Source organism: Electrophorus electricus, chromosome 7 (genome assembly GCF_041902795.1).
Source record: "Electrophorus electricus isolate QZ-2024a chromosome 7, ASM4190279v1, whole genome shotgun sequence".
Classification (NCBI taxonomy): Eukaryota; Metazoa; Chordata; class Actinopteri; order Gymnotiformes; family Gymnotidae; genus Electrophorus; species Electrophorus electricus.
Genome location: NC_137503.1, coordinates 21,987,501 through 22,090,000, shown reverse-complemented (window position 1 = coordinate 22,090,000; position 102,500 = coordinate 21,987,501). Strand labels below are relative to the sequence as shown.

The following is a 102,500-nucleotide window of genomic DNA, read 5'->3' as shown; positions in this document are numbered from 1 at the left end:
TCTAACCTGAATAGTAAACAGTAATTCCTATTACTAATAATAGTAACAGTAATAATTTTAAGAAATTTAAAGAAATATAAAAGTTTCAAAAAGAAGGTCCAGGACTATCAGTGTAATAGCTATAGTGAAACAATTTCATTAAGTATACACAATAACGTTAAGAACTGATGTGCTACCAGGAAGTTTTTATATAGTCCTATCCCCAGGCTAGCAAAAGTCTTACATCCTAATGTTTAAGTGTGATGGTTTCACAGTAATGCTAACCTCCAGGACTGAAATTTAAGAGCCTTATTTGGGGGATTTTATCTTGTGAAAAATCATAGTAACTATGTTGTTTGAGTTCTCCTTTGCAGCTTTGTCGTAGTAATCTGTTTCACACAGACCCAATCACCTGACAGCCGACAGCATACTGAACCCGGGTTTGGGGGAGATGAGGTGATTGAGCATGCACAGATCCTTTGTTTACTAACATGAAAAGGTTCAACTGAAACCTTTTGAATGACTGATATATAGGTCGGATAAAAGAGAATGCCTTCTCCTTTTTTGCATTTATACAGGAGAGACCTTCTTTGTATTCTGGTGAAATTGAAACTGAACACACACTACTATAAATGTTTAAACTAAAAGTTTAAGTTAGGAGCTTTAAGTCTGAGTTGAGAGGCTTAAATCATTGCTCACGTGTAAAAACGTGTCCCATTAACAGTGGCTGTAGTTTCATGAGGAGACTTGTTATGGTGGTAAATTACTCAATCTGGGCCCACTGAAGGAAATGAGAGACTCAGAGGAACGTTGAATGAAACATGTTTTGCTAAACAGTCCTGAACCTAGAATTTCATTAGTTTCATTACTAAACCGAAGGGGGAAATGAAATGCAAGTCAAGCCAACAGTTTAAAATATCATTCAGTTTAGCAACTCATTATTGTCATCATTCAACATCACTGTTGATATTCCTTTAAAAAAGGGTACCAAACGTACATTTACTGACTTTTTTAAATGTCAGCAGAAGTTGACATACCTCCTTTTTAAATTTCTAATGGGACTATGAACACAAGAAGGGTCTAGCAGCAGGTGTTGTTCCAGCTTATGCCTTAAGCAAGCCCCAATGAAAAGACAATGCTGGCCTCTCACTATACCTGTGAGGGGGGCCGCTGGTGTGTTTTCCTGTCATCACTGCAGCTCGCTGGGTCACGGCCGTGGCGCTCCCCTCATCCACTGCTCTCATATCATGCATTCAGCTTTTTGTCTCGTCCCTCCGCCACCCAACCGCACCTCCCCACGCCACCTCCGCCAGCCCTCCAGCTGCTGAGGGGAGAGCGGCCGGTGTGTTTACCTCAGAGGCAGGTGATCCTGATCCAGCTCAGCTGCCGCCTACGCACCCCACCACCACCAGCAGCTGGGCTACTCCCACTTGCTGGCTCTCAACAGGATCCTCTCATACATGCTACGCTCACGTTACTGAAGCACACTAGTTTTGACAGGTTAATCTTGAAGCCATAAGCTGCCCAATTCATGCTGACTGTGCTTTATTCCTCCAGGAAGTAAGAAACTACATTCTGGCTAATTCATTTGGATGGTTCTTTTAGGAGACATCATTCATTGATGTACACCCACGGGAAAGTGCGCTTCCAACAGAGGCTTAACTAACTAAGTGCTCTCTGCCTGATGGCAGCTGTGAAGCTGTAATGGAGTTAACCCCTTATCAGCCGGCTCCATCTTCTCACTCCAGGGCCATCGTCTCGGTGAACCACAGCGCGGCTGTCTCGAATGGACTGCACTTGAACCATGACTGGCCCCTGTTAAAGGTTAATGTAGAGTCAAGACTACTGGGGACCACACACACACCAAGGAGGCAAGGGGTTACGGTTTTCCCACTTTGGCCTTTGGCAGACAACCAGAGTGGCAATATGACGTCATGGTCACATATGTAGAGGGGACTGATTTCGGTCAGATCTGTCCATTTAAAGATCAGCATTCAATACTGCTATGGTAATTGACAGCAAAATTAAATCAAGTCAAAGGATCTTTCAAGAGAGGCAGTAACGGACAGGTGACTCAGTGGACACAATAAAACAAACCCAGCTTTGATCTCAACAGGGACATATAAATTCATGAGTGCTTTAATCTCTAAAACTTCAAACGTTTTTGATGTGGGGTCATTTTGTGAAGCAGGTGATCTCATGTCTCTAGTAGAAAGCTGCTTTGTTAGGTTTGCTACTCTCCCACACTGCAGACAACAACTTCAGCAGGCGACACAGCAGGTTAATAGCAAAGCCTTTATCTCCAGACCCATCTGTGTAAAGGGATGTTAAGCCACAAGTTACTGCACTCTACAGATACTTTGATGCTGACGCACAGCGAAATTAAAAGTGGGCAGGCTTCAGTGATTACACTGTCTTAAGGGCTTTATTTTTTACCCTTACACATAAAAAAAAACTTTTTAGAAACACACTTGCTTTAGTGTCATTTCACATTAGTGATTTGTTGATTTTAACCCTTTTTACCCTTTATTTAACCTTTTTTGCACAGCAGTGTTCATACCTTAGGGCAATCAATGCAGGGAGCAGAAGGTAGGGAATAGGAAGTAGGGAGGATTGTTTAGGGACTAGGGAGAAGGGATGATTGTTTAGGGAGTAGGGAGCAAAGAGGAGGGTACTGCATACAGCCACTGCTCCTCTTTGTTCTTGGGGCCGTTTAGGAGCTACACAGGCAGACTGGTCCTGCAGAGACCTGTCAAAGCGCCTCCAACAGGCCTTGTCTATCCCCTCTTTAGAGCTTCACACCCCCACTTGCAGTTATCTTGCATTAGTCCAAACACCTTTATTATCTTTTTTCCCCTCAACAGAAAAGTTAGCCAGTTACAGCAACTGTGATTACTGCTGGTTTGTACATAGCTTAGACAGAGTACATTGAAACATCGACATTTATATTATTAGAGGCCATCTGCTTGTCTTTGGACTGGACCTCATGTGATATCTACTCAATGGGAATATTAACAAAATTAGAACATATATAAATCATACGGTATTTTTAAATGAATAAAGATTTTGGGGAGTGGACCACATTGACTTTAATCTTGTTTTGTATATTTTGAGCGATCTAGTGTTTCCTGTACAAAATAAAATCTTAGTGTTGTTTTCTCTGACTGCAACTTTTCTCTTATTTCTATTAATCACTGTGATTGAGAGGCCCTTTCCATTTACAACAGAGCCGCTTCAGCAACCATGTTGACTTCCTCTGTCACAAGAGGTCAGTGAAATAGCCCCACTTGAGAAAAATAAATTTGTTTTGTCTTGGAAAGTGAGGACCTGGACACCATTAATTAGTTTGCTCTACCCTCACACTCCACCATTCACTACAGCCTCCTCAAAAGGGCTAGCATGCCTGCACTTGTTCCTGACTAATTTCCTCCCCCACCACCCTTTTCTCCCCGCTCGGCATTCGTTTCTCCCCTGCTGTCAGACATGCTGCGTAAACAGTTGCTGCCGGGCAGAGAGAAGCGGTCGGACTTGAAATGTAGGCTCAGATGAGGAAGTGGCGGCAAACACCGCCCAATCTCTGGGTCAGACATCGCTGGCCCTGTTTGTGGTTGTCCCTGACATCTCTGCTGACTCCAAAACACCTGTGTTTGCTCACTGGCTTTCCCCAATCGGCAAGAGAAAGGCCCCGGCATGTCACATGGCTGCCAGATAGTGGAGGCTCCATGGGAATACAAAAGGCTCTGGCTTTTAACACCGTTAATGATTAATGGGCATCTTTCCTTGGCTTTGTCCAACGTTGCTCTGATATTTCAGAACAGCTACGCTTTTAGATACATATGTTGCAGGTTATAAGGAATTTCTAATTATGTGTAAATATTTTATATAGCATGGAAATAAATCAGGAATGTTTATTTAGATCTCTGATTACCCTCTTGTTGTTTTGTTGTTACTTGTGTTGTTTTGTAGGGCAACAACATTTCCAATTTAAAATTATATACTCTTTAAGAACATGAACAATATGTGCATTTACCAAATTCAGGCTTCATCCCAAAATACTCAGAATGATGTTTCATCTACTTTGCACTAGACCATTAAGCAATTCCCATTTTCATGGTGCAAGGGCCATAGACCAAACACATGCTAAGGACTGATTAACTTGCCATACTGCACTGGATGCACTAATGGCAAATTGATCAATATATTCACAATGGTAAACAATCAAACACCCCTGTCCATTGTTAATATAATCATACACGATTCAGGTTTTGCAAAGAAGGCACATAAAGAGCGGAGCACCGGGATATGATGAAACTGCTGTGTAAATAAAGTCTGCACTGGACAACCTTGGCAAGAGGCGTGGCTAGTCAATCATTTACACAAGCTCTGGCACTGGTTTTGGCCCATGACTGAAGTGTCCTTCTCCACGCGCCTGCAACCAGCATCCCAAATGTTGTCAGAGAGGCGCTGCTGGGTTTCTGCAGAGATGCAGCATTGCAGAGATTTCTATGCAATGCTGGTGTTTCTTACAGAAAATTACCTCTAATATTGCAAATTAGCATGACATCACAGTTGAATGATTCTTTTTGGGCGGACCTTCATTTTGCCAGAGAAGGTATATTAACAACATGTTCTTATCTACAAGAATGCCCTGGGGAGAAAAGAATCATGGTGTCAAAGATTGCATGGCTGGAATAACTTGGGGTTAAATGCCTTATCCAGGAGGACCTGGCACAATTAGAGCTTTTGGCCCTAGGGTTCAAGGTTCACATTGTCTCTTGGGGTGGGGTGCGGGGTCTCAGATCCACAATCTTTAGCTTCATAGCACCTCGTGCTATTTATCACAAAAAAAAGTTTTTGTCTATAAAAGTAATTTTTAAAAGAATGGTAATCAATCTTGATTATTAAATTATCAGCACCTTAGTGGCTGACTTCCATTACATGTTCTTCCTAATCTGCTACAAACCCAAAAAACTTTCTTTTCCAACTCTAGCCTGCTCAGTATATCTCAACTTCTCTTAATAAAGTCTAGTACATCTAAACCTTTCTTAGTAAACTTCTCTCAAAACAATTTTCATAGCACTGAAACTTACAAAGCAGGTGTCCGTGGTTACTTAGCTTTACTTTAACACTTCTGTGTAGTATTTCTGAGCACAGAAGTATTTTTAGGTAATATTGCAGAAAATACATACACAACTGCATATGGATGTCTTATTGAACAGAAAATGTGCAGTGAGAACATACTCTCATTAACAAACATGCACTGGGCTGACAAAGACACCTACCTCCAACACCTACCTGTTTATGATCCACAAACAAACAAATCTTCTGACTATTTTATGTATAATGCAGAGAAACATACAATCAAACCGTGTTCTGCAGCAAGGCAAAATAAGAGGTCCCTGCTTAAAGGTGCAGGGGAAAGATGAATGGCTTGTTAAAAATTGTCTAGATGTCACTCTTGTGGCATTGGAGGGTCACAGGGAAATGGAAATATGTTTTAAAAATGTACTGAATTTTAAAGAACTAACCTCTCATCCATTCCTATTCAAAACAAAATTTAAGTACTTGTAAATAGCTGTATGAAACTGACATATGAGTATAGGTTCTCCTAAATCATCCATTGCATTCACAGCTACTAGATGCTAGTGTTAAAACACAAGCAAGTAATTGTTTGATTGAGGTTAATATATTTAACTGTATCACAGGCAGTGTTAAGGGCTAGAGGTAGACAGGTTCAGAATAGGGTGGTAACCTGAACACTGTAACAAGCTGAAACTCTTCTGAGTCAACCCGCCTACACGCCCAAAGAGACATTGTGCACTGTGTACCAGTTTCTACAGAGCTCACGTCTTAGAGCAGAACATTTAGAGTGCACAAAGAAACAATAACCAGCAATGACAGGCCTCTTGATAGCATTTCAGACAACTTCCTATAAGAGAATAAAGGGGATTAGTGTAATTCTATGAGTGATGTTAAAAGTATTTGCTAGTGACATGAATCTCTGTTTCAGAAAGAGAGTTAGCACTCTTGCAGAAACTGTTGCTCTTAAAATTATACAATTTATGGCCCAAATAGTGGTTTAGTTTTCACCAATACTCTGAAGGTAAGAACACCTACTAATTTATAAAAGACAATTATATGTCCAATAAGGTGATTTTGGGATATCACAAGAAGCCTTTTTTAAAAGTCACTTATGTAACAAATCATTTCAAAACCTATTACATTAATTTGTTAAACAAAATTAATGAAGACCTGGTCAGGGACAGCAGACTCCAGGTTTCTGTGCGAGCTAGAGGATTGTAAGGCTCATTTGCAGCACATTTCATGAACACGAGGATAGTGAAAAAGTGGTGAAAAGTGGTGTGCAGATGTGCCATAAAGCGGCACTGGTGCGTGAGGCAGGGAAGACTGGGGCACACTCCTGCCACGCACGCACACACACTTTTATCTATGTATCTAGAATTATGCTCATTATCAGCTAACTGCCATATTAGTTGTCTTTTTGTTTTTGTACTAAAACATGACATTCTGACCTTTTGTTATAACACAAATAAGGGTTTTTACTTTTACCATGCAGTAACACATCACACTCATCTGAGAAAAGAATAGGATGAATGGTGTGTTAATGGCAAACAGAGTCTACACAGAGTGTGGGTCAGTACTAGGGCTAGTCTGCTACTGCTAAGCCGGTTTGCTTGCCTCTCAACTGTAGTGTGCAGTGTGCCACCCTGAGTGCTATAATGTGCACTCACCGACATGCGTCTGTCTATGGAGGGACAAATCCTGTCTATCCAGTGTTACAAAACAAGACGCTCGATTCTTAAATGTTTATACTGGCCTTTCGGTCAATAAATGGCAGACATTCCTCCAATGATTCTGCCAATGCATAAAAAACCAAACCAAAACAAATCAAACAACACCACCACCCCAAAAACCTTCAATTTTGAACCTACTACTGATTTGAGCATCCCTGAATCAGACACCATCGCGCATCACCATCACGCTACCAGCCATCAAAGGACGTACGGGACGCCACTGCTAACGTCCCCGGTGCAGTCTAAACGCATTTAATCCAGATGTGATCACATGACCACACAACATAATGGAAAGTGGGTATTGGCCTGGGGCAGCTATAGCTCTCGCAGCAGAAAAGCACCAGCAACAAAAGGCTGGGCTAAGATGTCGCTCTTGATGCATGGGAAAGCCATTGGCATGCCATTGTGGCTGCCCTTCTGCTGAGCAAATAGTCCAAACTGTTCACTCCCCATCTCCCATCTCCCCGACAGCCCCCCCCCCCCCCCTGCACCCCGCCCGCACACTGTTTGTGCCCTCGCATTTCATTCGGCCCAGGGAAGATTGCTCGGAGGGCCAGTGAGCAAACAGTCCGGAGTTGAAGTCTGCCATCCTCCCTTGTTCCCAGGAGAGATAGCATTTGGAGCTGCCGCTCCAGGCTGTCAAAGAGACAGCAGCGTTTATGTCACGATGCTGAATTAATTGCTTTAAGCTGAGAGGGCGGGCCACTTTAATCATGCCCATTCTCTGAGCTGGTTCGGGCAGATTAAAAGCCTATTCCCTGTCACCATACAGAGTCAGATGGTTTATTAAATGCATGGAGAGACAATGCATCACATGCATCTGCATTGCAGTAGCTAAATTTGACCAATTTTAGCAGAGAAGTTATGTGGTTTTGGAAATTCTCTAGTGCATGAAGCATCCAAAGAGCAACAATAAAAGCAATAACAACTGAAGAACAACTTAAATGATAGAATTCTGTAAACATATACATAAAAAAGACTTAAAATATTTGGGAATTTAGAAATTCCCTGCTTAGAAGCAGTTTTATGATCTGCAATCACAGAACTGCTTAGAAATCAGTTATGTATTAGTTAAATTTAATTAGCACCATTAGAATCACTGCTCAAATACTGATTCAGTGAAAAGGGCTTTAGGCTACATGAGCCATAGCATAGGAGGATAGAGGCTATAACTTATACCAACTCAACATGTGGCCACATACCACATTGTATTTAACATTCAACTTGGTAAAATGCTTATTTTTTATAAAACATGTTATGGCAGGCTTTAACACTGGGTGGGATATATCTCACAAGGGCAATATGTTAAGTATCTCATTGATCACAAGCCTGTTATAAGCCAAATGTTTATTTTGGGGGTTTTGCTCTTACTGGGGAAACAGATGGGCCTAAGCAGTACTGGGACACATAAAAACACCTTGTGTCTGCACCAGAAACAACGGAACATCCAATGATGACAATTAAATACAATTTTGGAATTTTATGATTGATAAATTAGCTTACAATAACTAGGTTATGATGGATGAGTTCTATGGATAATGTTTTTATTGTTAATGTAAGAAATATCATAGCATCTTCATCCTGTTGCCATGGTACTGATGCTTCCTCCAGACAGAGAGGATACACACTTCAACTACTGTTCTTGCCCACCATGTCTGTCCTCATACACAGCTCAGCATCTCCTAAAAGGCAGACCTTCTTGAATCACTGATTGGATGGCAGAGATCACTGTTTGTTCTTGTACAGTGTGCGTGTGTGTAAGGATGCTGCTGAAGGCCTCCTTCTCTAAAGAGGATGCGAGGAGGTCAGCACTAGCTCAGGGCCCGAGTCTCTCAGACCATTCACTATGGTCTGTTGACACAAGCTGTGGTGTGAGATGGCTGTCACCAGCATAAATGGCAGTGGGATGGCTGGCCATGAAAGACCAAGGCAGCAGCAGGAATGTCACGCCATGGCGTCAGAGAGCTCAGGCTCGCACACCCTCTCTGCCAGCCAGCACGGAGCTCAGGGCTTTGCATGCTTATTCTCCACTAAACCAAAGAGGAGATGATGAAGGGGAATACAGTTATTATTTCTTTATGAGTGAATGAATTACAGCTTGAAATGCCATAAGCTTAAGACAGTAGTCAGAGAGGTTGAAACGGTGTGGAGGAAAGCATGGAAACAATTTTTATTCATATTTGGGGGACATTGAAAAAGGGCAAATGTGTATATGCTATGTTAAGACTCACTTTAACTTCTTAAAGATAAATGGTGGCTCTTAAGAACCTAACAGAAGGTTATGCATTATCCTCTTAACGTCTTGGACAAACAAATGGAATTAACGTAGGAGACAATTTTTCCAAATGTATAGTTATACATATTATTGATTACTGTTAACATACTAACAGGGTGATTAACAAACTAAAATCAGTTTATGCTGAGTTACAGCTTCTCTGGGTATCACGCTGGAGACTGCCGGTACATTCTCATAGTAGACCTGCATTGCTTGCAGACTTTTTTACGCATGATTCAAAATCACATCATTAAGCGGTCATAGCTACAGGCCGCTAAAACGCAGCAGAACTACTAAGACGGCAACCTCATATCGAAAGGCTAGAACACAGTAATGAGTAAAACTGTTTCAGAATACTACAATATAGTCTGTGTTCCGAAGAATACACTTCGTAGAGGTAGGCCTACCTGTGAAGTCTGTGCGAAACGTGAAGTTAGAAATATATCCCTAATAATATTCCGGAGATCCAATTAAATCTACTTTACAACGTATCATTAAGAAGAGACGCCAATTCAAAATCTTAGGAAGGTTATTTTGTGATGTAGATTATAATAACTAATAATCTAAATAAGAAAAATTACATCAACAGTGTATGTTTTTTGTTTCAGCAATAAAATATTACATTATTTGTAGTAGTATTAGTAAACCTGCTCGTTTTTACCCTAAGGATAAAAACAACAACTCTATCCGAATGTCAATTATAGAAGGCAGAAATTTGCACGCTTTAAAAACGTTTTTAAACTGTGTAGAATCATCTCTTATTGGCTCACCCAGTTTTGAACTCTGGACATTTTGCATCTTATCCATTAAGTGATCACTAGTCATTTTATCTTATCAGACATCAGAGACGCTAAACCGTTTAACTGCAGCACAAAAACAATGCCAGAGAGTTCGCCCTTTTTAACGGGTTTAAAACATCACACACATTGTTCTTTGCCCGCTAAATATAGCCTTTTTCGGTTTGGATTTTTTAAAATAGATATTATAGACAAAAGACAAATAAAAATTCTTAATATATCCCTAAACGTATAGGCCTAATGTCAAGATAAAGTGGTATTACTAACTTTAATGACTTAAAACATGTCAACGGGTCATAAAGCACATTTTGTATTTAATACAGACATATGCTAGACATTTAATATTGACACACAACAATCGTACCACAAGAATAATCGGGTAATGCAAAACGAGAGCAATGGACTATATCAGCATGTGCTGTTTTGCATATTTTTGCATGTGGATTATGCATTTCGCAAGATTAAATACATGATCATTTTAAAATGGCTGCGAAAACCAAGTTTCACTCCTATTTTCAGTTAAATTTGTTGAAAACAAATATACACACCTTTAAAGGTAATTCAGTGCGAAATTTAATGACTTATCAGTTAAATTTATATTCACAATTATAGCCATAAATTACAGTATCAACAAACACAAAATAGACGAGTAGTCTGTTCAGTGTCCGCATCCAATAGCCTGAAGAGCATTGAGGAACATTCGTAAGGCCTATTTAAAACACAGGCTATGCAAAAAAACAAAAAAACAAAAAACAATTCATTTTTACAAATGTACACGCTCCGGGAGGGAGGGGAGTCCACAATATGGAAAGCTAGGATGAGTTCATTATGGGCCTGGAATACACACCTTGGTAGTAAGAAGGTTCAGAGGTAAGAGCTGAGGGCTCCAGAGCTCCTTTGGCTGACATGTGGCCAACTGATAGTGGCCCGGTCATTTGTGATCCGTAGCCATAGTGCATCACCTGCTCGTAGGTCTTGAAGTCCATTCTGTGGTGCTGCTGTTCGGATGACATCAGGTTGTTGATGGAGAACGGGTGGTTAAAGGAATAATGGTGCTCCGGTTTCAGGTGCGAATCATGCACGAGCACCGAGTGGTGTTGCACGAGATGATGATGCGTCTGAGTGCCAGGCGATGTCGGGTGCACGGGGCTCAAAGCTTCCCTGGCTTTCCCGTCGGATCTTTTTAAGTCTTTGGCGGGAGTGCTGGGATGAGGCGACTCTTTACTGTTGCAGTTCTCGGAACTGTCATGGGATACGCTCTCAGACGCTTTTTTGTTCGAGTCCTTCTCTGACGCTTTATCACATTTGAAACGTTTTTGTCTTCTCAAATAGCAACCGTTTTCGAACATATTTCCGGAATCTGGATGGAGGGTCCAAAAAGAACCTTTGCCTGGTTTATCCGGAGACCTAGGCACTTTCAGGAAACAATCGTTGAACGATAGCGAATGACGAATAGAGTTCTGCCAGCGCTGCTGGTTTTGTCGGTAAAATGGAAATAGATCCATGATCCACTGATAAATCTCACTTAACGTGAGCATCTTTGAAGAAGACTGTTGAATGGCCATGGTTATTAAAGATATGTACGAGTAGGGAGGCTTCGCATGCGTGTAGCTCCTTCGATACGTCTTTGGATCCCTGGGCCGATTTGCTTGTCCATACATTGGACTCATGACGTTCATGGTGGAGTAGGATGCTAGGGTGTTCATGGGTGTCGGTGATGCACTTATAGGGCTCATGCTTGTATTCAGCGTTGCGCTCATGCTAACCATCCCCGTTCCCATGCCGTTCGTGGGCCCTGCGCCCGGAGACATACCTGCAACAGAGTGGCTAACTCCCGTGTTCATATAAGACATGTTCATGGAGTTGGCCGACACGCCGCCCGCAGCGCTCATTCCGGGAACACTCATGTAGGCGCCCATTGAATTCATTCCCAGCCCGTTGCTCATGTTCCCAACTGTGGTGTAGCACTGAAAGGGGAAGTAACATTGATGAACATTTTCTGTGAATCAGCTCTTCTTTATAGGTAACATTACTAGTTTACCTCAGTTCAACCTATGAGCAAAATGAAAAGCCCCGCGTATGAAAATCTTTACGGAATAACGCGATCTAAGAAAATAACATTATTAAACCGTTCATTATTTTCAATGTTTACAGGAATGGCCCCAATTTAAAATTGTCTGTTGTTTTAATATATAAACTTGAACTGTCCCTCCTGAAACACTCTAGATTTTAGCGCGAGCATTACTCATAATAAAGTGCAACTTATGAGTAAATGTTTTGATAATTAATGGCTTAATTAAAATTAATCGATTTGGGTTTTTTAAATATTTTTCTTTTAAAAAGCCTTGTAGAGAAGGCGAGTCCCCGTCATCATACACTAGTTTCTCTTGTCATCATATCAAAAGGTGAGCATAGCGCGTAGTGTGCTCGGATGGGATTTGGAGGCGCCTCAAGTCAATATTTGATCGCAAAGTTAATATTATCTCAAGGCCAATATTGAACTGTAGACAGGGAAAATACATAAAACTACCCACCTCGGGCTCTCCGTAATAGGCGCTCCAATCTGAATGGTCGTGTCCTTCCATTTTCACAGCTCCTAGCATATTGCAGAATCCACAACAGAGTACAGTTAAAAGCAGAAGGAGAGCTGCAAAGACCACCTGGAGTATCGGAGATCTACCGACAACAGTCTCCGCTTTGATTGCCGACCAAGGAGTAGCTCATGTGTGACTTAAAGTGCGCTGCGCCTCTACTGACGAAGACGGGACTTGGAATGACGTTAGCCGCTTACTGCTGGAGTGCTGATACAACGCTGTGGTCTACGTAAACCTCCAATCCGTATTGCTTAGTGGCCCCCATTTGAATAATACAGGCACACCTAGGTATTGGGCCCTGCTTTAACCTAGACTTTTACACCTGTACTCGCGAAAAGGACAAACTCGTTTGAAAGGATTCGTTAGGTCTGCGTCAAAAGCTCATTGTTTTTCTAAAGGATTAGATCGTAGAAGAATTTTGAACCAGGAGAGCATCTTCCACTGAGCACTTTCCCATCCCATTCAAGTGCCCTTTATTTTGTGGAATGTGAACTGACATTCTTGTCAAGGAGTGTGGTCTCATTACACATTTACATATGATTTGCATTGCTTTGGGGCATTGAAATTAAGTAAAACATTTGGCCGATTACTCTATGATTTTGGCCCATACTCAGTCCATATTCACAGTACTGCAATAATGTGTCTGAACATGAAGTATTGTATTTTTATTCGATAGATAAATAGAGACGTTTTGTGAAAGATGTTCAAAGTTCCATCGATCGAGTTTGGGAATTTGTTGACAAGTCTTTTTTATCTAGGAGAGTGAAGCCGAAATGTGAACACTGGGTTCAGCCATTTCGAAACACATTAGGTTAAAGGGTGATCTCAAAAACACAACCATCTTATCAACAAAGGCAAACAACCACATTAAAGTAATTTTGTGGACTATGTCTACGCAAATTATAGGTTTATATAGATCTAATGCGCAGGCTGTGGCTATTAAATATAGGCTATGCTACTGTGTTGCTTAAAAACTGTGAATGTGTGGTTCACGTCAGAAAAGGTTTATGTCGCAAGCAAGATATCCCAGAGCTGAAGAAAAATGAAGGCAAGTTGCATTAATGGGACTGAGTCACTGTCAAATTGACAAAGGAAGCGAACATGCTGTTTGATGTTCGCGAGAGAGGTACGATTTATCTAATTTGTTTGATCACCCAAGATATCCAGTTACGATTGATACCTCGGAAACCATGAAAAGTCCACTGAGCTGAAATTAATGGCGCTGTTTCGCTCCTAATGTATTTGCCCATTACACATTCGTACACGCAAACACTTACATGACGGAATCCACGAAAGCTAAAAGTTTTGTTTTTTTCTCGACAGAGCGCATCGTCAGAACAACTTTTAGGAATAAAACAGAAGGAAGGCATCAGACTACTGAAACATTATGACTGACAAAATGTAATTTAAGAAAACTGAAGTACTATTTTTAGAATTCATTATTTCAAAATAAGACACCACTACATTCTCGTAAAGACGCTAAAATAGCCTAATACAACCGTGTGATTCTAAACAGATTACAAGTAGTTAAATTAGTTTTTCCTAGTGTCGTAAAACACTGCAATCAGAATGACTAAAATCATGGGAACAGAAAACATCTCATATGCTAATTACATCCATTTTAGATTCACATTTTATAACACGTAGTTTTATTTTGCAGCAAATATTCACGTTGAGAAACAGCTGTTAAAAAAAATGAGTGATGTTACACTGTGGGAGCCGTACCAGTGTTGTCCCGGTGATGAGACTTATATGGCGCGAAATTAACAGTTATTGATACCTACTTACAGTAAAAGCCATAACATGACATAAGTGTTAATATTAATTGAAGTATATATTCTGCACAACCTTAACCTTTTTCCTTTCTCTCTCCGTCCAATGTAAATTATGGCTTGTCTAAACGTTTGCTGGCAACGGCATGCTACAGCAAACATGCCAAAGTAGGGCTGGGTTCTTACTCCGTGCCGCTCTCTGATGATGGCAGCTGGGTTCGGGTTGGTGGCCTGCCACGGTCTGTTTACCTGCACACAAATTTGTCAGGTAGGGTGAGCGGGAAGTCATGCACGTGCGATTGGCGTATGCATGCTTAGGAAAGTCTGTGGAAATCGACAGCTATACTACATCTTTTTTTTTTTCTTTTTTTTTAACTTAGCCGTGTCGATTGCAAGACAGCCGTCTTCATTAGTTCACAGATTACATTAGAAACTGTTCTTTTATTGTGCGTTTGGCATTTCACTGACTTGAATGTTCAGTGAAGTGCTGAAGTCGTCTTATTAATATAAAATTAGGGACTACTGCATTACTTAAGTCCACACATTAGCTCAAATATAACTGCAATAGGCTACGATGTTTTACAGTTGCTAGGTAATTCAATTAAAATGTATTAGTATAGTGATTTTTTACAACAGCTGTTGTCTCAAAACAGCTTTAAAGAAACTAGCTTTACATTAGTGTCAAGGCCCCCAATGGGTAAGTCAAAGGTGACAGTGGCAAGGAAAAACACATCTTCCACTGCCCATCCCTGGCAAAGAAACAACACAAGTTATATGTAGTTCCTCATGTGACTGCATTCTTCCTGACCATTTATTTCTCTAAATTGTATTCCTGAACACCAAACAATGCAATTATAGAGACTATTTTGAATTTCAATCTGATTTATTGCACCGAATGATTAAAGAAACCAAAAGATTCTTTACTGTTCATTCACTATACATTTGGATCCATTTACATTTACAGCATTTAGCAGACACTCTTATCCAGAGCAACTTAGAAAAGTGCTTTATCATTTACTCATAGAATATATCCAAGTACAGTATAGTATAGTAGAATTAAACATACCAATGAACTAGAATACTGTAGAATACAGGGATGAATGCTGATACCTAGCAGTGCAAAATACATAAGGTCTATCTTAAACAATGATAAGTGCTATAAACAATAAGTGCTAGAGTTTGTTAAAAAACATAAACAGTGCCCTACAATAAGTACTAAATTAGTCAGTCAATAAGGGAGCAGTGTCAGTTGTCCTTTAAATATTCTGCAAATAGATGGGTCTTCAGTCTGCATTTGAAGACTACAAGTGACACTGCTGTCCGGACAGCAAGCGGGAGTTCATTCCACCATCTTGGAGCCAGGACAGAAAATAGTCTCGATGCTTGTCATCCATGAGACCTGAAGCAAGGTATTTCAAGCCGAGCAATACTTGAGGTTCGAAGTACTCAAGGTACGGATCGGGCTTTGACCATTTATCTCATGTATGAAGGGGCTGGTCCATTTTTGGCTTTGTAGGCAAGCATCAAGGTTTTAAATCTGATGCGTGCAGCTACAGGGAGCCAATGAAGCGAGCGCAGCAGTGGAGTAACATGTGTGAACTTCGAAAGATTGAAGACCAATCAGGTCTTTTTATAATGCAGGGCCAATCAGAAGCAGAAGACCCCGTGTGTATTCCAGTGTATCCACTCCTTTTATTTTGTCATCTAGGAAAAACAGTGTGTGGAGTTGAATCACTGAACTGAGCAAAAGAACCATGTCACCCTCAGCTCTGTGACAAAGCTCCCTGCCAGCAAATTCCATCATTGTCTGTTCGGTGTTTGTTTATCCAAGCCCAGTCCTACCAGGTTCTTATAAATCTGACTTTTACAAGCTCTAACAGCTAACAAGCCAGCCACTGAAGGAGTCACAGTACCCATCCTTCAGATCAGAGTCTCCATTAGTCTCCTGCTGCTACAGACAAACACACCTTCACTGCCTCCCTCATATAAAATACAATGGGTATACCTGGTGAAAAACAGTTGCCTGGGGACAGTCACCACTACACACACACACACACACACACACACACACACACACACACACACACACACACACACACACACACACACTCTACTTGTGGTGTATAATTCAGCTGAGCAAATATTGCTATTTGGGTAAAAGTTAAACAATGATTCTTTTTTCTTTTAGATTATTATGGAAATCTACCTAGATTGAATTCCAAATAATGAAAAACTGTTAAACATCTAAATCTCAAATAGTTAGTTATCTGAACCTCAAGTGGTTTCTCAGTTATCTCTGACCAGAACACAAAATATACATTACAATGATATTGAGGTAGTTATGTAAACTTTGTAGACTTTGTTACAGTCACTGTTAACAAATTCTGAAAGTGAACACAGATTACAGCATTCAGATGTCTACAGTCTACAAATGTATTAAACAATGAACTTCTCAATTTTTGGCAACAGCAATAAAAATGTCACCTTTAGACACCCCATAATAAAGCTGGAAGATTTGGCTCAAACAGGCCCACAGATTAAAGTAAATGTCTGAATGCCTTAGCTTTGATGATTGTTAGATATTCTTTGAAGACAATGGGGAAGCCTAAGTCTAATCCTGCAGGGAAATTAAGTGGCTAGATGACTGAAGATAAGTGATTGCAATTACAAAGAAAGGCTGGGTTTGGGGGTTAAAATACAAAGTAAACTTTTTCAAGATGATGATGATGATGATGATGTTCTTGGCTATATTCCCAAAGAAGCACACAGAGCAATGCGTCTGGCTTTAGAGTGCAGATCTATTGTGATTAAGGCTTTACATGAGCTAGGTCGATGGTGAACCCCATCCTGTGGGCTAAATCGTAATAAGAAAATGAGAGACGATGATAATATCTTTACCAGAAGAAATGTCATGTATGTTAGTAGTCTATTCTATTTAAGGATACCGGTTAGCCAGATGGAAGCTGGCTGTTTTAAATTGAAGGCATACACCTTAAACCTATGACATAGAAGAGGCTGAACTAAGCCAAAGACCAAACAAGCATCTACGTTCTTGTAGCTTGTTTGTTGCCAAATGTACTTTAAAAATCATATTGGTCAGCTGAGCTTCAATAAAAAAAAAATCTAAATTCCGAAGACGAAACTTTTACCCGAGGCGCCACCTACTGGGGAGCTTTCTCAGTCTTAAAAGTGCGATTTCATGGACCGATGATTAATAAATCTTAGATAAAAGCAAGTTATACTTTCGAAGCATCGAGTGTTATCAAACACAAACGCTGACACCGTTCTTCGACAGGCCAAGATGTCTAATTATAGGCTACTTGATTTTCTTCAATAGCTAGAAATCATCTTGTCGTTTCGAAATTCTTTAGGCTCAAATGAGTTTCCGTAAGCCGGAAAGGGCTTTTACGCCGTACGGTATCGTGTGAAATACGAAGGTGGGTCTCCTACTTTAAATGTTATTGCTAGTGCTTTCCTTGTGCCGAAGAATGTATACATTTACAAACAAACTTAAAAATGCTTTCGCTGCAGATTAGCGCCGTTTCATAGTATGTCATTGTTCCAATTTATCAACTGTTAGCTATTGTGAGCTAAATACGTCCCAAAGCCTTTATCAAGAAACACCTCTAGACTCTGGTTCTTAAAATGGAGCCACTATTGGTAACGTTATTGGTTATATTAAAGCATCACATTTTACGTTATTTCAGTGAATTAAATGACGCTTTTATTTACAGGCCCTTACAATTATGTTGATTTTACAGTTTATTGGTTTTGGTCCTTGGTAGTGCATGTGCCTTTGCACGTAATAGAAATGGAATTCACTTGGTTGCAGATGGCACCCAAGACCATGGAACCAATAGCCAAGCGAATCTTCAAAGGAGTTATCCTTCTAGAGGTTGCTGGTGTATTTGCAGCGTACGGGCTGTTTCATAAAATGAACTCCAGCAGAGGTAATATTCCCTTACTGCAGAGAAACCTGTATAGGTATACTTTGATAAAAGGTTCCTTAGAGAAAGTTGAATGAAAAACCTTTAATTTTTCCTCTAGATTTCAGAGGCACAATGAATGAACACTTTCCCTCAATTCTAGAAGGTACAATGAAAAAATCTTCCCAGTTTCAACTGTATTTTTATGGTAAACAGTAATCTAGAGGTAGTGGAAACTGTTAATGACACTGCCCACGAAAAACAGATTTTAAAAATTATATATATTTAGAAGCATAAACTGTTTCTGAAACTGTAAAATAACATTTAGTACAAATTGTACATTTTACATGTTAAGATACAGACTTTTCCTGCATTTTAGAACTAACCAACACTATTTAATTGTGACCAGGAATTGCCTGGTAAAAATGATTCAAACCTTTTCCCTCCCCTCTCTCAGTCTTTTACAAGTCCAGTGAGCTGTCCGGAATCTACGGCATCCGGGAAGCAGATCAGCAGGCCTGGTCTGCTAAGCAGCAATAGAGGCTCGCTGATCCCCAAAAGAAGGATGGTAGAACTGAGGTGTGTGGGGCGAGGTTTCATTTCCTCCTTCCGGTTGTCTTTTTGCCCCGCCCAGCATTCCTGAACTGTTTCCTTTTTTTGAACATGGCTTTCTTCCTCCTGAGCGTGCTGACATCGCGTCCCTGGATCCAATCCTCACGCTTCGTCTCCCATTTGAGCTGCTTGACACCTGAAGGGGCGTGAGGGTGTTGGTCAGCGAGTCAGGGTGATGCTAAACCCACAGGCAGGGCTTGGCTCTTTCAACATGGCCCAATCAACACCACACTGCTGCTAGCAGTAGTAAACAGTTTGTCACTGAGAGTGTGTAATTTATGTGGTGGAATGACCTTGTTCTTGTGGAGGTAATTTAGCATCTAGCCAAGTGAATAAAAGCCTTTCATTGTCCAATTGGCCTGTTTTGTTCCTTCTCTTACATAATCATGTGTGTTCACTACTCACTGGCTTTGTCTCGGTTGGCCAGCGCGTTCAGCCCAGTGCTGTCAACCTGGGTGCCTACATTTTCATCCAGCAAATCCCCAAACTGACAGAATTGAAAAGAGAACAGTTTACATTAATTACAAACACAAATGGATAGTGATTTGTGCTTTAATGGTGTTTGGCAAAGAAGTTGTGGCATTCAGTCTGTTACAGCTACATTTTTATACAAATTAAATGTGTATAATAACGACTCAAAAAATCCAGAACACTAATTAGTCTGAGCATTTTTACCTCTTCAGCTGAAGCAAACACGGCTGCGTCGTGCATCTTTCCTTTCTTTTTTTTCTTTCCTGGTTTCAAACCTGAGATACATGCTGTTCTTTGAGTATATTCATCATGAAGAACTAACTCGTAGTTTCATTACCACAGACAGCTGTGTGGCTTCTAAAGCCTTCAGCTCACCAGAAGGTTGGGAGAAGTCCAGGTACTCTGTTGACTTCCTCTTGCCCTTTCTGGGTCCATTGCTTACTTCTGATTCATCCTCCAAGTCTTCATCAGTATCTTCAAACAAAATATTAACAGATAAGCGCAACAGTATTTAGTCAGTCATTCACTGCGCACAGCTCTAAATAACTAATACTTGCTGATAATAATCATCATAACTCACCATCCATGGCTTCATTATCAATATCTTCCTCAAGTTCTGGTACTGTAAAATGAAAAACCTGTCCCTTTTAGCTTCAGCACTGGAAATTTCAAACCATTCTTTTAAAACTGAGAATGGTTTCGCATGAGAACGAAACCAATACACTGACCTTCATCGTCATCCTCTCCTTTTGGGTCCATGAATGCACCACCTTCTTCCTCCAGCTCATCTCCAAAGTCTTCCTCACCAATGCTTCCGAGAGACACTTCCTCATCGTCCAGGTTGTCATCAGAGTCCAGGTCAGAATCTGAGAGCTCAGTTTTCTTGCCTTTCTTGGATTTGCTCTTCACATTACTGCAACAGAGATTAAATGTCTGCACAAACCATTTCTTACAATCAAATGGAAAAGGCGAATTCTGAGGCGTTTCCATTTTTACACTAATATTATCCTTAGTTTCCAAAGAAAAACATGCATCATTTACCCAGCAAAGTCCAGGTCCTCATCCTTAAATTCTGTAAAGTAGTTGTCACTTTCAAAAGCATCTTTAAAAAACAAAAACAATACAAACTATTTTTAAAACCATTCCTGTCCACAGTGAGGAATATTCAGATTTCTGAGCATTTCTGAACTGCTTTCCCTCCCCATGAACTTACTGAGCATCCTGTCAAACTCATCGTCATCGATGTCTTCCACACTCTCATTGTCGGTGGCTGCACGTGACCGCCGAATCTGCCCCTCGCGCTTCTTGAAGAACCTGAGCAGGACAGAGAACAAGAGCATGAGAGCGACTCAACTGCTGAACCAGCAGCCGCTGCAGCTGCACAGTCACAGTATTTACCAGAATAATTTATTCAAAAGTAAGTGTCATGTCCAGCTGACAGACCAACCCAGCCTCTTGGTAGATATTTTGCCTCAACAGCCACCTTGCTGTTTAACTGGGAAGCTGTTTTTGTGAATTTGAAAATTCAAATGCAAAATTCACACTAAAGTGAATTAAGTCGCTCTGAGAAGCAAATGCAGTCCAAGGGCTACATAATTATGACAGCACTGCATAACCAGCTGGATACTGGCATGTACTGACCTGTAGAAGAACACCTCATCCACAGGAATCTGACTCTCTTTTTTGGCCAGGTACTGGACACAGTTCACTTGTGGGGGGAAAGCATATATTCATATTCACATCCACAAAGAAACCCTTTTTCTTTCTGACTGATTTATACTTCAGTTCTCACCTGGTAAGGCACGGATGTTATTCATGGACTGTTTTTGCTTTGGTTGCATTACAGTGGCTTCTGTGTTTTCTGTGACAGGAGAAAAATCCGAAAAAAAAGCACTGAACAAGATCTGTTTGCTGTTTAACTTCAGTAGTGCTGAGGTGCAGGAACATTACTACATACGCTTTCCCTTGACTTGTTTGGGGTTCCGGAACACAAAGCGATCCAGGAACCTGATGAGTATGAAGTCTTGCAGTGGATCTCCTGTGTACTGTATATGTGCTCCCTGTTGCCATGGAGAAATAATATTTTTAAAAAAACATGCTAGATCAAACAATCTCATAAATCCCAGAATGAACAAGAGTCTTTTTTGCTGACCTCACAAACAAAAATAGGGACAGGAGAGACTGTCTGCGCAAGTATTTGTACAGCTGGTTCAACACCTACCTGTATAATGGTCTTGGCAAAGAGAGCCACAGAGGGATGGAAATGAAGGGAAAGCTAAAAGAGAGAAAATTCCCCAAGTAAGTCATGGGAAGGCAGGTGGCAACAGGCACATGTCCATTTGCAATAGAACTCGAGTGCCATACCTTCTGTAGCTCCCAGAGTGTGCTGTGGTCTGCTCCACAGTACAAAGGATTTCTGTGGGTAGGGTCATATATATCTGCTTTCTTACTCCCTGCACAGGAAATACACAGTTTCCAAATTAGCAACATCGATCCAAATGATGGATACCAAGAGAGATATCTGGACAGCAAAGCCAGAGATTGGTGTTGGGCGACAGGACGGGTTTCTGACAGGAGTGGAATCGATTTTGGGTCAAGCAAGAAAGCTACTGGCAGCATTCCCACTGTCTCTGTCGGTTGCTCAGCAAACCTCACAGGCTCCAGGAAGCAGGCACATTCTGTCCTCCCAATCTATGCACAGGCAATGGCCAAAAACCAAAACCACTTTATGACAATGCAACTCTAATTTAAGTAATTTTATTATTATGAGTTACCTTCCAGGTTTTGATGATGTACCCATGATGCAGTTGGTTTGGGCTGCTCAGGTTGGTTGCACTGACCCTCTTCGATTTTATCAGCATCCACAAATCTTTCTTCATCGTCCTCCTCATCTTCCTCCTCCCCTTTAAGGTCTTGAAACTTTTCTTCCTCTCCATCCTAATGTATGGATTTGTGAACAGGCAGCATATCCAAAGATATTTTGCATAAAACAAGCAAGACGTGCAAGACATATGACACCATCTGTGACCTTACTCACCCCTGCTTCGTGTAGGAGGAGCTTGAGGCCAGGCTTGGACTTCATGACCTCCGACACCAAGAAGAGCGCTCCGCATGCGAAGGCGGGGCTCTGCTCACAGCTGACCTGTAAGAGGCGCTTTAGAAAGGCCTTGATCCGCCGCAGCACAATGTCCGCCTTAAGGGACTTATAGAGCAAGTTGAGGAACATGCTTTGCCTTGAGCATACAGACAGTCCTGGATCCAGCAGCTTCCTGTGAGGAAGGTCAATTACCACACGTATTATGTCACAGTTGCTAAATATCACTTAGGGAAGTGGCAGCATTTACACGGAAAGACAGTAAACATGAACCCGATTTACTATTCCCGGCTGTCGGGGCCGTTCAATTGGCACTTGCCTGTAAAGTGCTACATAGTAGCGGTCTGACACAGTTTGCTGAGAGTCCATGACTTGAAAAAGGAGCATGAGTGCTTGCATGGCCGTGCTGAACTTGACCATGTGCACCACCTTAAACAGCGTGTCTAGCTGCTCCCGCACCGTCTCGTCGCCTGCTTGAGTGTATGGATACGCCCGGTTTACCCCTGTCAGCAGGGCACCCAGCATCTTCGTCCCCACGTCCTTCTTGCGGACACATATGCGGAAGAAGGTGAAGTAGACTGTAATGAGCTGGGTGGCCAAGTCCGCCTCCTCATGGCTCAGCATCACCTGGTTAAGGAAGCAAGCGGCATAGTACTGTGCCTTGGCACTAATGTTGGGCCGGAACATGAGACGCTCCACCTCAGTGCACACCACCACCTTCATGTTGGGGTGCTTGTGAAGCAGGGTCTCCAGCAAGTATGAGGCTTTGGAGGCGACCTTGTACTCAGGGTCTCCCAACTTGTTGACTACGTGCACCAGCAGGGCTCGCTCTTGCTCAGGACGGTTACACAGCAGCTCATGAGCGGTGGTAAGAGCTTTGGTCTTGATGGCTAGGAGTGTGTCGTGAGACAAGGCATCAAGAGCCACGACAAAGTCTGCCACAAGAAGCTTCAGCTGGTGCTCGAAGTACCAGAGGACGAGTCTCCGGTCTCGGGCGTCCCGGTTTCCGCTGGCCCGTTCCTCCAGCTCATTGAAAGGGCGCTGGATGAAGGCCCGGAGCTTGCGGCTCTCTGGCAGGAGGTCGGACAGAAGAAGCTCCTTAATCGTGTCCAGAGCCATGAGGCCCTGTCTGCGGCTCCCCTTCTTCCTCACAAGAGTGACGAGGCTCTCTATATGCTCCACCGAGTGCACTGGGGCATCCTGAATTAGGACAGTCATGGCTGCCATCCTGTCAGCCAGAGTGCCAGTGGAGACAACGCTCTTCATCCAGGCCGTGTTAGCGCCCTTTTGCAAGCTCTTCTTAGTTTTGTAGAACTCGACTTCGGCCTCAAAAAGTTTCTGAGCTAAAGCCTTATACTGAGAAACCAGTGACTCATCCTGGGGTGATGCATTCATCTCGGAGGAGTAGTCTATATCATACCATTTTCCACCAGGTCTGAGCAACAGCGTTTGTCTGGGATAAAACTCAAAGAGGCTGGCTTCTTTCTGTTTAGCCTTCTTTCCTGCTCTAGCTGTTTTTTGAACCTCCTTGTTCTTTTTTTTGGCCTCCGTTTCTTGTTTGTCTGCAGAAGCATTACTGTACTCTGCATTCAGGGGGACCTTTTTCTTGCTCTTTTTCTCATCATGTTCTCCAACCAACTCCTCTTGTTCATCCTCATCATCACCTTTAATAACCTGCTGATGTGCTTTGAGGGGGGCTTTTTTCTTGTCCTCCTCATCAGGTTCTCCAACCATCTCCTCTTGTTCATCCTCATCGTCACCTTTAATAACCTGCTGGTCTGCATAGGCACAAATGCCCAATTTTGTGATGAATTCCCCTAACTCACCTTCCTCCAGATCATCAATTGCACCTTTCTTTCCACCATTTATTAGCTCATTATTGTCATCAAGTCCAACAAGCATGACATAGTCAGCCTGTTAAAAAAAATAAATTACAATCAATCAATACGATGCATTGGCTTAAACCTAGTTTTATGTAGACAAATTATGTAGAAACCAGTTATTACGAAACTATGCAACAGTTCAATTTCTTTACTGTCTGATTGATGGCTTAGCACAATCAATGCTTGATCCGGTTTTGCTTCAAATCATCTGACTAAAATGCTTGTTAGATTTTAAACTTAAGCAGTATGGTTAAAATATTAGCAACAATAATATCTTATCTGCAGTACAATAGCGCTAATGAAATTACAAGGTAGATGACACCTTAATGAAAAATACAGCGGGGACAGGAACGTAGATACTTCCGTGAAAAATACAATATCAGAGCACTTACTCAGTATCCAATAAAAACAACACTGTGGGTTTAACTGCAGCTAACCTATAATCCCACAATAAAGGTACCATAGCTAATTTTCCACGTGCGGGTTTGGTCTGCAACACATGAAGCAGTCGGGCAGTTAGCTAGCTGGCTGAAGATGTTTGTGAGTAAAAAAATATATATATTAACCTTAGTGCCGCCCAAACGTAAGACATCATCCAGGGTAAATTCATCATCCTCCTCATCTTGATCATGAGTTGCTTCGTCGTTGTCATTTTCCAGCGCCTGTTTTTCATTTTCACTAAAGATCAGAGCTTTCGGTGGACACTTTTTGCCTTTCGGAGCCATGCTGAAAACGACGTGTTTCCGTAAGCCACAGGTCCTGGAAGATAAAAAGGTAGCTACTATGATGTGGCCTTATTGTTGGCGACGTATAAATATATTCCATTATATATATAGTTGGCGACGTATAAATATATTCCATTTTATATATATATATATATATATATATATATATATATATATATATATATATAAATACGTATTCCAACAATATTTATTGTAATAAAATGTGGAACATTAAAAAGGATGCGCTTACATGACGATGTTCAGGATTCATTGAATGATAGGACCTTACAGTACGAAGGTCAAAGTTCATAGTTCAAACCTATCAAACGATTACAAACTGTACCGTCTCATTGTACCAATAGTGAGCTAACGTTGCAATAGGCAAAAAATCAAAGTGTGAAATACACGCGTACTTTATTGTGTATGTTTTCTGATCACTCTGCGTGTTTTTGTTGTAAGCAGTGACAGAAGATTCATTTGTATTAGATGACGATTCACGTTTAATATCGTAAATCGTGCGGACATTTAACACAAGTAAAAAATTACAGTCACCGGCATGTGGCAAGTTGATGGGAAAGAATGTGGACATTTCTAAAGATTATCCGTTTAAACAGGGCGACTGTGCGCTCTCTTAACCCCTTACCCCGCGGTAAGGCTTGTTATGCTTGTTATCTAAGATATGCACAGAGTGGTAAAACGCTCATTAACTTTCCTTAGCAAGTTTCGTTAATACCCTTTAATCTTTTGCGTTAGGATGGACCGTGGTGCTGCGCAGAAGTTGTTCCAGCGCGTCATCGGAGAGTCGGGTAACTAACCCGTCCATTCTGAGACATCTCACCTCCAAGATCACGGCGACCGGTGCCATCACGGTAGCGGAGTATATGCGAGAGGTCCTCACCAACCCAGTTTCGGTATTTTATCTGATATTTGTGTCATGTTTACTGCTAATGTAAACTATGTATCAACCATGTTCATGCTTTCTTGTGGTTTTCTATTACAAATTACGAGTTTCTGAATCTTGCCAACAGGGATATTATGTGAAGAATGATATGTTGGGAGCCGACGGAGATTTTATCACATCACCAGAAATAAGTCAGATTTTTGGGGAGGTATTTTTCGTGCCATTGTCATATGACAACACCAACTATTCGCACAGTTTATATAAATTATGGTAAAATAATCATTTTCAACCACAGTGGCGAATATGACAGGGTAAAATACATTGTAGAAAAGTGGGAAAAAGAAAACGTGTCTCGTTAAAGCTTCTGTGTCTTTCTTCTGGTGTAGCTGGTGGGTATCTGGTGCGTGAGTGAGTGGGTGGCTTCAGGAAAGCCCAAAGTGCTTCAGCTGGTCGAACTCGGTCCCGGAAGAGGTTCTTTGATCGGTGACATCCTGAGGGTAAAATGCTTTGCCGTGTTTTGTTGGTTAATATGGGCATCACCAAATTTGGGGGATCTGAAATTTTAGTAAACAGAAGGGGCCGCTGTTGAACAGTATTTTGCATGCGGTCCCAACTACAAATAGACACATGCACATGTTGCAGGTCTTTCACCAGCTGCAGTCAGTTCTGCATGGTGCAGAAGTGTCTGTCCACCTGGTGGAGGTGAGCCCAAAGTTAAGCCAGCTCCAGGCTCAGTGTTTGGCTGGTGAATATACGTGTGGGGGTGAGGATGAGCTGGTGTACCGCACAGGCACGACACACACAGGTCTGCCCATCTACTGGTACAGGAGTGTCAAAGACGTCCCGAGAGGTACACGCTTGGTATTGCTTTCAGCACTGCTCGCGACATTTCTGACAGTCACCTCATCGGTTGTAATATAGTTCACTGGTAATCATTCTAGTTATTTCTCTCTCCCATGAATAGGTTTCAGTATATTCTTGGCTCATGAGTTCTTTGATGCCCTGCCTATCCACAAGTTTCAGGTAAACAGGCCTTGAAGAGGACTTAAATTCACAATGTTAATGTAGGCATGGAAACTGACACTTGACCAATGACACTGATGGTATATGGTGCAAAACACATAATACAGTAATAAACAAGTATACTAATACACATGTAAATAAACAGGGCTATGATAACTTTTAAATAACTGTGGGTCATTGTGCTTGACTCTGTTATGTGCTGTAGAGAACAGAAAAGGGTTGGAGAGAGGTGATGGTTGATATCCACCCAGAAGAACCAGACAAACTGCGCTTTGTGCTTTTCCCTACACCTACCCTGGCCTCCACTACACTTATCCATGTGAGGACCAACAAATGGTCATTTTTACACATGCTGTGAAAAATGTGCTTTAGATAGCACATGTCATTACAACCCAAATGCTTGTTGGTAATGCTGCAATTAACTGTTATGAACATGCAGCACAATCAGATTTGTTCTGCATCTGTTTGTATTGCAAATTGTGATAAGACCCAATGGCAGTGTGTAATCCGCAAGTGTGGAGTAGCAAAGGAAAGAGCAACATATCAGCCCATCATATATGAAGCAAAAGAGGAAAAAAAAACATTTTTTGCCTCTTTTATCCACTTTAGACATTAGAGATGGGCTGAATGGCCTCATTCAGAGAAAATAGCAGTCTTTCAGTGGCCTGCCAGACGCTTGAAGTAATGGGGAGATAGCCATGCTTCCCATCCCGATCTGAACTCCTGAAGTCCCTGCCACTTTCCAAATGGTACTTTCACTTACAAAGGGAGACATTTGTGTTGGTTTGGCTTTGTTTTTTTTTTTTCCCGACTCTGATTTCCTGCAGGCTCTTTTTTCCCTCTTTAAAGCTGCTCCTTCTGAAGTGGGTTGAACTCAACATAGGTGGGTCAAACGTTTTCTTTTTTTTTTTCCTTTCATTTCTTCTTACATTCCACAGGAAGATGAAAAGCGACAACACTTGGAGATTTCCCCAGAAGGGGGAGTCATTGTTCAGAAGCTGGCCAGTCAGATTGCTGAGGATGGGGGCGCAGCCTTGATAGCAGACTACGGGCACGACGGAACGAAGATGGACACCTTCAGAGTGAGCGCTCTGCACTGGTGCCGCCCCTGCCCCGGCTTGCTGTGTCCCCAGTGTATATCTGAGGCTGGATTGACCCCTTTGCTCCCCACCTCTGACATCAGGAACTTAGGGTCAAATGTCTAAGGGTGTAATAAGTCATCTTAATCTAGCCTGTCTGTGTGGGAGACTACGCCTTTCAGGAGGCAGAGGTCGTTTGTATTGTCCGTAGGCATTCAATACTCCCAGATGTGGAGAGAATAAGTAACTTAATGTAGGATTTTTTTGATTACGACTTTCTTGGGAAATACTAAGTTAGCTCACATTCAAGTAAATAAAAAAAAACTGAAATTGGGTTCTTGAGGGGGGGAAAACTGGGGAGTGTATGATTTTATTTGTGATTTTCTATTGGTTCATACTTTGAATAATGTTGACCCGTGCTTGATTTTCAATTTAAAGGTATTTTGTTAGTCAAGTCGGAGTTAAGTATCAAAGCTCAGCAAAGCCATGATTTAGAACGGCATTTCTGAATATATGGGGAATAAGGAATATATGTGGACTAAACCAAACGTATTATTTTGCTCTCCAGGGCTTCAGGGGACACAAGCTCCACGATGTGCTGGAGGCCCCTGGCACCGCGGATCTGACTGCAGACGTGGACTTCAGCTATCTGAGGAGAATGGCAGGAGACGCGGTGGTCTGCATGGGACCCATCACACAGAGGGCCTTCCTGAAGAACATGGGCATCGATGCACGTCTACAGGTGAGTATCAAAAATCTCACGACGAGGTGGCACACTTTGGTATTGGCATTCATTCACTCATTCATTCAGTTAAGTAGGTAAGTCCTCAGAGGGCCAACAAAATCAATTGTATCTACATACATACAAGTGACAGTGCAGAATGTTTGTTTTTTTTTCTCCCCTCAACCAGCTACATCTTACGAAAATTAATTTTGTACAGTAGAAACCAGTGCTCCACTCTTCTGTGGAGTCCTTCATCCACCTGTGTGGTGATCTTCTTCAGGTCCTGCTGAGGAGCTGCCATGATGCCACCACCCGAGCGCAGCTCATCCATGGCTGTGATATGTTGACAAGCCCTGAGAAGATGGGCAGCAGGTTCCAGTTCTTCTCACTGTTGGCTCCCAGTCGTCTCACCCAGCCGTGGGAGGAGGGGGAGGGGCTGGGGCGAAGAAGGAGGGGCCCAGCGCCACTGCCTGTGGCTGGGTTCAGTGAGCTTGGTCTGTAGTGAGGCCCACGGTGCTCATATGGGCGGGACTATCAATTAAGGCCTTTTGGTTCACCGCTAACTGGACACATGTTGAATGATAAGCGCCTCCTTTGGGTGCTTATGTGCTGGGGGAGACTGCTGTTTCCTGGAGTGCAACCAGATCATGACTGTGTTGAGATTCTTTGATTTGTGGGTTGATTGTCCAAGTTCTCCATGTGCTTATGGTAAAAAGAGCTGTGAGTAAGCTACTGCTCCTTTTCAGACTGCACATGTATTTGAAGAATCAAAATGTTTTTATAGGGTTTAAAATGCTTTTTCATTTAAGATCATCTAATCCAATTTTTTTCCCTCAAAATCACAGATGGTTTGTAGTTATAAACTTAATATATACCAAACCTCAGTCTGCATTCGGTCACATGGTGCCATAATTGAAGTTTGTGGTAAATTAACTAAGCACTGAGCTTCTATAGATCACAGCCTGTCTGTCTGAGAGGTGGAGTAACCCCTGACTCCGACTGGTGCGGGTGGAAACTATTACTGACCTACGTGGATGTGCCACATCTGTTAGTCATTTAGCTGGAGTGCAGTAGGGGATCACACACACACAGACTGACAGACATACACGCGCGTGCACACACACACACACACACACACACACACACACACACACACACACACACACACACACAGACTGACATACACAGACATCTACTGAAATACATGCTACTCCCTGCTGAAGTAGCAATTAAAATATATAATTACAACAGAGCCACCCATTTAGGTTGAGGTACTTTAAAAATGAAGTCAGCTCTATGATCGTTTCAGTTACTTATTACGCTTTGCTCTCTGACGTGTTGATGACATCAGTTTTGCCTTGTTCTTGTGGATTAACTAGCAGTGAGGCACACAGCTCTGAGTCATGCGGGTGAAGCATCATTAGGCAGCAGGACTCAGCCTGCTGGTTTCTTCCCACTGTTCATTTAGCATGAGGCCTACCGGGAGAAGACAGGCAGCACGAAGGAACCACAGAGGAGGGCGGCTCTCTGCTGCGGATGCTCCTATCGAGAAGACCACCTCCTTTTTAAAGAGCCCTGCCGTTGGACTGATTTAAACAGATTTTGACTTTTGTTTCCCTTCGCTTCTTTAATGTCGCAGCAGTTTGGGTAGGCTGCCATGTGGTAGGTTTGCATCATATTATTATTTTAAGGGCTCATGTTAAAAGAGGAACAATTCACCCATAGATAACAACACTTACTGCGAAGCTCTAAAGACAAAGGTTTTTATTAGATATGTGAATACTAAAATATACAAAACAGTGATTGTCACCATTCCAGTGGCAACACAGGCTAACACAGATTCTCAGGATCACATCACCCTTACATTGCTTTAAAAATGTGGCTACCTGCATAAGTACTTCTGCCCACCAAGCTTATAACCCAGTTCTGAAATTCCTTCACAGGTGCCTTGCAATATAGAAGTCGCACAAAATGCTATGTTCTGAACCTCCTCCCACTGAATTATCCAGTCCAATTTATCTGATAGCTGCAGTTGACTAATACTGTTTAAACAAGTATGTTAAATTAAAATCGTATTTTACATGCTCCCATTCTGTTGAAATCTCTTGACATTTCAAGCAATGGTTTCCATCACAAAAAGGAATATGCATCATAACAAGGAAAACAACAGATGCTGCAAATGAGCACGCAGTATGTATAAAAATCAACACAGACTGATCAGCACTGGCAGTTTTCCAGGACTTTATCCCAGTCTCGGTGCTAAATCTCAGTCTCGGTGGATTTCCTCCACAATTCACAGAGTTCACCGGGAGCTTCAGAATGGTTTAAGAAGCTTCCTTGGACTAGACCCTCAATTTCAGGAAAGACCCAATGAGAACATCTTCAGAAAAGGTGAATAATTATCACCATAAAAGATTTGTAAGAAAACTGCTATAACACTCAATGGTAAACAGAACACAACTTTAAACATTATTTAAAAATAAAAGCTGAAATTGTGCCAGAATGGCTTATGGTGGGTGGCTCTGTAATATCTGTGTCAGTAAGTTATGACATGATGATACAGCCACAAAGGCAGCAGCAACAGGTCCTGGCTCATCATCTCCCCATAATTCACCACAGTCATATCAAATGGCTGTTTCTTACAAACTTTCATGATCCAGTGAAGCAAATCTACATAAGCAAAAACAAAACAAAACAAATGATAAACTTGGTGAGCACAAGGCACTTCAGCATTGGCTGCTGTCTAAAAGTTCATAGTGAGGATGAAGATAGGGACACAATGTGTCAAAGGTTCAGGCAAAGGTCTATGAAAATGCACCCGTATTAGTTACCCAGGAACAAACTACCACAGTCTGTGTAGTGACACAAGCTGAAGGGCTTATAAAACATCAAAGTCCTCAAAACAACACAAATCAAAACTACACAATAAAAACAGCCACAGGTTTTGTGTCACTGATCTCAGTATATAGAAGTATTTAATTAATATCAGTATTTATGATCACCTTTCCAATTATTTACCATATCGCCTGATTTCAAACTCATAGTGTTTAAAGCAGTGAATTCTCAGGTTTCTACCTCTGTTTGTCCCAGTTCTCTTCATAGTCTAAATTTCTCAGGGGGCGAAGGCTGTGAGACTTAACAGGAATACAAAATCGTTCCCAGGAGTCATAAGCTAACATCACAAGATGCTGTAGAGTATGTGTTTGCAGCAATGAGAAAATCCAAATCACTAACTGTAATCCTAACCCATTTTAGTCACTTGGGTTGGAGAATGTATTTTATCCTGCATTATATCTTGAAGACATATCATGGACAGCTATCTAGGATTTCCCAGACATGGCAGAAAATGTCTGCGATGGCCTTTATCGATTTGATTATTTTCATTTCACCAAACTCAGTCTGCTTGAGTGTCCTGAAAGTCCTTCTGCCTGCATGTCCTTTGTGTTCCAGTCAGGAATCATTACTTTTCACACTTCTAATATACTACCCTCTCTACAAAAAAGATCTTATTAAAAATACAAATATTGTGTAAAATATCAAATTTCTGTAAATTTTGTATTGTGAAAACCCTCACAATAAACATATAAAAATATATATATATATTTAGAGGCTACAAAGCTCCCATGTTCGTCTCCTTTTGGGTTTGGTCCAAACTCATAGTGCTTTATGTGGGAGGAGTGCCAGTGCAAATATTTATTACTGGTAGAATTCCCAAACACTCCTCAGGCTGGCTCAAGTGACATGGACGTTACTGATTGCTGGAAAGGCAGTAAGTGAAGAGAGAATTAGAGAAAATGCCATGTTGCGTCTCTGGAATGTTATGAGAAGAAAACAACCTGAAAGTGAATACTTTGTCCTGGTGCTGGGCTCCTGAGTTACAGATCTACACTTCACAGATGGCGAGTTGCTAATCAATTCCTGTTCACCCATGTGTCATTCATCAGAACTTTCTGGCGGACACTTTCAACATCGTAGCTCATGCTGCCAGTCTCTGTAGAAGGACCAGGGTACTTTTCCAAAGGTCTTAGAAAGCCCCCCGACCCCTTCTAGCTTTTCCGGAAACCGGTATAGTAAGTCCTCCTCCCACTAGGGGTCCTCTTCCATGTCATCCAGGTTGGGAGCCATAATGAAGTGCTTTGGATAGGGCAGATTCCTCTCGTCTGCATATTCCTCCCAGCGTGCATCATCACTTTCGTGGGTAATGTAGCGCTCTCCCCTACGTGTCTCAAACTCACGAAGATCCAGCCAGGTCTGATAGTCCTGCAAGAATGTTTTTTAAGGTTTGGGTTTCAAAGGCAATTTTCATTTAAATTTTAAATTACAATAAAGATGTGAAATCAGTGGACAAAGCTTGGACAACTGAGCCACTGAATAACAAAAGGCAGTTGTCACAGTGGGTGGCAACAACCAAGAAAGCTTTTTCAGAATTACGTTACAGAAACTGGCAGCAGTTGGTCAATAGGTTGGCCCATACCTGAAGCCAGGGGTGGCTGAGAGATTTGTCTACACTGTAACGTTTTCTCATCTTCACTTGGAGCAGATTGTTGATCAAGTCGATTGCTGTGAAAGAGAATGGAAAAGAGAAACTTTTTTTTTTTCTATGTATCTACACATATCCAGGCTTACCGATGCTGGTTTGTTTACTGCGTGCATCGAAATGCCATTGAATATAGTTCTAACCACAGATCTTTCGAGTTGTGTTTGACTATACTTTACTTTTAAAAAAAGGCCTCCCTCCTCCGCAATGGCGGAAACGGTAGCTGTCTGGCCAGCCGTGGCTTCTCCTGTCTGCAGACTACTTACCTTCCCCAGAAATCTCCTTCCAGGGGTTGGGTGGGTACATGAAGGCTGCGTTCTGGATCTGCTCGTTGATGTCCTCATCCTCGTTGAAGGGGAACGTGCCGCTGAGGCTGACGTAGACGATGACCCCCACTGACCACATGTCCAGTGAGCGGTTGTAGCCCTTACTGCGGAGCACCTCGGGTGCCAGGTAGGCCGGGGTGCCTACTACCGATCGCCGGAATGACTTCTCTCCGATGATGCGTGCAAAGCCAAAGTCACACAGCTTCACCTAATGATGAGAACGTCTCATGGGTGTGTCTATCTCTGTGTGTGGGTGTGTTTGTGTGTGTGTGGGGGTGTGTTTTACCTGTGCTCTGTGTTTTGTAGGACTATGATCTGCTCACCTGAGGAAAAGGCTCTGCTGATGCCAGAAGCACATTCTCGGGCTTCAGATCACAGTGAACAATGTTCTTGAAATGAAGGTGCCTTAGAGCCACTAGAATCTGTATAACAATCAGACTATCAGTCACTTGTGTTAAACACCAGCATGACAAACATTTAAACTAACACACCCATTTTAGAGTAATTTAATACAAAACCTATGGGACCACCACTGATTGTATCCTGATTGATTGTAAAATCTTATAGCTAATATTAAGTTTTATTAATGGACGATTACACCTTTTCTCCAACTGTATGGTTGTGTATGAGGTAAGCATTATGGAGCATGACGGAAAGGATATTGCCAGTGTTGCCTTGGTCTCTGTGAGCTTGTTTACTGACCTGTGTCACCAGGAATTTGGTGAGACGCTCGGGAAGTCGGCTCTTCTCGCTGGATAGGATCATCTCCAGCATATCGCCATGGAGCTTCTCCATGACAACAAACACCCGCTCCGGAGTCTCGAACATACACTCAAGATTTACAATGCCCGGGTGGTGCAGGTTCTGAAGCAGAACCAGAAGTAGGGAGAGAGAAAGATAGTGCGAGTGAGTGAGAGTGTGTGTGTATATGTGTGTTTGTGTTTGTGTGTGTGTGTGAGTGAGAGAGAGAGAGCGATAGTGTGAGTGAGTGAGAGTGTGTGTGTATGTGTATAAGAGAGAGAGAGAGTGAGTGAGTGAGTGTGTGTGTGTGTGTGTGTGTGTGTGTGAGAGACAGAAAGTGTGAGTGAGAGAGTTTGTGTATGTGTATGAGAGAGAGAGAGAGAGAGAGATAGTGTGAGTGAGTGTATGTGTGAGAGAGAGACAGAGAGAGAGAGATAGTGTGAGTGAGAGTGAGAGTGTGTGTGAGAGAGAGAGAGAGAGAGATAGTGTGAGAGTGTGTATGTGAGAGAGACAGAGAGATAGAGAGACAGACAGAGAGAGAGAGAAAGAGAGAAAGACAAGCAGAGTGAAAGGAAGAGAATTAATGTATTAAACCAAATATTAAGCCAACTTTAGCTATGAACTTACAGATGCCTTTCAGCTTTGCCTGAAAACAGCCTGTCATTGATCCTGAAGGCCAGCAACACAGCAGCGAGAATAATCACATCACATGCCATATGGGCAGATATAGCTGATGTGAACTCAATCCAACATTTCTTATTACCTGCAAAATGGCCACTTCGTTCCTCAACTGGCTCTCCTGCTTGGTGGGGAACCTCATCTTGTCTATAACCTTAATGGCAACGTCTCTCTTCGTTTTTCTGTGTTTGCCTTCAAATGAGAAACCAAGAACAGGGGTGAGTGATATTAGCAAAGTTTAAACAGTCTGGTGTTGAGCCTGTCTGTCTCTATCACAGTTACACACTCAGTGAGTGCTTACAGAGAAGAGAACAGGATAATCCAGAAAATTGCCACTAATAAAAGGTTATATGTATGGCTCAGACTGCAAGGCAAACTCCCCTTCTCTTACTGAAAGTCATGGAGTGTGACAGAAGCCCCAGATAGGCAGGGAATAGGGAGCCTAGTGTTACCTCCATACACAATCCCAAACTGTCCCGATCCCAGGACCTCGTCAGCAAAGATCTGGTAGACTGAGCTGATATCCTTAAAAGGAAATGGCACTTTTAGTTGATCTCTGTGTTACAGAATTTAAAAAAAAAAACACACACGATACACTGCTTAAGTAAAAGTATTTGCAAGGCAACAGATCGAACTATGGATGATGATGAGTTTGTTATATAATTGTTATATAATTTAACAAAAACTAATAAACTGGGAGCACTCGAGAACCTTCACTTGGCAACTGAATTTCTTAGATTTCTTAGACCTAATGTACCTTAACATATAATTAACTTTTCATAAGTTAATAGTCAAACGTGTAGTGACGCGGACAGGCAATTTGAGGAAGTACATTATACAAGTGTATTTAAGATGCTTCTGGCAGAGAGCACACTTCAAAAGCTGATGACTGCTTTATGTTGGTATAAATATTTGAAACAAAAGGGATCGAAAATTAAATGTATAAGAAATGGGATGGGGAAAAAACACTCACCACATTCTCTTTAATCTGTGAGTTTGATACTGATATGCTGATGGAAAGCTCCTCTGTAAAATATTACAAAAGCAAAAGGAAAGGAGGATAAGAATATGGACAAAAAATGCAATTAAGAGATCTGAAGCGATTGCCTGACTCCACCGCAGTCCGTCTGCGACACTTACAGAGTGTAGCTCTGTAACGGGGACACAAAGTCAAAGAGGCCAAGGCAACACAGTAAATTGCAATTGGTGAGGCAGAAATAAGCACCAACACATCAAGCGGGACTTTAATGTGTTAATATAATTTGTTACGATCTGTAGAACGATCTGTGGTGTGCTGAAGACACAGATTTATATATGGATCCATGTTCAGGAAGTGATGACAGGAAATCCACTTTAAAAGCTACAACATGCATTGAAGCAGACACACTTGCGCAACAACCCATAACCCCAAAAAGATGTGTCCATTCCAAATCTGTTGTAAACATGTACATGCATCTCATGTTGTGAGGCTGTACAATCCAAATGTACAAATGCGATTCACCATCAACGGAGGGCATGCTAGTCTCAGACGGCCACTGAGTATTCGCCTGGTTAAACACAATCATTTGCAGCTATTTATCAATCCCCTCCTCCCCCCACCAGTAGACTCTGTGAAGCGGCATTGGTGTAGTGCATGTTTTTTTTTTTTTTTTACGTTTTGCTTTCTGTTACACACTCAGGTGTTCTGCTTCATTCACCGAGCCAAATGTATGTTTTGGTTATTTTTTTAATATTCTTTCCTTTAAAAGTGCTTCTTGATGGTAAGACCATTGTTTGTCATTAATACTGTTACTGTTGGCTTTCTTCAGTTCTTTAGTTATTTAGTTTATGTTCAGTTTTGTTCATTTGTTCGGTTTGCTTCCTCTTTTTTCCTGCATGTTTTATGCCCATGACATAAGCTTGTCCAGTAGAATGCAGGTCTGTCCTGTAGACTTCATTCATATATCTGACAAACACTTGTGTAGTTGTCGACCAATATGGTTTTTTCATTTGCCGGTGCAGATTTCTATTTCTTTGAGTGTATTGTGGTCGATGACCGGCTGATATTAGATTGTACTTCAACACTGGCAATTTTAAGAAATAAAATATCTTAACACTAAAATTATGAAATAAAGAAGGACATATAAAATTCCCACAAGTCTACTTTTCTGTCCTTCCACCTGAAAAGCAAAACCAAAAATGTGCTTCAGCATTTTATGTTTTTTTATTTGCAAATATTATAATGAGGATAAAATCTTATAGAACAATATCTCAACTTTAGACATTACAGTTGCTGGGTTTTCCACAATCATCAACATTCTGCCCAACAATGTTATTGAGATGTAACAGTAGCCTCATTCTGCAGTAAAGTGTTTTTAAAATTCAGCTACACTATGCTAATTTGTGCATTTGTGAAAGGATTTGCAGATTTTCTAAGTGAAATACTAAAAAGTAGTTAGGTTTTGAGTGACTGCAATGAGTCAAACTTAGCTAATTATACTTTTTAATAAACAGGACCATCTTTTTATTGTCTGTTAATACACATGCTGTGTTTAATTATGGCTTTGTTTACAAATAGCCACATTTCATTTGACATAAAAGAATCAATAATTTACTCAAGATCAGCAAAGCTAAGGATCTGATACATTTGTGAAGTAGACAAAGCTAAAGAGATGGAATAAAGCATCTTCACAGAAAATGTTACTGTTGTCTAAAATAAGCATGGATAGTAGAAAACTAAACTAATTCAGGTATTTTTGACAGGTAAAAGCTGGATTAAGCAACTAGACCGATGGCACTAACATTACACAAATGTGTCTTAATAATAGTTTTAGGATTATCTCTGGATATCAACACTGACAGTGTCTTTCACTTGCTGATGTGCCCAAGAAGCCAAATATCAGCCCAATATAAGGACTATATTGGTCCGCCACTGCACTTGTAAATGATAATAAAACTCAATTACCATTACAGAGTGACACTGTTACCCCATATGACTACACAGGACGTCAGGTCACTATAATATTAAGTAGCCTGTGGGAACTATTGACAGCGTGCTATGCAGGCCAAGGTTGAAGTTTCAGGTGTCTGCATTACCAAGCCAGTCAGAAACTCAAATCTGAACACAAACGGAGTTTTAAATCTATATAGCCTCAGTGTATGTCATGACAAAAGCCTTGATCAACACCCAACACCCACCACCCACTTGTGGAACAGCAAAGTGGAGAACACCCCAGTTATACATATGACAGAAACACTGTAGAGTGGGTGCTGTGTTAGAAGATTTGGAAGATATTAGTGCACATATACTTGTTGGGCGTTAGTATGATACATACGGGGTGTGCTTTATAAAAAAAAGGTCTTCCAGGCTGTTGTAATGTAGTGTGATCTATGTGATGCAGAGGTCAAGCTACAGTATTCCAGTGGCATTTAAGGAGGAATGTAGCCTATGCATATTTTTAAAAATATAAAATTGCTATACACAATATCTGTCACTCCCTCCTTCTTATTTTCCAACTCTCTTTTCTATGATTTAAGTGCACAATGTTTTAGTAAGTACATAGTAAATATAAATTAAATGACTTTAACGTGTTTATGCAGACTCAAAATCTCACATATAGCAAATACATACCAAATACCAATACTAATACCAAAAGATATCATAAAAAGTGTATCATAAAAACATGGTCTTACTGATCAAAACTAAGATCTTAACTACAGTCCCACTGATTTATGTCACCTCTCAAGCACACATATAGACTCCTATAGATATGATCTACTGAAACCCAGACAACGCACTATGTGTGAATGTCCACTACTCACTGTGGTCCTTGCCCTGTCCTGAACTGGTGCACACACTGGCCTGAGGGGTGACAGGCATGAGGGCCTGACGGATAGCCTTCTCCCAGCCTTGTGCCACGTCCAGGCCCACTCCTGATGCGGCCAGAGCCGGGCTGGGCTGCAGGCCCCCGGTGTTCTCTCCCACGTAGTACACCATGGTGTCAGTGATGATCTCGAAGCAGTGCGGATTTCCACCCTGGGCCAGACTACTGAAGTCTCGTGCTGTCTCCACCTGCAGGATCTCAGAAAGGGGGATCTCCTGTATCACACACACACACACACACACAAACACAGGTGTAACTATGGTTAAATTTTCTTCCAGTATATGTTCAGGTCCACTAGATTAAAACCTATGGCAGATGAAGAGGGTCAGAATTCTGCAAGAAATACAGCTCTAGTGAAACAGACACTCTAGTCTCTCTTCTTGAGCTCTGCCTCTCAGGTCTCTCTCTTCTTACTATATCTCTTTCTTGCACTCTTCCCTCTCCTTTCTCCTCCTTTCTTCTCAGAAAGCAACTGGGAGGGTGTTCTTTCAATTCCACGCCAAAAAAAAAGTAAAAAAAAAAAAAAAAAGAGTTCCACCTTCCTTCCTTCAGGCCAACCCACCCATGACAAGAAACCCATTTAAGAGGGCCAGCCAGCTGGGCCAGCCAATAGGAGCTAGGCGGCCTGCAGACTGCCATGGTGGGGGCCTCTGTCACCGGGCTCGCCCCAGCTGCCTGTGGTTTGCTTAGAGCACCACATGACAGGGAGCAGGGCGAGGGTAGAGCTCCACTGATTACAGGGAGAACGGGCCTCTGCAGAACCAGGCACGAGCCATGCTGGAGGCCAGCCAGCCCCAGCAGCACCCCGCCTGGCTATGGACAATGCTGGGTAGACCCCCAACCTCAGCTCCTCGAGATTTCTCTTGCTAGTCCACCCTCTCTCTCGCTCAGTCTCGCTCTCTTGTCGGAGAAGGAGTCATGTTTCGACTAGGTAATATAGGACAGAGGTTTTATTATGATAAAATGGGAAAAAGTGGTAAACAGGGAAAATAAAATGAAGGAGGTGGAGGTGAACAGGCAGGGGGAGAGAGAGAGAGAGAGAAAAAGAGGGGGGAGGTGCACCCATAGCCCTGCCTATCTGTGAGAGAGAAGAAAACAGCAGTCTTGGTATTTTAACAGAGAAAGTAGGCGAACTATATAAATGGATCTGGAAGAGTCCATCAGACTGGCACCACCACTTTGACAACTCCAAAATTAAAGCCAGCACCATCTTCCAAAAATAATCAGACAAAGAACCTACCATATGTGCATATCACATAACTACTCAAGAGAAGAAAAAAAAAGTGAACACATGAGGTAACATTTTCACAGTTGGACACCTCTGATTAAAAGCAATTTTTGATGGAAATTCTGCCATTAAAGTCTGCCTAAAATAAAAAAAAAACACTTTCATCACCCTGGAAAAACGCCAAGAGAATTAATCTCTTGCTTTTGCCCTGAAGAAGATGTAGGCACAGGTAGCATAATGGCTACCTTATAGTACTTGGCTCCAGAGTCATTCTGGAAAAGCGTAAGGCTCTTGCTGTCTAGCCTCCAGTAATGCCTCTTCCTCTGAAAAACACCAATCAGCAGAACATCAAAACATCAGAACAACATCAGAACTTCAACACAGCATCAGCAACAACATCAAAATGCAATTAGCTAATCCAAAACAACAAAAAGCACACCACACATGCATTCTGTATTTTAGACCATCCGTCCATCCACATGGCCACGTCCCACTTCCAGGGGAGTCTTACCAGGTTGTCTCGGCTGGTGTAGTGCACCATCCAGCCCTCCTTCACCAGGGTGGAGCTACGTCTCTTGGTGTGCTTGATCGACTGCACCACGCGCATCAACGGGATGTTGGTGCTGGTGGAGGGGCTACAATGAGTGTTCAGAGCATGTCAGAGCATAGCATCCACACCCCAAGGACAAATTCCACCCACTCTAGCCTCTCAACTGAATGGCACCACCCCACAGACTTAGCACAGCCTCCACACTTCAAGGCCCCCCTCACGCACAGCCTGCCAAGCAGCATGGTAAGAGAGGTGGCACAGATCAAACAGATAACACAAAACTGGCGACAACTAAGCGAAAAAGAAGAACAGGTGGGTTGGCCCCACTTATTAGCAGCTGGTTACCTAATGTCACTCAATTCAAGAGGAATTAGGTAAGTGGCCCTGCAGAACAAATACATTTAACACACAGGAGTCCTGCGTTGGTGCACATTGATGGTGTCCTTGTGATAGGAACATGCTGTTTGTAAAGACCATAAAACAGAATTTTCCCCATATGTGGTGAAACTCGAAACTGACGTACATCAGACATGATATACCTAAATAAAACCTTTTGTACTTGTAAACAGTTATTTGTACACTTATGTGGATTTGTGGAAATAAGATTAGGGCATTTACTTTACATTTTAGATTTGAAAATTTGCATTTCACTTTTTTTGTTGTTGTTAATTTGTTTCAGTTTCCACAATCCTCCATTATATCAAAATTTTTGGCCATTACAGTACATTCGTGTAGCACTGAGCTAGGCATAAACCATATACACAGATTCATAAAATCTGCGCTTCTGGTCTCTGATACTGGATGGAAAAGTTTGCATTACACACTTTGACCTCTTCATCTTAAACACCAAACCAATTACAAGCTCTTCAGCTGGGACAATAATGTTCATTGACATGTTAAACACTCTTTAACACATAAATAAATATTACTACAATAAAATATTGCAGCTTGGTATATGGAAAGTACAGGACATACAGAGATGCCCTTTTGCTTTTCTGTATAGTAACGCACATCTGTGCACTCATGAATGGGGCAGGGCAGAGCTCCATCCTCACCAGTGAGCGGTACGGTAAACTAAAATGTTGTGATGCTGTCACTTCACCTCTTTTTTTGTCAAGTTTGTTGGTGGCAGAGTGGCAGAGTGCTGATGTTAGAAGGAGCCCTCATGTCTGTGTTACCTACCTTGAGTGGTGCGACATGGGGTGAATCATTTAAAATCCGCTGCCGCAACAATATTTTTGAACCCATTCTGGCTTACAAGTGGGCATGCACTACAGCATACCCACCCTTACCACAAACACAAGTTCAACACGATATTCAATGGAGTTTTGTCCACAAACATCACTCCACTGAAATATATCTCCCTATTACTACTGAAATACAAATGATTTAATTATTTAATTTTTTTGTAGGGATAAATGATTCTATTGTGACTACTGCGTCTGAGTCAGTAATTTCTGCCACGCTCACGTCATGGTCTTATGCTTTATATCTGTGCTTGCACTGTGTCCACACTGGTGCCATGTTATTGCTGAGCCTTGACCTGTCTCAGCTGTAGTGGCTCCTCCCACCTCCTGACCCTCTCCCTTGCTGTGGCTCCTCCCACTTCCTCCACGACCCACCCACTTCTCCGCCACCCTGGTTCCTTCACTTCCCATAACAGAAGGTCCTAGGTCTACTGGACAGATGTTCCTGAGTTGTTACAGCATACATTTTGTAATTCTGCTCCAGCAGGTCACCTACCTGCTACAGTTTAACTGCGGTTTTTACCACATTACTACATTTATTCTTTGTACAGGTACAAATAAAATAATGAGAACAGTGGCTGAGAAGATGTGAGTAAACGGTCACCTGATTGCCTTCACTGTTTCCTCATCCTTTTCCCCATCCATGAAGGAAGCATCCATGAAGAACATCTTGTCATCAGGGGTGGAGACTTCTTCTGGGTCATCCATGCCACGACTGCTGTCACTGTTCACATCACTGCTGTCCACCTCCATAGTGACCTCGCAATCAGGCCCTGGACTGGCTGGCTCTGCGCACGCGCATGCACACACACCCACACACACAGACACATACACGCACACACCCACACACACCCCCACACACACACCCACACCATCCATCTCAATGCACCACAACCGATAGACAGAACTCACTCTTTCGCAGAACAACTCTGACTAATGGCTGGCTAAGTGACAGAATGAAATCGCATACTGGCTGTTGCTGAGCTAATGGCACATCAGTCTGGGACTTGGGACAACAAAACGCCGCCTACCTCCGTTGAACACCACCTCACCCAAGCAGTCTCTTGGTACCTTCGATGCACATCTCTTGTGACAGTTGAATTTGCAGTCTGAAAGGGGAAAATATGACACCACTCATGGGTTACTTGCCGAACACCTTCATGAATGATTAGATTTTGTTTACTTGCTTAACGAAGTGGCTAAAATATTTCAGAGTAAATTAACATCGTGCATTCTTTCTAACATGCTCTCTTGTAACTTGTATTTATAATTATTTAATATGTGTATCTACAGATAAGTAGAATCTTTTTTCTATAAAACATCTTTTTATGGTGTGACAGGAGACTGTAAGCGGTACTGAATGTATTTCTACGGTATTTTGTGTTTAATTCGGATATGACCAACCACTTTATGGGAAACTTCATCTTGTGAGACATCTGACTCATCATTAATGGTCAGTTTCTGACCACAGCCCTGCTCACGAGTTGATATATGGGTGGCCTACTGCCCAGTGGCACTGATACACATCATATCTGTAGAGTAACATGGTCTACTGTAATGTATGTCTATTGGGTGGTATGGTCTATTGTGGTGTGTATCTATGGAGTGTTATTGTCTATTGTAGTGTGTATCTATGGGGTGTTATTGTCTATTGCAGTGTGTATCTATGGGGTGGTGTGGTCTATTGTAGTGTGTATCTATGGGGTGGTATGGTCTATTGTAACGTGTATCTATGGGGTGGTATGGTCTACTGTAATGTGTATCAATGGGGCGGTATGGTTTACTGTAATATGTATCTATGGGGTGGTATGGTCTACTGTAGTGTGTATCTATGGGGTGGTGTGGTCTACTGTAGTGTGTATCTATGGGGTGGTATCATCTACTGTAGTGTGTATCTATGGGGTGGTATCATCTACTGTAGTGTGTATCTATGGGGTGGTATCATCTACTGTAGTGTGTATCTATGGGGTGGTATCATCTACTGTAGTGTGTATCTATGGGGTGCTATCATCTACTGTAGTGTGTATCTATGGGGTGGTATCATCTACTGTAGTGTGTATCTATGGGGTGGTATGGTGTATTGTAGTGTTTTTTATTGGAGTGGCATGAGCTGAGTGTTTTGGTGCAGCTGCAGTACCTTTGCACTGCATGCCCTGGCGGAACAGGCCCTTAAGCAGCCGTTTGCAGTATTGGCACATTGTGGGCCGCGTGTATGTGTGCACGTTGAAGGTGTGTGGCACTTTGACCCGGCCCAGCACCAACTTGTCCATCCAGATTGGCCGCCCACTCCATGAAGGCATCCGTTTCCCCGCCTCTAACAGAGGCCTTTGCTACAGAGACACAGAGAGAGACAGGGACAGAGGGACAGAGAGACAGGGAGACAGAGACAGAGTGCAACAGATGAAGTAACAAACAAATAATGAGATGTATATTGAAGGTTCATGGTGAATTACATGTTTGATCATATGTGCATCATGCTTGCAAACATCAACATGGCAAATGTTTGACTGAGATCCAAAAGACCTATATATTTCTCAGTATTTCTACAGAGTCTAGCCTAGACTGGGGCACATTTTCCATTTAAATTGTGTTTTCCATTCCTCAAAGCTATGTTTCCTAGGGCTTAAGACATTTCCCACGGGCAAAACTGCAATGGTTTTGTGTGTAAAATCTCAAGTGGGAGAATGTAATAACTCTATGACTGTATCTCATTGCAGTGAAAACAACAGCAATAATCAATTTCAGTTATACCTACTGGTAAATGCAGCAGAGCTAATCAAAACAGCAAAGAACAAGAGAGGAACTATGAGAGAAAAGAGAGACAAAGGGAGAGGATGAAGAGGTGAGGTAGACAAAGAGAATTCTGAGAAAAAAACAAAACAGGGAAAGAGACAAAGAGGATTTTTGAAAGAAAAAGCATTAGAAAAAGAGCGGGTGAGAACTTGGGTAGGGCAGAAAAGGTGACAGAGGACATACCTCCTCATTGGACATGAGCATGTTCTCTGGGGCCACTGGCCGAGGTACAGACAGCAAGGGACCAGGAAGAGACACATTGGACAGACGCCGCTTTCGCACTCCACTGCAGTTGTTCGGAATTTTAAATGCACAGCGCTTATGGTAATTAAGCCCACAACCTTCCAAACACAAACACAAGCAGAGACTTTTCAGTTCCCCAGTTCAAGCCTTTGGCATAAAACAAGAAACTCCAATGAAAACACTCAGATTATCTGTGTCCCTTATGTTTACTATATGTTAGTGTTATGAAACTGTTATTGTTTATAGGCTAAAATATGAATACTCTTCAGCGCCCACTAGTGGCCCATGATCACCTTTCCAAAAATGTTCCAAATGCCTCACATGTATAATTAAGGAAAAAAGCATTCTGTCATTTAACGCTTGCTGTAATTGTGCCATTATAAAATAACCCATTATGGCAACTTTTTCAAAATAGGATTCACAGTTACTAAAAAGGGTATTATAATCAGTTCCACCACAGCCTACACCCCATAGACACATCTCTTACGCCCACAAACCTTTATATTAAATTTAGAACACCCTTTATGTAATGGTGGCGTGGCAGATATCTGCCGTTAGTAGTATGAGATCTGCAAGACGTAAAAGGTTTTTCCGCTTCGAAAACAGCAGACAGGAAGTCACCCACTCAGGGAAGGCACCCTGCGGCCCTCTCCCACTGACTCCAACCCATGTATGGGATCGCGGATAACTAACAGAGAGGGCCTACCAAATGGAGGCTAAGAGAGGAGGTTTGGGGTGTGGGGCAGGGGCGGGGCTACCACAGAGGGGCTAGGTGAGTGGGTGTAACCAGGGGGGTAAGGTGAGGGGGGTTAGCTGAACGGCACTATCACAGATGGGCTAGGAGGCGGGGCTAGTGCTGGGAGGAGGGGGTGGTAGCAGAAGGAAGCTAGAAAAGGGAGACTAGATCCTTTTCGATGTCCTGTAAACAAAACAATGCCATTTCTGCAGCGTACTCTTGACGTCACACCATGCCTGCCTCCCGCTCTAGACAGGCACTACCCCTCGCCTAAACCAAACACAGTTTTCCAAGTTGTGAGAAAACGTCTGACTCGGACAATCTCCTGCCATGTGTGGAAGAGCAACTCCAGACAATGTCCGGGCCTGATTCTCCGGACATTGTCCAGAGTTCATATGTGAAAACGGCTTAGGAGAAGCTGACTGAAGGATAAGGCTGTTGTGGGTGTGGGGGATGGCATGTAGCACAGGCTCAGGTTGCTGTGTCCCAGACTTGCTTGCCAAAGATGATCATTCATTTGTCACACTACTGTGGTTCCTCAGGCGTTCAATTTTCCAGACAAAGAGAAAGGCCAGTATACGTATTATATTACGTCGTGAGTGATGCACTCTAATTAAAAGCCTTCCTTCCTTTACGCTGTTGCCCTCTGCAAGCTCGTTAGAGCTCTACACCTGGACTTCCATAAAGCTGGTTTGAGACAATGTCTATTGTAAAATTGCTATAGAAATGAAATTTAACTGAATTGAATTTCTTTTTTTTGGAGTAGGTACTGGTCCTTAGAATAGACTTAATCCATGTTTCAAAAAAGGAATAGCCTTAATGTGTGTCCGGATGTCACAGGCCTCAAGCCTCAAGGGTCAGAAGGTTATAGGTCTTCAAGGGGTCAGTACTCACCTTCGCATTTAAGGCCCTGCCGCACCAGACCCCAGAGCATCTCACCACAGTCGTCGCAGAAGGCCGGGGCCTTGTATGAGTGCACGTAGAGTGCATGAGGCCTGATCTGGAAGTCCTCGACAGTAGCCAAAGCTGCTGGCCAGAGACAAAGAGATGTTCTATAAAGAAACAGCAGGGTTCATCCAGAAAACACAGAAAGAGAGAGCAGTGCAAAAAACAACAGGAAACACCTCAGAGTAGCTATTGGCATGGCACATACACCAACTCACAGACTTCTATTCTGCCTACAATAAACATTAATACAAGCTCTTTTTTAACCATAGTAATTCAGTTATAGCAGAGGTGAAAAGCATCACAGCATATATATATTACATACTATTCAAGTAATTTTTAATATTTGTACTGGAGTATTTCTTTCATTTCAGACTTTTATGTCTTCTCACTACAGTAAAAATCAGTATTTTCTACTCACTACATTTAAAAAACAGACCCGTTACTCAGGTTTTTTTGGTCACTGCCTCCCCCCTTGGCCATCTGGTTTCCATGGCTCTAAGCACCATGTGGTTTTGTTTTCACTCTTGTTTCGGTTTAGTCCCCGCCTTGTCTGGTGATTTGTATATGTCTGCCCTTCCTTTTGTTCACCTGTGTCCCATTTTCCTCCGATTATCCTGTGTGTTTATACTCCTCATTTTCCTTCCTTACTTTGTCGGTCATTGTCACACTTTAGTTTTTGTTACTCTCCTAGTTTAATAGCTCGTGTTTGGTTTCCGGCTCTTCCCTCTTGTTTAGTCAGTTCATGTCTTTGTTATCCGTCTTAATTTCAGTCCATCTATCTCTTCAACTACAGATGACTTTAACATTGATTATTGGATTACCCTTAATGAACATCATTGGCTCACCTTTCCCCTCATCACATTATTTTTAAACGTAACAAAAACTACTCAACTTTTACCAGAGCATTTTTACAGGAGTATTTTTACTTGACTAAGGGGATTATTTTGTACTTCTGACAACTTTTAGTCATTCACACAAGAGGTGGAACTTGCCCAAATCCAATTTTCTGACCAAGTCGGAATATTTTGTTAGGCTGTTCACCATATGTTTCTAATGTCAGCAGAGACACCAACAATTTCTGCACCTTTTTCTCCACGTATTGTTGCATTGATCTGAGCCCTATAATTTTGCAGTGGTGTTTAAAAAAAGAACAGGTTACTGCAATAATACGTTTTTCCTTCATGATCTAAACAACGAATATTTCATTTATAGCATTGTTAGCCCAAGTCACACAAACAGCAACTAACTTCTGATTGTTAGCCAGATCTATTTGCATAAAGTTCAGCTTGGCTTCTCATTTCGCCTCACTGCTTCCCCCTGACTCAACGTGCCAGAGTCATTGTGTAGCCGTGGCCAATTCTGACAGAACCAACGCTTCCCACTGAAAATTAATGGAATATGTTGGTTGCACCGCACCAGTGTAAATACACTCAGTCACATTACTGCGTATCAGTTACATATGGGATTTCAAAAGCACATATGAAACTGGCCCAAATCAGCTCAAACTAAAAATGACATTCAGTCTGGTCTTTGCTGTTCACACAGCCATCCAAATGATGCATTTACCTGCTGTGAACATAGCCATCGTAGAAGAGACATCAGTTTCTTAGGAGCATTCAATTGATATATTTGGAATGAAATGTATTTCTAACGATTTTAAAAATGTAGGTAAATGGTTTGTGAAAAGGATATTCAGATACATTTCAATGTTATATGATGACTCCTCAAACAGCTGAGAAATATTTTTGTCTCAGTGAATGTTTCAAAACGTTTCAATAAATAAAGTATGTTTGAGTATGTCTAAGTATCAGCTGAGTAAAATATGGTAGACTTTTAAACCATACCATGGCTCACACATGACTTTCGGGGGTTTCTTCTGAGAAGTAATAGCCTTGAAAGTTGTTTTAGTTTGTTTCTGCCAATCAAAGTAATTTAAGCAGAACTAAATTAAGCAGAACACTTTCTGCTTTCTGTACAGTTTCCTAGCTGGTTTCCAGGAAGCTGGATCTATCAAAAACACAGCAGTCCTTCTCTGTGATCAATAAGTCAACAGTCAACATTCTCCCCAGAACCAGTGGTAAAAACTGCAAAACAGTTCCATGGCAACCACATTACGGAGGCGTGTGCAGAGCGGAATGTGCTCAGAGGAGGGGAATTCTTCAGAATAACACCAGAGGTGCAGAGAAATGAAGAGAATTGGGACACACACTGCTCTGCTAGGAAAACTCCACGCTTCTCCACTGCTGTCACTAAAACCCAGGCTTGAGTGCTAGAGGAGTATGAAAGAATAGAATTGAAAATGTGTTTCTTACATTTTACTCTATTATGCAGTGATAAACCTGTTTGTTTGATTTTTAGCACGGTCAGCACTCGTGCCAAATGTTAGGTAAAAAAAAAAGATTTATTTTGTCATAATAATCAAACATATTTGAGCACATTTCAGTGCCACACGTAATGGTTTTAATGTAGCTTTTTAATTTAGCTACATTTAGACCAGCTGTAATGCTAAAATAAGATTTGTCTTTCCTTGTACTATGAGGAACATGAGGTACCATGTTTACACTAAGCTAAGCTATTTTATGTTTTTATGCTATTAGTTATGTGAACATTAGTTAAAAGTTCTGAGCCAATAATCTATATATATATATATATATATATATATATATATATATATATATATATATATATATATATATATATATAAAATCCCCCCCCCCCCCAAATATTTCAATATGTGAAAAAAGTCACATAGTCTAAACTAAAGCCTGTGTTTAACATTGACTAACAAAAACAGCACGGGGCTCACTGTGATTCACCGGCTACTTGAACATGAAACATGCAGCTCTCAGCTTAAGAACAAGATCTGTCTGTTGCTGGACGTGTGAGTGTGAGGCAAGGCTGCTGGCACCGAGCTGAAGGACAGCGGGCGGGGGTGCAGGGGGTGGGGTCTTGAGGGGAGCGACACCCACAAACATGCTCCTGTCTATCTGCCTGAGCTCAAGCAGCCCACCATGCTGTTCAGAACAGCTCTTCAGAGGATCTCAGTCCAGCACCGCTGGTTTATATCAAAGGATCTTGATGCAGGCTAGCTGTGGAAGAGGCATCAGCCATTTACAGTGCAAGGCAGGAGAAACACTGTGTCACGGCATTAGGGAAGAAATGGAGAGAGAGAAAAAGAGAGCGAGAGAGAGAAACACAACCGCTTACATGCCTTTCATGAGGCACGCACACATGCAAACTTCATGCAAGCATGGCTGCACATCTTTGCACCAGAAGCTTGCAGAGGGAGGAAGTGGTGTGTGTGTGTGTCTGTAGCCATATATACGTGAACATATCTGTGTGTGCACATGTCTGTATGTGTGTGTGTGTGTTCTGCAGCGCAGAGCTGTTTCTGTGAGCGAAGCGTGATATGTGAGAGGTGCAAACGTAAAAAGCCACAGCTCCTCAGGTGTCTGCCCGAACTCCGTCAGCAGCAACCACACCACACAGTGGGAGGAAGCAACCATCTATCCAGCAGAGCGTCAGGTGCGGCTGGTAGAGCTGTAGGGCCCCAGCCGGCACCGGCGAGCTTTCCTGGTTACAACTACAGGCAGCTGGGAGCTCCATGGAGCAGAAGAGTCATAGTGTGTCGGTGAAGGGGTGGTCAATGGGAATTCAAGAAACCATTGTCAAAAACTATATCTATATTTTTGTATATATAAATATATAAATATAATATAAAAAGGGTGCACTATTGAAAAAATAGGGAGAATAAAGTACTATATATTGTGATTCAATAGCTGATTAACTAGCTTGTTTGCAGAAAACCTGTAGAGAGCATGTTGTGTAATTATACACTGCACACAGCAACAATAACAAATGTTTATCTTAATCCAAATATTAATGCATACTGTGATGTGAGGATAGCAATTCTAGCAACCAATCAGAAGTGACACAAAGACCACGGTTAGCCTCTCTGCTCCAATCAGTATAAGAGTTTCCTGCTGTCACTCACCTGAGAGAACCACCTCTATCAGATCTCCCTCGTGGATGTCTTCCGCTGATGTCAGGCGCTGCAGGATATTCTCTGAGTTAAGGTCATGGCGGAAGAGCAAGATCTTGTCATACATGCCAAAGAATCCACATTCAGGAAACTGTGGGAGAATATGGAGTGAACCTCAGTCATTGTCTTCTTTTTTTTCAAAGATTGCTCTTACATGAAATTATCAAGCCTTTACTTTTAAGGAACATTTCAGTTACATAGGCAAAACATTAAAGACAAATACACAGAGAGAGTTCACAACACAGCACCATGTTCCACATCAACAGCAGGCCCTGGCCCAGCCACACCCCTTTCGGCACACACCACAGGAGCAGTCAATAGCATGCGCTCTGGAAACCCGAGCTGTGGGCAGAGGCATGCCAGGCAACGCATCACTATTAGCAGGCCCAGCTATCATTCTGATGGAATCATCAATAATGTCCGAGATCCCTCCACTGACACCCTGTCGTCAGGTGCTGGGATCCCAGGAGAGACCCGCGATATCAGCGAACACCAGCGCCGGACCGAGCTGAAAAGAGCTGAATAAACTCAGCATTATGGTGGAGAATGATATCTTAATATGACAGACAATACTGTGCCCAACCCAGGCTCTGCTTACTGATGTAATTCAATGCATTGCAGCAAAACAAAGGCTACTTGCTAAACAGACATGCCTTGTTCCCGACAAAGAACGGTCCTGTCCCAGATCAGCTAGGGTGAACTATTAGCAGACACACTATACACCATGCTCCAGGGAACAATATGAATATTTTACAACCTTTTACAACCTCCTGCCGTAGCTAATAAGGACCCTACTAAAGCTTTACCGTTATCGTTTAATTATTAAGTATGATTGCCTGGTTGTATGTCATGTTAAATTAAACTAAGCAAGTTATCTGCTTGACTGCATGAATTGCAACTTTGTGTAAAAAAAAAAACACCAAACCAAAAGAAGTAAAAAAAATAATTTTTAAAAAGAACTAAATCAACATATACTTTGTGTTGATGAACAGAACATAGAGCCTCCTGTATATTAAGGCCTAACCCTAAAACCCTACAAATCAGACATAATTTCACAAACACAGCATTAATATGCATCAAAATGTGAACATGTACATCTAAACCATGTTGCTCCAACGTCTGCAGCTCTACCTCATCCACTTAGCTGCAAAATCCATTACTGTTGCAGTCATGAACTGAAATGCAGGGTAAGCGGCACATTAAGCCACTCCACCAGCTGCATAATATAAGGCAGTACATCCTGTGCAGGACAGCCCATTGATTATTACTAAATCCAGGTCAGTCCCTGGCCACCTGATGCTGGGTAAGCTCTGGGTTTTAGATTATGAAAGGCAGCCTAAAAGCATTAAAATAATACAATTTGGAGACCTGTAAACACGTGAGCGGTGACAAAGACTATTCAGTAGCAGGCTGCACGCTTAGAGGATGGCTTGGCAACCCACCTAAGGACATCTACGCAAACCCCAAAGCCAGGCCGTGTCAGCCATATAGTATCCACCATCCACCCAAACCACTTTATCTGGTACACTGCCACCTTTCCCAGTGACACCGAGTCTAATGACAAGGTGAGACAGCTTACAGGGACCGGATTGTTAAGAAGGTCTTTGCCCTGCTTCTCACTCACCCCTGCCAAGTGAGGTCAGGGCAGGTCCTGCACAGCTGTCCCTATTGTGGCCACCTGCCACCTCTGGTCTCTGGAAGCTGCCATGTCATTAGCACAAGGCGTTCTAATTTCGCTTCCCACTTAGGGAGAAGTGTGCCGCCCAAGGCCCGCAGGAGGAAACCCTTGCGAAACAGCTTTTTTTCTTTCTTTTCTGTTTTTTTGCAGATTTGGTGCACTTGCATATGCAAAAACACTCACAGGAGATGCTGCGGATGGTAAGATACCCACATTTCCAGTGGCAAAGAAATATTGAGCAAAAAAACCTGAATCATTGCATTAATCTTCTCTTCCAAAAATGAACATGCATTGCAGACTGCTGTAGCATGTGTAATCTGATCAAAAGTCATGCTAAGTATCACTACATAAATGGGTTGGGGGGGGGGGGTTCTCTGACTACACACCAATCTGTCACCTCTCTGAAGTGCTCGGGAAAATACAACAGGAAGCATGGTTGACCGGTGCACAGTCACCATGACACTGAGCTCTGTCATGAGAAGAGGGGAGATCCCAATATGAAGAAGCCATCAAAATCTACTGCCAAGCTGCCTCACTTCCCTGCATCCATGGCACACTGCTTCACTCCCCCCACCCCCCCACACATCCAAAAACACTCTGATTTACCTCCATTCCCCGCCACATCCACAAATACTCTGACTTATCCCCACCTGCCCCCCTGTATCCACAGCCACACTGCCTTATGCCCCACCCTTTCTGCAGTAACAGCCACACTGCGTCATGCCCCCACGTGTCCTTTAACCTTGGTCAAGAGGCATAAATCTACAAAGTATGCACTTCAGACATCAATTTGTAAAGATATTAAAGGTAAGGATGCTGTCACCCTTCATTGGTCATCAGAGACAAAGAAGATTTAACCAATTGGTCACAAAAAGATTTACATCCCTGCCCAGTAACAAACAGATAGGTTGCTGCCTTCTTCAGGGGCTATCTCTGTTCCAGTGCAATGAAGGTTAGGCAGACCATACCAGGACGTACTCCCATGCAAAGACTGGAACAAAGGTCCTCTTACACACAGCCAGAGCATGAAATTTTCATAATACTTAATACAGATTAATTTTGAACACAAATAACGTGTAATACATGAGCCAACCAAAATGCCTCCCACACAGCCATACTGCCTTGCCCCTGCACCCCCAGCTCCCACACTGCCACAGCCACAGCCTTGTCATGCTCACATCCACAGCCATGTGGCCTGACCTTCCCTCCATCAACAGTCTCACTGCCTGAGAGGCATACACTTGAGCCCCTAGAAAATAAGGCTTTCTCTTCCATCCCATCTGAGCTACCTCATGCCAATTACATGTCAAAGACATCAAGAATAGCACAGCAAAGCAGATTTTTGGTTGGTTTGGCCAGCAGATACTACAATGACATAACAGTGCAAAGGTCAGTTGTCAAAAAAAGTTATTTATTTAAAATCAACTCACAACTCAAGCATTTCTGTCCTATCCTTAAAAAAAACTATAATCACTGACAGTTTTATCAAATATATTGTAAAAAAAAAAGAAAAAAAAGAAAAAGAAAATGTCTTTAAGAAAAAAGAGCTCCATGTCTGCAATTACATTAAACTTTCAGAAATGCAGTGAGTAGCAGAACGAATGATGCTCTTTTGCCTCATCACAGCTTCTATGGGGGAACTCCATCATGGCTGTGGAAGAGAAAGTCTTTGCCATCAGGACAATTCCTAACTTATTATTATCTGTGCATATGACCTTTCTAAGCAAAGAAGGTGCTTCTAATAAATTAATGTGAAGGGTGAGTATACCCACATTTACTAAAACAAAACAACCTTTTAAAGCAACCTAATATAGGCACTAATTGTGACATATCATGTGTCTACATCCTACTTGAACATAATCTCATATGGAGGACAGACTGAAAACAGCGTAGTTACATCTGATTCTTAAACAGCTATTCTTAAGTAGCTGACAGCTATTTAATCAGCCATCTTTGAACACTAGTATGCTTTTTCCGGTATCATGGCAGCTCATAGCACATTTCTTTAAACCTCTACCATTTAATGAGTGGCAATCCTACCAGCAAATGTCAACAGCCTCGTCCCTTTTCCACACTGAGTCGAAATGTCTGTTATGGAAAAGGATTCCATTAAAAAAAACTGCAATTACTGAAAAACTCCATTCAATCACTTAATTGGCATTTAATCGCTTAAAAGCCTGGTGGATCAAACTCTACTCCGATGGGAAGTGTGTTTTATCAGCAGTCCTGGGACAATCAATGGTCCCAGCACGATATCTCCTCAGATCAGCAGGAAAGAGGAACGCCATAATCACAGCAGAACAGATCATGTTTCCGGTGCATTGTGCCATTTATTCTAAACCAGGTTTCTGTACTACAGAGTCAACAGTTTCTGGTTAACTGATTCTTGGATCCAATTCCTCCCAGGAAAACAAGAGCATGCCCTTTGCTAACTAAAAAATGCAAGCAAGCACACACACACACACACACACACACAGAGAGAGAGAGAGAGAGAGAGAGAGAGAGAGAGAGAGAGAGAAATAGTAGAAAAGAGTAGATAATTGTTCCAAAAACACAAATCACTACCATCAACAAAGTTATCTTGAATAAGTGGAAACCACAACACAGCATTCACTGTGCTACTCATCAGGAGTGGATGGTGAGGGTCGATCAAAGTCAAAAGGTTTCTCCCCTCAGCATTCTGGGATGCTCCAGGTGAAATGGGGTTGAGCAAGGCCAAGTGCCACCTGTCTTTTATGGAATTGCTTGCATAGCTGCTCTGTTATCTCCACAGACACCCAGGAGATCTTTACTTGATCTTTGGCCTGTGTTACCAAGGTAGTGGTGTAGCATTCTAACAAAAGTGACAGCACACATGTACACTCACACGTGTACATTCATGGGCATTTACATGTGCATACACAACCACACACCACATGGTCATGGATAAATCCTGTATGAGGGGAAAATTTACTGGCAGAAAAAAATGCAATTTTTCTTTCTTTGCTAATGGTCAACAAGCTTTTCAGCTCAGGTTTAAAAATGAGAGGCTGATTAAGTCCATTAACAGCTGACTAAGACTTGACTGATGGTCATGAGGGTGCTTGAAGCATTAAAACCAAACAAATGGATAGAGGACAGAGTTTTGCGTGTGTGTGTGTGTGTGTGTGTGTGTGTGTGTGTGTGTGTGTGTGTGTGTGTGTGTGTGTTGCTTTGGACAAAGCGGAGAACTTGAATATCCATGTTATTACTCTGTATGCTGAACATTATGACACATTTATTTTGTCACAGGTTTGTTTATGAAAAGGTAATGGCCATTGGACAGTGTGTTCAAATTAGGTTTCCTGGAGCTATTTCAGTTTAACATATCAAACTGCAGAAAGAAGTAATATGGCAAAAACATAAGCACTGAAATAATATTAAAAACCCCAAATAATCAGATGAGGTCACAGCTCAGAGGTGTAAAATGTATCCAGTAGGCTTGTATTGTGTAATAAAGAACAGCACACTACAGGAAACTTACTGAGACACACACACACACGCGCGCGCGCACACACACACGCGCGCGCGCACACACACACGCGCGCGTGCGCACACACACACAAACACAACCTCTCTCTCATATACACACACAAGTGCAAGCACACACACATGCTACCTCTCTCTCTTTCTCTCTCTCTCATACACAAACACACGTGCAAACACACACACACACAAATACACACACAAGTGCACACTCTACTCTCTCTCACACACACATGCAAACACACACATGTGCACACTCTACTCTCTCTCACACACACATGTAAACACACACACATGTGCAAACACACACGCACATGCAAACACGCACACACACACTCTCTCTCTCTCTCTCTCTCTCTCTCTCTACCCCTCTCTCCCATTCTCTCACACACACACACACACACGGGCAAACACACATACACACACACACACACACACCTCCAGCTGTGCTCAATCAGTTGGGAGTAAAGTGCACAAATACTCAAGTGAAGGAGACGATTCATCAAGGCAGCCTTATGAGGCCATGTTTACTGTTTTTACATTACCAATTTTTCCTCATATGAAACCCCACCCAGTTATGCATTTTATCCTGGCACAGTGAGTTGAATGAATGAGTTCTCATATGCAGGGTGTTGCTCTGTTTGTATTTCTCTCATTTCCTGTCAGGCGTAAGGTGAGAGGCAGGACAAGGGCGAGGTCAGCACTGAGGGCAGCTGCAGACACTGCTCTAAGAACAACCTACCGTTTTCACTCCACCTGTGTATGAGAGGAAGCTGATCTCAGAGCAGCCACAGCAAAGTGCTGGCTCCCCCTCCAGCTTCCCCCCTCCCCAGACACAAACAACCCCTCCCCAAATCGGTGCCCTAAGCATACGGCTTGCACATGAAGACGAATGCACCGGAGCACCAGCTTGCTGTTTCACTAGCTACTGTTCAGTCACACACACAATGCAGTCTAGTTTACAGCTTATGCATATGCCATCATAACCATCAACACAAGATAACCTTATATCTCTGATCTATGACTCAAAATAAGCAATCTCCTCAGATGATTTGTAACTTTGTAAGTGAAGAATCAGTAGGCCCTGTAGACCCTGAGAGTACAAGAGGTTCATATTCTAATTTATCACATAATGTTTACAAAATATCACATAATGGTTACAAAAACTAACTAGATGAACTAACGAGAGAGGTGCTTGGTAACGGCTGCCCACAGTAGCTAAATCTATAGCCCAAATGTGCCCCTGTAGGGGAGATGATCTCTGAGACACTGATAAGAAAAGCGGGATCTTAGATGCCTCTCCAGATCATCTACCAATGTGCTATTGTTTGAATCATCGCTAATTCAAAACAAATGATTGTTACATTAACAAAATGTTACTTTTTAAAAATATCCTGACACCTGCTGTATTTTAAACAAGCAATGTATAATATAATATAATATAATACTATTTGTATTAATATATTGCAGTGAAGATAGACTATAAATTTGTATCAATTCAGGTGTGTGTCATGTATTGTGTGTGTGTGTGCATATTGCATATATATATATACACACACACACACATACATATATGTATATGTATATATGATTAATGTTTATATATATATAAACATTAATCATATATATATATATATATATATATATATATATATATATATATATATATATATATAATATACATATATATACATTAATCATTTATATATATATAAACATTAATCAATAATGTATTAACACTGATAGTAATATAAAACATTTCTGATGGTACACTAGTAGTTCCTGCTCAGCATAATTTTAAGATAATATTGTTTCACAGGGGAGAAGGCTCAACAGTGCAACCGTTATCAAGAGTGTAGAACGGAGTGTCCTCTCCACTGTACAAAGACAACTCATAACGACGCAACTTAACCCACGGCATCAGAAAAACAGCCGAGCGGAACAGTAGCTCTGAACACTATGCCAAAGTAAACACTCAAACAAATTGTCGCTCAAGAAAGCGGGTATGCGCTACCGCTAAACACAGCACATCACGCACTCTATCACGCGCTAGTCTTTAAGTTGGACGCGTACAGACGGGAACTACAGGTAAACACACATGAGCACGGGAGGGCTTTACACGAGGCATCTTACGTGATTCTACCTGCGTCAGTACAACCTGCTTGAGTTGGTTCTGGAAAAAGGGGGGGGAAAGTTCTCTTCTCTTTTAAAAACGTTTTCCGTTTAAGGCTCTCTTTACTTGCAAAATCAATTGCACAACTTAAACGTACTTAAATAAGCCTTCTAAGTGGCAGGACTATAAATTTAGATACGTGCGCAATATATGTGTAATGTTACCATCAGTTCAACTGAACAAGACATTTCTCTGCTCCATATTTTGTATAAACTTGTGTGGATGGCTCAGATGTGGCTCATCAGCACTTCACAATCTACTAATGCAGTGACAGGATGATAAAAGGTTAGGTAAGCCATTTCACACATTTACACCTGAAAGGTACATTTACAAATTTGGTAAATGGGTGGTAGCTCAGTAGCTAAGGTACTTGACTAGTAATTAGAACGTTACCAGTTCAATTGATTTCTATCAGTTGATTTCTCTCTCTACTTTTTTGCAACCTAATGCCACTTTTACTCTTTCATCTTTCCAATCTTATAACTACCTAGAATCCCAAACAAATATGTTCCTAAAGGTTTTCCTGACAGTGTTACCTTTCAAAGAGACCCTTACATTCACATAAGGAACTACCCAGATTCACCATAGTTGCCATGACAATTTCTCATGTGCACCTCACAAGGCTAAAAGAGGTATTTCTTAGAATATTAGATAATACACTTGCATAAGAAAGGATAAAGTTAGGAAAATAAGTGAAAAGGAGGAGAAAGGATGCTCTTTTACTTTTTCACAGTGCCTGTGTAAATTCAAATTTTCCAGTTGTACTAAGATGTATTATTAAATTTAAAAAACATCTTTGACCTTGGGATTTTTTTCCTGGATGTGAAATTAAATGGATGTTCCTTTTGTCATTAACTCAAGTTAACAATAACTCAAGGAAGCATGGTAGTGAATGAGGGTCAAAGCAACTGAACCAGAACGTGTGGTCAGAAGTGAGTCTGGCACTGTGTGCCTCTATTGCTTCACCTGCATGAACCCGCATAAACACAAACATGTCACAGTACGAAACCTAACTAGCAAGTTTACTTAAAAAATACAAAAATACTTTCAAAACTAGAACATGCTTCATAGTTTCATAGGTTCTTCATAGTTTCATTCCTTTAGTAAAAGCAATAAACAGAAACTAGACATAAGTACTCATCACCAAACAGCACAAATTATCAAAGGGACATTATATCTCAAACCATGCAAAATATCTAAAAATAACCCATGAGTCCAGGGCATAATCTGAAACCTGGAAACATCATAGGCTCACAACACCTTTTCCAGTTCATAACTGCATACACATTTGTTTAATCTTTTCATATGCCATGTAGAAAGCAGGGAAGGGAGGCGTGGGATTGGCTGCACTGGGGACATGGTGCTTCCAGATCTTATCTCCATTAGCTCTCCTAATGGCTGTTCACCAAAACAAAAGCATCTTGTCTGAGTCACCAGGAGACAGGCAAGCTATTGTGAATAATCCTTGTTTCACTTTGGTACACAGGGTAGGAGTTCAGAGAAGCTTAGAGACCTCTATAATCTGTAGAGTCTTGACTAAAAAGATACCTCACAAAATACATCTAATGCGAATTCGGACATTCATCTTAGTTTTTCCCTTCATTCTCACTTGTCTTTCTAAACTCCATTCACTGGCTTAGCCCCTAGTTTCATAGAAAGCATGTGTTTCACATCAGTTTAGGGTTTCTGTGAGGGTTCCCTTTCTACATGTATAGCGGGTGTACACGTTATTGTTACTGTTATTGTAGTACTACACATTGACATACTAATGGCACCAGTTTCCGATTGTTGCAAAGGAGAAGGTCAGTGGTCAGTGGTCAGTTATCAACAGTGGGCATCAACAGAATTGAATGAACACTCTCCTCCCTCCTCTCCCCCAGGGTGGACAGGCATGGACTGAGGAGAAGTTTATACAGAGCTGATCTGGGGGACTTTGTGTTCAACTGCTCCTCGCAGAGCAAAGCAGACCATACCCGCCTTGAGTATGTTGGAGAGCCTTGGCTAGAAAATAGCAGTCCCAGCCCAGCTGGTCTACATCAAAGCCAGGGATTGGTGAAGCTTGCTCCACCCATCTCTCCTGTCCCTGCCCTAGGCCTGCCCTTGTCCTCCACACAATGCAGAAGGCACCTCCACCCACAAGCCTCGACCACATATTGCGACACGCATCCACTACAATGAAAGCATTCCTCTCCAGAAACTCTTACGGGTCTCAATTACAGGAAGTGATCTGCAGGAGAGGAACTGAAAATGCCATTTTCACTATGAGAAACAATAGGCATAGCAGGGATCTCATCTTTGATTTGTTATGGAAATCAGAGTGTACGCAGTTCCATACTCAGCTTTAATAGATAATAATGTAAGAATTTAACAGAGCCAGATGTTGTGGTCCTTCTCTGATATGTTGATTTATGAAATATCTGTTTTCAAACTCCCAATGACACCATCTTTCATGTATGTTGTTTTGAAAGATCTTTGCTACATACAGCGAAAAAGAGAAAAAAAAGGAAAACAGAACTCTCAACAACACATGGCAATGACATTTCCTTAGATTAGTGTCTATCCTCCTCACAAGACAGGTTGAGATTTTGCCAAACATTTAATGCACAGTCTGAACAACAAAAACTTGTGAACCTGGATGTTACATTATCTTAATCAATTTCAGGCATGCAGGAAACTCTCCAGGAGGGCAGTTTAGACATTAAACACATAGTGACCCTACATTATTAATAAAATACAGAGGAACACAGTCTTGAGCTCTCGCTCACTCAGGGCTTACAACTGATATTTATCTTATAACCATCAGTAACACAGAGACATCTGAACATCTGAAAACATTTCTACTTAGACTTACTCAACCTGTAGCATTTCAATGAGGGGAAAATTTCTTGCAGATTCATTAAAGCAGAGAACAAGTAGGTTTCTGCATGCTGTTTCAGTAAACACTCAAGTATACTTGCAGTGGCCATGTTGCAATGTAATAAAAGTAGTTTTAAGAGGCGCGCCTTGTTATAAGAGCCATGAAGACACAGAGTAGGGGTGCAGTCACTTGCTTTATCTCTTTTTAAGACCAGCATTGATTCCAGTGTGTTTGCCACAGACAGCCCCACAGACAACCTACCAAAAAAGTACCCACACTGTTCATGACTGTTCTTCTTCAAAGCTCAGAGTTTTAAATTAGTACCAGCTATAATTAACCTCATTCTAATCTGTAAACCTGATCTATAAAACTGATGTTTTAAGGCGTCTTTTAAGAAATTATTCCTGAACATAATATATTTCCTATTTGTTGAAGTGGAACTTTCTCATTTTGATATCATCAAAATGAGATGTCAAAGAACTTCAAATCTCTGATATTTCACAAGCAACTATTTATGTATCAGTTAGGCTGTACGCAAATCTCATGCATTTTAATCATTCATAAGCAAGACCATCAGAATGAATACAATACCACGTCGTTCAAATCCTAACTGATCCTGACCGATACATTGTATTTTCATCGTCATCGCGATACGAACATGCGGAATATACACGTCGCAAAAGACGTGAAGAATGGTTGACGAAGACCTTGTGGTGAAAAAAACGTCTTGTACGGAGTTGATGGCCTTCATGATGGCAATGGGAGTTACTGTAAACTGCCATGTTTAATTTATATTCATTTAACCTTTGCGCCCCATATTTTATATTTTTTATTATTTCAAAATAATTTTTGTTGAGTTCGACTGTGCCCTTCGCCGGTATCCTCCGTTATATGGTGGATTTTCACATGGCGGTTATTTCACAGTCTTGATTTGATGTGTCGCCACACAACATTCAGGTGGTGCGCGTTGTCTCATTTGTAGGACCACGTGAGAATTTTAATGCGCTGGTCTTTATAAGCCTTGTTTTGTTGTTTTTTTTTTTTTTTACTGTTCTCGGTCACCGAATGTTACGTTTGCATTCTTTCGTTCTCGTTAGTGGACTTTTATGTCCGTTTTCTTTTTCGTTCGTTATATTAGTTGGAGACTTGCGTTTGCTTCCCCCTGACATTGACTTTTGGAAATATTTTAAATTAAGCTTTATTTTTTTTATAGTTATATTGTTTTATTTAAATAAATATTATTTTAATTGTTTGGGCATTCATATGCAATTTGCTTAATAAGTGTGTTTGAAATAACTGATTTTATTTCTTTATTGTTTGTTCAGTGAGCATGTTAGCCCAGCAGTGTACCTGTTCAAGACGAAAGACATAGGAAGTGTAGCTAACACGCATACTTAAATATTTGTTCATTTATCACAAGTCATATCATTGTAGTGTTGAACAATCAGACATCACACATTTTCTTAATATCGTTCCTAATCCTAACCTTTCTCATTCTCAACATTTCATATGCTCCTCTTCGTAACATGTGCAAAACATAGCAAGATAACAGTTGCTTGAAAAACGTCTTTGCAATTTCATACTATATTTCTTGCCATCGCCGTGTTATTAAGCTGACAAAGCAGGCCTCCCCCAGATGGGCTGCATGAAACTAGTGTGAAGCGTTGTAGAGCGAACTCCGCCCCCTCTTCCTCCTCTCCGCACTCACGGATACAGGTCTGCTGGAACTCAGCAGGACAGAATGGCGACCGGCAGGGGAGGGGAACTTCCCTCTGACTTCCAGCAGACCTGAGGGACTGCCCCTTCCCAACGAGCTCTCACACAGACACACCGGAGCGGCACATGCTTTTTGACCCATCAGCCTCCCCTCGGGGCACACACACCCTGCATGTTCTAGTCTCAAGTGATTGGAGTAAGACACTGTGATTGCTAAGGTATTTATACATCTTTTACACAAAATCATAAAAATATGGATTCAAAATATGAATGTGTTTTTGTTTTTGGTTACACAAGGCAAGCAAGCAAGAAACTCATGAAGAAATGTTAAGACTTTATGAAGAAGTTCCACCTTAAATTGCATTTATAGGTATACAATTTGCTACCCATCCTCTACTCCATTCCTCATTGTTCTGTTTATGACCACACCACCACCATTACTTACTGGATATTATGGGGGTGATGGAGCATTCTCAACAGCAGTGACATGGTGGTGGATACAGTAGTGAGCATCGGGCTGGTCAGCCCTAACAATAACAATACCCAAACAGAACGATAGAGTTGCTGTGGTGCCGTAGATCCATGAAGGTTTCTTGGGTTGTGCTGAATTAGCTTCAAAATTAACATGTAAAAATCATCCTTCTTACAAGGTCAAATAAAGTCATCAGATTACACAAGAATCACCTACTACACCTACTACTAGAAAGATCTAGAGACTGCCTTTCCTGCAAGCACACAACCACAACAACACAGGATGCAGGTCATGTGGTGACCTGTGCATGACATCATCCTGCTAGTCTCCATGCTTTCCTGCCTTGTCATAAACAAAAGAGAAGACCAGAAAGGTAACCACTGAGAGTCAACTAGCTGGTCAAAACTATTCAGTAAACCAATAATACAGCCCTGAACCACCTGGCTTACAATACAAGCAGAAACTCTACTGTTCTGTCCACTTCAGACAACTGTTCCACAACTCTAAGAAACACTGCCTTTATAAATATTTATTTATATGTCAAATAAATGCTGCAGCACCCTTCCAAAATGTCAGGATTGATAAGGGGCAAGTTGTAACAAGTTACATTTACTCAGATATTTTGGGGGATCGTGTACTCATTAAGGCAATTTCACTTAAGAACATATGACATTTACTTGGGTACTTATGTCTTCTTAAGCTTTTAATGTTTCCTTGTGCACCATTTTGTCATAGTAATTCAATCCAGTTTCAACTTTACACTGAAACTACAAGTTTGCCACTTGTCATAAATAGCTAGCACTTTTACATTAGGCAAGCGTTTGCTAAATAAAAAAAATAAGCAGTTTTAAAACTGTTTACTAGTGCAACTTGAGAAGTCATTCATTTCTTAGTTCAAAACAAGTTTCAGATGAAAAGACCATGTTTTACAGTTTCCAAAATCAGTATCACATAGCTAAAACGCATTTGAGTAAAATATAAAGTTGATAAACAACTCCTGGGTTCACAATTCAATCACATACTGCAGCACAGTGTTGCAATCTTCAACTAAGATTTGGTTATTATCAGTTAAAAGAACTTGAATAAATGTATCATGTATAATGAATTAGAATTTAATATAATTATTAAGCAGTTATCTTTGAGAATAACTTGTACATTAACCATTACAATTAAAATGCCTTTGCATGCAGCTTGGTTTGCTTTGTAATGTCAACTCTCACCTCTATCTACTAACCCACAGCCTAGATTTCAGAGAGGTGTTAAATTTACATCTGTGGGGTTTCTAATAAGTAAATGTTTATCACAAAAATGATGTGCTATGCGCAAACAAAAGAAAACACTACGTTGTAACGTAACTTCTTGTTGTAATTACCTTCTGGTCGACAATTGAGCATACAAGGTCTTTCACCGCCGAAAGGGATACATCGTTAGCATCAAGGTTAACAGCTTCCCTGGTCAATCCGATCTGCAGCAGAAATGACACACCGTGGAAAGAGCCCCTAGAGTTGGTTGGACTTGGCGCGCTCACACTCCCATTGGAGAGACGAGTGTAGAGGGTCGCCGGTGGACTCGGCGACGGCGAAGGTGTCAGTGGGGCGGTGGGATGTTGGGGAAGGGGAAACGCTCTTGGAAAAGATGGAGGAGACGAGCTGCTGCAGGCAGACATTTGCACTCTTTCAAGTTATTTTTCACTCACTGAAAGTGCACCAGCAGATGAAGTGTCATAAAAACTTGAGCATCTCTAAAATCCCGAGGAACAGTCTGGGAGCTACGTCATGACTTTAGAATGGGCCGCCTGTGTCCGTCGCTTTCCGGTAAACATTGCCTACTTTCTTTGAATGTTTCACGTTGTTTTTACTTGCGTAGCCCTTTGATATATTTTCCAGTTTGACGTCGAATGAAATTCAGGTTTGGATTGACGCAGTTCTCACTTTGCTAGCCTAATTAGTAGCTCCTGCATTTCAGATATCTCGACGGATCCTTCCTCTAGCGCATATTTCTGCAGAAAACGTTAACCGTTATCCGGCCACCGACGTCAGAGAACTTTGTATCCGACTGCCACAGTTTTACTCTTGACAAAGAACACAGAGGATCACTGCAAATAATCATAAGATGATTTTGATGACTAATTAGAGAGAGCAATTATAAACATGGTTTCATAAATGAGTTAAAAGTATAATGTATCAGACGTGAATTGATCAATGATAAAAGTATGCAACAATAACAAGAAATGTCTAACAGTTCTGTAGCCAATGATAACCTTATTTTCCAAACTATTATATCGTGACACAAAGCCGAATAAGATGTTCATGAAAAGCATTTTGTACGACACTTAAAAGGATAACAGTGATATTTAGACAATCACCTGTATTCGCGCTTGTATAATACATTTTCATGCATAAAACTAAGCGAACATATTGAACAATTTCTCGATAAAAGCAATGTAATAGCCTACAAAAAGTACTTCGTTACCTTTTCAAAGGGTGGGTTTCCTTCTGATATAAAATTCCAGCATGCAACTTTTATCTCTGTAAATATCTTCCAGTGTCATATAAAGCTACTTTTAGTAGTAGGGAATTGGTATTATTTTTCGTTTAAACTTTACTTCGAATACGCGCTTGACTCTTGCGTTTTCCAACTTCTTACCCCTCAAGACTTTAGTTTATCGTCGGCTATCCAGTGCATGCGTATCCTATCTCATAGTTAGAGCGCTCTCTCCCTCGTCTTTCAGTAACGATGTGGATGTGTGGTAAACGAGAAACAAACGCTTCTGGGATTATGAGTTCAGATGTTTCCTTACGAAGGCGAATGACAGTAAACTACATTACCCTACAAAGAAATTATAGTAAATCTCAACGGCGCCTGCGCAATTCTATTTAGCTACGTTTAGCAACGACTGTGATGGCTGTAGAATCTGCGACCTCTAACGGTACAAGTGAAGAACGGTTAGAGGTTGCAAAACAAAGTAAAATGAGGTGGCTTTCCAAAAAATATCACATCACATGATGGAGGCCAGAATGGTTTCAGATAAAACAATCAAAACCTTTCACGACAGAAACGAAAATGTAGCTTGCTAACACCAATTAGCTTGTAAATTAACTAGTTAGTTAGCTAATTAGTTCGTTATTAGCGCTTCCTGGTAGGCTAAAGTGGCCTAACGTCTTAAGAAACGTAGAGTTAGGTTAGCTAGCTTCGTAGCTAGCTAAAAATTCCTATTGGCTAATCGGCATTTCAGTTTCCCAAAGGCTGCATTTTTGTGGTAGTATGCCAAAGTGTAAATTGTCCGATTTTTCAGACGCTACCTATGTTGTGTTGTCATGGCTCCCAGACCCTGTTTACACGATGACTAAGTATTAAGTAGGCTCGGTATTCTGTCCGTAACATGTTTTCTTTCTGCTCTACGCTGTAGGCTGGTGGAAATGTTAGTGTTTATCCATAAAGCTTTATGCAACTTGTTATATAGAATGAGTGAAGGAGCCTTGGCGAGTGTCTATAAGCAAAATGATACAAAAAAACCCCACTTGCATTGATGACATTACTTCTCCAAATTATATATTTCTTATTTTTACATGTATCTTTAAGTTGTTAGTAATAGACACTTTAAAAACAAATTTCACCTGTAGAGCCAGGTGTTTTAGAACTAAACACTGCATTACAGTTGGGCTCTGTTGCTTTGTGTTGTAACTGACAGTTAGTTTCTCTTAAACTAGGAGCCTAGGTCAGGGCATTGGAGGATGATAGACATTTTGGCTGCACAATAACATCAAAGAACAGTAAAGGAACTTTCTTTCTGTGGGTGAGCTCAGCTGAGTGGAGGAAGGAGTGGACATTTGCCATTTGTGAGGCCCAGAGGAGTTCCAGAGAGCATGTGTCAGATGCAGGTGTTCTGCTGTAGCTGTAAGCCAGCGTACATGTTGAGGTTTTTGTTCATCGTGCCACTCATAAATCAGTCAAACCTTTTTTATTATGATTTTAGTCTACTTGTAATGTATTTACATTAATATTGATAGCGGCAAGATTGGTCACAGGCATATGTAATGAATTTCTAAACATCAAATACAGTATATAGCATAGAGGATATGCTTTAGTTCTTTTTATACATGACTCAGAAAAGTCAGCGTGTGATTACATTTGTCCTGCTGAAGGAATGGTTCCAGTGTAACACTCATAGAGTATGATTTTAACTTCCATCATTGGCACTATTTGAAGACCATTATAGAAACATTGAATGGTGCAGTATTTGTTTAAATAAACTCTGCTGTGACAAGATTATACTGATAGTATATAGATAGTGATTGTTTAAAGTTGAAAAATCATGCCATGAAATGCAAAACTTGAAGAGACAACAAAATAAGCCAGCTCTTTTGTTTGGTCACACAAAAGTAATTTTAGTCTTTTCAGGATGTGTATACATAAAACACATTTTCCCCCATGTTTATGGTGGGTCAAAAGTGTGCACATACACCCCCGCCCCCCGAAACTGAAAGTATTTCAACTCTAGTTCTGCACAGTTTTAGGTTTTCTCCTTGGTCTTACATGTCAGTTCATTAGCTCATCATAAAGTCCTTCATGAGCTTGATGTGAGCCCCAAAGTTGGAATTCGTAGACCTCTTTGTCAATCTGTGTTCCACATCATACAAACACCATACCAAGTTTATAGTATTATAGCTATTATTTAAAGTGTGGATAGGAACTTTAACATTTATTTGAATTAAAGTCCAACAGGGGGCAGTGTTTGTTAAAAGATGTTTTAGTCCTGTGAGTATCCCACACATAGTATATCTGCCAATTTCATTCAGCAGTCTTCTTATTCTATTTCACTTCTAAGTGCCCAAATGCGTTGATAAAGCACTGACTCCTATTCAGAAAAAAACTCAGTTATACAGTGCAATAACCATCTGAGATTTAGATAATATTTTCTAAAATTTCTTTTGTATCCAGAGCAACTCAGATTTTTCTAATCCTTATGTATGAGCTTTCGGGAATAAATACGTTATTCATTCATTCATTCATTCATTCATTCATTCATTTATTTATTTATTTATTTATTTATTTATTTATTAACTAACATTTTTATGCCTGAACAGAAAGAAAACGAACTTTTATTTTGAGATTTTCAAACTAAAAGTCCGGAAGTGTCTAAAACGCTATTTATGCTAGGTGTCAATTCAGTTGTCTTTTTAAAGTCTTTGCTTGTGCTAGAAAGGAGGGTACGATGGCAGAAATATCATTTTATCTTGCCAATGTCAGTATTACTGTGACAGAGGATATGGGCCCCGAAAAGGTAGGCCGTTCTCTCATGTACGTGTAGCTATCTAAATGCATCAAGACTTCTGTTTAACTGTACTAACCCTCGCTTAGTTAACTAACCTACTGAAGCGATTGCTCAACTCTGTAAAACATTTCTAGGGGGATATGTTTGCCAAGTTTTACATTTGTATGTATTCTACATACATGTGAAATTAAGTTGATTTTACATATTAGATTTGTACTATTGTATTTAGCCTCAGTAAAATTAGACTACTGATATTTAGAATAATTAGAATGGGATTAGTCTAATCTTAGCTAGTTAGTTATTGGCATTAATGTAGGCCTACACGAATTTAGACCGAGGACTGTATATTGTATTATACATAAGTTGGATATCCATATAGCTAGATGATTTGCTTATTTGTGTTTAAAACATTTATTTCGTGTTTTCTGAAAGTTTGAGGTTTGAACTATGGAAATTAAACTCTTTATACAGGAGCTATTAATCAGAGTTCAGTAAAAGTTTTAATTTTTTTCTGTATTTAGCCTAATAAAGACTAGTGTTTAAGTTGGATACCACAGAAGCTCCTAAACTAGAAGTGTGTCACTCACAGTGTAACGTGCACTTCACTGCAGAGCGTCAACAAAGGGAAGGACTTTGAATTTGTTGAGCTAGGAGAACTGGATACCAAGGAGGACAGCCAGGAGAAGAACCCACGCAGGGTCATTCACTTTTCCAGTGGGGAGATCATGGAGGAATTCAGCACAGAGGAAGAGGAGGATCCAGAGAAAAATGCAGAAAAAAAGGACCTTTTGTCCCCAGTAGACAAGGTGTGTGTGTGTGTGTGTGTGTGTGTGTGTTTATACTACTTGTCTTCAGAATAAATAATAAGTCACAGTGTTGGAGAAACTAAAAGAAAGAAGGAAAGAGGAAGATGATAGACAGATTTAGCCCAAGAAATGCAAACTAAATGTGTTGTTTTCCACCTGTTTGTTTGTAGTCTCAACTGACATGGGGGCCTTATGTCTGGTTTCACATGTGGAGAGCTGCTACATCCACTATGTCAGGTAGAGCTATATTCTCCAGTTTGGCTTATACCTACTTTCTCTTTATAACTACGTCTGTAACGAATGCCCAGGGTGTGGAGCAGGACGCACAGACTCTCTCGACGCGTGAAACATTTAATGACACAAAAACATAAAGACAATGGTGGCATCACAAATAACATTAATGATGAACACAGACACACTTAACACTAAGGACTTTAACATTAACACAGGCTAGACAAACATGGTTACTAATATTACGTTCAGATGCTAACAAACAAACAATGACCAATGGTGAGGCACGCACTGACGGGGGTTTAAATAGACACTAACACTTAACCCCGTACAGGTGCGTGCCTTCATGGGAGTGTGCCTACAAACATGAGTGAACCCCCCTGCATGCAGCAGGCTGTACCACGTGACTCTTGGGGGGGGGGGGGGGGGGTCCCATGACAACATCAGGGGTTGATACCTTTAAGTGAAAGTAATCAGCAACATCAGTAGACCACTTTATGTAGTAATATGGTTGATTATTTCATGTTGTTACATTTTCATAAAAAATAGTTTCGTGCTTGACCATAATAATGAACACATTTTGAGTTCCTGAATAATAAATAAGGTGTTCACAGGAAATGATGATAGTTTGCGTCAGGCCTTGGAATAGCTACCTATGCTGCTAGATCAGTGCTCAGATTTGCATACTTTACTTTGGTGGAAAATAGAGAATACAGAAACTGTGCAGAGAGTTATTTATGATTTTTTTATCTGCCAGTGCATAAAATAATGCTGTGTTTACTGGGGTCAAAATGTCTTTTTCTGCATTTTTGGTTTTTCCTATTATTGTGTACTTCTGATGAATTTTCCAGCTTGTGACTACCTGGGTGAAAGAATGGCATCACTATTTGGCATAACCTCAGCTAAATATCAGTATGCCATTGATGAATATAACAAGATGAAGAAGGAGGTATGAACTGCTTATATTAGGTGTGATAGTAACCATTGAATATTAGATGTCTGATACCTCATATATATGGCACAAGTTTTGTACTTTCTTTGTTTATTTCTTTCACCCTCCACCCTTTCACCCTGTATGGATTCTTTATTTTCTTTCTCCCTCTCTCCTTCTAAGAGGGATGTGGGGGTTTTGGACTCTGGTCTTTCTGAGGAGGCTGAGGACCTTTTCGTGGAACCACAAAGTAAAGACACCCAGGGGCCAAAGGTCAACCAGCCTGAAGCCACTCCCACTCAGGATTTTCCCACCAGTGATCCTGTTTGCATGCCCAGTACCGTCACTGTCCCTGGAAGCACAGTTAACACTTAACCACCATAAGCCTCCTCATGTTGTCTTCACTATGCCTTAGCATTAATTACGGTGGTTAACTGCTTTCTGTCACAGATAGAGGGTATTAATATGTGCTTTCTCCAGTTTGCTATTGCACACTGAGCCTGTGGTGGTAATAAGTTGCTTTACTCTAAAATAACTAATTAAAAGTACTTTAGACCCCAAAAGGCTAAGTAGTTTAGATCCCAAATGGCTCTAAGTTGTTCTATAATACATTGCACTAAAATTAATTAACCCAAATCTTACACATACAAACACATACACACATCTCTCCCTAAAAATAGGTAAACTGGGGGTGGGGGGGTGGAGCCTTAAACCCATGAACTTTCCTCTGTATTTATTACATATTTATTACTTCGTATTTATGCATTTATATGTATGTATTTATTTAATCTTTGTAACATGCTCAGAGTTCTTTTTAAGAAAATAATGTTTTGGGGTTTTGTTTGTTTGTTTGTTTGTTTTTTACAATTTTATATTTTAACAATAGAATAAAATTCTAATAATCATTATTGTTTCTCATTTTTGCTTGTTTTATTGTGAAAGATTAACCCAGACTCTTGCGTTTAGAGGTCCATAATTCGGTGCAGGTTTTATCATTTGTAACTACTCCTATGTAAGATGAATCACAGCTAATGTCACTCCCTAGTCTGGTCAGAAAGAGTAAGAGTTGTTGGATCAGTCTACAGTTGTGGCCAAGAGTATTGAGACTGACACCAATTTTGGTTTTCACAGAGTTTCCTGAAGCTTTTTTAGATCCATTTTGTCAGATGTTTATATGGTATAGTGAAGCACAATTATAAGCAGTCATACGTTTTTAAAAACCTTTTGTTGACAAATACATTCAGTTTAAGCAAAGATTTAATATTTACAGTGTTGACCCTTCTTTTTTAAGACATCTGCAGTTCGCCTTGGAATGCTGTATATCAGCTTCTGGGCAAAATCTTTATGTCAATCCATTCTTGCCTAATCAGTGCTTGGAGTTGATCACAGTTTCTGTGTTTTTGTTTGTCCACCCTCTTTTTGAGGATTGACAACAGGTTCTCAATGGGATTGAGATCTGGGGAGTTTCCTGGCCATGGACCCAAAATGTAAATGTTTTGTTCACAAAGCCAGTGGGTTATCACTTTTGCCTTGTGACATGTTGCTCTGTCATGCTGGAAAAAGCATTGTTCATCACCAAATTACCCCTGGATCATTGGAAGAAGCTGCTCTTGGAGGTTGTTTTGATACCATTTCTTATTCATGGCAGTGTTCTTAGGCAAAATTTTGAGCAATTGTAATTATACTTCACTATACCATATAAATATCTGACATAAAAACTGAGGCAGTAAACTTTGTTAAAACCAAAATTTGTGTCAGTCTCAAAACTTTTGGCCACGAATGTAGCTACGTCAAAGTTCACCTCATCTCACCCTAAGATGGTTGGATGTGTCCCCTTCTGAGGCTGTGTGAGTCTAGCATTTTGTACTAATATACTGCAGATTGGTCAATGGACACTGAGAGTTAAGCCTTCAGTTAAAGGTCGAAGGGAATAAGACTATTCTTAATCATCCCTACAGTAAGGCCTTTCTTACTGCTCCAGAGAAGCTACACCATAACTATGATCCTACATTTTGAGATTGACTATGCACATGGTTTCTCAACCCAAAACATTTTAACTAAGAAATTATTTAATGAAGTGTGTATGTTGTGTAGGCAGTGCTTTAGAAATTTAGCCTTGTGAAAGGTATTGGTACTGTGGTATTTCTACATGTCAGATGTAATCACATTTGTGGTATAATGTTAGCTTTCCATCTACTATCTGTTCAGTTTATCTGTCTGGGGAGTTGAGTGGAGGATGGTGGTACCACAGAGTCATAGAACTTCTAGTGAACCCCCCTTCCCCCAGCTAAGGTCAAACAAGGCCAGTTTTCATATATTTCACAATAGAGCCCTCAGAGAATGCTGCCCTGCAAAAAAAGCCTTCAGCAAAGTAGAACTAAACCAATCCAATAATCACCTCTTTGTCTCAACATCTTGGTATCTTAGAACATTTAATTATTCAGAGACATGTTATGGATGCCAATGCTTGATTTGTTTTCTTCCATAAACCAAAAAACTAAATCAGATCAAAGAGTCAAAAACTGCTATTCAGAATTGCATACAGAAACATTAAGGACTCATGGGTTGGGTATAGTGTTTACTGTTTATAACGACTGTTTTCAATTGCATTCTGTATCCTAGGGAAACAAAACAAGGTGGAGCTCTAGAATGTTGTAGTGGTTGTTGCAGCAGGTTGGACAAGCATGTGTATCAGCTCATTATTATTACTGTTTAATCAGTGTTCCTGCAGCCAGAACTAGTTATATCAGTATGTGGTAAATGAACAGTCTTCAGAATAACATATACTAAAACAAACCAAAAGCACAGGTCCTCTGAACTGGTATTAAGCTTGGTTGAGCACAAATGAAAATATATGCATGAAGTCTTTTTCCATTATATATGTATTTTTACTTTTATTGCTTGTTCAAATTTAATATCAAAAATTTACTTCAGTAGAAGTTTGGTGGGTCATATTCATTTTGTTTCAGCATTTGAAACAAATGCTGGGAACAGAATGTCCAATGTACTTCAAATTTGAAAAAAAAAAACAATCTTATAATATCCATATCCATATATTAATGGTCACACCATATATAGTTATTAAAACAGACGTGAGTGTCAGTGAATAAACAGTATGTTATGCCAGATGAATCATTACTTTTAGGATGCCTCTCTCATCCTTTCTGGAAAATAAGTACCATTATTACATAATTACTATATTGCAGTATATCTTTTATCCTCTAGGTGGCCATGTAGCCATTACAGCCCTTATTATGATCAGAGTTGAGAAAACTATTCATAAAAACATTTGCACAATTTTCATTCACATTCACATTATTAAATGAGCAAGTAGCTGTCTATAAATAAATAATGTCTATAAATAATGAACTTGTATATCATAGAGGCTAAATATAATTGTAGCATGTGCAGAGATACATGTAGTAATGCCCACGGAAAACCCCAAGTTAAAAATGTGACTCTTCATGACAGTGTTTGTCTACATCCAAAAGCTTTGTCCTGAAATAACAAAACAGGAGATCTGACTAAGATATTGTTGTAGTTACTCTTTACAAGGCTGTAGTGTCACATGAGATCTAAGACTCCCTAGCCGCATCAGTAATCTTATCTGAAAATAGACAAATTCCCCAGCATTGCAGCAACACCCACAGTGTTGACACCTACAATGTTCATTCAGCTGGAGTTAGGGAAGGAGGGGATTTTGCTGTGTATCTTTTTTCATTTAGCATTTCATATTCTTGCATTAAATTCCACTTCACAATACATGACAATATGACGTTAATTATTCCCATTTTATATAGAAGTACCATTTCCTCTTTTGTCTGGCTGTTTCTAAAAACTGATCTGGAATGGCTTCCTCATATTTGTCTGTAAAAGCTTCTGTCTTCATTCACTGAAGAGTCTGTTAACATTTAGTTTAAAGCCCATTGCCAGTGTTTTGCAGCTGCAGAAAAGTGGATAGGTCAGTGCTATTTTTAGCTAGCTGCACCACATCACACACCTCTATTTAATCTGAAAAGCCACCTGTGGTTTATACTGATCTCGCTACCCCTCCCTCCAGGTTGACCATTCAAAAAAGAGGGTTGCTAAAAAAAAAAAAAAGGCTTCAAGCCAAAGCAAAACAGTAGCCCTCTCTTCTGCCAGTGGTCTCCATGGTGATAGTCTGGCGGGGATTTCCACTGATTCTCCCGTTTCCTGGTCCTTCCCTGGTAGGCTTTTTTCAGAGCACAACCTAACACACAGCCCTCCTGGCTCCACGTGTACGAAGGCCAGACTTATAAAAGCAGAATGATGTCCTTTAAAACCCTGGACCAAAGGAAGGATTTCTTTCTGAGATTGGTTGGGATGCATTTTAGGGTTAATCATAACTTTAATATATACCAAAGTAAAGGAAGGGATGCCTGTTTTGTCTCTCTCACTGACTGTGAATACTTCTGGAACTAACTAGTTGTTTGGCTGGCTAACTCTGGTTATGATGGCAGAAACACTGTCTGTTACATTAACTATTTTAAAAATGGTGACCTGCTGCATTGAATTAAACTACTGTGTTTCTTTACTCCCTTGTTATTTTGATAAATGATTGCAAATGTATCTAGTCTAATCACTAGCTATAGCTTGGCTAGCATAGTTAGGATATGTTACTGCAAAAAAAATTTGTTTCATGTTAACCAGGTATCAATTGATAACTGCTCTCTAATGAAACAACATAGAAATTACACAGTAGATCTAAGTAGGAGGATCAAAACACTTGCTTTTGAAACAAGGAGTAGGGAAGAATTTAAAGGAAACAAAACATATTACGAAAGACACATATTACCCGCTGTCCAGTGACCCTGGGTCTTGCACTTATGTCTTTAGTGCTGTTTGAAAGCATGCTGGTATCATTTATTCTATTTGCACAACAATTTGGGTTTGCATTCTTTGCTTGATTGTGACACTTCATTATGCTAGCAATTGCACAAAATCAAGATCTGAAGGCTCATGCACTAATGACAGTCAAAACAAATTCCATGCATACAAGTGTTGCAACAGAACCATGGGCACCGTGCAGAAGACATACATTTTTCTGTGTATTTAAAGCCCCTGCCTTCTTGTGGTGGTGAAGTGTTAAACTCTGGGATGAGGTCAAACTTTCCACTCTTTCTAAGTGCGCTAACCAGCACTGAGGTTGCTCAAAGTGGTAGTGCGTGCTCTGAAAAAACTAAAAACGCCACTGTCGCAAAACTCTCATTCAGGCTGACTATGTTTCCTCTGTATGGCAATGGGTCAAAAAGTCTGCACTGCTACACAGTTTGAATGAATGGGAAGGAAACAGAGTTCTGGCTTTGCTGACCCATGCAGTTCCATAGTGTGCATGTAAGGTCCTGAGATCATGCACGTTCTCCTCCTGCAAGACAGTTGCTGCAGGTTCGTTTTGTCCTTACCATTATGCAACGATGTTATGCATGTGCCTGGTGTGTATAATAGCAGAAGTTTTTCAGATGTGCCCCATGCAACAGTGGTTTCAAAAGCTGTGCAGAAATGCACACAAACATCACTTCTGGTTCATCTTTGTGGCGCAGTCTATCCAGAATCACAATGCCAGTTACAGAGACATGCTGACTCAGAGGGCCTTATCACTGTGGCTAGCCATGAGTTTTAAGCTCCAGCTGTGTTCTGTGCAAGATCATTTATGCAAAAAGGAGTGGTCTCCCCCTGGGCCTCATATCAGTGCAGAAAAAGCTCTGGAGTGTTTTTATAGCACAGCAATGCAGGGGACGGACAACACATTTCCCCCAGCAGTTCTTGTTTGCTTAGCAGACTGCCAAGGGAGACCTCATGATAATGGCAGTTTGGCCAACTCTTAGTGTGTCTGTTCATCACATGTGCACAACAGAGTCATTTGCACTTATTTTGACTTTATTTACACCATCAGTTAGCAAGGGATTTGTGTTTTACTGTTGCTTGCTGGCTGCTAGACCAAAGGAGGATAGGCCTCCCTTTGAGTCTTTTTTTTTGTAGGTTTTTTCCTCATATTCTATGGAGTTTTTCCTTGCCACTGTCGCCCTTGGCTTGCTCATTGAGGGCTTGGACTTGGACATTTGTAAAGCTGCTCTGTGACAACATTTGTTGTAAAAACACTATATAAATACATTTGATTTGATTTGATTTTGTTAGCCAGCCGAGTGTTTGCCTATAACGCCCCACAAGTTGGAGTCTGATTAGCCAATTTCCTTCAGCTTGAACTTGTTGACATTCCACTGTGTGATTGTATCTGGAATGTTCTGCTATATCCTGCAAAGGAGAGCTCCTGTCATAACAGGAATAGAGTGGATCTCCTCTGTGTGTGTGTATGTGTGTGTGTGTGTGTGTGTGTGTGTACATTGTACATGTGTACGATGACCTTCCATCTTCTCTAGGATTTAATTTTTTATTTTATTTTTGCTATACAGTGTTTTTTAGATGTTCTGGCCCTATTCTACATTGTACTCTACATAGATATGATAATCAGTTGCAATTTTCTTATCTTTTCCATGTAAAGAATCAGCCCCTTGCTGTGCCCATTGTAGACAAATTAGCATCCTTTATGAAATAAAGCTCTGGGTTGTTACTCTAGTCCTTATTTTGTGAATGAGAGCAATGGTATTAGTACTATATGCAATGGTCTATTAATTTTCACAAAAGGTTGGACCAGGGTTTAATGCTTAGTACTTAGTACTCCTAAAGTGTCTAGCTAACAGCTGACAGGGTTCCTATCATAATCTTTCCTTTTTTTGCCAAGTAAACTTAGATTCAGCAACATTGTCAGATAACTTAGAAATCTGTGTTTTACATTGTGTTAACTTGTTATTAGAGTTTCAATGACTTCCGTTTTGGGTAAGGCATGAAGGTTACATACTTTTCTGTGTTATAACAGCAAATAAATTGAAGGGATGCTTATACTCACAAAACCAATAGATAGCAACACAGCAATTTTCTAAGACAAAAAGCAATATTTGGAAAAATATGTGCCATTCTCTATTTTCAACCTTCATGTTTCACTTTCCAGTAATGGGTTGATAGGCATATGCATTTTGCAAAGAAATGACCAAAAACATATAAACCTATATCAGTTTGTTCACCTAAGCTACAGCTTAGGTGAACATGTTATTCATGTCTCAGAGGTCTGCTGCCAATAGTAAATGACTGATTTACAAATCAGCTCTGTTATCCATCTAAGTCTCTGAGATTAGATGCTGATTGTAAAGACTTTGATCTATAAATCAGCTCTGTTATTCGGTGATGCATGTAATCAGACTTTGGGAGATTGTTGTGGCACAGCAGGTCACTCTGGGGTTCATTGCTCCTGGACGTTTATCAGGAAAGAATTCAGTCTGATCCCACTGTCCAGTATAAATGATTCACATGATCTCTGTCTTAAGAAGACTTGCAATGATGTATTAATTTATTGTTATGGCTTTAAAATAGCCAAAGATCAGATCACATTTTAGGAGTTATTCAGAAGTCTGTATAATATCAACAGGGTCACAGACTTTTTCCCCTAGGCTGTCTGCACTCTTTGAGTTGAATTTTTAGCTTCTGAACTGAAGCCCTTTGTACAGGTGTCTTCATCTGTAAAAGACTGTCAGTAGTAACTTTGCTTTCAGAGAGGAAAAGCTAATGAATACATTTATAAACCTGTCACAGAAAGGAATTTGTATTTTTGTATTTTTGTATTTTTGCCAGACATGATGAACATATCAGGTTTACCAATGGTCTTTTTAGCAACATTCTTGTTGCTATTATCACAATTGTATGAAATATACAGCCAGACCAATTGTATGTAGTTCAAAGACCTAGGGTTTGATTCTTTTAATTTTTTATTTTATCCATATAAATTGTATTTATATCTGTAGATCTGTCAAAGATTTTCAAGCTTACATAAATACTGGTTTGCCTTGACAAGGTCTTTTCTATCTCTGTTCTTAATAACCCTCCTTAATATGATATCAATTGACTATACAGGCAGGCACAGTACAAGAGACTTGCGTGCAAGGATGACAGAGTGTAAGACAGAATTTGGGGCCTCCTTCTCCAGTTTTAGGCTGTAATGAACAACCACAAAACCGTACAGAGGCATGTGTGGGAATTTCCTCACCAGAAATCTGAACAATCGTAGACGTGTAAATCCCCTCTCCACACTCAGCTGGTTGCCGACTCTTCCTTTCTTGTTTCTCTACGTCCGCCTGCTCCTAGTGCAGATGCATGCTGTTCTCACAGCCAGACAGCCTCGGACAAATTTCTGGTTCTTTATATAATGTTCCTTGTATAATGACTGGGGTCTATGCTGGTAAAAGCAGTATGGCAGCATTTATAGATCAGATCATTTTCACACACCTAGATCGACCCCTTGTACAGGGTGTTTAATAGGTTGTTACTGTACTGTATTAACATTATTAGTTAAATAATGGTTAAATATGGAGGCAACTTATGCCCAGTCCCAGTGGAGTATGGAAAAAAGACTGACAGGTGCTCTAGACTACTCATTGCTCCACACCTGGGCCACTGACAAGGGGAAACTTTAGGGGATTTCTGAAAAGAAGAACTGTAACCAGTTTATTAGGAAGTACAAAAGATGTTCAATGTGAATTTTCATAGGTACATGTTTCTCAATGACTTCTTTCTGGTTCAGTAGTCAAAAAAGGTATACCTCCATCACTGTAACGGATGCAACTGAGAAGAGATATGCACAAATACAAATTTAGCTGACTTTATACCAATATGCAAACAATGTTTTGTACATCACTGGATAGGGTTACTCATATCAACCTATGGAGATAGTAACGCATATAGTCACAGCATCCAAACTATATAGTTATATTACTAGTACAGTATTATTTATATAATTCCAAAACACTCGCGAAAACAGCTATTTATTTTATTTTCTATGCTATATATAGCAATAAGCCCTAGTAACAAAATGCTCGATTATCGTCTCCAACAGATTTGTCGAACGAATTTATGCATCTTCGTAGCTTGTCGCGGGAACGACGTGCGTTTCTAAGTCTTACAATACAGCAGCTTCAATAATTTTCCACGGTGAAAACAGAGATCAAACTCCGGTTCCTCGGGCGACGCCTTGATTATTTCGGTGTAATTCTTCTCCTGTTCTAGAAAATGGGGCTCTTGTGGGTCTATGTTTGCTTCATTTGCTTACAGTGTGTTTGTATTGAAAACATTTGTAAATTAGTTTATCTACATTCACAGCAACAACAATTTGAGCGGATCAATTTTGCGCAGTAGCCTAAAACAGAAAGGGGAAAGGAATTCTGAACGCGATAGAATTGTTTAACTGACCAAAATTATTGCGAAATCGCATTAGGCAAGATTTCTCTATACCTGCAAAATTGTGTGGGGACAAAATATGGATAGACTTTATGGGTTGACAAGGAGAATTTGAAAGTACAAAAAAACTTTGTTCATAACAATGCAGCTATAGTTATATATGTGCGATTCTGTGGCATTTGTATTCCAAAATGTGGATAAGTTCCATGAAATCCGAGGGTAATTCCAAAATAAGGACAGATCTGGCGTAACTCATCTTTAACTTCATCCCTATATAAAGCAATATGCAAACATCAGGATCAAAATGACATCCCAGAAATCGTTTAAACAGTTTTATGTCAACCATTTATGAAACATTGGTAGGTATTTAGCCATATCCTGCAAGTGTTGAACTTCATATCGTGTTGAATTTTTAGAATTAATTTATTAACTATTAAACTAAATTAGTCTATTCTGTTTTGTTGTAAATTAAATTAGAATTTAATACTGTAAATAGTTTATCCATTTTCATTAAGCTCAGTTTTCCCCACCAGTAATTTGGGAATACAATCTTATCAATTGTTTTTAAATAATCCAAGGAGATTTCCACTTTGCCAGAAGGGCGGGGGATCTTCTCCAGTATTTCCCTCACTTTCCCAGTCTTGGTCATACATTACGTCCTTGAATGGCCTGTAGCCATGTTTATTTTTGTCATTGTCTTTCCACTTGTGGACAACATGGAACGTTTTCCCTACAGGGAGAGCTTTAATAAGATTCATCCTTTATATCACATTCCTGATAATATCGTAATGTCAGTACACAGAGTTGCAAAGCTAAATCTACATAAAAACTATTTGTCAATACAATAGCTTTTTCTCAAGCTAATAATAAGAGATAATTTGCATAAAACACATCTATACAATAAAAAAAATAAAGCCTGAGTTTTCTTCATTTTATTTTATACCTCTATCAGTAAATCACTGCACCACATGATGCTGCACTTGACTATAACTAGCTATACATACAAAACAGAGGTTTATGTTTTAGAAGTTACATTAACTCTATTTTTATTTTTTAGCTCTGCCAAATATTGCACCTGCAATTTATTTTTATCTTTGGACAGTATAAATCACCTTTATATGAAAATCTTGACTCTCTAAGACATAAATGAAAAAGGATATGAGGGACTTTTTTTTTTTTTTTTTTTTTGCTCTATGCTGGATACCTCTGGCTGAGTCTATTTTGGTGTTTCAGTGGTATGTCTTGAATAAGTTGTAACTCATGATAACTGTATTGTCCTGTTATTGGTGATATCTGAACATACTAACCTAGATGTGTTTCCTAATATATTTTCACTTTTGTACTTTGTGCTTTTCATTGCCTTGCTGACATTTGTGGTCTTCAGAAGCTTCTTCGAAGACCCAGGGCCTCAGTTTGCAGCACTTCTGAAGCAGACCAGCACTGCGAAGCTACTTGTGGAAAGGCATGTAACTGAGTTTGTTCCAGCGCAGGGCAGGAAGCTCTGACACACGCCAACGCCCCATGTTTCTGAAGTGTGGTTGGGTAAGGAGGGGATTTCTGCACCACATTGTGGTAGGTGCGATTTAAAAAAGCTCCCCATTTCTCACTGTTTAATGTTTATGTGCTACTTGTTGCATTTACCAAATTATTTTATTTCATTTTTAATTTTCCTAAAGTTGGTAATTTTGTTTTCAAATGCAACCAAAAGGTACTGGTATGCATTTGTCTAGAAATAGGCAAATTATTAATTTAAAGGGGCTGCACATAACTGAAAGTTACAGTCTTGTACTCAATATTCTGAGAATCTATGAAAGGCCAGCTTTTGAGAATGCATCTGCATTGTCCATTAGAAATGTAACAGCATTGCTAGATGTGTTATCCCACATAACATCTTGAAAAATGCATCAGTTCTTAGAAGCAGAATTCCTATTGTTGTTGAATATTGAATATCTCTTTTACTCTTTACTGGGTGTACTGTTAATCTTCAGACCACTATGTCTTCAGACCACACATGTTGCCTTTCTTGCTTGTAATTTTTCATTATTTATAGACAAACACTGAAATAAGTTGTTGCAGTGTTTTTTGGGGGGAGGGGGAGGGGGGGGGGCTTGCAGCTCTTTTGAGAACTTGTGGTTGTTTATTTCAGTTCATTATAGTTGTTTTTTGGCTCCTAAGAGGAAGTGTTTCAAGTTTCAGAAGAATGTGTCGGCCTAACAACATCAAAAAAGCTGGTCAGTGTAGCCTCCAGACAGTTCCTCAACAAATATGGATCCCACACAAATGAGATGCTTCCAGTTCCTCACTCTGAATGGCTAGATACGGATCAATTCAAGAACATTAGCAATAGCATTATCCTGTAGGTGTGGGAAGTCTCTAAATATCTCATTTATTTATTTTTACATTTTACTATTTGTTTTTAAAGCCCTCAGTGGATTAACTCCGCAACACATTACTGATCTGCTTTTGCCATATTCTGCCCCTAGGTCTCTTAGGTCATCTTCTCAACTACTTCTCTCAGTTCTCCACTCATGCCTCAAAACCAAAGATGACTGGCCTTTTTCTGTCACTGACCCCAGGCTCTGTGGGGTCCCCTCCCACTCAGTGGACTTCTTTCCCACATTCCATCCCACTAGTGACAAGTTAACATCACATTTTTAGACCCACCTCTTTTCCCTTGCTTCTCTATTTTAATTATGTATTTTAATCTGTGGATTTGGTTTTCTTTGGTTTCATTGTATTTTTCATTTAATTATGCCTTTTAATAATTACTTTTACCTCAGTTTTCTTGGTTATCATGTTCTTTTGCTTTTCTATTTTTTTTATTTCCTATGCTTTTATTTTTCTTACATGTTTTGCTTTTAGTTTTAATTAACTTGTATTAATTATGTATTGTTATCCTCAACTAGAAATCACTTTGGGTCAATTCCAGTTGTTTTTAAATGTGGTATACAACTATAGCTAATTTGACTTTTCTTCACTAATGAATCCCCTACCTTCATCATCTCTTACCTACTTTCAGCCCTCAAGAGGATATGTACAAGAGGAAAAGAGATGGAATGGTCTGCATGGCCCTGTCCCAATTCTTTTGGAAGGGAAGGGACCAGATACACTGAACAGCACTTCTCAGAGCCAAAGGTGTTCTGGTCTGTAACAACCGCTATTATATATCAATAATCTGTTAACTTGCACAACCATGCAATTAATTTACGTTCTTATGTCCACCTTGTTTCATGGTAAAAAAAATCGTAACAATAAGGCCTAGTCATACATGTATCAGTGTATTGTTGGTCAAATAACATGTTCATTTCGATCCTGAACAGATCCAGTAAATACTTTCGTCTGGAAATTGCGGGCAACATGTTCTTTATTTTCTAGTCGTGACAAATATGAAGAAAAGATGTTAAACTTTGGAACATTAGTACAGTTTATCTACACTACGTATACTAAAGTTTAATCATTTTTTAACACTACATTGGACTTTTGGGACTAGCAAACGAACATTCAAGTAACTAAGATTTTACTCGAATTGCCTAACCTACTGGAAAAGTAGCTAATCCCGTGTTGCGTCTACATATTACGCGAAAGGTCACTACAGCAGTTACATTCCAATAGTATGCAGGTGACCCGGTAGGTCAATCTGTGACTATTTCCGGGTGTAAATATAATCTGCATGTTGCCGTAACAGAATCTTCAGTACGTTTCGGTTTTACGTATATTAAATTGGAAACAAAGATGTCCCGAGGATCAAGTGCAGGATTTGATCGCCATATTACTATTTTCTCGCCCGAAGGTAGACTTTATCAAGTAGGTGAGTAAAAACTATTTTAAATGTCCGGCGGTAGTTAGCGGGCTAGCCAGCTGGCTAACTGCTGATCTAACTATGCACTGTCATTGTCCAAAGCTAAACTAAAATACATTGTTAGCTATGGATAACTAGTTAACCTAGCGAGCTAGTTTCTTTACTGTACAAATTTACTCCCACCTTAAACTATACTTATCCCGCCCTAGGAACTTGTAGAATATTACAAAGCTGGTTAGCTACTTAACTAAGTTGGTTAGCCAGTTTTATCTATCTGTAATTACAGAAAGATTAGCAAAATCATAATGTTTTAGAGTAACTAAGTCATGATGTCCAAATAGCACGATGAATAACGCTTGAGCGATTTGCTGATATTAAATGATATGCAAACTTTAAGTGTTTTGCCAGTGTAGCTTGTTAGATTTGAAACTACTTACTTTGATGATAATTTACTTAGTGGTTTAGTATGGGACAAGATATATATATATATATATATATATATATATATATATATATGTATATGTATATATGTGTGTATATGTATGTATGTATGTATGTATGTGTGTGTCACAGAAAAGTGAAGACTTTTCTCTTGGTACCTGTTTTCATCCACACAGAATATGCCTTCAAGGCCATTAACCAGGGTGGTCTCACATCAGTTGCTGTCCGGGGTAAAGACTGTGCTGTTGTTGTCACGCAGAAAAAAGTTCCAGTAAGTTCACTTTTGCAGATTTGCTTTACAGCAAGTTCACTTTTATACCCGCTTTGATGCGCCTGGTTATGCAGCACAACAGTCACAACATTATTTTGTAGGACAAGCTCCTGGATGCTTCTACTGTCACTCACCTGTTCAGAATCACAGAAAACATTGGCTGTGTGATGTCAGGGATGACAGGTATAAGGCCTTCACCTTTTAAGTTAGGGAAAAAGCTTTCAATTTATTGAGCACAGCATCTTATATATAGCCTACATTAACGATTCTCATTTTGTTCTAATGTTGTGCATTGTATTCTCAGCTGATAGCAGGTCTCAGGTTCAGAGAGCACGCTATGAAGCAGCTAACTGGAAATACAAGTATGGTTATGACATTCCAGTGGACATGCTCTGTAAGAGGATCGCTGACATCTCTCAAGTTTACACACAGAATGCAGAAATGAGACCACTCGGTTGCTGTGAGTCTGGACATGCCTCTAAATCCTTAAAAGAAGAGTATCACTTTGACAAATACATCTTAATATTGCTAAAAAAAGAACTACATGCTACGTTATTAACCGAATACATAATTGTACATAAATTGTAGACTTCCAGTCCGAGAAGTATTCTACCCTTTCTCAAGAAATTGGAGTAAATTGTAATATTTTAATGTTATCTGCTGAATTCTTCAAAATACAGACGTATAGTCAGTTACACCAGGGTGTGTCTGTGTGGCAGGCATGATTGTGATTGGTCCGGATGTGTCTGTGTTTCAGGCATGATTGTGATTGGTCTGGATGATGAATATGGGCCCCAGGTTTATAAGTGCGACCCAGCAGGCTATTACTGTGGCTTCAAGGCAACAGCAGCTGGTGTCAAACAAACTGAAGCCACAAGCTTCCTGGAGAAGAAAGTGAAAAAGAAACATGATTGGACTTATGAGCAAACCATCGAAGTATGTAAAGGCACAATCACCATTTTAAAATTAAGTGGCTTAACATCAAGTTTAATGTAGTGACCATTCAGTAAGTCCCCATTCATTCAGTTTGCTTGTAGGCAGTGTGGTAGGTCTTCATATTGCATATCAGCTTTAACTGTATATCAGGCCAAACACACGGCATGCACATTTCATGATTTGTATGGACTATGGACCTTTTCACAAAAGTTTTTCGCTGTTCAACTTGGAACACTCATATAGGATTGCCAAGTTCTCCAATCTGCAGGATGCTCCTGTAAAACTATCTGATATGAGGGTAATGGTGGAGACAGGGACCCAGTTGGGGACCCCATTGAGAATGGGGCTTGTAGTGGGACCGTGGCTACAAATGCATGAAAAACTCAGTACAAGCTGAATGGAATCCTAATACATTCCTGTTCTTTAACCACTTTTCTTACTTGATTTTAATGTTACTTTCTTTAATTTGTACTCTCTTTTGTCTCTCAGATAGCAATAAGCTGCCTTTCCATGGTTTTGTCCATTGATTTCAAGCCTTCTGAGTTGGAGGTTGGTGTCATCACAGCAAAGGACCCTAGATTTAGGTGAGGGGCAGCCCAGTAGTCATTTGTGTTTGTGAATGGCTTGCTCTGGCTTGACTCTGCTTGAGTCAAGATTTGTTCCTGAATTCCCTCTCAATGTACAGGTTTGCTCCACTTGAATCAGCAAATAATGAATGTCAGTAATGGTATGATGCACATCAGACTCCAAGCTTTGCATTTATCAGAGTGGCATGATTCTATTACAGCGTGCACTCTCGGATCAGAATTGTTTAGGTGTTATTATGAATTGGGTAAACTGATGTTACTGCTCCCATCCACCTGAAGAACAGAAACAAGTGATTTAGTAAGATGAGGCAGGAGTGGGTCTTTTAGAGCAGTATAGCAGTACTGCATTTTCCCAATGACTTGTTAGTTGTACAAAAGCACAGAACACACTGGCAAAGGTTATGGTAAGCAGTAAAATAAAATGCATATTTGTACTTGCTAACACTTGCTAATTCACTGGTATGTGCAGGGCATAGATCACATTGTTAATGTTTTCCATTTTTTGCTCTTGTACACTTGTAAGCACTAATGACAAAGGATTTAATGATTTAGTGTGCTAATGGCCTAGTGCAATGACACTGTGGTAATGCCTTCCAACATTCTGCTCTCTGTTTCAGGATTCTCTCTGAGTCAGAGGTGGATGCCAACCTGGTATCTTTGTCTGAGAGAGACTGAGCTGTAGAAGAGCCCTAGTACTGCTGATGTAGGACCCTGTTCAGGACTGGTGCAAGCCAAGGTCCCCATGTATATTTCCCCTGTTCATTAAAGATGTTTTTGAAGAAAACATGAAGTAATTTTTTTTTAATTTGGACTCATCTGTACAATAATATAGAGAAATGTTTGTCTGCAATATCAAAGCAGGAGTTGCTGGAGATATTTAATGTCTTTGGTTAAATCTATGATGCACAGCCCAAACTGACACCATCATCTTGTAATGAAAGCAGCTCACCCTTTATAAACCTTAACCATGAACTTGAAGTGTGCAGTCACAAATTGTCTGGGCCAAATATGATGCGCTCAAAACTCTGGGTACCTATATCAACTTTGTTCTTTTACAAACTTGAAGGAATCCCATGAATGTGTTGGTGTCTCTTTGATGTTATCTGAATGGATCTCATTGTACTGTGACAGAAAAACGCACATTTCATATGCCTTGTTAGGCCATATAAAAATATCAAACCCTTTCTACAAATAATACTATAGTGATTTTAAACATTTAGCTAACTATTGTGTTTATATGCTAACTCACCAGTAACTCATTGCCTCATGAGAAAATAACGGCAAGCTTCTCATAGCCTTTCAGATTTAATAGCACACTGAATACCAAAGAGATCAGCCATTATATTTGAATAATTAGGTCCACCATAAAAACATGACAGTCATTAAGAGTGTGCAAGTATTTGACTATATATAGTGTGGGAAAATGTATTAAATAGTTCAAATAAGGGAGACAAACTTTATCAATAATTCTACATTATTCAACAATTAATACTCACTGATAGTTCTCTGAGTTCCCCCATCAAATAAATCACATACAATCACCTTTCACTTGACCTTTATTGAAGGTGTGGTTGCCTTCTTTAACTAATTAATAATTACATTTTGAGCTGATGGCTACAATATTTGAGAGCACAGGACTCTGCCTAAACAGATATCTAGGCAGTGTTCTAAATTTACAAAGATTCTCAGTCACCTTAATGATGACATTCTCCAGGACAGAGAGTGTTGTGTATAAATATGTGAATTTGATCTCCCTCCACAGTCTTAGAATAGCTTATTAAAAAGATTTATCAGAATTTGTAAGTTATAACTTTCTCTCGATTATGGCCCCTTGTTGTAACAGGCCCTTTGAAAGCAGGGCTATCATCACATGAACTGTAAAAATGAACAAAACCTACACATCTAAGATACAATTTGGCTAAAGATGTCTGAAGGCTTTCCTTTTCACTTGCTCTTTAGTTTGAAGTAATGCAAAGATCCATGCAAAGTTTACAATGGAACACATTCAATTTGTTAAAATTACCACATACATTTTAAATATATTGGTAACACTTGGTGTTGAAGTTGGTCTTCCAAATTGTTCTGATATATTATAGATTTGTCCATTTTCTCATGATTTTGCCAATTGGTTTGCCTTCTGTCCAGTAACTTGGGGTGGAGAGAGAGATGACCTCAGGCTGGAATTCACCTCCCAGAATGGGACAGGATGATGGTGCACAGCTAGTTTGCTGAATAGTTTTCCTTATTGGTCTAAACATAGTGTCAAGCGCTGGAGTTTCCCTACAAGGACCCATCTGTGAGCTTCAATCCCATGGTTTAGATTGTGAGTAGATAGATTACAAGGTAATCCAAGTGTGATTTTTTATGCTTTCCTAAAAAGACATAATGTAATTTTGCCAATATTTTGACTGGAATTGAAGAAATGTAAAAATTGTAATGGTTTAAATAAAAGAGCCTGTAAAATACCCTTTCCCCAACATTTGAACACTGTATTTTCACAAGTGAATGCATCATATTGCTTCATATTCACACTATTCTATGGGTTAAGAGGAAATGTTGTGTTTGAGAAAACCATAGGGGAATTTCTGTTAAAAATGAGTCACGTATGACCCACCTCTCCAGACATAAGGAATTTTATTCACTGAGTAATGACCTCTATATGACTCATGCTCTCCATTGAGGAAATGATACTCTTTACAGTACGCAATCAATATTCTTTGTACGGTAAATTTCAAGTGACATATTTTGGCTTTATCAATAGGGCCAGGATTTGTGGGTCCTAATCTTGCAAAAGATTCAGTTACAGAATCCTGAATATCAGCTGATTCTAAAACTTTCGCTACAGGTAGAGTTGTATTTTAAAACTGGAGTAAGAACCAGTCACAATATTCAAAGAAATATTTTTTAATTTAAAACTTGTTTTTAGTCATACATACAAATATACATAATTTACAATAGTGTCATAATTAATATATACATGTACAAATATATATATATATATATATATATATATATATATATTATATTTTTTTTACAATATGATACATCTATGCTATTTGAACACAGTCATCAACGCTTTTGTTTTGTGATTTTATGGGCAGCTATTTCCCATAATCACATGCTTGCTGTTGAGTCGTGCTGTGTATCATTCAGTCCAGCAGCATACACCTTTAATAGAAGGACTAGCTGCCCTTCAAGTTGCTTCATGGGAAATATGCTCTCCACTCATCACTTCACTTCCCACCAAACTGAATGTCATCGTACATCTGTGAAGAAGAACATAAATTTGTCAATTAATGACTGAATACAAAATTAGCTTAATGATTTAAAAATACATTTTAAAACCTTAATAAAGTTTATCAAAGAAAATGTCATAAGCCCATATTGCATATTGCTTCTAATAAGCCCGTATTGCTAAACGTACAGAAATACATCTCAAACGTACGTATTCATCATCAGATGATAGCTCCTCTTCGCTGTCCTCGCTCTCACTCTCCGGCAGCTCTCGGAGATCCTGCGCCGTTCGCTCATACAAGTGCTGCCGGATCTCACTGTTTTGCCGGCCGTAGGTCAGGTGGTATGGTGTGTAGCCGCCGTAGGTCAGACTGTTAGTGTCAGCACCCAAAGCAATTAGCCTATCTACCAGGTCTAAGTTCTGTAGGTCCACCGCCAGGTGCAATGATGTGCGCCCACTACACTGTTCCTGGAAGAAACATTTAAGCATGCATTAGTGATCCCATCTAATCGGAAACACAGAAAACCTTCGTTTTTGAAACTCAGCGTAAAATTTGATGACACTTGAGCTATTGAAGCACCCACCTTTGCATTGACGTCAGCCCCAAGTTGCACGAGACTCTCCACCATTGAGAGGTAGCTGTAGATCGATGCTATGTGGAGACACGAGTGGCCTGTAATGGAAACAGAGCCACAGTAATAAGAAACCGATATACAACAATGCTCTATGAATATATCTCAGAGTAGCAGGGCTGTGTGGTGAGGAAAGTGAACGTACGCACCACTGTAGTTTGGCAGGGAGAGGACGTAGCGGAGGTGTTGGGTGTTGATCTGTGTTAGCACAGAGAAGCAGGGCAGGGAACCTCTCTTGCAGGCTAGGTGAAGTGCCGTGTTCCCACTGTGATCCACCAAACGTGGGTCACAGCCAGCTTTCAACAGCTTCTCCACAATGTGTGGCTGCTCTGTGATCACGGCCAGGTGAAGTGCAGTCTATAGACCAAAAACAGAAATCACTTAGATAGTCTGGAGTCTGTGAAACTTTAACTGTTTATGAATGACAGAAAGTATTTTCTGCTTTTGATAATTTATCAAATGCAGTTACCTGTCTCTGGTTGTTTTGTCTGTTCAAGAATTGGTCGTTCATGGACTGATTAATGATCTGCTTGGCACAATCTTCAGCTTCATGAATAACTGCAAGGTGAAGATACCTGGAAAATAATGTAGGTGTTATTTAGAATAGAGTTTCAAGAATACAAGGAGGAAGTGGTTCAGTGGAGACAAAGCCCGTGCACCCAGGCATTTCGCAAAAATGGCTTTTTTAAGGTTATTTCCACCCGCTGTGGCTTGACACATTTGATGCATTATCAAAACTTGGCCGCGCGCCAGGGACTTTCCTGCCTTACGCATTCTACCTCTAGAGCGCCTCCACTGTTGTGGCCGCGTATTAATTTTAATAACTTTTAACCAATGCTTTGCATGCTGACATTTAATGAAACCTTGCAAGGGCAATTCCGTCACTGCACAGGTTCAGATTACTTTGATATACTTCTCAAATGTTAGATATGTTAGGTTAAAAATAATTATGCATCAACTTTAATGTAGCACTACCACAATGGCATTCAATTGTTAATTTTAATAAAAAAATAAAATAAAATTAAATAAACTTACGTGTCTCCATCCTCTGTGACCTCTTGCTTCCAGACTTCGTAACTGTGTGGGTTTTCAACTATACTAGGTAACTCCAGATTTCCCATTTCTTCCACAATTTTGTTATATTCGTCCTCCTTTAACGAATCCACGCCACTATCAAGACGCTCTTCTTGTATTTTCCCAATTTTGTGGTCCATTTCATCCAAATAATCCATAAAGTTACTCCTTACAAGTTCCCTTTGGATATCCATGTCTAATGTGCTCTTCGACTCGCTCTCTGTCTAACACGGCAATGAACAGGAGTAAGAGGGAGGCGCCACGCTTATATGAGTGCTCTACGGCAGGGGATTTCCATGTGTGAATTATCTTAACGTTCATATGAGCAGGGGAACTCGGTGCGGGTTTTTATTGAAAGAATTTCCCTTCTCATGACTCCGCAAAGTAAGAATGAAAATATGTATTTTCCTATTACACACTGAGAGGTACCTGCATTTCCAGGGTAACTCTGAATAATGAATGAAGATGGTGCATGAATGAAATCGTTTTTATGTTGTACCCGCAAATGGTAACTGCCGCGTTGTCAGTCGCGTATTTTGGTGTAAACTACTACACCACAGTTATTGTTAATTAATGTAAGACTTTTTTTTTCTAAATGAATTTTATATATGGTAATCTTAGTAATAACTGTGCCTATGCATTAGAATTAAATATGTAACCATCTTCAAATTATTACCTTCTTAAAGTACAAACACATACAACCAAAGTTTTGATGATGTGCATATTGGTTAGAATAATAAAAATGTTAAATTACCATTTTGAAAGACTGTACACTTAATACAGCATACTTTCATTTGTGTCATTAGGAAATGATTTTTTATTAATTTCAGTCTATCTTACTTTTATTTATTATTTAAATAAAATAACAGCTCACAGAAATGAACAAACAGTCCATTTTGGCTACCTCAATGAAGCTGATAGAAACACCTTTTGGAAGGTATCAAAGAGCACACTGAAACATGGAAGGCCCCTCATTCTGGGGTTTATAGTAGTGTTTGGTATCTTTACTGGGGCACTCCCTTCAAAAACACCTGCTGGCAATAATCTTGTTTGGGCTGAACAAATTTTAGCAATTTTCCAATGTGCATGCATTCCCTGTTTTTGCCCTTACATATTTATGTGGTTCCGATGTCAGAGTACATTAAAGTAATCAGCATTGCAGGTATTTACCATATACTATATACTCTATAAAGCTTTGTAAATGTTTAATAATACCCCCCCCCCCCACACACACACACACATACCCACCCACTGGAAAAAGACCACTACTGAAAATGTTTTTTAAAAAGAAAAATAAACTTCTCGGGGAAACTCCTTTTATGTAACAATATGGGATGCTGGATTTGTATGAGAGGGGGCGGGCCTGCACGACCTGTCTGGATCTGACATTTGAACTAGAAACCATTTTACCTCTGTTCACACTGAAAGAGGGCACAATAGCAACCGTCTCTATCAACAATAGACACTCATAGCTAACTTAGTGATACTATGAATGTCATACTGAGACATCACACCCGGATGTGTGACGCTACAGTGCTGTGCATGACGCATTCCTGCATTCTGTAATCACAGAGGCAAGCACCAGTCCTTCAAGCAGCCAGCAAACTGAATTCCACAGATTCTTCTAGGAGCTCGTCAGTGGGTATAACAGATATGCTGGAACACTGTGTGACATTTTTCTGCTCACTTACACAATGTCTTCAAATCTGATTTTATCAGCTGATTGGTTGCCTAAAGTTTTACTTTAAGTTCTGGTTCCTTGTTTTTCTATATTGGTGTTCAAGGACAAAAGGCTGAACTTAACATCTATTTCATGTATAGAATAAATACTTTTTTGTTTAACTTTTTCCTATTTTTAGCTTGATATTTAATATTTTAGTTGTGTTTTTCATTAATATATAGTTGTCTGTATATAGTATTATATATTCTGTTTTATTTATTATATTACAATGTTCTTGTCAAGTTGCCAGTGATGTCACACCACTGTGGGTTTACACACTAGACATGTAACAACATCTCAGACACAGGAATAATCTAGAATACTTTTGACTATCAGAACATATATTATTGATTATTGAATTGTTTATGGAATCTATTATATGTATAAAATGATTTGTGAAAAACACTGTTTCATCTTTTTGACAATGCAAAAGTACATTAGTGAATTATTCAAAGGATTACGAAAAAGCAGCTTTCCTCAGCATCTTGCAGGGGCATGGTTCCATTTTGAATAGGGGGAGTTTTTGGGAGTCTAGCTGTGAAGAAGACTGATGCATCTGACCCAGCGGGGGCAGACTGCTACACATAGGCTCCTACTTTCTGTCTGACTGCACCATAAAGATCAGAGAGTAGGATGTATTTTTATGTAAAATGTGAGAGAATGTAAGAGAACATTTTAAAAAGCATTTATAGATGTGTGTGTCATGTGTGTGAAACTAAAAGAATAAATTTAATAAAATTAGGTCAACTTTGTTAAAACATTAAAACAGCTCTAAACAACAATGAACTCAAAGGGCTGCACTTCTAACATTTACATGCTATTTGAATCTAATCTGATCCTTTTTAACATTTAAAGGCTGAAATCACTCTAAATGAAAATGGGCGACTTTCCTAAATGATTGTACAGATGCTACACAGTTTTATATTTTGTACACTTATTACATTGTACTCCTGAGGAAAATTATTACCATGGTTGGAACAGTAAGAAAGAGGTCCACTCTGCTCTTCCATGTTTGCTTTTACTCCCACTTGTTTTGTACATTTAAAAAAAGAAAAAGAAGAGGATTCCCATGAATACATTTCAGTACTGGAGAGTTCAGGGCTCAGGAAAGTAGGGTGACAGTGCGTATACCTTGATTACAACAGACAAAAGGGAGAGTTGGATAGCCTTGAGAAACGCAAAGGCACATACATTCAGGTGATCAGTGAAAGGGGGAACAGCATAAAGTATCTTATTAAAGTGCAGGACCCCCACAAGTTGGCAAAACGGCTTGCTTGGTACCACAAGACTCTGGAACTGTACTGAAGGAATGAGACACCATTCTTCCAAAATATATTTCCTCAGCTGGTGTTGTGATGGTGGTGGTGGAGAGCGCTGAAATCTCTGATGTAATTGGGCTGAGTCCTGAGCACATTAACATGGGATTTACATTTCATACTCATCAACCCCCATCAGGATAGAAATAGTTTATCATTGTATACAGGCGATCAGTCAGAATAGCTTTGTATTGATTTGCAGTGACCATGTGCCCCCACCTGCCTACTGTATAACAGAGCCACCAGACCCCTCTTTAGGTGTTAAGCATTTAGGCCTGTTTTCTTATACTGTATACCACACATGCACATGTTGAGAATATGGTAAAGAATGACTCATCTGAGCATATCACTTTTTTTCCTGTAGACCAATACTTGTAGCTTTTATGCCATTGGGCTATCAAATGTGTACTTGTCTTTGTAATGAGGGGTTTATACACCACAACCCTACTATAATATTCTACTGTAATATTCTTCTCCATGTAGTTGTCCACAGACTATTCTTACTAGTGGTCTGATCGCGTATTTACACTAATATTCTCTAACTGGAAGAATGGTTGCTGTTCTGTTTTTCCTTACACATCATACTAGTCATTAGGCTAATGCACAAACATTATGGTCATCTGATCAGTTTCTGGTGTTTTTCCGGTTAGGGAGTTAGAGTAGTATTGTATATTCTATTTTGTTTGAGGGTAGATAGCTTTGGGATTTAGGTTGTAGTGTGAGTTTTGTTTGTTGCTTTAGCATTGTAACCACTCCTGACGATTCACCAGTTTGTGTTTTTTGAAAGTACAATACATCACTTTTGCGATATATTCCATTTATTCCACCTGGCTCAGTTATTCAAATTACTCAGTATTGCTGTTATGGATACACTGCCTAGCCTGGGGTCATAACAAACCCTATTAACTGGTGTCCTTTTCAGATATAAATGCATGTTACTTTTTGCCTTTGACTATTGAAACATTATCCAGTTAAGCAGTCTTAACTGGTCTTAGGGAGTTTTCCTAGCCACTTTTGCCTTTGGCTTGCTCACTGTGGGCTTGGACTCAGATATGTATAAAGCTGATGTGTGACAATTGCTGCTATAAAAAGCTCTAAATAAATAAATTTGACGTTGATACACTGTTACTAGAGGAAAAATACAAGATGATTGGTTTTGAGTTTATTGTCATATGTACCATGTACTTTCCTTTACACAACCCAAATAAGTGTTACATTGATAGTGATTGAGATATGGAAAAGGTTATGAAGTGTACTTGAAAACAATGACTCATTTGTTTATGTGTTGGAAATAAATTCTTCTCTGTACACAAATCTGATATCACGTGACACGGTATCACATACAGTCAATAGTTCCAATATTTATTTATCAAATCATAAGAATAATCTATATGTGTAAAACTGATTATTAAGAAAGAAGTTGTAGACATATTTTGTTGCAGATGTTGTAGATATAGTTTCCTGAGATACATACGAATGTTTTATAATATTTAATCCACTTACTTCACTTACTATATGTACTATACACATACTATATATTTACTTCAAAGCTACTTCATCTATATTATATTTTAAATTTAAATTTAGTGTGGTTAAAAGCATAAGCAATGGCAATAGGGAGATTTTTCCGAAGATGATCCAGCAAGGCTATAATTGTGACACATGCAACGATAATAATAAAACACTAAACATTAGTTTAATTAATTAATTAATTAGTTTAATTTAATTAATTAGTTTAATACATGTTTTGAAGAGGTTATCAAAATGACTAAACATTCTGTAAGAAAAAAGTTACTTTATTTAAGTAAACTTAAATAAAGTAACCTTTACAAATGCAACATTTTACTTACCCTCTTTCCGGGTAACTTTTAGTTCACCATCTCAAAACATCTGAAAGTGGATGTATATGGACCACAACTCCCGTCACCCCTTGGTGTTAGGTTCGATTTGTTTTGGCCAATTACATTTCAAGCTGAATGAATAACGTAGGTTTGTTTGAGCACATGATTGGTCATCCACGTGGCCATGATTGAAGCGTAAAGACGGAGGTTTTGTTAGCCGGTTGTTTAAATTTTATGTCGTAGTTTTTTGTTGCTTACCGTGTGCCTCTGTATTAGTTTTACGCTATTATTATGCCGGTTCATTCGCGTGACAGAAAAGAGTCGCAGGAAGATATGGACGTGGACTATCCAGATCAAGAAGCCGCCAGCAGTTCTGATGAGGAAGACACCGTAAGCTCGTCGGCATCTGAAGATGGAGACAGCTCAGGTAAACATTATCCTGTAGCCGATTAAACAACCAGTAACCTACTGTAGAGAATGTTTTAGATGAGCAGGCAACCATCCAGCATTTCTCGTTATAAAGTTCTGCTGTATGCTGTAGCAGCATACATAAGCAATTCTGCTACTGCAGCACGTATATAAATATTAGTTATGACCCTGATTAGTATTAATATTAGTTAGTGCCCTGGATCAAATAAAAACAAACACTATTGTTTAGACTTCCGCAACGGTTAACAATATGCTTAACAATTCCTAAATATGCTTCAGTAATATCGCTAAGGGGCTCTCTACTCTGACATTAGAGTGGTTAATAGGCGATCTTTATTTGTCACGCTCTCGTAATGAAGAGATGTACTTGTTCCTGCAGAAATGGATGATGAAGATTGCGAAAGGAGGCGAATGGAATGTCTGGATGAGATGACCAGTCTTGAGAAGCAGTTCACTGACCTCAAAGACCAGTGAGTAACGCTAGGCCGTCGGAGCTCAAAAATAAACGATCCATTCACCAGTATACATATATTTCCATTAGCACTATAGCTGGCTAAAACCCTGAAATTGTTTAGTAGTTTATCATAAAAGTTTTATCAGGTTGTACAAGGAGAGACTTCACCAGGTGGACCTTAAGTTACAAGAGGTAAAAGCTGGCAGTGCTGCTGAATACTTGGAGCCTCTTGCCAACCTCCAGGAGAATATGCAGATCCGCACAAAAGTGGCTGGTAGGTTTCCACTAAGTCTTATTTAGAGAATGAAACCAATTAAGGACAATGATTAGTTAGCTTCACTTCCTGGACATATCAGTTGATATTTATCAAAGGCAAACTGAATTATTTAATCAATTAACTTAACGCATCAGTTAATATTATTTGTTTAACCAACTAGATGAATTTTAAACTGTTCAGTGACATGAACATGATAATGTTCAGTGACATGAACATGATAATGTTCAGTCATCATGTCACCTGGACCTGAACTCAACAAGTAATCAGTGTGGCATTTCTTAGTAATGCTTTGAGCACGTGTCAGGTGCATTTTGGGTTATTCATCAGTTTTGATGTGTTGCAGGTATCTACCGTGAGCTTTGTTTGGAGTCTGTGCGGAATAAGTATGACTGTGAGATGCAAGCAGCAAGCCAGCACTGGGAGGTAACAGGCATACACTGCGTACAGTTAAGAGAGGGAGAATGCAGTGTGTTGTGGGTTGTGCAATAAACATTCACATTGGACCTGCACTATCTGGTCACTTTATTAGATACACCTTAAATATGGGTGCATTTTATATATATGTACAATTAAATACTGTGATACTTCAGATGCCATGCAATGTTTGTCCACCACCTTGTACCCAGTTCAACAGGGGTCAGTTTTTGATACAGGTATATTGCTACAAAGTGCTAGTACACAATGTCCACGGAACATTTAAAAATACATTACCAAACATAATTATTTAAGAATGGCAATGAAAATAATATCCCAACAAAATACCTATTAAACACTCATCCAGAAATCTGAATTTGATCAGAACATTCATCAATCAAAATTCCTTTCATTCTGATTTCTTAATGTGATCATATGCATCTTGTGTGATTTTGTAAAATTGCAACAGTCAACTTGCACTATATCATGTAGCCTAACTGTGACTTGCCTGTCTGTTTCTTTAATTGTCATTTTGTCTGTGTGTGACAGAGTGAGAAGCTCCTTCTGTTTGATACAGTCCAGAGTGAACTAGAGGAGAAGATCAGGCGTCTGGAGGAGGACAGACAAAGTATAGACATTACTTCAGGTACAAAATTAAATCTCAGAAACACATCACAAGCTTGCTGTTCTTCTTGCATCTATGATTAGCTTGTAATTTCTTTTACTTCTTAATGTCATTTTTTTCAAACTCCAGAACTGTGGAATGATGGATTGCAGGCAAGAATGAACAAAAAGAAACATCCATTCTGTCCTGGAAAGAAAAAGAAACCTGTTGTTGTGTCAGATATCCTTTTTTCCTTGTTTACTAATGTTCTGTTTTCATGTATTATAGTAGCATCACTGTTTATTAAACCTAGTTCTTATAAAGTTTCCTTAACACTCCCACGACCATATATTGTTTACATGTTGCAAGACCTAGACATACTTGAAGACTGGACAGCTATAAGAAAGGTCTGGAGGTGTTTTCCTGAGTTGTATTTAGTTGTGGAAATTTACTGTTAGATATTTTGTTTTATTCACTGCACTGGTGTTTCACAGGCTATGGCTTCGATGGGACCACACAGAGTAAAAGTTGATGGTAAGAGAGTTAATATTTTTAGTATGACTAAAAACAAATTAAATCAAAACAAAAAGAATAATTTTGGATTCTTCTCCAAGGTCTCATGCATTTGCATTATATTCTGGTAAGCTCTAAATAGAATTGTGCCAATCATTCAGCATTCAGGAGCAAAAATCAAATGTAACTAGAAATCTAGGTGAGAGGAAATCTACTGACAAGGCTCTTCAGTTTGTGCAGTGAATGAGCCTGTCTTCAACAGTCGCATCAAAAGCTGAAGGGCACCATCATCATCATCATCATCATCATCATCATCACCAACATGTTGCTCGCTCTGAGGATGGACGTTTATTCTATGACAACAAGTGGTACAGCCGAGGGCAGGCCATATGCATTACCCGCAAGGAGGAGTACCCCATTAGGTAAGGGAATGTGTGTGTGTGTGTGTGTGTGTGTGTGTGTGTGTGTGTGTGTGTGTGTGTGTGTGTGTGTGTGTGTGTGTGTGTGTGTGTGTGTGTGTGCATGCACATGCGTTTGTGAGAAATGTTTTTGGGTGTACTTGCATCAGCATTCCTCTTTATTTGGTTCCTATTTCTCCTCTAGTGCTATTATAACTGCCATTAACCATGATGAGGTCTGGTTCAAGCGTTTGGATGGCAGCAAATCAAAGCTCTACATTTCACAACTCCAGAAAGGCAAATACATCATCAACCACTCCTAAATTCCTAAACATTCTTACTTCCCCCACTTTGGTCTTGGTGCTGTCCTACATATGGTGCACCTCAGTAACATCTCTTGAACTTTCATGTTTGGTTTACTATAGGCCCTTGTTTGCTTGATCCAGCTGTTGAATTGCAGTGTGTGTTAAATCGTATGTGTGTGTGTGCCAATCATTTTCATCCTCAATCTAAGAGGAATGTAGTGCTGCTAAAAAGAAACACAGGCTGGTTACCAAGGAAACTGTGTGCATGCATGCATGTGTATGTTTGCATGCATGCTGTAAATAGGACTACAAGCTGTTGTTTCCAGAAACCCTTGTTAAAGAATAATAGGGAAGAAAGCTGCCTAAAGGCCACCTTAGCTGTGTGCATTGTTGCCATGCCTGTTTAGACCTCTGAAATGTTCAAGTATATTTTTGTCAGAGAACTGTGTATGCCTCAGTATTGTGCCACTATTACTATGTCCAAGACATCTGCACATAATTCAATCTAAAGGGCAAACTAATTCAAGTATGTTAGTTTTAGAATGTTCAATTTCACATCAAAGTCTCTGTCCATAAGGAATTAAATATATAATGTGTAGTTTTCAAATATACATTATTTAATGTATTAAGTGTTTGGGAGCCTTATACAAAAGTATTAACAGAACGTTGAGTCTGGATGTACCTCATTTTTTTTATTTTATTTTATGTCCGTGTACAAATTGATACCACCATGCTCATAATTTTGTTAAATGGTGCTGTAAACCAGTTCGGGGGTGGAAATGTAGCATTAAAAAAGTGATTCAAATTCACTGGTGTCCCGATGCCTCATGTATTCTTAACTATTTAAAAACCTTTTGGAGATCTCTATAAGAAGCTTGATTAAACTGTGAATAAAATTAATTTTACTCTTAATTTCATATATTCTGTGATTTTAATTACTTGTTGATCATAATACAGCCATACTTTGTGTGTGTACATGTACATATTCATAAATAGGTCAATTAATAGGTTAATTTACCAAAGCTTTAAAACTGGTGTCTTGATGTTTTTGGGATCAGTGAATTCTAGACAAATAGTCATCTGAATCAGTGAGAGAATCCTTTGTCTTTTGTAAAGAGAGCTTTTACTGGTATGGTAAAAGAATGAAAACATTCCCAATCTATTAGATCTAAATCTGCCACCTCATGTTTTAAAACAGGCCATTTGACTTAATGTTGCAGGTTTGGATCTCCTTCTCCCATTTATTTTTGTAAATAAACTCTAATTGGAGTTGCACCCTCCTACTTATCAATACTTCAACTTGACTGACAATTGAAAGATGAAATACATTTGCCAGGGCCACTACCAGGTTAACTTAAAATGTTTTCTCTTGGTTAAATGGATCTCCTATAGTAGAGATACACCTCTACTGTGTCATTTCAAGGCACCTTTATTGTGCGTTTTCCTCCACATCATAAAGGATATATGTATATATGACCCTTTTTTAACATGAATTATAGACTATATAGGACTGTCTGAGCGCATTCTCAGCAGTTCAAATTTAAATGTCATCAGAATACTGAAATGCCTTATGTTATAAATTACAATAAAGCAATTACATCTATATACAAACTATATTTTTTTTATAGTCAAAACATCTGTACAAAATGCACAATAAAATGTAAATATGATATAAAAAGATATAAAAGATATAAAAATATGAAAGATGTGTCTGAAAATCCAAGGCATCCTTGAAGTACTGAGAGGAACACTGGTTTCTGTGTAGTCACTAGTCATTCATAGAAATTTATTATGATTGGTTTATTTTAATTTACAATTTTTTGCAAAAAAAGAGAGCCCCATGTCTTTGTACAGATTTATAATAAATGAACAGTTAACTATTGTAAAAATAAAACATTTATGAAAATAAAGAACCTATATAAACTCTCAAGAGCAACATGTATTATAAACTAGTGTGTATGTGTGTGTGTGAGAGTGAGCACATATGCATGCACTTCTCTGTATGGGAGGCAGGACAGAAGGTGGGAAGGCAAGGTAAAGTGGAAAAACAAACAAACAAACAAAAACCTTACCACAATCTAACACTGATTTTCAAATAATTTAATAAGCATCATTAGTGTTAAGACAGGAGCTGGAGCCAGAGCTGGACATATGACATACCACCCTTTAAAATGAGCTCCTCCCTGAGAAAATTATGAAACAAAATGGTATGAGACAATTGCTGAGTGCAACAAGTTCTCATAAATCGCTCGTACGAATATTTTGTGTATGTTTGGTTCTTGCATGAGACTCAATGTTTTACACACTACCTGCTATAAAAATCATAGTTTGAGAGATAGTTATGGTCTATAGTCTGGATTACTTCCTTAAGAGTAACAGAAAACAAAGGTTATTTTTGCACTGGATGCAACTATTTATCATATTTCAATTAATACAGTGACCATCACTGCACACTCATAACAAGTCAGGGAGAATTTGTTAAGACTAATTGAGCATGAAAAGGCAGTCATCCAACTGCACACCTAACAAGACAAAGTCATAGTCAAATTGATTTATATAGTGCTTTTAACAACAAATGTTATCAAAGCAGCTGGGTCCAGATCCATAATAAGCAAACCGAAGGTAACAGTGGCAAATTTAAGGAAGAAATCTTGGGAGGACCAAGACTCAAAAGGGTACCCATCCTATTTTTAGTCTTCAGTGGGTCTAGGGTGGACAGGTTTCTGACATGGCAGCATCGGTTCATCAACAGGCTGGACTGGGACATTTGTTGGTATTATCTCTGCAGTAGCATGCAAATAAAGCAGACGTAGGTTAGATCTGAAAAGATGAACACCACACGAACTTTCCATACACAGTAGACATGCCAGCAATTAGCATGTAGTTCCAGCAAGTTTATCTATTACTGTGGGGACAGATCATTTAGCAATTTATATGTCAACAAGAGAATTTTTAAATCGATCCAAAATTTAACTGGGAGCCAATTCAGAGCTGAAAGAACAGAGCTAATGTGGTTGAATGTGTATCGAGGCAGAAATGGGTAGATAAGACGTGTCTTTAATGTTCACAGGGTGATCCAAACATGTATTCAGAAAACAAGCAATAGTCAAAACCAGAGACAATAGTACAAAGGGGCAATTCCAAAATCAATAGATGAGGCAGAACAGAGTCAAAAACACAAAAGAAGTTAAGCACGAGAAAAACCACCCCACAGGGATGACTCCCGGGCCAAGGAGTGGGCTGTGGAAATCAGCTGCCAGTCTTGGGTGCAGCATGTCACATACGGCCACCCAACACCTCTCCTTTGGGGCATTGCCCAGTCTACGATGTTTGTTGTCTGGAGTCCAATAATTGTCTTACAGCATAGATTAGGGACCCTTCCATATCCACAGGAGGCTCAGAGGGATCGGGATGTCAGAGTAATAGGGCAGAAGTGAAACTCTTCTTAAGGGAATCGAAAGCCCTCTCTGCTTACTCAGACCAACGCATCTCCATGGCCACCCCCTTGAGAAAAGTGAGAGGGTATGCAAACTAAAATTTCTTGTAAAATGTCTATAAAAGTAAGCAAACCCCAAAACTCACTGCAGCTCCCAGACATTGGTGGTCTAGGCCAGTTCAACACTGCTCCTACTTTAACATCATTCATAGTAACTCCATCATTGCTGATCACGTACCCTAAAACGAAACAGAGGAGAGATGGTATTCA

The 102,500-nt window shown here is 40.1% G+C and overlaps 9 protein-coding genes across 18 annotated transcripts; 5 read left to right on the top strand and 4 right to left on the bottom strand.

Annotated features, from left to right (window-relative positions):
- Nucleotides 1–10,133: 10,133 nt before the first annotated feature.
- Nucleotides 10,134–13,103, bottom strand: LOC113571732 (forkhead box protein A2-like). The gene is made up of 2 exons (XM_027000848.3): nucleotides 12,401–13,103; nucleotides 10,134–11,833 (listed from the first exon to the last, which is right to left on the bottom strand). The coding sequence occupies exons 1-2, from the start codon at nucleotides 12,467–12,469 to the stop codon at nucleotides 10,679–10,681; spliced, it is 1,224 nt and encodes a 407-aa protein (XP_026856649.1). The 5' UTR covers nucleotides 12,470–13,103; the 3' UTR covers nucleotides 10,134–10,678.
- A 4,375-nt stretch (nucleotides 13,104–17,478) lies between these two features.
- Nucleotides 17,479–19,124, top strand: LOC113571721 (protein CEBPZOS). Of its 2 annotated transcripts, none has more exons than XM_027000828.3 (4): nucleotides 17,479–17,669; nucleotides 18,065–18,182; nucleotides 18,280–18,324; nucleotides 18,616–19,124. In XM_027000828.3, exons 2-4 carry the CDS (start codon nucleotides 18,065–18,067, stop codon nucleotides 18,696–18,698), a joined length of 246 nt encoding a protein of 81 aa, XP_026856629.2. In that variant the 5' UTR covers nucleotides 17,479–17,669; the 3' UTR covers nucleotides 18,699–19,124. The 2 variants fall into 2 exon arrangements, with proteins under 2 accessions (XP_026856629.2, XP_026856628.2); XM_027000827.3 differs by lacking the exon at nucleotides 17,479–17,669 and adding an exon at nucleotides 17,692–17,892.
- On the bottom strand, nucleotides 18,249–24,975 carry cebpz (CCAAT enhancer binding protein zeta). Its single transcript, XM_081718306.1, has 17 exons — nucleotides 24,785–24,975; nucleotides 22,651–24,249; nucleotides 22,279–22,506; nucleotides 22,016–22,178; nucleotides 21,606–21,694; nucleotides 21,463–21,516; nucleotides 21,199–21,301; nucleotides 21,034–21,102; nucleotides 20,883–20,949; nucleotides 20,455–20,555; nucleotides 20,283–20,343; nucleotides 19,970–20,154; nucleotides 19,822–19,863; nucleotides 19,617–19,715; nucleotides 19,446–19,516; nucleotides 19,176–19,257; nucleotides 18,249–18,906 (listed from the first exon to the last, which is right to left on the bottom strand). Exons 1-17 carry the CDS (start codon nucleotides 24,941–24,943, stop codon nucleotides 18,755–18,757), a joined length of 3,324 nt encoding a protein of 1,107 aa, XP_081574432.1. The 5' UTR covers nucleotides 24,944–24,975; the 3' UTR covers nucleotides 18,249–18,754.
- A 285-nt stretch (nucleotides 24,976–25,260) lies between these two features.
- Nucleotides 25,261–30,760, top strand: ndufaf7 (NADH:ubiquinone oxidoreductase complex assembly factor 7). Of its 2 annotated transcripts, XM_035524102.2 has the most exons (10): nucleotides 25,261–25,592; nucleotides 25,697–25,854; nucleotides 25,972–26,052; nucleotides 26,231–26,341; nucleotides 26,487–26,694; nucleotides 26,809–26,867; nucleotides 27,073–27,186; nucleotides 27,806–27,949; nucleotides 28,515–28,688; nucleotides 28,951–30,760. In XM_035524102.2, the coding sequence occupies exons 1-10, from the start codon at nucleotides 25,523–25,525 to the stop codon at nucleotides 29,170–29,172; spliced, it is 1,341 nt and encodes a 446-aa protein (XP_035379995.1). In that variant the 5' UTR covers nucleotides 25,261–25,522; the 3' UTR covers nucleotides 29,173–30,760. The 2 variants fall into 2 exon arrangements, with proteins under 2 accessions (XP_035379995.1, XP_081574481.1); XM_081718355.1 differs by lacking the exon at nucleotides 25,972–26,052.
- On the bottom strand, nucleotides 30,420–65,844 carry LOC113571692 (serine/threonine-protein kinase D3). Of its 6 annotated transcripts, none has more exons than XM_081718351.1 (19): nucleotides 65,475–65,844; nucleotides 64,375–65,097; nucleotides 50,555–50,693; nucleotides 46,507–46,641; nucleotides 44,817–44,974; nucleotides 43,978–44,170; nucleotides 42,872–42,949; nucleotides 42,445–42,628; nucleotides 40,555–40,666; nucleotides 40,289–40,366; nucleotides 38,754–39,030; nucleotides 35,926–35,978; nucleotides 35,405–35,477; nucleotides 35,038–35,144; nucleotides 34,236–34,397; nucleotides 33,857–33,955; nucleotides 33,474–33,741; nucleotides 33,145–33,230; nucleotides 30,420–32,930 (listed from the first exon to the last, which is right to left on the bottom strand). In XM_081718351.1, exons 2-19 carry the CDS (start codon nucleotides 64,666–64,668, stop codon nucleotides 32,757–32,759), a joined length of 2,670 nt encoding a protein of 889 aa, XP_081574477.1. In that variant the 5' UTR covers nucleotides 64,669–65,097; nucleotides 65,475–65,844; the 3' UTR covers nucleotides 30,420–32,756. The 6 variants fall into 6 exon arrangements, with proteins under 6 accessions (XP_081574477.1, XP_081574476.1, XP_026856588.2 ...); XM_081718350.1 differs by having other exon boundaries at nucleotides 40,555–40,678; nucleotides 65,475–65,840; XM_027000787.3 differs by having other exon boundaries at nucleotides 40,555–40,678; nucleotides 46,507–46,638; nucleotides 65,475–65,835.
- LOC113571686 (protein FAM177A1-like) lies at nucleotides 64,689–71,150 on the top strand. Of its 2 annotated transcripts, none has more exons than XM_081718356.1 (5): nucleotides 64,689–64,816; nucleotides 68,889–69,083; nucleotides 69,254–69,320; nucleotides 70,166–70,263; nucleotides 70,429–71,150. In XM_081718356.1, the coding sequence occupies exons 1-5, from the start codon at nucleotides 64,778–64,780 to the stop codon at nucleotides 70,618–70,620; spliced, it is 591 nt and encodes a 196-aa protein (XP_081574482.1). In that variant the 5' UTR covers nucleotides 64,689–64,777; the 3' UTR covers nucleotides 70,621–71,150. The 2 variants fall into 2 exon arrangements, with proteins under 2 accessions (XP_081574482.1, XP_035380126.1); XM_035524233.2 differs by lacking the exon at nucleotides 64,689–64,816 and adding an exon at nucleotides 68,120–68,286.
- Nucleotides 71,151–80,979: 9,829 nt separating this feature from the next.
- LOC113571685 (proteasome subunit alpha type-6-like) lies at nucleotides 80,980–86,372 on the top strand. The gene is made up of 8 exons (XM_027000778.3): nucleotides 80,980–81,120; nucleotides 82,568–83,356; nucleotides 83,965–84,059; nucleotides 84,161–84,242; nucleotides 84,364–84,519; nucleotides 84,817–84,995; nucleotides 85,485–85,579; nucleotides 86,200–86,372. Exons 2-8 carry the CDS (start codon nucleotides 83,281–83,283, stop codon nucleotides 86,255–86,257), a joined length of 741 nt encoding a protein of 246 aa, XP_026856579.1. The 5' UTR covers nucleotides 80,980–81,120; nucleotides 82,568–83,280; the 3' UTR covers nucleotides 86,258–86,372.
- Nucleotides 86,373–88,477: 2,105 nt separating this feature from the next.
- Nucleotides 88,478–90,769, bottom strand: nfkbiaa (nuclear factor of kappa light polypeptide gene enhancer in B-cells inhibitor, alpha a). The gene is made up of 6 exons (XM_027000802.3): nucleotides 90,485–90,769; nucleotides 89,919–90,024; nucleotides 89,599–89,806; nucleotides 89,402–89,490; nucleotides 89,028–89,285; nucleotides 88,478–88,848 (listed from the first exon to the last, which is right to left on the bottom strand). Exons 1-6 carry the CDS (start codon nucleotides 90,715–90,717, stop codon nucleotides 88,816–88,818), a joined length of 927 nt encoding a protein of 308 aa, XP_026856603.2. The 5' UTR covers nucleotides 90,718–90,769; the 3' UTR covers nucleotides 88,478–88,815.
- Nucleotides 90,770–95,554: 4,785 nt separating this feature from the next.
- brms1lb (BRMS1 like transcriptional repressor b) lies at nucleotides 95,555–99,603 on the top strand. 2 transcript variants are annotated; one of them, XM_027000805.3, is made up of 10 exons: nucleotides 95,557–95,827; nucleotides 96,209–96,299; nucleotides 96,430–96,557; nucleotides 96,904–96,983; nucleotides 97,524–97,620; nucleotides 97,729–97,818; nucleotides 97,921–97,985; nucleotides 98,073–98,112; nucleotides 98,354–98,513; nucleotides 98,695–99,603. In XM_027000805.3, exons 1-10 carry the CDS (start codon nucleotides 95,692–95,694, stop codon nucleotides 98,810–98,812), a joined length of 1,005 nt encoding a protein of 334 aa, XP_026856606.2. In that variant the 5' UTR covers nucleotides 95,557–95,691; the 3' UTR covers nucleotides 98,813–99,603. The 2 variants fall into 2 exon arrangements, with proteins under 2 accessions (XP_081574628.1, XP_026856606.2); XM_081718502.1 differs by lacking the exon at nucleotides 98,695–99,603 and having other exon boundaries at nucleotides 95,555–95,827; nucleotides 98,323–98,506.
- Nucleotides 99,604–102,500: the final 2,897 nt, after the last annotated feature.

Excerpts from the sequence above, each read along its gene's own strand:
- LOC113571732 (XM_027000848.3), bottom strand. The coding sequence starts at position 12,469 with ATGCTAGGAGCTGTGAAAATGGAAGGACACGACCATTCAGATTGGAGC. Across the intron at positions 11,834-12,400 it reads CCTATTACGGAGAGCCCGAG|TGCTACACCACAGTTGGGAA; the intron begins GTGGGTAGTTTT and ends TTCCCCTTTCAG.
- LOC113571721 (XM_027000827.3), top strand. Across the intron at positions 18,183-18,279 it reads TAAAATGAACTCCAGCAGAG|ATTTCAGAGGCACAATGAAT; the intron begins GTAATATTCCCT and ends TTTTTCCTCTAG. Across the intron at positions 18,325-18,615 it reads CTTTCCCTCAATTCTAGAAG|TCTTTTACAAGTCCAGTGAG; the intron begins GTACAATGAAAA and ends CCCCTCTCTCAG.
- cebpz (XM_081718306.1), bottom strand. The coding sequence starts at position 24,943 with ATGGCTCCGAAAGGCAAAAAGTGTCCACCGAAAGCTCTGATCTTTAGT. Across the intron at positions 24,250-24,784 it reads TACGTTTGGGCGGCACTAAG|GCTGACTATGTCATGCTTGT; the intron begins GTTAATATATAT and ends TTTTTTTAACAG. Across the intron at positions 20,344-20,454 it reads TGAGTTTGACAGGATGCTCA|ATGCTTTTGAAAGTGACAAC; the intron begins GTAAGTTCATGG and ends TGTTTTTTAAAG.
- ndufaf7 (XM_035524102.2), top strand. The coding sequence starts at position 25,523 with ATGTGGACATTTCTAAAGATTATCCGTTTAAACAGGGCGACTGTGCGC. Across the intron at positions 25,593-25,696 it reads TCTTAACCCCTTACCCCGCG|GATGGACCGTGGTGCTGCGC; the intron begins GTAAGGCTTGTT and ends CTTTTGCGTTAG. Across the intron at positions 26,342-26,486 it reads TGATCGGTGACATCCTGAGG|GTCTTTCACCAGCTGCAGTC; the intron begins GTAAAATGCTTT and ends CACATGTTGCAG.
- LOC113571692 (XM_081718350.1), bottom strand. The coding sequence starts at position 64,668 with ATGTCTGCCTGCAGCAGCTCGTCTCCTCCATCTTTTCCAAGAGCGTTT. Across the intron at positions 42,950-43,977 it reads CCAGGGCATGCAGTGCAAAG|ACTGCAAATTCAACTGTCAC; the intron begins GTACTGCAGCTG and ends TTCCCCTTTCAG. Across the intron at positions 39,031-40,288 it reads CTGGAGCCAAGTACTATAAG|GAGATCCCCCTTTCTGAGAT; the intron begins GTAGCCATTATG and ends TGTGTGATACAG.
- LOC113571686 (XM_035524233.2), top strand. The coding sequence starts at position 68,218 with ATGGCAGAAATATCATTTTATCTTGCCAATGTCAGTATTACTGTGACA. Across the intron at positions 69,084-69,253 it reads TTTTGTCCCCAGTAGACAAG|TCTCAACTGACATGGGGGCC; the intron begins GTGTGTGTGTGT and ends GTTTGTTTGTAG. Across the intron at positions 70,264-70,428 it reads ATAACAAGATGAAGAAGGAG|AGGGATGTGGGGGTTTTGGA; the intron begins GTATGAACTGCT and ends TCTCCTTCTAAG.
- LOC113571685 (XM_027000778.3), top strand. The coding sequence starts at position 83,281 with ATGTCCCGAGGATCAAGTGCAGGATTTGATCGCCATATTACTATTTTC. Across the intron at positions 83,357-83,964 it reads AGGTAGACTTTATCAAGTAG|AATATGCCTTCAAGGCCATT; the intron begins GTGAGTAAAAAC and ends TCATCCACACAG. Across the intron at positions 84,243-84,363 it reads TGTGATGTCAGGGATGACAG|CTGATAGCAGGTCTCAGGTT; the intron begins GTATAAGGCCTT and ends TTGTATTCTCAG.
- nfkbiaa (XM_027000802.3), bottom strand. The coding sequence starts at position 90,717 with ATGGATATCCAAAGGGAACTTGTAAGGAGTAACTTTATGGATTATTTG. Across the intron at positions 89,491-89,598 it reads CTCCCTGCCAAACTACAGTG|GCCACTCGTGTCTCCACATA; the intron begins GTGCGTACGTTC and ends TTTCCATTACAG. Across the intron at positions 88,849-89,027 it reads TATCATCTGATGATGAATAC|ATGTACGATGACATTCAGTT; the intron begins GTACGTTTGAGA and ends TCTTCTTCACAG.
- brms1lb (XM_027000805.3), top strand. The coding sequence starts at position 95,692 with ATGCCGGTTCATTCGCGTGACAGAAAAGAGTCGCAGGAAGATATGGAC. Across the intron at positions 97,819-97,920 it reads GAAACCTGTTGTTGTGTCAG|GACCATATATTGTTTACATG; the intron begins ATATCCTTTTTT and ends TAACACTCCCAC. Across the intron at positions 97,986-98,072 it reads ACTGGACAGCTATAAGAAAG|GCTATGGCTTCGATGGGACC; the intron begins GTCTGGAGGTGT and ends GGTGTTTCACAG.